General features: G+C 40.6%; 2 protein-coding genes and 1 long non-coding RNA gene across 7 annotated transcripts; 2 read left to right on the top strand and 1 right to left on the bottom strand.

The window, feature by feature from the left end:
• Positions 1-38,814: 38,814 nt before the first annotated feature.
• Positions 38,815-119,640, bottom strand: LOC122883010. 5 transcript variants are annotated; one of them, XR_006379523.1, is made up of 6 exons: positions 119,572-119,640; positions 101,798-101,843; positions 76,093-76,420; positions 42,194-42,274; positions 39,082-39,264; positions 38,815-38,957 (listed from the first exon to the last, which is right to left on the bottom strand). It is a non-coding gene; the product is annotated as an uncharacterized LOC122883010 (long non-coding RNA). The 5 variants fall into 5 exon arrangements; XR_006379521.1 differs by lacking the exons at positions 101,798-101,843; positions 119,572-119,640 and adding an exon at positions 100,029-101,379; XR_006379525.1 differs by lacking the exons at positions 42,194-42,274; positions 101,798-101,843; positions 119,572-119,640 and adding an exon at positions 100,029-101,245 and having other exon boundaries at positions 76,270-76,420.
• LOC122883009 (protein SSUH2 homolog) lies at positions 110,570-117,936 on the top strand. The gene is made up of 12 exons (XM_044211034.1): positions 110,570-110,734; positions 112,260-112,324; positions 112,493-112,577; positions 113,063-113,192; positions 113,701-113,761; positions 113,938-114,059; positions 115,883-115,945; positions 116,020-116,111; positions 116,208-116,300; positions 116,710-116,815; positions 116,912-117,019; positions 117,120-117,936. The coding sequence occupies exons 1-12, from the start codon at positions 110,712-110,714 to the stop codon at positions 117,261-117,263; spliced, it is 1,092 nt and encodes a 363-aa protein (XP_044066969.1). The 5' UTR covers positions 110,570-110,711; the 3' UTR covers positions 117,264-117,936.
• A 1-nt stretch (position 119,641) lies between the features above and the next one.
• Positions 119,642-128,670, top strand: gata5 (GATA binding protein 5). The gene is made up of 7 exons (XM_044211033.1): positions 119,642-119,917; positions 120,459-121,148; positions 123,442-123,611; positions 125,782-125,910; positions 126,221-126,305; positions 126,509-126,633; positions 127,322-128,670. Exons 2-7 carry the CDS (start codon positions 120,629-120,631, stop codon positions 127,439-127,441), a joined length of 1,149 nt encoding a protein of 382 aa, XP_044066968.1. The 5' UTR covers positions 119,642-119,917; positions 120,459-120,628; the 3' UTR covers positions 127,442-128,670.
• The last annotated feature ends 15,509 nt before the right edge of the window (positions 128,671-144,179 follow it).

Here is a 144,179-nt window from a genome sequence, read left to right as displayed (position 1 = left end):
TTGTTTTTAATTTGAGGATCATGAAACATGCATTTGTCACAACTACTGACACTAATTTCTCTCCATAAAGAGAGACGCAAAGAGCGATACAATCGTGCAAAAATGTATAAAACGCATAACAAGATCCTTTATTTTGTTGGGGCCTTTCCTGTAATCTGTGAGGTGAAGTGCTTCTCTATTGTGAATTATTTGTCTTTGTGATTGGGTCAGTGTGAAAGGCAGATTATATCTTTCACTCTTTAATTTCTGAATACACAAACGCTCGGTGAGTGAAGTGTTTGCCTACTGTGTGAGTTTTTAATTTATGCTTGAATGTGTGTGTATGTAAGCATTCCTGCTCCATGCCTGCCTCTTTGCAGTCATGCCTGCACTGCTGCGTGTGTGTGTGTGTGTGTGTGTGCTTATCTGTGCATTTTGTGAGTCCCACAGTGTTGTCACCAGGCACTTTAGAGTCTGTACACTCATCTGATCCGGCTTGCCGAGCACACAGAATAATAAGGTTGTGTTGTAGGACAAAAAAACAATAAGCTCCTTCAAACTCTGTCTCTCTGTGACGGGGCAGTCCCATCGGAGACAAACTGCAACCACCAAGTTTCCTCCTGTTTTTCCCCTCCTCACCCCCCCTCCCACCCTATGATGCAGTTAAAGGACCATTACTTTAGCTGGCGTGTGAAATGGCCTAGGAGATGAATGCTTTTTCTGCATTACGTGGTGGCAGGGGAGAAGCAATGGATACAGTGTACAGATCCCGCGGACACTTTTTAATCTGGGAGAGAGAGCTCTCTGATCCAAGCCAGCGGCGGGATTGAAAAAAGTAAATGTGAAAAGAGAGGTGGGGCCAGAAGGCAAAAACAAGGAAGCAACAAAAAGACAGAAAGAAGGAGGGGTGACAGAAAGATTAAGATGTGTGATTGTATTTTTAATTAGTACCACTGGAGAGTAAAGTTAAATATATGACTTGGGTAATGTTTTACCACAGGAGAGGTTTTCAATCTAATGAAAAGACTTTGACTTTTGATTTGGCTCCAGCACTCACTGCCTGGACCAGCCGCCAGTCCCTGAGCACCTCATGAACAAGGGGACCAAACTGTGGATGAAGGGCCACTGCCCATACACAGCAATAAGCTCACAGTCCAGGTCCACGCTGAGGAGCCGGAGCCAGAGGAAGCAGATGCTCTCAGAGGTCAATGACCAACTCAATTGGTTAAGTAGCAAAATGCAAATATAATACCAAACAGACTCATAGATCCAGCTCATGTTGTCCCTTGTAGCCATTGTGGAGCAGCCAGCGACCTTGTGTATAAGGCTCTAGCTAAATTAAAATCTTTTGTTTATTTAAGGAAAAAATATGCCCCTTCAAAAGAGATGTGCCTTTAGCTTTTAAGCCTCTGAGGATGCAGACCAGAGTGTCTAATTAATATTCAGTGTTAGGAGATGCAGCATCAGCAAACGTGCTTTGTTGTAACTGTAGGTGACAGGCAAAGTTAGAGACACAGCTCCAGCTTTTTTGTTGAAATGGAGCTATCCATTCTCGCTTTACCACACCATTCAATACATAGGGGCCACTAGATTCAAACACACTGCACACTAACAATAACAACCACAGTTTTGAAGAAAAGTTTAAAAAATAATATCAGTCAGCACTCTGGTGGGACTGGAACCCAAGTGCAGACAGCCGGCAACAGTCAGAATATTCCAGCCAGTAGTCGCATTCATACCGGCGTTGAATTCAGCTTTTATTGGTTGTGTAATTTTTGTGGCGGATACTTTTTCAAGGCTGGGGTCCTTCCTCTGACTGCTGGCAGGCTAACATCACTAACAGCACTGGCAGGAGTGGGTATCACTGTGGCCTGTCACAGGTGGTCTCCCCCCACCGTTCTAACGCTCGCTCTCAAAGCCTGCCTCTGCTTTCACTAGATTCTGGTACAAGGTCTTGATAACGTTGTTTTATGATGAAATGATGCATTTTTATCATGCTGCTAGCGTTCCAAAGTGAACTGAATAACATTTACTTAAGTAAATACGTGACATCAGCCACACGAACTTGCCCAGGTGAATCCAGTGTATAGAAGCTTCCTATGGCAGTTTGGGGCACTGTTGGACCAGATCAATGGGAGAACGGGAGAAACAGCAGTCAAATAAAGGAAACATACAGAGATAAGAGGAAAAAGGAGCGAAAGAAAGAGCTGGAGTTTCTGGTGAGTTCTGAGATCAGTCGGAGGCAGAGCTGGACACAAACACACAGGCGCATCCCCACAGACACAGATTCTGTTGCTGGCCAGCTTACATCTAACGTACCGTTGGTACATTGGCTGTTTGGGGCAGATAAACACAAACATTTCAGCGGTCAAATTTGCTCAAATGACACAAGTCGAAAATTTGCTTCGTTTTCTGTCAGAACGTGCCTTGAAAGGACCAATCTCAATTACCAATTTTTTTGGTAAGCTTTCCAAACTTTCAAACTGCTACAGCTAACTGACTAACTGACTATTGCGTAAAGATTATGTTGGTGCGTGCACGGTGGAAGTTGCAGCTGCATCCTGTGACAGAACATCTACCTTACATTAGCTGTGGTACTTGTTGCGTCAAAACCTTTTTTTGTTATTTTATGCAAATGCAGTTACAAAATAAATCCTGTGAATGACTCTAGACAGACTATATTGTTCTACCAGATGCTCTTCTCCTCTAAACCTAAAAATATGAAAATTCCTTATTTTTGGGTACGGAGGACATCAGCCTTTACTGCTGTAGCATTTTGATCTATCACCTATTATATCAACTAAACAAATTGGTCACAAAGAGACAAATATGAAAGCGTTGTTGCTCTGAGAAACTACACTACAACACTGTTTAACACCCATGAGAGACTCATGTTCAACAAATGCGTTATTATAGAAATATCTAATTTAATATCATTGTTAAAATTTTAAACTCATAAGGAACCTTTACACTTCAGCTGTGAATTTCCACACATTTCTGACAGTCCTTTTCTTTTTAGAACAAACAACTGCGCTGTCAAGCTACAGATCTGCAGCAAGTCATATGAATGACATTGTTACAACTGTGAATCTCTAGTGTGTTTTGAATTTTTTCTTTAAATTGATTCAAATAGTTTAATTTTACGTGAAACCCTCAAAAGATCAGACAGTTTTCAACTCAATAAACCAATACAGCGACTGCATGTGAGAAAACTTTAGTTTTATTATTTGTAGCAATTGGAAAATGTTTTAGTTGTAGTCTATCAAATATTGGACTAAATATCCAAAGTAAGTGTGCAAGACGCAAGTCTACAGATTGCTATTATATCTTCTCCTCTGTAATCAAATAGAAAAAACTCCGTACCCTCTATTGCCTAGTCATCTATAGATTTGCACTGTGTAGTACCACTGCTTATGTGATCCAGAGGTTTATGTCTGATATATTGTATGGAATGCCACCCATCTGTTCCCATATCAGTTTTATGTTTATGGGTCTCTTTGATGAACCTGCTATAAAAGTTCAGTGAATCTGCCATTAGGGTGAGGGCTTGGTGAGCTGTGAATGGACAGTACAGACTGTCGCTGCTGTGAAGTTAAATGCTAATCAGTCTAAAGTGCTATTCACAGGGGACCGGTACTGCAACAGGACCTTATAGTGGCCTGGAGTTTGTGTTTTAGAGGTCTACACAGGACAGAAAATGTACCTGAATCAGACCTGCATAAATTATTTTTTAAAAAGAGAGCCTATTTGAAAGGGATGGAAAGACAGTCGGACCCGATCCAAACTGAACCAAGGATAATTACACCAGATCCAAAAAAGACCAAACAGAAAGAACACCAGTATTGGTGGGGGGTGGTGATGTGCACATGGTCAGACCTGATAGAGAGTCTGCTCAGATTCATGACATATTGGCACACAGACCCCAGCCCTGTGGCAACACAACAGAACCCAATCTGACTGGATTAGAATAGAATTTGGTTCCAGTCTGACTTGGGTCCTTTATCGAGTCTTAGTTACTAGGAACTGAGTGGACATGTGAAGACCTCCTAACACCCCACATAAAGTGTTATAAAGTAAAATGACTTGTCCTATATAGATGTTTTTCTGGTGAGGACAGTCTGGTTATGCCAGTAACATAATTTCCATCAGTGGTTGTAATGCATTGACACATGAACCCTCACCGGCTGCCCACCCGCGAACCCTTTGTTCACTGGAACGCACGACAAGCCAGAGTAAGCGCTACTGATATTCAAACCCCCGCGGTAGTGGGCAATAACTTTACCACCACCTGTTCCCCACCACTGTAATGTAATAACTGAAAATGATATTGTAGTGTGTTACACTTCTGCATTCAATACATGTATGTTTGTTACTGTATTGTATTGTTTTTCTTTGCGGAATCTCAAACCTTCTATGTAGTTACTTTAGCATCTGATCAGAAATAAACATATAATTATGTAAAGAAACTGTAGTGAGAGCAACAATACGCTTGTATAATACTTGTAATGGTACATGGTGTCTGTGCGCATGCGCCAACGTGCATGCTGCCTGTTGCCGTAGCTCTAATTTTGTTTCCCCTCTGTGATCAATAAAGTATTTCTGATTCTGATATGCATATTTTACCTGAACTGGCTGTTTATTTTACTGTTTATTTTATTGCTTTTCTGTATTTCATGTGTTTTATTTCCTTATATTTCGTCATTCATTGTGTTATTTTATTTTTCTTGTTGTGAAGCACTTTGTACTTTGTTTTGATAAGTGCTCTATAAATAAAGTTTTATTATTATTATTATTATTATTATTATTATTATATTGAGGTATTGCCACTTTTACTTAAGTAAAGGATCTGTGTACTGTGACAAATTCAGATGAAGGCACACAGTGTAACTAAATTGTTGGAATTAAAATACTGTATATGTACAGAATATGACTCACTCTCACTCCACCTCCCTTCCTTCCATTTACAAATAACACTTCAATCTCCTCCAGGTGACATCACTTCTGAGCATGCTAAGAGTATCAAATACACCGCAAATAGCTGAAATAAACAATTCAGAACCATTCATAAGCCTGTTCCTGTCCTCTTGTGCTGTTCCCCTGCTGTATGATTTAGTGGCGGCAGGATTTGGCCAATCTCTGTGGCACAGGCTGAGTTATGGGCTGCAGACAGCCCTAGTGTAGTGTGTCAGCTGCAAATCGATGAACACATCTAAATATAAACTTGTCTCATGTAACGCTGATAAAATCATCCCCATTTTATTTTTCAATAAAAATCCAGCCATCGGATGGTAGTGTCTGTGTATGCATGTGTGTGTGTGTGTGTGTGTGTGTGTGTGTGTGGGAGAGACTGTTGAGGAGACAATGAGTGTTCATGATGTTACTGCACTGCTAGGTTTTGACTGAGCCATCACTCAAAGGTAGAGATAAAGGGAATCTCCTTCCCTACACACACACGTACACACACACACGTACACACACACAAACACACACACACACTAGAAATGTGGTTTGACCAGTTGAGGGCGGAGTAAGGTGAGAGTAAATTCTGGTAGAAGACAGAGGAAGAAAGGACGGAGGACTCCTTTTTTGTGTCTACATGGACTTCTTCCTTAGGCTGAGAATAGCATTGACTTGCCCTTTGTTTCACACAGATAAATAACTGCCTCAATGGCAAGGTCATGTGACTGTTTCACACACTCTTTGTTTTAGCCTGACCCATCCTCACTTGATCTCAGTTATGGCGTTGCATTACAGCAAGACAACAACCACTAAGAACAATGTTCAAATCAAGGTAAGTTTCAATTATCCTTATTGTCAGCAAAAGCGTGCCTTGTCTCGCCACTGTTCTCCGCCATGCTAATGCACCAGCGTTTGGTGGGCCGGAGGAGGGCCGGGGGGCAGAGGGGACTTGGGGAACAAGCCAGTGACAGATTGATGGATCTCAGTCCTGCTTCGCATAATCATTCTCCTGGCCACTCGAGGACAGAGAGAGAGGGAGGAAGAGAGACAGAGTAGAGGAGGGTGAGACAAAGAGACAGACAGAGTGGGAAAATAGAGAAGGGGGAAAACGGGGAATCAGAGAATGAAAACTGTAAGAAGGGAGAACCAGAATGCCAAGCAGTGCATTATTCTGAGGAAGGGAAAAGAGCAGAGAGAGCTGAGTGATGCAAAGCACTCGGATGGAGAAAGTGGGAGAGGGGTGAGTGGGAGGGAGGGGGAGGTGGTGAAGAAGGCGAGAGAGGATGGAGTCAGAGGGTGAGAGAGGGGGGAAAGAGGCGTAAAGGAGGGCAGGGGGAGCTGAGCATGTCGAGGGCTGGGAGAGATCAGAGCTGCAGCTGTGGCTCGCGATAGCGGCGCGTGTGTTAACACGCTACCTCGCTCCCCTCATACATCTGTTCATTCATTCCCCTTCGCTCGGAGCCGGGCGCCGCCAGGTGATCATTTTCTCTGTGAATTAGGACTCCCGGCAGAGTACAGTCCATTAGGGCGGATCGCTGTGTATCAGTGTCTCTCGCAACCAATTGAGCATGAGAAAGCAAGCACACACAAGTAGCGGCTGTCGCCAAGAGCCAGCGCAGCATTGTTCAAATGTGACACTTGTTTTATCATGTCTTGCTGCTTTAGGACAATTGCAATAGTTGCAGTTTTACACTGATTTAAAACGGCATATACCACCATTTTTGTACATTTTGTTTATCATATACTTTTTTGCCTCAGTTTGTGTTATTGCTCTTATCTGCATGCTCTCTAAAATATTGTAATTTAACATCAACCATTTTGAAACAAATGGACACTAGTGGATGAACTAATAACACAAAACTCTAATTTCCCTCATATCCGCCTTTGTCAGCTGTATACTATTTATATACTATTTTGCACCACCAAGGCGTTTTTATCTCGTCTTCAACTGGTACAAAATACTGAAGCAAGGCTTTTTGAATGGGTCCTTTCACGTCAGGAGTTTGGTTCATTTGGTCTGGACCAATGGTAAAAAAGATACATTGTTACCTTTTAGTTCACGACTTACCACTAACAAATCAAGAGCTGCAAACATAGTTATATGGACTGACAGATAACTCATTGATTGGACAGTTTTGGTTATGCCATCCTGTATCAACACATAGACCAGTGAGGACAGTCTAATTCTGGAGACGGACAGCAGGTCATGCTGCACTTTACATGTATTATCTTCTCTAGTGTCACAAACTCAAAATGAAATAACGGATAATGAGCATTATTAGTCGAGACAATAATAGCAACTGGACCTCGTATATCATAAATAGTGACTAACATACAGAGACGATTCAGTTTTGTAATGCAACATAATGGGGGAATAGCTCCTGTGTGGTCACTACGTTTTACTCCTTTTACTCACTTTTTATCAGGGAACTGCAGAAATAGAGGGAGTGGGACACAAACACACCTCTGATTGAACTCCTTTTCAATTTTTGATTGATCAGGGAAAATCTCTGGCACTCATATAACAGCTTTACCAAAATATCTTGCATAAATATAGGCTATACTTCACCTATTCACATTGAGAAATCCCCTTCTTAACTGTGACCCTGTTTTTCAGGTGGTCTCAGTCCAGTTGTTTAGCCCATACCAGAGTTTGATTGACAGCTTTCACACTAGCCTAAACGAACCGAACCAAATGACCAAATACACCAGAGTTCGTTTGAACCAAACCAAACAATTAGGTGTGAAAGCAACAGAACAATGCATGGTCGTGGGTGCATTTTGGATTCTCAGTACAATGATTTTAAAACACCATTTTAACACACCTACTCATTGGCTTTTAACTGCGTCTGTTTTCTGGGTTCATCTGTGTGCATGCTGTTGGTGTATATTAGGCAAGTGTGTATTTTTTCATATTTTCACAGTTTACCACAGCACATTGGATCAAGGTTGTTTTAAGTTGTTGTTGTAAATGCTGAGTTAACAAGTTGACAAAATTAAGTGAGGATCCTTTTGAAAGGACAGATACTGTAATTTAAAGGATAATTTAATTATTTTCAACCTGGGCTTTAATTTCCTAGTTTTTGCCGTCATGATGATTGATTGTGTTCACTTACTTCTCGGTAGAGCTTGACGTACCTGCAGTTTGTCTGCAGTGCTGCTCTCCAGTACACAGCCAGAGGGCAAACACATTCTCCAACAGCTGAACGCAAAAAGCAATTAAAAGACTTTCAACACAATGACAGCCACACAGCAACAGGTCCTGTTTTAGCATCCAGTGTCTGATTAGCTTACACACGTTGTTACAGGCAGCACTATGTAAGATTGTTGTCTCTCAAGTGGGATCATGATCTGTGGCTGTTGAGTTCCCTGGAGTCCACTATTGTAGGCGGTCAAAAATACAATTATAATTCTCGGTTACTAATAGAGTCTACAAACTCAAGATATCTGTTGTCATATTTAACTTTCATACAGCTGTTTCAGTAAATAAGTATTTTGAAGTAATTGAAGTAATTTTGGCTCGTTAAAATTACGTTCTTCACTCTGACAGCAGCCTGAGTTGTATGACACCCTCAGGTTGAGAGTTTCTTCGCCAGGGTTAAGATTAGGATTCTGGCCACTTGGGGGCAGAACTCCACAACAAACTGAACATCACACATGTGTTTGACATATTATGGCTTTATAAAGTTGAAATGGTTAATATGTCTGCAAACAATTGCCTATTAACACATCCAGCAGACACAGAACGAAGCATTCATTTGGAGTCGTGTTTCTGGCCACCTGGTGAATCTAAGTCCACTATTCACTCCCCTTTTAGCTCAGTTTTGTTCTCCACCAACTTAAAAATCTAGTGTTGACAGATGTTGAGATTCTCCATTTGATGCTCTGCTCTGTTTTCCTCTTATGTGCTCCTCCATATTTCCCAATAGGCATTAATAAAAAGTTACAATTGATCTTATATAGATATATAGCACATAGTAGTTAGATAGTTAATAATGCCATTTAATACATTAATTCTTGATAAGTGTTGAGCAGTGCAGAGTAGTTCACATTCTGGCCTGAATTTCAGGTCTCTCAGAGGTAAGACAATGTAAGGCAAATTGCAGTTGAGCAAAAGCACGTCCTTTAATTCAAATGTGGTTAATAAAACAGACAGTGGGAGAGGCAGTGTAAGACAAATTTCATACATGTGCCTGTGTGTTTGTGTGGGAAAGAGAAAGAGAGAGAAAGACAGAGAGAGACAAAGACAGAGAAAGAGAGATGAATAAAAGTAGAGCGCTAATCCAGTGATGAATCTGTGTGTATTTTGGTGCTGGCAGCTCTGATTTATCACCAACACTTTATTCAGGGTCCTGAAATTAGTAAGTCGCTCCACAAGATGGAAACCCCCGACTTCAGAGATGGTGACAAACTGGTTGTCTGCAGCTGTGTGTGTGTGTGTGTGTGTGTGTGTGCGTGTGTCTCTGTGTGTGTGTGTGTGCGTGTTAGGGTAAACGTGCCTCTCTTCACGTGCATGCATTTAATGTGTTCACCTGCGTAGGTTGCTCAAGACTGCATGTAAGTCTGCATCTGTGTGTTTTTAATGTGTGTGTGATGTGCTGCTGTTGGGCAAATGGTTGAAGAGTGGCCAAAGAGTGCAGTCAGACTACTAGTGCCAGTCATGAACAGACCTAATAGAAACACTTTTACCTCTGGGACAAAAGTTTCTTCAAGGTGCACATCCACTTCCCGGAAGATGAACAAAATATTAGCTGAGACTATTATAAAGGAGAAAGGTGGGGGAGCCAGCGGGTGAGGGTGCGCCTGAGGACATTATGAGAGCAGTACGCTGGCTGATGATGAAAAGGCTGCAGGATCTGGCTGAGAGGATTCGTTGAGATATAGGTGCGATACAGCAGGCCTTGTGCTCAGGGCGGATGCTGCCGGGGCTGAGGCAGTGAGATAATATAAAGTGCCTTTCTACAACCTTAACTCCCCTCTCTCTCCTGCGTCCTCGCTCTCTCTCAATGTCTCTCACTCTCACCTGTTGGAGAATAAAGCTTACATTCCAGTGCTCCTGCTCCCTGATCTCATTCCTATTCCCTCTTCTCAAATAGTCTTTAGTCCAGTTCTAATGGAGCCCTCGCAAAGAGCACAGTCATAGTTTTGCATGTTTAAGTCTACTTAACAACAAAGAAGGTATCCTTTACATCACAGCTAACCACTTTGCAAACAATACTGCTGTGTTCTTCTACAATTGCATTTCTTTCCATTCCATTCAGCAAAATATGAAAGCCTTACCTCTTACTGGAGTGGTTTAATGTGTCACAGTGAACATCAGCTCTGCATTAAAGTCAAATTGAAAATTGCATTCTCCTCACTTTATGTGATACTGCAGCTATTGTGTATATTTTTACACTTTTCTTGTGGAAACGCTACTAATCAGCCCAAATACCATCTAAAACTTGAAAGGAAATGGCGTTCCAGTAACCTGGAAGAATCTCGTTTAGTCTGGCAAGATAGTCTTAAAACATACAGGAAAGCCCTCCGTAATGCCAGAGCAGCTTACTACTCATCATTAATAGAGGAAAATAAAAACAACCCCAGGTTTCTTTAGAGCGTCACAGCTCTATTGAGCCATGTATTCCTATAGCTCTCAGTAGTAACAACTTCATGAGCTTCTTTAATGATAAAATTGTAACTATTAGAGAAAAAATTCACCACATCCTGCCCTCAACCAGTACCGGTTTTTCTTCAAACACAGGAACCTTAGAAACAGCAGTAAAACCTGATATATAAATATATTTAGACTGCTTTTCTCCTATCGACCTTCTCTAAATAACTTCAACGATTAATTCACGATTAATTCAACGATTAAGCCATCAACCTGTCTGTTAGACCCCATTCCAACTAGGCTGCTTAAAGACATTTTACCCTTAGTTAGCACTTCTTTACTGGATATGAGCAATCTGTCTTTATTAACAGGCTATGTACCACAGTCCTTTAAAGTAGCTGTAATTAAACCTCTTCTTAAAAAGCCCACTCTTGATCCAGGGGTTTTATACCCAACTATAGACCTATATCTAACCTTCCCTTTCTCTCTAAGATCTTTGAGAAAGCAGTCGCCAATCAGCTGCGTGACTTTCTAAATAACAATAGTTTATTTGAGGATTTTCAGTCAGGATTTAGAGTGCATCATAGCACAGATACAGCACTGGTGAAAATTACAAATGACCTTTTAATTGCATCAGACAATGGGCTTGTCTCTGTACTTGTCTTGTTAGATCTTAGTGCTGCACTTGACACCATTGACCATCACATCCTATTACAGAGACTGGAACATTTAATTGGCATTAAAGGAACTGCGCTAAGCTGGTTTAAATCCTATCTATCAGACCGATCTCAGTTTGTACATGTTAACGGTGAATCCTCCGTGCACGCCAAAGTTAGTCACGGAGTTCCACGAGGTTCTGTGTTTGGACCGATTCTATTCACCTTATATATGCGTCCTTTAGGCAATATTATTAGGAAACACTCCATAAACTTTCATTGTTATGTGGATGATACCCAATTATATCTATTGATCAAGCCAGATGAAACTAACCAGTTAGCTAAACTTCAAGCATGCGTTAAGGACATAACAACCTGGATGACCTGCAATTTTCTGATGTTAAACTCTGACAAAACTGAAGTTATTGTACTTGGATCCAAACACCTCTGAGACACATTATCTAAAGATATAGTTGCTCTAGATGGCATTGCCCCGGCCTCCAGCACCACCGTAAGGAACCTCTGAGATATCTTTGATCAGGATTTATGCTTCAACTCCCACATGAAACAAACTTCAAGGACTGCCTTCTTTCACCTACGCAACGTTGCAAAAATCAGGCACGTCCTGTCTCAAAATGATGCCGAAAAACTAGTTCATCATTTGTTGCTTCTAGGCTGGACTATTGCAATTCCTTATTATCAGGCTGCTTAAGTCCCTTAAGACTCTGCAGTTGATCCAGAATGCTGCGGCATGTGTACTGACAAGAGCTAGGAAAAGATATCATATTTCTCCAATATTAGCCTTTCTGCACTGGCTCCCTGTAAAATCCAGAATAGAATTTAAAATCCTTCTCCTCACCTTCAAAGCTCTTAATGGTCAGGCACCAGCACCAGAGCTCATAATACCTTATTACCCTACTACATCACACCACTCCCAGAATGGGTTACTTGTGGGTCCTAGAGTCTCCAAAAGTAGACTGGGAGCCAGAGCCTTCAGCTATCAAGCTCCTCTCCTGTGGAACCAGGTCCCAGTTTGGGTTCAGGAGGCAGACACCATCTCCACATTTAAGAGTAGGCTTAAGACTTTCCTCTTTGTTAAAGCTTATAGTTAGGGCTGGCTTGGGTGAGCCCTGAACCATCCCTTAGTTATGCTGCTATAGGCCTAGACTGCCAGGGGACTCCCCATGATGCACTGAGCTCCTCTCTCCTCCTCCCTCTCCATCTGTATGCATTTTTATCCCATTACTGCATGTTACTAACTCGACATCTTCTCTCTCCCATAGTTCTGTGCCTTCTCGTTTCTCTCCTCTCAACTTCTGTCACTTTCAGCAGGTATTTCTGCCTCCGGAGCTGCAGAGACTGGATCTTTGGATGTGGGCCACCTGCTGCCCCCGTGTTCCTGCTCAACAACCGCTACTACAGTTTTTATTATTGGCCTTGTTACCATTATTGACATTATTATTCCTATGACTATCATTCCTATTATTATTACTTTATTAATATTAATATTACCACTACCATTACATTATTACTATTTTTTCAAAATTCTAGGTGGAATTGGCAGTGTGCCATCCCCCCTCTGTCTCTCAACCCAACATGGCAGCGGCAGATGAGCTTGTGTCCTACTCCATGTGTTTTATCAGTTCCCCATTAAAGACCTCACAGTAACTATCCTGTTATGTTAGACGTCTCTTTTTTCTCCCGTTTCCTCTGGTTTGTCAGCTTTGTGAGCTCTTTGTGACATCAGAGTACATAAATAAACATATTCAGGTTCACTAAAGTGCAGTATGAATTTGATTTCTCCTCATGGGTCCATGTAGAGCTGATGATGCAGGATGACATCACCAAAACTGTCCAATCAGTGAGTTACCTGTCAATCTGTATGACTTCATTTTTACAGCTCTTGATTTGTTTGTAGTAAGTCAGTGTGACACGAATCGGAACGAAACTAAAAGGCATCAATTTATCATTTTATTTCATAGTCCGTACCAAATAAACTGAACTACAGGTGTGAAAGCATCTTAAAATTCACTTCACGTTCAGAACATACTTTTAGAGAATTTCTTAATCTGAAATTAAAGGTTATCTTGGTTTAATTAGGTGTAATTTACATGCATACATGTGTGATTAGTGAATGGGAAGGTGACGTGATTTGGTCATTTAGCTGATTTTGTACCTTCTTTTCTTGGCGCACATATTTAGTTGAATCTGGGCCTTAGTGTTTTCTGCTTCCAGAGCTGATTGGCGCTTCAGTTGAAGATGGATGTGTGCTGGACAGACAAGGAATGTCTACTATCTCTGCTTGACTGTGAGGGAATGGCAAGAAAAGAGGATGCTGGGGAAGAGAGTAATGGATAATGGAAGAGGGAAGTGGTGAGTAGCAGAAGAAGGATGGGGGCAGAGCTGAGCGAGGATGGTATAGTATGGGAGGGTAGGACGACCGGTGCAGGTAAGTGAAGGAGCGGATGGGGGAGGGGGTAAAATCCGGATATCAGAGATTGCAGGTCTGTGTTGAGATGGATTGGTGCTGGCTGGGCCTGAGTGTACCTGCTATCAGTTGTGCAAGGGACAGGGAGAAAAAAAGGCGAAAGGAGGTGGACGATTGCAGAGACAATGAGGGAAGAAGAGAAGAGGAGGGTTAGAGGACAAGGAGAGCAATGGGAGGGTATAAGCAGGGTGATGAAAGCGATGGTGAAAATGAAAGGGAAAGGAAAAGAAGAGGGAAAATGGTGAAAGAGGGGAGGGTGAAAGAAAAAAAGGAGGTTGGATTGGAGAATGAGTAAAGTAGAAGACGGGGGAGGCTTGAAATAGTAAAAAACAGCTAGCCAAGTGAGTTTCAGCATATCCTCCATTGGTCTCTCTCTCTCTCTCGTTCAGTATGATTTATGAGCACAAAGCTCCAAAACACTCTCAGACACTGTCTTCCACAGCACTGTTGATGATGTGGGTATTTATACACACACTGCCATTTTCTGCTTTCCTGCATGCAGCACAAAAGTGTTTCTGTGTGTTTGTTTGTTTGTTTGTTTGTGTACTTGCATCACAGAGTTCTCCTGACTTAACGCAATTTATTTGTCCTCAAAATGCTGCCCAATGACTTTGACAACATCAGCCATTGCAGAAGGAACTGCAGGAGCCGTAACACACACTCGCACACATAGGATTACTGTGAATGTTCAGTATTTATCCCGAGGCCGTAATGGTTTTGGCTTGCCACTTGACAGCTTTAAACATAAGGGCTTAGCAGTAGGACAGTATCAGCGGAGGAGGAAAACAACATTCATTAACAACCTTTGACCTATTCGTAGACTCTCTGTATCTACGGAGGGGCACACAGAGTCCTCTTTTCCATACACTCTGTCTCGTGAGCAACGAGACACAGAGAATGGAGGAAGAAGTGGATGGGAGAAGAAAAGATGCTCCAGTTTTCTGGGACTTCTGAACAGGTTTCCCATAATCTTCTTTTACAGTGTTATCATATCATGTAATTCCTTTATAAGAATACCAAATAGGTAAACAGCAATCACATACTTAATTGGTTTTAATTTTGCTTTAATTTATTCATGATTCCAAATTCAGGTCATTTCATGCATTGTAGGAAACCATCATTGGTCGTAGTCTCTTTGGCTGCAGTCTCTTTTCTTTACCCTCCACATATAGAAGGTAAAGCTTTATTAATATGTGCAGTGTCTCTCCCACACATCTCATTCATTATAGATAACCTTACACAGGACTGCAGACGATGACTTGGGTGTTAACTGAGCAGGGTGCAGCTCTTTAAAAGGAAGCGATCAATTTCGAGTGGTACTGTTGATGAGGCTCTTTTTATTTTTCATCATATGCTTGGACTTCATGTTTATAAGGTAGGTGAATGTGTTACTCCACTGCTCCTACTCCTGAAATCTATTGTATGTTTCCACCGTACTTACTATACTGTACTAACTATAACTAAATCTTTGAAAAGGGTGTTCAACACAGGGAAATTCATAGCCAGATTAATCTGTAAAGGGGCCCCTGGGCAAAAAATTGTCTGTTGGGCCCCTATACACCCCTCCATGCACTCTGTGCAGTGGTGGAAATAATGAATTACATTTACTCTCATTACTGTAACAAAGTTTTTGTGTACTTGTACTGCGTTGTGTATTTTTAAAAATTTGTATTTTTTGTTTTACCCAAGTATTTTTTTTTTTGTGTTTTTAAGTGTCAGGGGTTGCGAGAGGCGTGCGGTTGCACTTGGGTCGAGCCTAGCAGTTTGTGAACAGTACAAAAAACACTACCATGTAATAAAATTAAGGATGACATCATTATGAATTATGGTTAAGGTTAGCATTATTGTAACTCAGCATAGGTTTAAAAAAAACAAGGTTGCGTCCAGCCAGTTTGATCCCCGCATGTCGAATTGTCGTTGGGTAAGATACTGAATCATCTTTCTGATGAGAAGTTGGCACATTGCGTGGTAGCCTCTGAATGTGTGTGAGTGGGGTGAATGACATGTAGTGTAAAGCGCTTTGAGTGGTACATAAGTACAGTCCATTTACCATTTACAATGTTGTGCGACCAACAGGTGGGTCTTGCTGATGGTGGATCCTCCAGCAGTAACTTCTACGGACAATTAGTAACTTTTACCTTCCTTGAGCTCTGCTCTACCCTTCTGCTCTTTTTACAGTCCCTGTTACAGTTAGAGTTGTGGCTGCAGAGCGCTCATTCTGCTCAAAACTTTTGAAAACCGTTTGAGGAGCGCAGTGGGACCAGAGAGGCTGAGTGCACTGGTTATATTATGGACTGAGAATGAATGAACAGAGACGTTCAACCTAGAGCAGATTGTTGGTGCACAAGGCTCCCAGAATAATGTTCAGACAGGTGAGTACAACAACAAACTCATTGATGGTTGCAGCTCTCGCTCTCTTTTTGCTTTGATGTGTGTTTGTGGCTGCATCTTTGTGTTGTCTGCTTCGGTGATACTTTATTCTGCTGTTAATTCTGTAAGAAGTGTCAGGCTATTTAACTTATGTAGCTCAATAATGCTTATTGCACCCGCCGCTGTGTTTATAGCTTTTTCTATTTATTGTCGTAATTTTTGTTTAATTGTCTGAGTTTTGTCCTCTTCTAGTTAATTCTAATAAGAATACACTGAGGAAGGTGGTTGTGTATTTGTAATTGATAATCAATTGCAGTGTTGTGCAAGTTCACACTTGAGCTAGCTCAAAGGTCAGTTCACACAGATTAAAATGATCTAGTTCACGTTCATAGTTCACAATTTGAATTTTGAACTAAATTCATAGTACCAAAGAAAATGAACTAGTTTGCGTTCATTTCTTCCGCTTTTTTCCTGTACAAAATGCTGCGAGTTTGACTTGGGTGGCTTGTCTTACCCTGTTAATGATTTCTTGTGAACATCATTCACTTGCAGATATTTCCCAAGACTGGTTGGATGCTCTTTGAGCGCGTTCATGCACAACACTGATCACTTGGATTTATGCTCTGTTTCTGGTGTACCTTTGTTTATGGACTTTTGGTTTTTGCCGGCTCCCTGTGTGGACTGGTTTTCTTTTTGACTGCTTACCTGGTTGTGAGCACTGCCTGCCTGTAACCCAAGTAAGCCTTGTTCTTTTCATTAAAACTATTGACCTGAACATGCTCTGCCTGCTGTCTGCATTTGGGTCCTCTCCCTGATTCCCGGCTTGACACTTAAACGTGACAGTCAATAGAAAATGTCCAAACCAAATGTTGGTTTGGACATCAGGGCTCGGTGGTACTGTACGACCCGGTGTTGTGTTTATGTAACTTGACATTTTTATGTTTGACAACGGTTTTCTTTAATTGAATAGTTCTATCAAACAACATTAAAATGTTACGTTCGAAAATGTAACACAATAACATTTACTTAAAAGTAAAAGGTAGCTCAGTAAAAATGTACTCTAAGTATTTTTACTTTGGTAAAATATTCTAGACCTCTTTCCATCCCGGCCTCTGTGCAAGTTCCCATCAAGTACAGTGCACTAAAACACTAAACACTAAACAGCTTTATTATATACCAAATGTGTGATGAAACATCAATTTAGGAATAATGCACCATGTAAGCACAACATGAACTTAAATAATTAAGGTTGTAAAGGCAAAGTAGAGGACTGCAAGCTAGCAAGCATGGATGTAAACAATGCACAAAATCAGCAAAGCAAATGTGTTATGAGGAAGGAAATGCACTCAACATGTTTGTTAGGCTTCAAAGATACACACAATGTGTTCTGGTGAGAAATACTGAATGTAAACATAGTCTTTGTTTGTTTACAAGAGAACTCCTCAGGCCACTTAATAATGCACATTCTATGAGAAATTTGCAATTAATTAAATAATTAAAAAATCTAAACAATTGACATGCAGCAATCCTGGGCTTTGCCCGGTTGGTAATCCAGCCTTGGAAAGTACAGGAATTTCATACATTTCCTGGGGAAGTCACACGATGTCAGGTCAGTCAAGTCTGAAGTGATTTGTTTTTGAGACTCCAGTACAAGTCGCTGACTCGAGTGCGGAACATCAGTGGATTTTACAAAAAGAAAGGAACTTCACAGAACTACAAATTATATCCCACATTCGCAGCATCAGCTTTATTTTCTACAGCAAACATGCAGTAACAGTGGTGGTAGACGGATCACCCCCTCAGAAGTTCTGAGCTGAAAACCAACATCAGCAAAGAAGGAAGAAAGTATAATTTTAGGTCATAAATGCAATATAGGTGAAGCTATGGAAAGTCATATATGAGTTTCCATAACTTCAAAGCCACAGCAAGCATGAGGGTATCTGGCTTTGTTCAGCTGTCACACCTCAGTGCAAAAAACAATGCAAAATATATCTCATCACTTCAACCAAGATCAGATATCATGAATAAAATTTTGAAATTTTAAACTAACAAAGGTTACAGCAAGCAAAGTGAAGTCAACCTAGCACAATAAAAGAAAGTGAATGCTGTGGTGGACTTCCATGGGAGCATAACTCAGTGTCAGGTACACAGGTCTGCAGAGGAGACACTGCTGAGCTTTTTAAAGGAAAGCTATGGAACATTTGAGACGGTAAAGTTAGAATCAGCAGCATTTGGCGGCTTGAAGGATCTGGATATATGGGAGTAATAAAGGCTGTACAAGTTAGAGTGCACCTGCACTGTACAAAATTCCCTAGAGATGCAGTGTAGCTTTTAGGGCTCCAGTTTGGGAGAGGGCTCTGAGGAGGCTTTGAAGTTCAGGGGCCAGAAAGGGTGAGCAGAAAGGGTGAGCAACCTGCTTTTTATCTTGTCTTTCCTGCATTTAAGCCACTTTAGTGCTGTTTGATCTTTCTCTATATTTTATTCTTTTTTATTTTAAGGAGACCTGTTGTTGGCAATATTGTTCATAATACATTTGGAGTAGGCTATGTACTGTTGCTTTTACTCTACCTAAATAATGGATTATTGTGTTGGAACTGTGGAAATGTTGCTGTATTTTTGTAACTATTTCTGAACAGGAGCCCACTACACGAGCATGCATCGACAGTGTTTGTGTTTCTGCCAGAAGGGGGAGACAAAAGTTCCGCACTCCAGCTTTAATAGCTTATTTAGTAACCATTATTAAAGCCATTAGTTACAACCCATTATAAAGGGTGCCTTACTTTTTTTTTTCTACAATACTGCTATGCCTTAGATGCCGTTTGTATGAATTTGTATTTTTCCTGGCATTCAGCTCACAGCAGGTCCAGTCCAGTGCATTATGATTGAAGCAACCAATATACTTAGCCTATTGTATTTCTCCTGTAAATAGGTCTATTGTGTTTGTGTATACAGCAGTAATTCTCTGAAAGGAGTGACATAAATGTGTATTTTACACCACTGTGTTAAAAGTTTTAAGAACCACCAGAAATCTTATGCAATAATCTTTGTGGGAGGCATTTTAAGTTTAATCATTGGCAATTTTTTTCTGTGGACAAGAAGAGCTTGTGATTGCAGCTCTGAAATATGTGTACTGGTTTCTTTAGCCAGTAGACCTATTTTATGTTCAGGAGAAGAAAACCTACACTTGTTCTCTGGACATGCACAAGGCCTCCTCGGTCGGAGTATAAACTGCTCCAGAGCAGAGACATGGTTTGTTAACAGTTATGGGACAGGAGTCGGTGTTACAAATACACCTCTTGAATGGACCTTGTGAAGTCACAGTTCTGTTAGCAAGCTACTAAGACTGACTAGCGCTAGCATGTTCTTGGCTGGCTAGCATGTTAGTGGTTAGCTCACCAGGTAATCATGCAGATGAATTTTGCTGTGCCACCTTCTGGTGTGACCGGGACATTAATAAATATCTTGCTAAGGTGAAATTTGCAGTCTACTTAGTGAGTCAGTGTCCTGGTGTCAGGAAGCTGAAATGACCTAAAAGAGTGCCACCTGCCAAAAGTCAAACTTGAAAAATGTCACAGTACTGCATACAATACACTGCTTGATTGACAAGTGCTGTGCAAAAGCATCTTAGTAATGGGTACTACTTCAAACGTCTAAACCGACATTTGTTACCTTTGACATTATTTACCTTCTTGACTTGTGATTATATATTACAGAATACAACAGCAAAAAAACAGGCATACCAGGCCTGCTCCAGTCATTTGTAAAAATCAATTAATTGCAATGGTCTGCAGACAGTCATGCCAGGTGTCTTGGGTGATCATGTTGGAAATTACAATACGCAGTCAAGTCACCCTTCACCGCTGTCTGCCTCACTTTTTCTCCTTTGTTTCCTTTTCCCTTTCTTTCCTCCACCTCCCTCGCTCTCTTCCACTCTCTCATCTTTCCCCTCTGTGTCTTTGGCCAGTGCTGAAATGTGATGCTGTCAGCCGCTGTAAGCAGAGCTCTGTCACCAGGGCTTGTAATAGCCGTATGGTGGCTATTTTAGCGTGGACTGACGGTTGTGGCTGTCACATCTGATGGCGAGGGCGGCGCTGATCTGCGGTTGCAGGCGGATGAGGAGGAGGAGGATCGCTAATCTAGCGTCCCGTCCGACTGCACAGTCATTACTGCTAGTTTATAGCTTCAAACACACTTTTGATTTGTATGACCACACGTACACACATCCATGTATGCATTACTCACATGCATGCATACACACCCATATATAGTACACACATAACAACTTCATCCACAAACAGACAAAAATGAACTGGTGTGCACATACACACTAACAAGTGTACACATAAGCAGACCCAGATGCACATGTTCACACACACACACACACAGTGCAGAGCAGCACCGCAGTGAGGCCGCTATGCTGCCATTACTTACAACACTGAGCACTCACTCCTCTGCCTCTCCCTTCTGTTTCTCCCCCCTTGGTTCTCCTCCTCCCTCCTTTCCTGAGTCTCTTATTTCCTTTTTTCTTTTTATCGGATTGACTTTCTCTTCTCTACACATTCTGTTCTCTCTCACCTTCCCATTTTTCATTCATTCCCTTGTTCATTTAGCTCAGTGATTTATTCTTTATGACTTCTGGTTCTCTCTCTCTTCTTGTTCTCATTCTGTGCTCTCTCTCCCTCTCCCGTGCTCTCATTCCCCCCATGCTCACTGACTCGCCTTTCCTTTCTCAGTCGCTCACATTCACACCAGAGTGGCTCTTTTGTGCTGAGAGGATCGCATAACCCTTACACAGTATTTGAAGTGTTACAGCCCTCCCTGCTCGGCTACCGTTGGGTCGAGTCCAGCTTTCTTGCCCACAGAGAGTGGTCTCAAAGCTACAGTGGTGAGCCCTCTACTCATGTCTCTAACCCTGAGGCTTCAGTGGATCAGAGGAGAGACAGACCTGCAGCCCTCCTCATTTTCAGCCAATTGCTTCAGCTGTTCGCCTGAATGCTGAAATGTTAACAGGACCGACTCACACACATACAGCAGGGAACACACACTCACCTGATTGCCAGCGTTTAATATAATTGGTTTAGGTGTTATACTGTGGAAATACTTTGCATTTAAAGTGTGATATCTCTGTATGATCCTTGTCCAATTATTGTGCATATTCCTTCATTAGATGTTAGTGAATATCACCACAAATATCTGTGTAAAAGTCTTCCTAGAAAACCCAGTTAACCCCAGGGTTGATAACAGATTTGTCTGGAGAATGAAAACTTACCAAGACCACAAAGCCAGAAATACACTTAAAGCATCAGATATATGCCTTTCAAATGTCCAGTGGCCAGAAGTGCACTCATGGTTGCAAAATTATTACTTTTTTCTTCAGGCATTTGGACACCGGGGACAAAACAAAAAACGAAATGAAAATGCGGAACGATTTTTCGCTTTCAAACCTTTTACACCAAGTCCGACACGAATGTTCGTGTTCCGTGCATTCCACCAAAAATTAAAGCTTCGCACCAGCACACAGTCATCGATTCATCCTTGTCATGGAGTCTTCAAACAGCAGCAGTAGCAATGGCAAGTTTCTAATGTATCTTTATAAGATACTGTAATAAACCCACACTCAATGTAACTGAGTGTAAATGCTGAACATCATTCATTCATTCATGACTGGATTGAACAGAGTCTAAAATGTGTTTATCATATGTATGTGTTTATTATATGTGATTCATGGCATTTAATACAAGGCTATAATGACCCTTTATAACAGCTTACAGTACCACCAGGAAAGCCAGTGAGCTCATATGTTTCCACTGCTTTTTTGGCTTATTTCCTCCTGCCTGTCCACTCTTTGTGGATTTATCCCCCTTCCTCCTCTTACGTATTCCGGAGGTTTCTCCACCTTCTCCACCTTCTCTTCCACTAAACAACAAGCAGACTACGGCACGCGCATTACATCAAAACTACAGCCAAAGATGTAACATATGCTGCTACTTCTATAGGCATAGGCATCTATCGGCCCTACAACAGAAATAATTGCTGTAACGCTATAATTTGTCCTGTATGTTCAGTTTATATATAAGGTATACTTTTCACAACGATATATTTTCTGACCCGTATAGCTAATGTCCATAGCATAACGTTATCTAATGTACTTGAAAATGAATGGTTTTCTATGTGTTACCTTGACAACGAAGTTGAGTAGGCTACTCACTGTCACAAGCCAGTTCAACTGCTTTACTTTCCCAGCTGTTTGTCTTTGAGTCTGTTGTCTTTGTAATCTTTTTGTTGCTTGTCAAACAGAGCACTATGCTGTGAGACCAAATGGATCAGCCGTTCACTATCCATCTTGATGAGTGTGAATGGAATTATGACATTAACGTCTGTATCTACTGATCGCGTGAGCAAAAGTCATGAAGTTACCGGTTGGCCTGTTTTTGTCGGCATCCGAAATTCGCTGAAATCGAAACAGCTGCGAAAAAAACAAAACTGCGGTGTGGATAGGCTCATAGAGATAGAATTTTTAAGTTGATGCACGATTTATTCACATTTGGTCTGAAAAGGCCAACCATGAAGTTTCTAATTAGTTGTCACATCAGTCCTCTACTGTAAAGACACAGTGCCTGACTGTATTGCATGTCCAGTGTAGTGCTCCATGTAAGTGTTTCTGGTGAAGGTTATCCAGCATAAACACGGAACTCCATCATTATAGCAAACACACTCACATGCTTGCATACTATACTGTACATATTAGCATGCGGTGTGCATGTGAAGAAGCACAGAGAGGAATGGAAGTACACACACAGAAGAACAAACGCATGCCCTCTGCAAAAGTCATGCACAGAAAAATCACTCATACTGTATGTATCCACACAATCACACATACGGTTGGCATGTTACTCAGTGGGCAGAAAAGCCAAACAAAGGGCTTCAGTTGACTCCATCTGCAGCGGTAACCTTTTGAAACTCTTCAAACTCAACAGGGCGATTAAAGGGAAGAGCTATTGTGTGTGTATTCACCTTCTCTGCACCTTTGTTTGACAAAGAATGCGAATTATGCCTATGGGTGTGTTTGGGGGCTGTTCGTGATCACCCCCCACACACACACACACACACACACACACACACATCAATAGTGCCACTCAGCCATCTGTGTTACACCCCTGTCCATGACCTAGTCCCTGCACATGATTAATTCCGCTTTATTCCACTTTATGCATTAAAGTCCATTTCAGAAAGGTCAGCAAAGGGGTGGTACAGGCAGGAATTGAGCAGCCCCTGCCCCTCCTCTTAAGATCGTTTTGTGGACTCAAGGCCAGTTTCCTCTTAGTAAGCTCACATTAAATTCACACATCTTTCTTTTCACCCCCTCCCTTTCTTGGCATAAGAAAAATTATGCAGAGTAGTACTACCCATTCAATTACTGTTAAGCCCTACTTACCCAGCAAAGAGAAAAAGGGATTCTATTTCATTAGGTGGGATTAAATGATGGTTTAAAAGGCATTTTGGTGTCTGGGAGAGAGGTGACTGTGCTAAGGAGTGGTAGGTAGCGAAGCGATGAGGGGTGTAATTTGAGTCCTCTGCATTTTCTGTCCTCGAATGTCTTCCTTTCACATTTCACGCCTATTGGGCTGCCTCAGATAGACTTTTTATATGTCTGTTAAAAATGAAGGTGTCTACCTAAAAGGCATCATCATGGCCCGACTCCTTAACGGCCGGATGTCAGCTAAGGAACAAGATTGTAAATAGATATCACTGACAACCGAGGAAAACCCTGTATCATCGCAAGGCTACTGTTCAGGACTTTGGATTCAGACTGACAAAACATTTTTAGTTGTGAATGCATTTGTAACCACTTCTTCCACACGTTAAAGCTGCTTTAATCAATATGATATTAACATTGGATCAGTGTGTAATGTGAAGGCAGTTGCTCATAGTTGCTTGAGAATTATTACCAACTCTACAGTTCCCCTCAGCTCAGTGGAGCATTTGAGTCTTTCAGCTCATTGTTTTGGTCCTATGGTCCTCTACTTTACTGTTTTGATTCACTCTCACCACCAAACAGCAAACAGCAGGAAGTTAGCGACTAGCTAGTGAAATAGTGGAGAAAGTAGCAAAAGAGCTGGATATTTCCCTCAGGTTTCGGTGAAGAGCAAAACAGACCCAAAATGAGAGTGAAAGAGAATTAAAGTTGGAAAACCACGTTTCCAAATAAATGTTAATGTTTTCCGCAGAAGGCTCTGGTAAATAAATGCAGGGTCATCTGGCAAAAAAGTTTAACCTGGCTCAGCTTTTGCCGCAATGCAACATGACGTCATCCAGCAAGGCGCTGCAGTGGCCAATCAAATACGTGTACTCGCAGGTTCCTGGTGGATTACTTTGTAACGTGACTGCTGTAGTTCTACTGTTTACCTCGCGATTGTTGTGAAGAAAAATCAAATGGTTGTTACCATGATCATTTTCCAGATAAGACTTCAAACTCATAGATCTCTGATTCAATCTGGACTTCCTGCATCATATTGCATTGTCTTACCAGTACCTGCAACATGCCCACCAATGCAGCCCCTTGCATGTTTTTAACGGCGGGTTGTTTTTGGCTTGGACAGCCACTAACACCTTCGAGCTATCAACTTCATAAGGTGATAATAAGTCAATGTTGCACAGCTTGTTGTGTTGCCCCCAAGTGGCCAAAACAGCACTTAATGCAGGTTTAAATACAAAGAAGCGTGTAAATCTTTGAATCAAGCCAAAACAACAAAATTTGATTGATATTGATATGGCGTTATGACAGAAGATGCTTTGAGGATGTGGTTTCATTCAGGTGGTTTATTTTGTCCTCAGATTCTATTTTCAGTCATGGCAAAGTGCATAAATCATAGATAAAGAATACGGTGCAGCACTCCAATTTAAGTTTTTATTGCCGTGTAGATGATTCGGGCAAGATGCCATCTTTCAGCATGCATTTCAGGCAATAATAGTGTCAAACCTCAATTAATATTCATAAATCGACAATACAATCATGCACACAGCTGTGTCAAGAATACCATCCCTCATGCACTGATTCACTCCCACTCCCTGAGACAGTGGCTGGAAGAAGAGCTAGAGGCTCTGCACAAACTGCTTTCTGGGTAATAATTTCTTTTTAGGGCTGAGAAGAAAAAAAAAACACATAGATTCATAATAATTTTATGACCCACTCAAACGGGGAAAAAGTTGGTCCTCCAGCTACAAAATATTTGGGAAACTCACTAAGAAATTCACTTGATGCTGTCTACAGTATATTCAAGCTGGGTGTAGAGAAAAGGGCAAGGGCAGATGGGAGTGAGGGAGACAGATGAGTGATGTTAGAGCGTGGAAGAGAAAAGAGGACACCGACCAGGTTAGAGAAGTGGCACTCCTGGCAATGCCACAATTGCAGTATTTTTTTTTAAATTTCAGCATGACAAAAAGTGATTTTTAGTGCTGTGTTTGTCACAGTTAACCTCAAGGTCTTCCTTTTGTGTGTGTGTGTGTGTGTCTATATGTGAGGAGGATGATTCCAATAGTCTGTCTTCCTTGTGTATGTAAATGGGGTGTCGGCCTGTTCAACAAAAGTTAGAAACACCTTTCAGTATGAAGCTGTCTAATACAACATCTCCACTAACCAGAGCCCCAATGAGACCAAAAGTCCAAAAGTCAAATAGTCAAAAAACAGATACGGACAGCAAATGCACTTACGGTTCTGTTTCTACTACATTGGGTGTCTGCATTGGCAGATGTGCTCACACACACATTGGCGTGTATGGTATGCATGGACATGGGCAGATGACGAAACGTACGCCACGTAGACCCTCGCGGTCACACAGATGCAGAAAGTATAAATTGCACTAACGAGGAGGCTACACTGGGCACAGCAGTAAATGCTAACACCAGCATGCTCACAATGACAGTGCTAACATACTGATGGTTCGCAGGTATAATATTTACCATGCTCACCATCTTAGTTTAGTGTGTCAGCATGCTTACATTTGCTAATTAGCACCAAACACAAAGTACAGTTGAGAGTGATCATAATGTCACTTTTGCAGGTATTTGGTCATAAACCAAAGTATTGAACATACGTACATTTTGACCTGATTATGCCGCTAGATGAAAAGTCAGTATCACCAAAGTGATTACAATTCATCCTGAGGGGAACATGAATATCTGTACAACATTTCATGGCAATCCATCCAATTGTCAATCAGAACCACATACCTCACAGCGGCATTGGCAGAAAAGTCAGGCAATTACCAAAGTCATTAGGCTTTATTGCCTGGGAGTCATGAATGTCTGTCAGTCTGTACCAAAGTAGTAGCCTGACCAACCGACACTGCTATCCCTGGACCCACACTGCTAGCGTTGTCATAGAGACAGGGTCAACAAAAACTAAACATCACAACCTTCACAAACATTCAGTTTATTGCAGGGCTTCTGTATTTTATTGCATTACATTGTACAAGGGTATTTTAAGAAGCAGTAACTGAGTTTACATGAAATGGTGTAAAAGATAAAAAATCAGCTTTCAGCTATCAATCTTTAACTTAAAGTCCCAACAAGTTTTGTAGCTTGGCCAGGAAGCAAGCAAAAATAAGACAAAAAATGACATGAGAGCATATGAACATCGGCTGCTGTAGAATTTAATCTACCTACTGTCACCAATGCGTATTACTTAGTGTTAAATGCAAGCTTTTTTCTGTCATATAGATTCTGAAAATGTTAGTTTAGACTACCTAGCCCTAACATATAAAACTGGCCATGGCTTTATGCTATCCAGTTCCCAGCTCTGAGTATTTTATTGCAGGTGCTTAGGAAAGCTTTTACATTAAATGGCTGATAACTTCTGATATAACTTTCACGAGAATGATTTAAAGAAATTGACTTTATATTCCTGCAGTATACTTTTAGGTTGCCACTGCATCATGAAGTTTGTTTTGATTCTTTATCATTTGTGCATTTTCTCTGAAAAAGGCTTTGGATCAGTCGCCCTCCCCTTGACTGGGCTCATACATGAGGCCTCCAGGTCACAGACTGACTGGATCAATCACAAAGGCAGTGTGGGATGAAAAAAACAAACAGAAATTCACTTTTTCTTTAACTGTACACACACATATACATGTCCCATTTGAGACAATCTGAAACAGAGCTTGTCTTATTGCTTCAACGTTTTTTGACAACTCTGTGGACTTCCTGATAAAAGCCTGCAGTATTAAGGGATAGATGTAATGAGGAGAGGACTCAGGTCCCAGAGTATTTTGTGAGTCTGTTCTTCTTACCAGCCCTGTCATATGCTACACTGCTTTCTGACATTTTAATGTGGTTTGTCAACTTTAATCACAGAAATCCAGCTGGAAACGTCTGTCTCTTCTCTTAGTGGAGTACAAAATGTGTACCGTATGTGGGAGTGTACCTTTGTGTATATGTTGGAGTGTGTATGTATGTGCTCGTGACTGTTTGTGGGTATATTGTAAGCCAATCAGCTACTCACCTACCTCCACTAAACGCCCTACAGTTGGTGATGGGGAGTTCCACAGGTATTCTTGCTTCTTACGTTGTTCTCATACTAATAAATTCAACGAATGGATGTGAAATATAACACACAAAACTAAAGTCACTGTTGAGAGTTTAAGCAACAGAAAATAAATAAAGACACAACTTTTACTGGACCACTTACAGACTAACCATGCCGGAAAGCCTCTACTACTGATCTAAGTAATGATACCATAGCCTGTTCAAGAATAAGCAAACTAAGAACCTGCTTGGGGCCCTGAGGCCTCTAGCTGGCCCCTAATCAAACAAATTACAAGTTTTATGTTTGACCCACCACTGCAGGGACGAGGACTAGTAATGCTATTGCTAATGTAGCCTGATAATCAGACTGAATTGCCATTTCATTTTGCTTATTTGAAATGAAATGAATCCAGTCTGACATTGTGTTCGTATTAGCCGATTTCTTGTAGAGAGGTGGGAATATTTTGTTTTATTTTGCACTAACCAATCAGTAGCGTGTCAAGCAGACATCAGTTTCTGTTGACACAAAAGCTGTTGCAGTTGTTGATAGAAGTGCTTAACATTTTTAACACCGTTCAAATAAACATTATTAAATATAAATATTAATTTAATAGTTGTTACTTCTATTCGTGGACAACTTTTACAGCTGTCACCATTTGTCTGTCACTATTTATTATTAATGTAGCTAGGTAGTTAGCTATATAAGAAGATGACATCCCCTTTCTAAATGGCTGGCCAGCTGTTTCATCAATTGGTGGAAACAGCTGTCAGTGGGCACAACACCAGACCTAACTGAATCACTGAACAAATCAGAGATGTGGGCAGCAAAGAGGTCTACGACCCGACTGCTGATAATGTAAGTTCCAATGTACACAATTGGCAGTGCTTGCAGGTGGACAGCCAGTGAGGGGTCGTGTCCTTGTCACTCTACTAGTGACTCCTGCTTGTTGGTTTCCATGTAGGTGAGTAGGATCTGAGTACCATGAACTATCTTCTACTGGCAGAGGAATAGATGCTGAAGAGTGAAAAGCTAATGGAATATGGTAAATCTTTGCAAAGATACAAAGATAAATTCAACAACGGTTACTTACTGTGTCTAACGACTTTCAAGTGTAAGAGATCCATTAACAAGAGGGCTAATTTCTGAATGTGAAAAGCCCATAAGAGATGTTTAGCATTAGGTAAACTAGCTAGGTTAACTAACTGGCGAGTAGCAGCTTAAAAGCTTGCTACACTATTAGCTAATAAAAAAGGTAAAATTGTATTGGGGCTTTTTAATAATCTTCCATGAAGCGCCAAATGTTTGCAGGTTGTCAATCAAAGTCATCCCATAGGTGATTTCAGTTAATAGTTTGTGTCTGGTTTAAAGAGGCTTCTGATTAATTCAAGGTTAAAATATAATTTATCTAATAAAATGACTAAGACTGAAAATTTATTCCAAAATTCCAAAATTAAAATTGGCACACACACACACACACAGTATCAGTTTGGTAGACAGCTGGAGTCACTAATAAACTCCTGTAGCCAGCTTCACCCACTTCTTTCTCAGCTATTACTTCTTTCTATCAATTAACCTTTAAGCTCTCTCTTCACAGACACATTAAGCGAAGATTGGGGAAGGGGTGTGTAAAACCAAAGAAGTGTGGAGGGGCAGTCTCCATTTCCTGAGCTGAAATAATCAATAGTCTATGAATATTCTGATCAGAGTCCTCAGGCCTGAGAAAAATGTCAACGTTTAGTCTACAAGAGCTACTAAGTGAAGAGACAAGAAAAAAGAAGAAAAACAGAAATCAGAAAAGAGAGAGGAAGGGGGAGAGAGAGAAAAATCTTAAGGAGGCAAGGTGGTGTCAAATATGAGATATAGTTCTAGTTTTCAATATAAACTCTGGTGTAGTTTCTGCTGAATTCCCAGTCTAGATTTCATTCAAAAATGACTACTCTCTATTTTCCCTAAAAATATTAAAACTACAAGAAAATTAAGAAGTTAAATCACAGAAGGATGGTAATGAATGCACCTGAAGGAAAATTTTACTGAAGAATAACACTGACTGAGTTGGAGTGTTTGGCAGTTTGGAAAAGTGTGTTCTCAAATGAGCATCTTGATCACACAGTGTGTGTGTACAGTTGTGGTTTGTGTGTTGCAGACAAGTCCAGAACTGCTTGAATTGGACCCAACTGCAAATTTATACTGTTGACTTGGTAAAGCAATAGTTTAACATTTTGGGAAATTTGATTATTCAAGAAGTCACTGCCTGGCCAAGAAATTGTTCCTGTTATGTAAAGATTAAACAAACAAGATACAATGTGTTTAGTGAGCTTTAGATGTATTGGCAGGCACATTTTCTTAACCTTTGGACAGACAACGTACTAACCTTTTGAGAGAAGAAAATTGCAAGAGAAGCTCAAAGAGCAGAGTCAAAGAGCTTGGACCTGATCAGACTGACATCACAATTCAACAACAATCTGACTCTCAATCCAAAGACAGGAAGACAATATACTCTGTCGTTTTCAAGGAGCTGGTTTAGTAAGAAGGCTTGGCTAACTTCATGTAGTGACACAAATGCTTTATATGCTTTGCGATACCTCAGTAAATGTTTGCTTGATTTGTGGTATAGCCACCCCGGAGAAAAATGCACCAGCCAACATCCAACTTGTGCATCACAAGTTAGAAAATATTTACTCTTTCATTTTTTCAATTTTACCCTTCAACCAAAAATAACCCCTTGTTATTTCTAGTACATGACTGTGTATGGCAGCCTACACCTGCGGAAAATAAAGGTATATTTGCTTTCAACATACAGTATGTTGGTTTCTTGTCTAGAGTTCAAGCTAGAAACAACCCATAGTACAAAACTCTCCAAAAGTAACAAGTTTACTCTGTAGCACAAGGGCCATCATGTTGTGAATGCTTCCTCAAATTTAAGATAACCCTAACATAATTTCCAGGAAAAAATGTCTTTGCCACAAACATTAACATTAATTTATGCTGACAGAAATCAGAGGTGTAAAGAAAGACACCATTTCCTTTTCTAAACAAGGTTTACAGCCAGATATTAATGTTCTCATGCCCTTTTGCAAAATTCAATTGCTGGCGTCATGTTCACAGTGATAGATTACCTTTTCCCCGAACGAATCATAACTCTCCACAGTTGTTGCCGTTTGGAATCGACGGGCTGAATAAGCCCAAGAGGTTTAGCATGTGTTTATTCATGCCACTGTTGACATTAAGGGGAGGGACTGCCTCTAAAAAATTATTAATCTGCTGTTGAATTCAGTATCAAATAAATGTATAAAGTAAATAAATAAATTGATAAAATGACTAAAATTCACATCAATTCAAGGGTTTTCATAATTTTATAATTTGTTACAAATGCATTGACCCAAATCAAGATTCCATATTACTCGGTCAAGTCATGTAAAAGTCAGAGAAGATCATTTGCAAAGATAAATTATTATTTTGACCACTGTAATGTAGTTTGGCTTGCTAATAACTTGCTCTGATTGGAACACTATGTAGCGCACAGCATGAAATGTCCCAACTCTAATCACTTGTGGCACTGGCTGAAGGAAATCCAGGACTGATTACTATCTTGCTGGCTGATATAACTGATATTGTTCCAAATTACTATTTTGTGACACTGGTTCCAGAAAGATGACAACTAGCATTAGGGATCGCAGTCCCACAATGTGTTTCAATCAGTGCACTCTGCGGTTGTTTTTACACTGGCTCCAACATCGCTTCCTTCACGGATCACTATCTTTTTTACATTCTCTGGAGTTCTCAGAGAAATAGATCACAGCGCTTCAGCATGGACAGCTACAATGAGTTTATTTCATTCATAGCTGGTAACATGCTGTAATGAGCAGAATAAGCTGCTTCTCACAAGTACATTTCTATTTTTCAAATTCCAAAAGCATAATCACAGCCAAACAGTCGGCTTACTGCTAGTAATATATACTGTATATTTTAAATGCTATCAAACCTGTATCCTGTGTCTGCAAAGCTTTTTTTGCTGCAGATCATTATTATTATGCATCAAATCCACACGCTACTGTAGACTTGAACTTGTGAGTTAAGCATTTAAAGCTCATTTGACAATCTCTCATCTACTGCACCACTTTTGTGGTTTACGTTTTTACTAAACAGATTATGGACTTTGCGGACAACCTTTACAAGTATTACATACCTGATGGTCCCGAGGTCCTTGGGTAATACAGAGGTCTCTATACGGGTCCACTCAACTCGAGTCGGGCCAGGGCTAATAATTATATTCAGTCTAATAGAGGGTCTTGTATTGCTGCAAGTCCGGGGTCTATTTTTCTGTATGTACTGACATGACATGTATTGCTGCTCTTCTGCTGATTGTTAATTGGTGAAGCATCATTGCAGCTGCCAGTGTTGCTGTTCTCTCTCTATTTGGATTTGTTAAACAAATTATCGTTGGGTTACACGCAACCATGTCACCACATGGCCCGATGCCAAGGTTCTTTCTAAAACTCTTTCTTTAATGTTATTTTTTGCCTTTATTTGATAGGAACAGCTGAAGAAAGACAGAGGGATGGATTTGAACCCTGTGGTGGGGACACTTGGTGGACACACACTCGCTCTACCAGGTGAGCTACCAGGGAGCCCCTTAAACCTCTCTTTCTACAACTGCGCATGGCAACTACGGTCAGTGTGTGACTGACTTCCACACTGTTAGGACACACTCAGAACCACTTTATCTCTGCGTTGAGAGGGCAAGGTCGTCCGGTTGACTGTCCTCAGATCCCTTTCAGATTGGGTTTTCTTTTTTGAAAATTAATTTAGGTTTTGAATTTTGAAAATAACACATTGGGTTTGGGTAGGTTGTTCATGGGCCAACAATTGCATCAGGTCCACTGAAATTTTTATTTCAAGGCAATTATCATCAGGCCTTGCTGCAAATTCATCTAAAGTACATCTGTGTCCCTGCCTATCAGCTGGGGTGAATGAAATGGATTTTGGCTTCAGCAATCAGGATAATGTAAATATACATTGGGGCTAAGAAATATCCTTGCCAGGATTCAGTATGTCTAATGGGGATTTGGTACAATTCATTTGTAGGAATAAGGGTAATGCATGATCCCATCTGTATTAAAATGCTCATTTACACATTTCTATGGCCCCCAGTGGTCTGGCTCACATCGCCATTGGTTTTCAGCCAGAGTAAGCTATGTGAGGAAGTAGCTCCCATGGGGTAGAAACATCATGACTCTCTCTGAGCTGAAGGACTCCAGCAACATCCACTCTCATCTGTCATCACTCCACCTCGTCATCGAAGAAGAGTCCAATGAAAACTGTATACAGGCTGTCCCAGTGTCATGTCTAATGCAGCTTTAGCAAAAGAACAATAAGGAAGATATTTTCTCTCACATTTTGCCTTCTGCTTTCCCACGCTAGTAATGGTAGAATAGCATCTAACTGTTGCATATTTTGGATCTGATATGGTATCGTATTTGATTTAATTAGACTGATCTTGTAAAATGGTGTTTAATTGTGTATTATGATCTCCTATTTGGTTTTTTATTAGAGTATAATTTGGTATATTAGTGTCTAGTATTATAGTATAGTATGTTTTGGGTCTAATACGGCATTATATGCGGTTTGTAATTACTGCATAATTTAGGTGTATGGTGTCTAATTAGGGTACAACTGTGTTCGTTTAATGTCTAATAAAGAACATATTACTTATAGTTTCGGTCTAATTTGATACAAAGTACGTCTTATTAGTTTACCGTAAAATAAAGTGCGACCGAGATTGTTTAGGTTAAATTTTACAGTGGTGTTCTCTGAAACAAGTGTTATTTTGTTCCGCCACATTTTAAATTCTGCTTTCATTTTAATTATAGCACTAAGGTGGTATCTGTAGTGGAACTGCAGATGGTTATTGTATGAATGATTGTGATGAGAAATAAAATTGTGCACTGTTGCACACTTTACTGCCATCTGCGACGTAAATAGAGCCCGTAGTCTTGTTTGAAAAAGTGACAGCCTTTACCTCGTGGCTTTGCATAGTGCACATGCAAAATGAGCTGTGATGATAGTATGGAGAAAAAATGTAAATGACAATGTATTTAAAAATGTGGTGTAAATAAAAAGTTGTGATCAGATAGTTCGGTATCCAGGTAAAATATGTAGAGACTGAGTGATAATACTAGTCCAACTGTGTGTGTGTGTGTGTGTGTGACAATATGTTCCCTAGCCTGAAGGGCACACTATTCTTTGGCTGGTTTCATCTCCTAAGTGATGTCACCATCCCCTTTCCATTTAATCTGAGTCCCTCTCTCTCTCTACATCTCTATCTCTTTTTCTCTCTCTTTCTTTCTCAATCTCTCTTTCAAGCCAACACCTTTAACACCCCGGCTATCACCTCTTATCACTGAAAAACTGTCATAAAGAGAGTGTGGGATAATATCAGAGTATTTCTTGCTCATACACATCACTCTCTATCCCCTCTACTCTCTGTGTTATCTTGTTCACACACTCATCTATCTTCCTGGCTATTTTTGTCTTCTTTTTGCTCCCTAAGACTCCCTTTTCCCCTCTCTCCATCTTATTTTTTTTCAACTCACTCATTCCTTTGGCCTTTCTTTCTCTCGTAAAAAGTGTTATAGTTGAGTTAAATCATTACACCTCTCTCTTTGCGTTTCTCGTCTCCTTGACCCCCAAGTGGTTTCCTCCTGGTTTATTTTTTTTAGATCAGCATTTTATTCCCCTATGCAGTTCGGTTCCCTTTTGTGAGGGGGCAGGGGTGGGGTTGAAGTGCCAATCCCACAATCCCTCACTCAAGGGGTTGGGGGTCGTAAAGGGGGACTTCATCATCGACAGACTGTCCTTCAAGAATCATTTCCTCCTTCTCAGAACCTGAGTCAGCACCGGATCACCTTTAGAGAGAAAGGTGTTAATGGACTCTGTTCATTTCAGACCACTTCATACCAACAAGCCAGAATTGGAGAGTGCAGGGTGACATAAAGACATGCACAAACATACATGTAATCATGTACACACTCAGACACACGCAAACTAATGTACACTACATTGACTGATCGATCACAGCCCTTCACAATGAGCTCACTTACACTTTTCAGTAGAACAAACAAGGACCAGCAGCACATGAATCAAACATGCCAACGCTCAACACAATGGACACAGAAGACTGAAACCACCATTAACATTGAAAATTTTTGTGCAGACATTCATGGTTCCCAAACGATGAATCCTAATGTCTTTGGAGATCTCCATGACTTTACCTCTGGCTCCACCATGAGGTTCACATTTGTGGTCTGAGTGAAATTGATTGCTATGAAATTTGGTACACACATTCATTCTCCCCACAGGATGAATCGATTCGGATAAGGAAAAACTCCCCCAAAAAACCCTTTTAACAGGGAAGAAAATGGAAGAAACCTCAGAAAGAGCAACAGAAGAGGGATCCTTCTCACAGGACGGACAGACAGGAAATAGATGTCATGTGTACAGAATAGACCAACATAGTAAAATTAGAGTATGGACAACTGTGATAACAAAATTATAGATGGATTGTAAAACATGTAAACATATATGAAGAATATGGCTCCACGAGGACATCAAGCAACTTCCTGGTGCCGCGAAACAGATAGGACCTGAGCCACACAACCACCTCTCTAACATGGAGACCTGGATGAGGACAGACTACACAAACGCACAAGAGGCAAAGCTCAAGCTCACCATTCACACGATAGGAGAAAGGAAAGAAACACACAGAGGGAGGGAGAGACAAGGACAACATGCGAGACAAGAGGAGAGGCTGAATCTCCTGGAGGACAAAGATCCAGATCCAAAACATCTGGAATGAGGCACCAACAGCCAGGAGAGAGAGAGAGGTCCCAGGACGGCCGATGGTCCAGCACAGAGAATTCTGAGTGAAAAGACAGGACAGGGAGGAGAAACTAGGGAGAGAGAGAAAGGGAGAAAGAGAGATAAGCACATAGCTTGGACGCTTATGTGCTTGTGGGATAACAAACAAACAGGGTTAGAGCGATGCAGTGCTTTTCAGAAAGTTTACAGTACACTCGTCGACAGGACAAACGTGGACTATAAGTACTAGGCTTATAGTTAATGGTAACAGGTACATGGCCTGAAGTAATCAAAGAATAAGCTAGGGCAAAAAGATTTAAGCAAGGGCCTCACTTTGTATTGAAAAGTGGTGGGGACATAAGGTCTCAGATGATTTTTCGACGGTCTTCATATGCAATTTTAGGAAATGAAATGGGGGATTCGGTATGAGGTCAGAGTAGATAATTACCGCGGGTCGGCAAAAAAATTGCATAATGGAACATCAAAAGGGCATAGCCTAGGCTACTACAGAGTCGACAATATGAAAATACTAAATAACAACAATGTCAACCGCAATGTCGAAGTAACAGTCATCCATCACATCCACGGCCGCAACACCATGTCAATCGACTAATGCCAAAATCACATCTACTGTAGAAAGCAATATCTAATATCACTGCACTAAAATATGACAAAATAGAAACAACTGAAGGAAAAGCATTAACAACATCAGCTAAAGATAATAAATCAACATTACCTTTAGATGTTAAGTTAAACTGTCTTGTTGTTTCGATGCTGCATACTTTATTAACGTTCACAAGAGTTCATGAGTCAAGTTCAACCAATCATGATAATATGATAATGATCATAAGGTTTAAATATCGATATGTGATATTTAAACCTTATTATCCATGTTCATTTTAAAACAAACTCAAATCATTGATTTGATTTTTTATTTATTCTTTTAACAAATTATGCTTTTCAGAAAGTGGTGGGGACATGTCTCCAGCGTCCCCAGTGTAAATGACACCTATGGTTTTATGTTTGGGTTTAAAAGCCTCAGTGGAGTCAGACTGTCCGATGTCAGCAGGGAGGTTACTCCAGAGGAAGGAGACATGATAGGAAAAGGCCCTGCAACCTGCTCATGAAAAATAAAGAGTATTTTCATGTAGCATGTGTATCTGCTACTGTGCTTGTACATCCACCTGTATCTATTTTAAGTGGACGTAAATCGTGAGGGGCGGAATCATCCAATATGGACGTTATTCCTCGGGATAGTGGGCTGAGCTCTGGGATACGAATAGACCTTCAGCAAATGGTGAAACAGTTAGATTTGAAAGAAAAGGCTCTTCTTTGAGGAAGCTTTCAAAAAATCTGAGCAGCGACGAGGATTCTGCTCAGCTTATAATTCTGTCATGTGAGCTGCTAACGGCGGACGAGAACTACAGCTTTAATCAATTCAATTTAAAATTTTGGGGCAGTTTTGATACAATTTAGCAGGGATGGCGCTTTGTTATCAACTGCAACGACACTGCGTTTTGAATTCCCTACCGCTCCGATTCGCATCCCTGACTGGCTTCTTCTCCATGGGCTCATGGGTATTGTAGTATTTCCACCTGTCTGCCATGCCAAAATGATGGAAAAAACATGATTTCTCAGAAAAGTTGAAATAATTAAAACTGGTGGCCATGACATAAACCTACAGGATCTTTACACTATCTGGGAGAGCCCCATGTTTCTGTGTTAAATAACATTGAGGATATTGTTTTTTGAATTTTTCTTTAAACATTTCCAGAACAAGCAGCCCCTCCCACTTGGCAACTCTATACTTCTTAATTTATATTTAGCCACTGCAGACTTATGAAATCCATTTACCTTTAAAGTGTGAAAGGATAGTAGATGACTTAAGTTTCTGACAAACTGATGCTGCTTTCAAGGACAAGATCTTCTTAATATATGTTATAGATTTTGAACAATGTTACCGAGTATTTAGTTTCTCCAAAGTGGATTCACGCAGTCTTGAAAAGAATTCTTTTCACATCTGTTCAGTCCTCCAACAAAGAAACATTGCTCCTTATTGACAGAGCAATGGAGTTACCTTCACCTCTGACCTCTGTGGCGGGAATGGAAAAGACGTGTGGACACTGTACATCTAAAAGTGTCTCAGCGAGCTGCTGGGCTCCATTGATTTTTAATCTCCTAAAGCACTGTGTCATTATTGCGATAAAAACAACCGTCCCCTGCTTTTCCTTGATGATCTCTCTAATGTTTATTGACAATAAGTGCAGATTGAGTTTGTGTGGATTTCAGTGTCCCTTCAGTCCATCACACTGTGCCCGTAAGTGTTACTCTATTAGATGGATGGATGGAGTATCACTTAAATGTGCACGCGCATACATAAACACGTTCACATCCACCCACTGCTGCACACATACTCACATATATGCACCGGTACACTGCTCTCCCTCCCTGTGGCTGACCTCTGCTTTGCTTCCCAGCCCCTCAGCGCTGAGAGCCCAGCTCCTGCCAGCAGCAGCACTTTAGGGTTAATAAATGAAGCCCAAATGGGTTTGACCTCCAGAAGAGACACAAAGCGATGAAAAATGGCATTTTGACACAGCACGGATACAGGGCCTATCACCGTATGGCGACCTTGATATTTTAACCAAGTGCTTTGTGAGCCGTAATTGACTTTCCCCTCTAAAAATCCATCCTCTCCTAACAATCAGATCCTTCACATGCTTCTTCTCTCCCTACCCTCTGTGTCGCTTCATCCATATGTTAGAGTGGATCACTGCTCATGTGTTGTAGAGGCCAGATTGATGTTACTGTTCATACTAATGTTGTCATGCACTATACGGGCTACTTCATATATCAAACCCCGAGGGGAGGCACACAGGAAGCCCATGTGTCTCAAGAGTGTGAGGTGGCTTTTAGTTAACACCTTAGCTTTTCATACTCTGGAGACAATGATGAAGAGAGAATCAAATAAAACGGTGTAGTCCCTCATTTGTCCAGGAGTGTTCTATCGTAGAAAAGGTTTCAGTCGTAGTCATCTGGACACTGTTTTCAGAATCCGAAACGTCCGAAAACATTCTGTTTTCAGAATCCGAAACGTCTTGATTCTGAAAACAGTGTCCAGATGACTACGAGAGAATCAAATAATTTAGGTCAATAAAATAGAATACAATAATATAGATATTTTCTATCACAGATGGAAATTTTGAATCACTTTGCTGATTCAGATTGTATCATCCAGTTCAGTTTAAAGCCTCATAGTTAGTGTACTGTATATGTACAGTAGTTTGTTCATTAGCTCACATTGTCATTCAAACATGCTGTAGCAGAATCGTGCTACCGTGAGTTCCCTTTGCTCTGAGACACACGCTGAGACCACGTTTTCATGTAATATTCTTTATTCTTTTCTTTTTCTCCACACAAAATCTTTCCTTCTAGCATCAGCGGTTCCTCCGACTGCACCTCTGCCTCTGTCCAGAAAAGCCAGCCACCCTGGCTGGCTGTTGTGGCTCTCTTCAGGTGCTCTTCATGCTACTGTATTTAGGGAGAGCATAATTAATTAACCAGTTTCAGCTGTGCCAATTACCTCTCCCTGATGCTGCTCACCTGAGCCCCTCCACCACCTCTCCCTCTGCAGCTGACAGCTACCCATACCCACCTCCACATACCCCCACCGCCCGACTTAGGCCGAGGAGCCATCCGGTCTAACCCCCCCTCCCAACGGGAACGGGAGAGGAAGTCGGCCACGGCCATCTGCATCCCTGATGTTTACAACTGGGCGGTCGACACCCTGCACCTGCTGGGACGAAACAGCCCCCACTCTTCTGTTCGAAGTGTCAGTCTGCAGAACAAAAGGGAGAGAAAAGTTAGGTGTGTGGAGGAGAGGCTCCCCACAGAGGGCTTGTTTTACCCTCTCGAATGCCAGTAGGCACCGCTCTGTCCACTGAACCGGATCTGAGGCACATTTCCGGGTGAGATCGGTCAAGGGACTGGTCAGCTCTGCGAAGTTGGGAATGAACTGCCGGATGAACTTGTCTATCTGGGGGCGCACCTGCCCTCCACCCAAGTGGTACCCCAGATACCGTATCTCCCTCTGTCCAACCACACACTTCTTCGGGTTGGCGGTGAGACCGACCTGCCTCAATGATGATGATAACGTCATCCAGGTAGACGGCTGCATATGCAGCGTGCGGACGCAGCACTCGGTCCATGAGGCGTTGGAAGGTGGCCGGTGCCCCAAACAACCCGCACGGAAGTGTGGTAAATTGGTACAACCTGTACCGAGTGGAGAAGGGCGTCTTTCCCTTAGACTCTGGAGACAAGGGAATCTGCCAGTAGCCCTTGGTCAAATCCAGCGTTGTGAAAAAACGAGCGGTGCCTAACCAATCCAGGAGCTCGTCGACCCGAGGCATCGGATAGGCATCAAATCACGACACATCACTTTGCGGTAGTCCACACAGAACCGTATGGTACCATCCTTCTTGCCTACAAGAACGATGGGGATACACCAGGCACTGTTGGACTCTTCTATTACCCCCATCTTCAGCATGGCCTTTAATTCTTCCTGAACCATTTTCCGTTTGTGCTCAGACAACCGGTAGGGCCGTGAACACACCGTCACTCCCGGGTGAGTCTCAATGTGATGGTCTATGAGGTTGGTGCGACCCGCAACGGCAAAACTGTTCTGGGACAGTGTGAGATGGTTGTCAAAAGAGAGCAAGGCGCACTGGCTGATTTTGAAACCTCAGGCCCCAACTCATCTCTCTCGCTCACCGTTGTCACCAGAGCTACCAGCTCCGCCTCTTTCCATGCTTTTAGGAGGTTGAGGTGGTAGATCTGCGTTGCCCCTCCCCTATCAGACCGCACAACCTCATAGTCCATGTCGCCCATGCGCCATGTGACCACAAAGGGTCCTTGCCACCTGGCGAGTAATTTGGAGCTGCATGAAGGGAGTAATACAAGCACTTTATCTCCGAATTTTCTTAATCTAGCCTTTCTGTTGTACAGGCGTTGTTGGCGCTCCTGAGCCTGGAGCAAATTCACCCATGACAACTGCCCTAACGTGTGGAGTTTTGCTCTCAGGTCCAGGACGTGCTGAACTTCGTTTTTACTGGCCAATTACCTCTCCCTGATGCTGCTCACCTGAGCCACTCCACCACCTCTCCCTCTGCAGCTGACAGCTACCAATACCCACCTCCACACACGCATCAGTAAGTTGCTGACTAGTGCACTTTCATTCAGTTCAGTACATAACTAAGCCAAAAAGGCACTAGAAGAAGAGACAGACTGAAACAGTCTACAGCCATGCTAGTTGCTCTGTGAGGCTGTACTTAGGCACAGCGGTTCTTAAAGCTAAATGCTAACTTTTCTCACAATTACAATGACAGGATGCTGATATTCAGCAGGTAATGTTTATCATGTTCACCATCTTAGTTTAGCATGTTAGCATGCTAACATTTGCTAATTAGCACAAAACACAAAGTAGGCCTACAGCTGAGGCTGATAGTAATATCATTAGTTTTGCAGGTATTTTGTCATAAATCAAAGTATTAGACAAATTGAAATTTTGGCCTGCCAAAAGTCATTAGGACACATCCACTGGGGACCATGAATAGCTGTACCAAAATGTGTGTCAATCCATGTTGTAGATGTTGAAATATTTCACTGGATAAGTGAAAGACTTGACCTGCTGGTGGCACGAGAAAAGTCAGGGCAAGTCAAGTCAGGATTCATACACTTATGTGGGGTTTTTTTTTTTCGAGAATTGTTGAGGATATCATTGAAAGAAACCTTTACATGGGAATTAACAGTGAGGAACATACTTCCGGGCGACGTTTCTTCACTGGGACTAATGCTCACAGCATCTTGTAGCTCTGCGGTCAGGTTAATATTGGAGTGAATGGACGGCCGGAGCAGTTCCTCCGAGTGTCTAATATTGACGAGGATGGTTTTACATTGGAGTTAATTGAAAGCCCTTTGCGTCTCATACAGAGGATAAAGGGAGACAAAATGTCGGTATTTGACGACCTAGGAATGAGAACGGGTTGGATGGTTCACTGGTGTTCCCACTAGTCCAGATGACTTCTTCTCACATTACTTTATTGGTTTATTTAGGCATAATGAAACACAGAAACACCTTATAAAAGTTGGATACTTCTAAACTCAACATGAGCTATTTAGATAAAGCTTAATTCCTCTCATGCAAACATCCACTGGGCCATAACGGTGGCTGTGAGGCTCCTAATGGGCTTTGTTATCGAGGCAGGATGGATGGTGATGGTTACTGTTTCACACTGGAACACAGCTAGGGCATGGAGGGGGCTATAATTCTCATGATAATTGGGTTAATACCTGTCATGATATCCCCTATTACCACAGCAGTAAATAGAGTCGAGGTAGGAATTATCGTTGTTAATTAGAAAACATGTAGATCAGCAGCATGAAGAGGAACTGTATATCTCAGCTTAATGCAGAGCAGAGATCACCTTTATTGTTATGTGCACATGAATGTGTCTGGCCTTTGTGTGTGTGTGTGTGTGTGTGTGTGTGTGTGTGTCATACCAGAAATGTACAGTATACTTTAATGTGTTTCTATTTCTGTGTTTAGTTGCATTAAAATGTTTCTATACATGTGTGCACTTTTGAATTTCTGTGTGCATATGAGCTGTAGTTCCATGTTTGTGTGTACCAGTGCACTGCTGATTGTGTGTAACATGTGCACAACCGTGTAAGTTTGTGTCGGAGTGTGTACATATATGTGTGTGTCTTACCGAGCAGGTGTGTGTGAGAATGTGACACGGTGTCTGTCCCCTGTCCTCTTCCCTTTTCTGGGCTGGTTACTCAGGGGGCAGCTATAAAAGGAAAGGGCTCTGTCAGCCTGTGATGTAGCTGGCCGTGTGCTACACACACACAAACACACACACAAAAGCTAAGGATAAGGCAGCAAGAGGATGTGGGCCAAAGGGCCAGCTGAGTTTACTAAACTTTCACAGGAGACTAAAATAGGCCTTGCCAATTTGTAGGGTTTATAGCATCTCTGTGTATGTGTGTGTGTAAAAGAGAAAGAGACTGGTGAGTGTGTTTAATTTTCTCTCTTTACTCATGAAAGATGAGCAACACACTTGCTTGCATGGCTGTGATTCTGGGATTTTGACACCAAAGAGAAAAGTGGAGACAGAAAGAAAAGAAAAGAAAGTAGAAAAAAAGAGAGACGTTTGAAAAGAGCAGAATAAACAAGAAGCAAAGGAGTGAATGAATGGACGTGTTAAAGTCGGGAAACAAGAAAGAAAACATGATAGCACTCCTTGGGGATGGCCAGCAAAAGAGGGGGGAGAGGGAGAGAGGGAGGGATGAGATGGAGTCATTGAGGGAGTAGTAGGTTACAGGGTGGCTGTTATCAGCCAAGTGATTGCTGTTAAATTGACTTTTGTCCCCCTGGCTGTGATGAGACAGAGAAGATGTCCCCACCTTTTATTCTTTCTTCTTCTCTTCTCTCTTGCTCCTTTTTCTTCTCTCCTCCTCTCACGTCAACATCCTCCTCCTCCTCCTCCTCCACTCATTCGTCCCCTCCTGTCGGTATTCCACGTTAGGCCTTAGGCGAGGCCAATCACCCATGCGTGAAGAAGACAGTTTGACTGATACCAGACCTTCAGTAGCCAATCCCCCCCCCCTCACACACACACATTGCACATTCTCCTCAGAATGTTAATGCTTTGATCTCGCTGTTAACGTTTGCATGTTCCAAGGAGGAAGAGGGTCGAGAGGGCCAAGCACAAAGCAAACTGATGCTTAATAATGCCCATGTAACCTTGTCCCCAGGTGATTTTGTGCTACAAACTACAATTCCGTGCAACAGGGGGAAAAAAGAAAAATCCGCTGGTGGGAATTGTTTGCATTATCATCTCTATCAACCAAATAGAAACATTTCATTACCACTTCTCACTTGGTTCCATTTTCGGTTACACCACATCCACTCTAGTCTGTTATTGCAGTGAAAAACACATTACACCATTGTCAGTAGATGCGGGGGAAGCTACTGCACAGGAGACACACAGCTACAGCCTCAAATACTTTTCCAGCTTCTGTCTGAAATAGCTCTACAACAGCTTCACATTACACATAATGACTTGTCTATATTGTGGTATCCATGATGTATTTATCCTGCGTGTGAATATCAGTAAAATATTCTTTTCTGAAAGGTGCACAGTCAGTGCAATAGACATTACAAAAATCAGAATGACTCTAAATCAGCCGCCAGATCATTCTGGTAACAGCGTATTGCTGCTCACTATAGTGACAACAATTTGTCCTTTCAATAAGATCTGTATTATGTTATAACAAGATATTTTTCATGTTGTAATGGCATTTTATTCTATTTTAACAAGAAACTCAACAAGAAACTGCACTTCTTGTGTAACGACATTGTTAAACTTTATCATTATTACACAAAATCTACCACTGCATGGAAAGAGAAATTGTACAGATCTGGATGCATACACATATATGGGAATAGGCACCATTTTTGCATGTAGAAAATGAAAAGCCAAAAATGTATGAGATCTTAACACCTTTAAAAGGCTAAAAGTAATGAGGACTTTAATATAGTATTTAAAGTATTTTCTAACCTAAGATTTAAATGTGTGTGAATTTACCTCTGTAAACTGTATGCACTACATGGGGCAATTTCTGACAATTGGTGGGCTTTTTACTGACAGTTTATACAATCATTAACATACAAAATGTTGCAGCTCTGGGCCAGCCAGCAACCAGAAGTGTGGTGTGTGAATTTGAACTGGAAACTTTCAGAAAAACAAATCCCCATTTGTCCAAAAAAAACAATGTCTTTGTAAGAGTTCTGATCCACGTCTTTCCACATGCAGTCTGAAAAAAATAGATTCAGCCTACTTTCGCAAGTCCTGCATTTTCCCAGATTGCTATGGAGTGTACGTATCACATCAAAACAATCACATCTCTCTCATTATAATGACAAATCAACTGATGTTATTAAAAGAAGAAAGTTTTCTCATTATGATAAGTTGGTATGTTGTTATAACAAGATAAAGATCCAGTCAAAGCCTAAAGAGACACTGTGGCCTAGAGCGATCATATAACATGATTTATATAACATGATTGTTATGTACATATATATATATATACATGTGGCAGGATGTTTTTATGTATTATGACTGTGAGCTATGTTCATATTGTTTTGTGCGCATTTGCGTAATTAATGTGTGTGAATTTGGTGTCAGGTTACACCAGTGATTTTCAACAACTGGGCTACGACTCAGTAAGGTAAGGTCAGATAACTTGACATTCGGAATGACGGTGCGCTTACATGAGCATTCAGTTCAGTGGTTTCTTTCGCAGTATTCGCCTATCTGTCTATCAGCAGTAAAGATCTGACTACATACTGTACCTCTCTGAGGCTGTACCCTGTGGTTTATTTGTGTTTTAATAGCAAACTTAATAAAATACCCAATGCTGGTTATCCACCCCGCCAGAGACGAAAAATTACATTTCCCATAAGTAAAGCTTTACACATAGTTTTTAATCTGGACAAAACATAATTAGATATTAATAATTAATTAAGATTTTTTTCTGTTGTTTTTGTCATGGTCACAGCAACAATATAGACTCAGAATCAGCTGTTCTCCAGGGTGAGAGCAGTTAGCGCAGAAGTTATTTATTATATCATGGAGTACAGACTAGAGACTAAACTGTGGGCAGTTATGTTACAAGTGTGCTCATAATGTTGACTAAGTTATACAGTAGCATGAGCAAATTACCATATAAGTGTGCGTTTATGTGATTCACCTGAACACAAAATTACATTACAATGGATCTGTTACGGTGATAATTCAGGGTTATATTTACAGATTACAGCGTTGTCATAATTACCTCAGAGACCATATGTACACAAACAAAGATAGCTACAAGAAAACCTCTCTACAGCCGTGTGAACACGTGCAGTAGCTGTTCGTACAATCAGCACGAAACATACAAACAGAGACAAACAGCAACAAAGACAAAAGAAATGCTGAGTGAGAAGGAAAAGTTTGCCAGTTGGTGCTGTCACTTCCGTCATCACTCTGTGAAACTGCGACTCATTTATAATCTCAGCTTCTCTGTTAATAATCACTGAGGGAGATGCAGGCTGTAATGTTTCTTAAGGCAGAAAGCAGATTTTGACGTCTGCGTCCTCCACGAGATGAGGCGCTCACACCGGGAGGCTGTACCCTCGCCAGTTGGGACAGATCTCCTGCAATGCAGTAAACAGCCAATGCAGATATATACTGCCCCAGTGGCACATGCACACAGCAGCATACACTTTATCATGCACATAACTGCATGCATGCATCACACAAATAAGACACATCACTCTACATGCACACGCTCACTCACAAAAAAGAAAACATATGCACATATTTAAGACACATTTTTCAGCAAAATAAAAGTTGCAAATGCAAGCTGCATTGAGAATATGGAGGCCACAGGAGCCAATGCCCGCCCCCACCAGACTCCACTGTATTACTTCAGCTCACTGAGCTGAGTTAATCTAAAAATATAATCACAATATGACGTAGAAATTCTATGCATTCTGCTCTTCAATTATTGTGAGCAGAAATGAAGCGCCTGATATAAATTGTTGAAATGTATCTTATGCAGTATTCCTCTTATGCACTTTTTGATAAAATAGCATAATTATTTATTACATGTAATTTTTGGTGTGCATGGGTGTTTCTGTTGGGAATAAATTAAAATCCTGTTGCATTTTAGTGCTTTTTATGTTTCCAATATAACCTTTTGTTCACAAATTGTTCCTGATTTCTGTGCAGATTCAGAGTGACTGTGAAGACAGAGTGTTTGGCTCAGCGAGAGTGTATGTGTGTGTGTGAGAGAGCGAGAGGGAGGTGGAGGAGGAAAGACCTTGGTGGGAAGCAGAGGGCGTCCAGGAAAACATCAATGAAACTCAACTGATGAGGGCTAAAACTGAGTGAGAGCGAAAAACCTTGACTTTGACGAAGAGTTGGGCAAAGATATAGAGGACTTCAAAAACAGACAGTGAGAGAGTGAGCGGGGTGAGAGAGTGAGCGAGTGAGGGAGTGAGTCGGAGGGGGAGAGAGAGTCATGAGGAGACAGACAGAGAGAGAGTGATAAACACAGAGATAGATAGGTTACAGGCAGAGAGCATAAATAGACAGCTGGCAGAGAGATTGACAGAGATGGATAGCTGACACGGAGAGAGAGATGTTCATTTGGATGGAGCGTATGTCGGTGTCGGGGTCACTGGCTGTCAGCTAAGTCAGGAACAATACCTGAACCCCTAAGCATGGCCCCTCCATCCCTCTCTGTGTGTGTGTGTGTGTGTGTGTGTGTGTGTGTGTGTGTGTGTTTGTTACATGTGAAAATGCCCATCAGTGTAAGCCATCTCCACAGGCAGCTCTACATGTACACCGGTGCATGGCGGACACTTACTGTACAGTAAAAGTACTGCACAATCACATGGACACACACAGCACTGTTTCCACACATAATGGAGGCCAGAAGACGCTGAGCTGAAGGTGTGTCTGTAAACCTGTATAGACTATGCAAGCATCTGTCACAGAGAAGAATACCCCAGATGAAATATCTGTTAGCCAGTCTCATGATGAATTAATTAAATATCGTGAGGGACTGCTTGTTTCAATGTGACTATCTTGCTAAAGCAATTTCTACTATTTCTACTGTCCACATTAGCATAACAACCGTTGCTGTACATGACTAACATAATCAAGTTAACTTGTCATACTATTAGAGCTGCTATAATGGATCCTTTCCTAATAACAATGTATGAAATGACAATGTGACAATGTGAAAGGGGTTCGCTTGTAGTGATGAACCTATAGAGAATTCTCACCTGACTCTGCAGCTCCCCTCGGCTTTACGGAGCTTTATAGTGAGTTTCAGCTCATTGTTTAGCTGTCCGGCCCACAACTTTTGGTTCACTCTCATCGCTCTCATAGCATTGTTTTGGGGCCACAGCAGGCAGCTGCTTTAAGGGAAAAAGCTTTAAAAACCCACTGTACACTACCTGCTCAGCACCAAACAGCAGACAGTCCCAGTCAGAGAGCAGCTGGTGAACACAGTGGAGCATTTAGCAGCTAAAGTGCCAGATATTTCCCTCAGGATTGGTAGAGAAGCAAAACAGAGCTAAAAGAGAGTGAATATTGGAGTTACATTCGCCATGTGGCCAGACGTACGACTCCAAATGACTGCTAATGTTGCTCTGTAAATGCTGGATGTGTAAATAAGCAACTCTTTGCTAACAGGTTCACCATATCAATTTAGAAGGTGATTATATGTCAATGTTCACAACTTGTTTCTGCTGCCCACAAGAGGGCAAAAAGAAATCAGTTTCAGGTTTAAGAAAAGTAGCTCACTGCATTAAAACAACATGCCCAGCCCATCGACCTAACAATTTTCCTGCCGGCAAAAACACACCTTGCCAGAAACTATTTGACAATGTATGTAGACAAAGTTTCACTGGACTAGCTTATGAACACCAGTGACTCACTTATCAGAGAATGCAATTGGCTGCTGTGTGTGTTCCATGGATCAAACTTAATTGTAACTAACAGCTGCCAAGCACCTCACTGAAACTTGTTATAATGTTTTGCAGGACTTGATATTTATGGACAAGAATTGATCATAAAGCCTGCATGTTACACTTACTGTACACATGCCATGAACATTAACGTGCATGCTAAGCTGTTTTACGGTAAACCATGTAATTGTTTTCTTGTCTTCTTCTGTGTAGAAGCATCGACCAACGCATAAATGCAAGGATTATTCATTTTCCGTATTTTTCATTCATCTCAATTTGGAAAACAAGCACTCTCCCTCCCAATATCTGAGCTGGTCACAGAGAAAAGTTGCCACAAACTCACAAACCCAATCTAGTTGCCACAGTGGCAAGCTGAGAGAAGGCACAAATGCCCCCTTCTAGTTAGGTCCCTGAAAGAGGATATCAATATAGATACCTGACACTGATAGACGCTGATGGCCTTTAGTAAAGTCCTATCACATTTAGGCAGGAAGGGCAATCCGGTGGGGGGTGGGGCAGTAGAGTCAGGTCTGCTCTTATTAATATAGAATAAATTCTAAATAAAAAATTTAGGATAAAGCTTTTCTATTTGTCTTTCCAAAAATGAGGTCTTCTGTAGAACGGGCGATCGGTAAGTGAGTTTTAGTGAGTGAGTTCACTCATAATGCCAAAGAAGCCATTTCCTGTCAGTAAATGGGGAACAGCAGTTTCTCACTGTCGCTGATGCTGATGCTGATGCTGATGCAGTTGTTTTGCATGCATCGCTTATACTTTACATCACAGCAAACCATTTTGTAGACCATAGAAGTTTGGATGAATTGAGTCCACCAATCCAGACATCCATTGGATTCCATTCATTTTTGTACAATAAGAAAGTCCATTAGCACACCCTTGAAACTTGCTTGCGTTATTGTTGAGGTAACACACTGCACACACTTTTTAAATATGTGCTACATTGCTATACTAAGCCACATTAATGTAACACTGACAAAAATGTATGCAGAAGTTCACTGTAATGGAATACACAGCTCAAGAAAGGTTAAGTCTGCTAATGGATCTGTGTAATGTACAGAAATGAATGGAAGCCAATGGCTGCCTACAACAGTAGGAAAAATACTGTTTAGCCTCCATCTGAAAATGGTTATGATTTATAGTTAGGTAGCTCAAACTTCAGTCAATCACTCTGGTATAGTTCTTTAGAAAATACCAAAATGGCGGCCAAAATTATTTAAATACAAAATATGGAATTGCTTAATCATCAGATGTGTCAGATTTGTGGCCCTTTTTGGCACGAAGAGCATGTGAAAATACAAATATCCTTTGAGGAGTTATATATTACTCACAGCACTCTGCTGCACAGAGTACAGACAGGCTGTTTGTGTAAAAAGCTGACCGATTACACGTCATCGCTGTGCAAAAACATATCAGAGCAACATACATTAGAGTGCCATTTTTCAAAGTCTGGGCCAGGGTCCAGGCCTGAGTCGCAAAAAGATTTAAAACCGTCCTCAAATTATTGTAAAATTAGTATCCAAAGCTATTAGCTGTGTGACGTTGCCAAATCCTTCCCAAGACTCTCCAACAAATAACAGGATGAAAAAAACACTGTGACACAGTAGGTCACTTCTCTGAAAAAACAGCAGTGTAATATTTTGTTACATTAGCTTATAATGTAGAATCTGCACTGCAGTCAGCAAAAGCAGCAGAGGGGAAACTTGGAGAGAAAATACAGTCCCCCTGAGAAAAAAAGTTTGAAAACCCCTGTAATAAAACACAGGAGATGAGTTGATGGGGAGATGGAGAGCTGAGAGGGAGTGGCGGGGAGGGTGAATGAATAGCAGAGAATGATTACAGTGTATGTCTTATCACTCACATTCCTCAGTAGCTTTATTCCCCACCCCCAGCCCTGTCCTAACACACAGGTCTATCCTTCATCAGCAAGCAGCCAGAGTGTGTTTGTGTGTGTGTGGATGCTCGTGTGCTTAAATTTGCCAGTCCGGAGCATGAATGTGCTTCTGCATATGTGTACAACTCTGCATGTGTGTGTATAGTTGTGTGCATGTGATTTGAGGGGTCTGTCAGTAATATGGACTGTCCTGAAAATCACTTCATTAATCTAGAGTGCTGTACATTCATCTCCTGGTTCCTGGCTCCTGTTTAATACTCGGGGGGTGTACAGGCTGTCGGGGCGTAGAGACACACCATCCTGCTTCAATAGGGAGGCCACAATCAGCAAGGGAGAGAGAGAGAGAGAAAGTGAGAGAATGAGGGAAAAAGAAAAGAGCAAAGGTTAAAGAGAGTCAGAGTAAGTGTTTGAGAGGAAAGACAGAAGAAAACAAGAATGGGAGAGAGGAGAGAGTCACGCAGACAGATGGATAAACAGACAGATTAATGTAGACAACCTGAAGAGACAGAACTTAGCAAGAAATGACAGACAGAAAGATAACAGACAGAGCGAGCAGGCGAGAGAAAAAGATGGAGAACGCCGGTCGAGAGGGGAGAGACAGATGAGATGAGCTGAGAAAAGAGATGACATATCACTGTATATAAAGGTGGCAACAGCTGGCATAGTCTGCTGTTGTCAGGGCCTTCGCGGTGCTGGAACAGTATAGTTCCCTGCCAATGCATCCTTGAATAGCCAGGGCTAAAGACAGACGGCCAATATAGCCTCCTGAACAGCCAGGGCTAAAGAAAGACCCAAACAGTGGAGCCATGCAGGGACACAGCCAGGGATTTTAAAGGGGAAAGCAGTGATGGCAATGGTGGAGAGTGGGGTGTTGAGTTGGTGGGTAGAGGCCTCTGGGACACCCTGCCAGGGACAATGTCACCTTAATGTTAGCTAACAGCAGGACGGCAGCCTGTCACTGTTCATACTTCCCCCACACCTGTCTCACCCTACTCTCCCTCTCTGTTATTCTGTGGAGGGACTGTACTGTATGTTTAACATGTGTTTGAACTCTCAGCTCATATGTTTTAATATGTTGTCACTTTTTAAAATGCATGTTTAACATGCTTTGATGAAATTGTTTTTTTTTTTTTAATTCTCCTTTCTTAATCCTTTAAACTACAATGAAACAGCTATTATGTGTATTTTTCCATTTTTGAAAAGATGATAAAGCATTTTGAACATAATTTGCGGAATCTTAAGCTTCAGCCTTTGAGTGGGCGTTCCCAACAGCAGTTGTTTGAGAGCAGCTAAATAGCTTTTTGTTCATGTTATTTCAATACTTGCTGAGCACCATTGTCAACCTCCTGTACAGTCACTGTAGTGTTTGTCCCACATTGTACAAAGGAGGGGGGTCTAGCTAGCATTAGCAGTCTTGCTTTTATGGGTTCAGCAGTGGTGATAGCAAATGATCCCACTGTTCACAGCAACAAGTAGTCCGGTAACCTCGGCACTAAATATGTTACCTCGCAATTTGAATCACGACACGGTGTAACATACAGAGTAACGTAGGGAGTGCTCAAGTTACAAATGGGACTAAGTAGCAATCAACTTCAGCCCCCAAACTGGTTAAGTCCTGGTCACACCAGCATTTGAAACAGCAACGTTTCATGGTGCAATCAGTTAATTCCAATGGGACCATCATGTGTATAAAGCTCCCTGCTGGAGGATGATCGACGTCCGTACTGTTGCTGCAAAGCATGCATTGCACTGGTGTACGGTGTGGCGTCATTAACATATCCCAACCTTCAACTTCGCCAGAAATGGCAGACCTTGACTTGCTGTAGGTCAAGTAGTCATGGTAGTTGACCCACAGCTTCCCAGGGCTCTCTGGCCCATTCATCCCAGTGACAATGGAAGGATTCGGTCAGCGGACATTGACATCAAAGCGGCAGTCTACACCTGTCCAGTCACCAAGCTGGTAATGCCATATGATGTCGACGACAACAACACCCCCTAATAACAGCAGGGACTATGTATTTCTACACATTCATAAATATGAATGTGGGGGGCAGCTGTATGAAACTCCCTGCTGGAGGATGATCAACATCACAGCACACCACTCTTATTCTGCCTCATTCAGTTATGGATTTTACCGTGTGAATAGTTAATTCCCCTCACTCGGCTGGTCCATTCTGCAATCTTTGTTATCAGTATCCTTTGTTATCAGTATCCTTTGTTAAATTAATTAACTTTGTTAAAGTTATCATAAATAATATCTGACGTTATGCTTCATGGCGTTATTATACTAATTGTCAATACGGCATTGTTTAAAAGCTCATGTGGGAATTAGCAGGCTATTAGTTTAACCTACGAGGTGCTCATCTTAGCTAAGGAGCACATGTGTAATGTTCCTTCATCACCATGAACACACACACTGTAGTTTATTTTGACACAATCCCACATACACCGTCCTGCTGCCCCAAATACTCACTAGAGCACCAAATATGTATTAATCTGCAGATGAAAATAGTCCCCAAGAATTCCTCCTGTTCGAGTAATGTTTGCTGAAAATCACAGTGCCTGACTGTTTAAGGAAATTACTAAGCCTTTTTTTAAAAAGTGAAACAAACTATATATTTATGACCCATTTTTATAATCTACCTCCTCAAGATGAACCAATGTGCTTGAGCACCACAGACAGGGTAGGGAAATCAGAAAGTATTAAGAGACGGACTAATAAATTGTTGGTTTACATTATTGGTTTTGCTCTTTTACTGGGATGTGTTGACAATAGGAAAATTATAGAATATCACCATCCTTTAAAATGCACCCTATCATTTTATTCTTGTTTTTGTGTCTTCCTGTTTCAGGTCATATCAAACTGCACAGCGATCCTAATCCCCACCTTATTCTCTAGTGCCAGTGACTGAGGCCAACTGTGCAATGATGGTAATTTATGTGGCTAATTTGGGGAGATAATCAGGCCAGGTACTAGATGAGCCTGACCTGGACAGTCTCCTTTTAAGAAAAAAGCAACAAAAAAACTGTCCACTCTCATCTTCAAAATGCTCAAATGATACTGCTGAACTAGACAAAAGAAAAGTCTAATAAAGCCTATACACCCTTGTGCAAGCATTTTATACTGTCTGCTCACACTTGTACTAACATTACTTAGAACATGAAAATGCTGATGCAGGCAATTGTATTTTTGTACATATATTTAAGCAAGAAAGTGAAAGGATACCAGTTAAGACAGCTGAGGATGACTAATTCCCCTTGAAAACAAGTCGAACGAGAGAATGATGGACAGCTACATGTACTGTATATAGATAATGCATATCACAGGCACTACAGAGGAACAAAGAGCCATAAGGCAGGAAGAAAGGCCAATTTTTCCTACAACTTCCTGAGAGCTTCTACGCCAAAAGAAGGTCCGATTGTATGATCTGGTCTGTGCCGCAAACTGAGAGTAAGAAAAAAAAAAGAGAAACACAGACAGAAGGAGTGAGGATCAGGTCTGTAGTCAAGATGATTTACATTAAGCTGAGTCTGAGGCATGTCCAAGTCTGACCAGCTAATTAAGTTAATTAAATAAATGCATTTAGTATTTCTTCACCATTATATACCACGCACATGTGCTTATATTTCTGGCTTTGAAACTGCATCATGTTGGAAGATAAAATTTGCAGAAAATACAGTATCAGTATTTTATATAGTATACAGTACTATCAGTATCTTGTATCAGTATTTCTAAATTCCAGGCATTGGCCTTATGTGTATCTCCTCAAGTGATTTGATTTGTATCTAAATGCACAAACTGATATGGAACAACACAATAAACTGCAATTCAAAGGCGACTTAGCTGTGATTTTATATTAATTCAGCTGTCATAATCATCAATAATGACTCAGTTGTTATTTGAATGTACTAAATGAAGAAAGCACTGGGAAGGTTTGTCTGCTGCCACATCAGTATCAGTGTGGCAGTAACAGTGTGATACTCTGGGTAACTCTTGGGCCAATCCCCATAGAGTTGAGTGCTAGGAGCTATTTTAGCAGCTTCTGGTTCAGTCCCATTCATGTTTCCCATAGACAATGTTTTGTGACTCACAGTTGGAGCACTTCTATGGATTGGATCTGCATGAAACTCTCCCAGCTGAATCATCAGTACAGAAGATGAACAACAGTGTCACAAAATATCTGTTTCTTTGATAAAAAAAGGTCCAGGCCTTTGGAGGAGAAGTTATCTATAACTCCCAAGGAGCATTTCGTCATCAAACCTCCAATCACAGAGCTAAAAATTATGTTGGGCAGAAGCTAACAATTACGGTGTTGAGAAAACAGACAATACAATCTACAGCTTAAATCAGTTTACTTTTGGATTGTGGGTCAATTTTGGATGAATTCAGCAACTATGCCATGTTTTGTTCATAAATTCGCCAGACAAACCATGATTTCTCTGTGACAAAGTTGAAATAAGAGTAAGGTTACTCCAAAAAATGACAGATGCATTGTTCCAGTCTCTTAGAAGCTTTTAGATCATTTTCAGAATAATTTTAAGGAACAGAAGTTGTTTACATGATGTTGAGAGCTTTGAATGTTGTTGATATGTGTTCTGTCTAACAGTGACATCTGTGACAGCTAGCACATCTGGTATGTATTAGCTGTTGTATCTTAGCTGTTATATCTTGACACCAAACTGCTTGTGATTGTACATGTATTGAATATCCGTTGATCTCCAAGTTGAAATAATTCAAACTGGTGGCCACAACATAAACCTCTTGGATTGTTACATCATCTGCCAGAGTCCCGTGTTTCTTTGTTAAGAAACGTTGAGGATGTCATTGAAAGAAAAATGTGAAATGGTAATAAAGAATGGGCAAAACACTTCCAGGACCAGCCGCCTTTCCCACTTCTCAACTTTATGGAGGATGAAGTTTTTACTGAAATGCTGTTCCCAGGTCAGAGTCATCCATCAAGATCTGAATGTGTTATTTTCAACAACACCATATGGGCGCATGTGTTACACACTTGGATGTGTGAAAGGATTTTTCAGGCGTGCATGGTTTTAAAGAAATGTATTTCTTCTCTTTCCTTCCCTGTAATCACAGAACACATCAGCCTAATGCGTGGCTGCGCCAGCTCAGAATCACATGGTCTACTGAATTACTTTTCCATGACAAAATAAAATCTCTTATTTCAACAAAAGTGCATAAAACACAAATCGTAACAGTAATTACATTACATTACTTCAACACCCGTGCTCATACACAGTCTGTAGTAACAATACGTACATTCACAATGTTCATACACACAAGGCTACCAGCGACTACAAAGAATTCCCCTTAGCTGATTAGCTAGCTCGAGCAAAGTCACATTAACTCCTATTCCACTACTGATACCCACGATCGCATGTATGTTCGTTTTACATCTGCATTAGTACACTTTAACAACTTAGCAACCACGATGGTCACCTGTAATCACAGAACACACACATCAGGCTGCATGGCTGTGCCAACTCAGAATCACATGGTCTACTGAATTGCACAAGACCCCTATATCTGCCCAAAGTGCCTGTGTGCTTTTTACTCATCCATACAAAATAACAAAATGCCCTTTACATAGCCAATATTACTATAAGTCCCACGCATGTCTTTGTAAAGTATCATTTGGAAGTAGCGTTAGCTGCTAATGCAAACATTGCTCGGCTCATGTAGACTGCTCCTGCCAGTAATTTTAATGTCAGCACCAACATATTCTTGATAAATGAGTAGCAAGGTTTCCCACAGGCATATTTTATGTTACTGCTGCATGTTTTGATGACTGCAAATACGCAGCAGATACCAAGCAGATACCCAGCATTCCTAGTGTACAAATATGTTGAGTAAAAGAGGAAATGCAGGTGAGGGTTTCCCAGCAGTCTGCAATTCACTTGCAAAAGGTTCCAAAGAACAGAGGGAAGTACAGCAGTTTTAATGCTTTGTGTACACACTCACACAAACGTGTACGCGGGAATATTGTTGACCTTTGAGGCCCTGGCAGTTGCACTCTGCTGGTTTTCTGCAATCCAGGAATTTCAGTTTAGCATCTGTGAGCATTACGCAGCTTGCTGTAATACTTCCAACCTGAAGGTAAATGCTGCCCATCCTGTCTATGTTGAGTCTGTAATGTTATCCCAGCTTGTGCTGTCAGTGAGTTTACTACCTCAAACTCTCAGAATGTTCCCACAAATAAAAATGACCGTGCCACTGTTGTTGCTGTTATTATTTGTCCCGTCATGTTTTCTTCTTCTCCTCCTCTCTGTCCTTTTTTTCTCCTTCACAGACTTTTTAATTATTTTCCTGCCACATTTCCCTGCAGCCAGCTATCAGATTAAATGGGACGTGTTGAGGAGAATGGGTGCGATGTGTTGAGCAGGACGACAGTGTGTGTGTGTCTGTGTGTCCAGGTGGCTGCATCTGCCCATGTGTCTGCCTGTATGTTTCTGTGCATACTGAAGATGTATGTGCTTCTGTGAATTTGTCTGTGTGCCTGCATGTTCTTACTGTGTGTGTGTGTGTGTGTGTGTGTGTGTGTGTGTGAGGGATGTCCTAGTGCTCCTAGAGAAGTGATGAAAATGTCATTTTATCAACATTTTCTGACAGAAGAGCTGAGTGAATACTGATGCATGCTGGCTGCGCTGCACTGAGGGGCTCTCGTGGTGTGTATACAGAGAGCTGGTAAACGGTTGTGAAGGCTGATCTCTGCAGGTGTTGGAAGCTCGTGTGTACTTTTGATGGAAACAGCATGGATGAGCTGTCATGTGTTTGGTCAAACCTGTCCTTCTGCATTTACAAAGATGGTTTAGTGAGATGCCTTTTACAGTGAAGGCTGCAAAAAGGTAGGGAAGAAAGTTACTTAAAGGACCACAACAAGTGACCGATAATCCTACTAGCAATTGGACTGGATACAAAACAGTCTATAAGAAATGGCCTACTCTAATTTTCCAATGGTTCACATCTTTTTCTGGGTTTAAAATGTCGCATCGAGCGCTAAGAATTTACTTTTCACTAAGCCACAAACTTTCCATTCTCACACGGCACAGAATGCCATTTACATTTACTTACTATAGAAAAGCATACTTAGGCAAACAATACAGAGGTTTTAGATTTATGCTTTTTTTTTGTTCATATTGTCAAACAGTATGTTTCATCTTTACAAGAGAAAATGCTTTGAGGATGAGGACAAAGCAATGAGTTTCGGAAACGTAAAGCTATCAGTAACAAGTTGGCTGGGGTTGCTGAGTGTAAACTTCCACAAACTCTGATGTAGTAGCATCCTGGACCGACTCCTACAGAGTGAATGTGTCAGTTCTTAGTAGTTTGGTTAATTTGGTACAGACCATTGATACATTGTTGGCTTTTAGTTTTGGTCCAGTTCCTGTTCACACTGACTTTTTACAAACGAACCAAGATGAGTAAACATGTTATACAGGTTTTGTCGATTGTCATCCTGCATCATCAGGACCCACATGGGGAAATCAGTTTCTGGTGACTGACAGCAGTTTATGCAGCACTTCAATGCTATTAATGTGTACATTTATATCATTTATATAGACTGCAAATCTACCATGTTATGAATAATGACAAACAGGTAGAGGCAGAATGAAACGGAGGGGGGGTTCTGTTGTATCTTTATGCCTCATTCATTCAAATCCCTCTCTCTCTCTCTTCCTGTTTCTCTTAATATTTTATAGATTATGGGCGTTTACTCTTTCAGTTAAACCAACCAAATTTTGCTGCTGTCAAACTCTAAATCTGTTCTCCTTTCTGCTTGCTGTCATTTCAGTGCAGGATCGTTGCGACACCTCCTCCACCCCTTTTACCTCCAGTTCATCACATCCAGTGTCCGCGATGAGCTCATCAGAAGTCTGCTCCTCATCACATCCAGATCTTCAGCCATCCTTCCACCACCACCAGTGTCTAGACTCCATTAGGGGGGGTATCCTATAATACTCACGGCTTCACTACCCCCTTAAAATATGATGACGTCATGATGGGGTCTAATTGCCAAAGGCTCTTAACATTTCTCATCTTTATTATGCACATAAATAAAATGTTAATAATGGCAATAAAATATTTGTTCACTCATAATGAAGTCTCCCCTGACTGAAATATGCATGGCTTATACAGAGCAATTATAAGATCACTTTCTGAACTGTTCACGACCAGCAGATGGATTTAATATTAGTTTAGCTTTTGAAATCATGCTAAAGTCACATAACTACTTTGTCTGGCACTGTGAACAAAAATCCTGTGTTTGGTCCGCTTTCACACCACAAACGAACCACACTAACCGGTCAAACGCAGCAGGGATTCTTTTAACCGAACCGAACAGGTTAGGGGTGAAGGCACCCTAAGATAGTTATCTCTAATGAACCGTACTATCAGCCAATATTTTGTCATGGGATAGATAGTTTTTATTTGTTTTATATCTCATTTTGCTTTGAAATTCTTCAATTACTGTATGTAAATGATAGCATGTGTCAGCTAAGATTTTACAAGAAATTGAAATTGTAGATATATAAATTATCTCAGGATAATAAAACTCAGAGCACAGTAAACACAAGTTTATAGAGTGAGGGACAAATAGTTAATCACTCAGTGGATCAAATACATCAGTGAAATTAGTCAAATCACTCTTTTTTGGGGTGTTTTTGCTCCAGAATGAGGAAGATTACTATCAAAAAGTCTGATTTCCATATGTATTTGAGAATCTTCAAAGCAGACATTTTCCTTCTCAAACTGCAGTTGCTGTCCACTTTCCCTTGGCATCCTATCCAGATAACCGATATTGCTGAATCAAGCAGTAAGAGCCGCTTTACATTCCCTAATGAGCATCAGCAGCACTGCTGTGCTGTCCACACCACCACACACACATAAGAAATGCAAACACAAACACATGACTGTTAAGGAGGTGAGCGTATTGATTGATTCATTCCTGTCTGTGTGACCCTGGGGTCCGAGTCGATATGCAGCTGATCATCAGGAATGGTCGAGGCCTCGGCTCAGCCTCTCCAGCTCATAAACCCCCAGAGGAAACATCCAACCACAGAGACATGAGCGAGTCATTTCAATGCCACCCTTCCCTCCTGATTTGATTTTAATAAGGTCATTATCTTTCAGATTTTTCACTTTCAAGTAGAGGAGCAACATCATTTCTTTGAAATGGTTCACTCTTGAGTAAAACCGTCCAGCAGTAGTTGAAAAGTATTGCGTTTCCTCTCTGTAGTCACCCTGTAAATTGATAAACTGGAACTTCACTAATGTCACATCTACATCAGAATATATTTGAGCCTGAAGTCACATAAGGAGCCTGTTTCTTAATACGTACTCTCTCAGCACTGTGCAGCTTAACATAGACACTACACAGAAATTAACTGAACTGAAATTAAGTATTCCACAATTATAGATGATAATATCCTCTAAAATATAAATATTACATTACATTTTAAGTAGTATACATATTGTTTTGGAGTAAACGATGTCTTGACTTTTGACATAAACCAGCATGTAATTATGTGTGCGTGTGGTGTGTGTGTGTGTATGAGTCCCCAGCAACAGTAACATAGTCATGTAATGATACAATACCCTGTGTCGGTGGGTGCAGGGGCCAGGAAGAGAGCAGGACAGGAGAGTAGGGTGAGAAAAGACTGTGTGTGTGTGTGTGTGTGTGTGTGTGTGTATAGCCCAGGGAGTGGTGCATGCAGGGTGAGAGGGCCGGTTATGAGAGCAGAGGAGGAAGGTGGTGGTGGTGAGGCTCTGATATCCGAACAGCTGTCAGCAATTTGGCTCCGCCACTCGTACAGCTTTGAACAAATCTGCTTCAGCTGCTGAATTGCAAAGTGTATGTGTCAGTGGAGTGTGTGTGTTTGTGTGCATGTGTATGAGCATACAAATAGAATTTTTAAACAGTGCTCCAAAGGTGAATTCAAGGTCACCATATATTTAAATATGTTTTATCTCTTAATACAACTTTAACTGTTAACACCTTGGTCAGTATAAATAAAAACCAACATGCTTTTAATGCTACTATCCTATCTTAGTTCCTGAATAAAAATATATGAATGGACATCAGGGGAAGTGATTATAATTTTCTGATAATAGTCCTATTGGGACTCTCTCTTTTCTTTTGTGAATTTAAAATTACCTTATCAAACATAATCTCACTTCCAATCACAAAAGTCCATAGTTGTGTCACTCTGTGATTTTGCTCCATAAATTCTAACCTAGTTTTAGAAGAGCTATACAGTCAACATAATAAAATCATCACCCACCAAATATGATGTAAATAAATGGCAATTTAATTACACTACCTTTGTGGGCCCAGTATCATTCATATTAGATGAATCCACACCTCACAATTTACATTCAGTGCCAATGTTCAGTGCCAATGCAGGAAACAGTGTGCCCTTTACAGTATGTAGCAAAGCAGAAAGTGAGTATGGAGGTTGTGGTGGTGGATGGGCATGTGGCGCATCAGGAGACCAGAATTTGTGTCCTGTCACAGACCTGCAATTAAAATTCGCCTTTAAATTAACCGTAACCACAATGTTTCCCCAATCTTAACCAGCGGTGGAAGAAATATTCAGATATTTCACGTAAGTAAAAGTAGCAATACCACACAAATACGCATCAAAATATATTTAATAAGTATCAAAAGTAAAAGTACTCATTATGCAGAATGGCCCTTTGTAGAACAATGTATATTATATTATTGAATTATAATTGTTGATGCATTAATGTGTTCATCACTTTAATGTGGCAGCTGGTAAAGGTGGAGCTAATTTTAATTACTATATATACTACTGGGTAGCTTGTCAATTTCCCCCACCGGGATCAATAAAGTCTTATCTTATCCTACAATAATACATCATAATTTAGTTGTTGATTATGTATGATTAGTTTTATTATTTTGAATCTGTAACTAAAGTTATCAGTGAGGTAAAAAGTACAATATTTGCCTCTGACTTGTAGTGGAGTAGAAGTATGAAGAAGCAGAAAATGGAAATACTCAAGTAAATTGCAAGTTCCTCAAAACTGCCCTTAAGTACAGTAACTGAGTAAACATACTTAGTTACTTTCCACCACTGATCTTCACCATACCTTAAGCCAGTACTGTAACATAAACCTGTGGGGCCCCCCGTAGCCAATCTTAAGTGAGCCCCTATTCGCTAGCACTCATGTTGAGGCAGGCAACACTATGACTACTATACTGGCCCGAATATTAGACAGTCCAGATTTTAAGACCCCCTGTTTTCAAAAGCTGTTTGTGGAAAAATATTTTTTGAAGATAATAAGCACTTTATCAATCCTGTTGGAAAAAGGTTTTTTTTTCAAGATACTATCAGAAGAAGAACGCAAGTCCAACATCTGTGTAGCTCGTCCAAGTATGTTTTCAGGTGCAGCTTATTCTTCATTCTGTCTATCAGTCACATGGTTACACTCTCCTGTCAGGCTCTTGGAAGTGGTCAAAATTATTTTCTCTGGCAGTTTGTTTTGTAAAACAGGTGCCGAGACTCAGTTCGATGTTTGCTCTGTTTTGCTCTACTTAATTTCAATGTAATTTATACAGGGTTCTTTGTGTTATTGTGCATTGTTGAAAGGCGGGACCCTGTGGGGTTGTGTGGGTATACTTCACGGCCCGGCCTTAGCCGTAGTTTATTTGCCATAACCACAATCTTTCCCTAACCATACCCTGCGGAGTTTCTGACCTCTAGTAGTAGCACTATGGAGCAGCTTTGTTATGAGTGGGTCCTCGTTTTGTTTGTTTCGTGCATGCACACGAGGATGCACGCGCATGTGCACGCAGGTGAGGCAATACACATTCCTGTCAATGGTTTCACACTGTTCCGCTGATGTACAGGATATGTAGCGAGCCAGCAAAGAAAGGGTAGAAGAAGACTGCTAGCTCGTAAACATGGATGTAAACAATTTCAGTAAAATACTTTGCAAATGTTTTATGAGGAAGGTAATGTATTCAACATGTTTGTTAGACCTCAAAGATACACACACTGATTTTTGGTGAGTAACACTGAATACAAACATAACTTTTGTTTGTTTATAAGAAAACTCCAAGGGCGCCTTTAACCATACCGTAGTTGTCGTGCACAGATATTGTGGAAAGCGAGCATTTTAAAAAACGCTGGCATAGAACAGAATAAAAGTCACTGAACGTAATCCGGGGTTTTTGTCTGATTACCTAGAACTTATTTTTGTTGATACAGTGCCGGATACATGAGATAGTTTTATTGATTTTGTCCACCCTTTCAGATAATGGGAGTGGACAAAATAACAGAAATAGACTGTATACAAGACAATATAATGCAACCCAACACTATAGCAGCACAAATCGCAGCCAAAGACACCATAAAGTTGAATCAGTGCTCTTTGACAGAGTCTCAATGACATTCACAACCTTCACAAAGGAAGGTTTTGTTGTAGGGGATGGAATCGCATCACATTGTGTAGGTGTTTCACTGAATTTTTTACGGACTGACCTACATTCCCTAGAGCCATGGCCTTAGGGATGGCAATGTCTGTTGTTATTGAAATATCTATTGACAATTGTTTGATGGATAGCCATGAAATTTGGTACACACAATAATGGTCCATCCGCCTGTAGGTTGCCATCATTTTTTTTTTGTACATTCATGGTCCCCAGACTATGAATCTTAATGACTTTGGAGATCCCCTGACTTTTTCTCTAATGCCACCAGCAGGTTGAATGAATTCTAATAATTTTGACCTTTGATCTTGCATCATCAGGTAAAATTTTCAATTTGTCTAACACTTTGCTTGATGACTAAATATCTAAACTAATGACAATACCAACAGACTCAACTTTACTTTCTGTTTAGTGTTAATTAGCCTAAGTTAGCATGCTAACATGGCAAACTAAGATGGTGAACATAGTTAACATTACCTGCTAAACATCAGCATGTTAGCAGTGTCAATGTGAGCATGTTAGCGGGCATTAGAATTTAGTACAGCTGCTAGCATGGCTGTAGACTCTTTTTCTTGTTGTGCTACATATTTAAAATTTGCTGTGATATTCTTAGGAGTCAATCCAAACTTTATTATGGGCTCACCTTACATGGTAGCATGTTTTGAACCTTGCCAACATGGCGTGTCTCTGTTTAAACACACATCTTCATATAAATGTATTGCTCCTGCATTAAGCGCAGATTTCTATCTGTCCCATAACAAAGAACATCGACCACAGGTCCAGAGCCACTGCTGCGAGGATCTTTAAGTTCTAAATTGGTCTAGCAATTTCCCCTGTCGCATGTTGAGTGATAATAGTGAGGTCAGCCTCTGGTCAGCCAAATAGTTATGGGAGAATGGAGACGTTCCAATCTGTTTTACTGTTCCACCCCTATCAGCAAGATTCCACCATTTCAGTGAGACAGAGAATAAGTAAGATAGAGAGGGAGACAAAGAGAGGGACAGAGAGAGAGAGAGAGAGAGAGAGAGAGAGAGAGAGAGAGAGAGAGGAAGGGGTGGTCTTCTCTGCACAATGGACAGTCGGCTCATTAAAATTAATTGTTTGGTAAAACGGTGAAAGTTTTGGCTAAGAGGATTCTTCGTTCAATTTGTAATTTGGACAGTTTCCAGTTTGTCTTTCCGCTCCTCCAATCGATTACGATGACACTTTTAACTGCAAAGAGCCCGAGGTGTATCACTCAAACCAGGCCTGTCCTGAACCTCCTGTGTGTGTGTGTATGCATGTGTTTGAGCCACACCAGAAGAGCTGAGGGCTGCTGCCTCAGTGGTAATGAATGTCAAGAGGCGTGCGTTAATAAATTAGCCATGCGTGTATTTTACCTTATTAATGGTCTCAGAGGCAAATCACAACCTCTTTAATGCATTTCACTTAATGTAGCTTATGGGTGCATTTCATAAAACATGGCAGCTTTTTAGACACTTATTCTGGGTACAAATTTATCACCCTCTCTGCTTCCATTGATGCCAATTTATCACCCTCTCTGCTTCCATTGATGCCTTTCTCTTCTCCCGTTTCAATTCCCAATACACCCTTTTCCCTGTGTCTGCTGCTCTCCACTTTCTTTCCCTGGTTAAGATAACTTTCTGAATGAAATGTGTTCAGTCTATTATTTAATCTGGAAGACTTTGTCATTATGAACAATTTTCATGAGGGCACAGATGTTTAAACAGAAGCATCAGCCACAAACTGTTGCTATCTCCTCAGAAGGTAGTTAAGACATGACAATGAATCATTACTTACGGGAGTGCATTTTCTATTTATGTATGACAGGTTCACCTTAATGTTCCAACAAATCTATGTGCATTTTGCTACGTAATGGAAAAGGATTATTTTTTAAATAACAATCCTATAGTTGAGTGGGCTGTTAGCAGTGTTTGGCAAATTACTCCAAAAATGTAATCAATTACTCACTGAAAAGTGCATCTTCTGTATACAAGAACATGTAGAAATAGAAAAGAAGTAATTGTGGTTTAATAATCAGCCAGCCTATGGTTTGAAGATACAGTATTTAGTGACCAGCTAGCTTAGCCCTGGTGACTGCATGCACCTTTCCTCAATGGTGTAGTGCAGGGTATACGCAGGTATATGGTGTATACCTACTTATTTTTCAATATACCCACTTCTCCCTCTGATGCACATTAGTCAGTAGTGTGCTGCAAGCCACATTTTTTTTTTATTGGATGGCAAAGGCATGACTTGCCCTACTCTGATTGGTTAGTACTCTAGCCTTTGTTGGTTGGGTTGTTTTTTTTAATAACTTTATTTAGAAGATATTGGACACAAATACAGTGACAAACTGTGTTGTAACCACCACATATTTAGTGATTTATCAACACTGTTTTGAAAAATATTTTTCTCACTAGTGTCAGAACTTTTGGTTATTCAAATCCCTATATATCAAGTCTCTTTTTTGACAATTTTATTATAATGTGAAGAGTAGGAACAGTTGTGGATATTTGACATTTATCAAGGATCAAGCGCAGACCGGAGGCTTGAGAAACTAACTCTATTGTTTGTAAGGCCAAAGGAATTTGTTCTTTGTTCTTTAGAAACAGTGTTGTGTCATCAGCAAGCTGACTTATAATCATTTGTTAACCATTTATATTCAATCCTTTAAAACTGCCATCATTTTTTATAATAATTGCCAGTAATTCAGTAACTGCTATAAATAATAGGGGTGAAATACTGCATCCTTGTCTTATGCCTCTTCCTACTTTGAATCTGGGGCATGTTCCTTCTGGGAAGGAAACACAACTGTTGATGTGAGCATGTAACATAATAATCATATCTACAAACCTGTTGTCAAATCCAAAGTGTTTAAGTGTGCCAAAAATAAATGTATGTTCTACTGAGTCGAATGCTTTATAGAAATCCAAGAATAGCATAAATACATCATCCTCAATTAGATGATCATAATCAATGAGGTCCAGGACCAAGCAGATATTATTGTGGATAGATCTTCCCTTGAGGAATCCTATGTACGGCTCAGAAGAAATGAAAGAAGAAAAGTATTGCGAAGTAATGAAAAAGTATTGCAAGGTAACGCAAAACATATTGTGAGGTAATGTGAAACATATTGCAGGGGAATGCAAAAGTAGTACTCAAAAAAAATCTCGCTGTGACCTTTAGGGGGCTCTGTAGAATCCTTATTGAATTGTACTAATAATTTTTGATATGCCTCCCTTTTGTCTTCCTGCCGAGACTGTTGTGAGAATCTTATAGTCTGTGTTTAGAAGAGTAATAGTTCTTAGGTTGTTTAAGTATCTTTTGTCTTTCCCGGGTTTAGGTGTTAATTTTATTATGCCTTGTTTCATTGTTGTCATTAGTTGCCTGGAGTAGTAACATTTTGATTTCTTCCCAGAAATGTTTGTAAAAGTTAGCTGTAATTCCATCTGGGCCCAGTACATGGTCAGAATCTTCTTAATAATGCAATCAAATTCTCTAATTCTCAAGTCCTCCTTGCACAGATTAATGCAATATGAAAAGCAATGGATTGACATTGACTATTCATTACAGTAAATATTGAATTTAAAATGATGATTAGCTGGGCATACTGGGCAATATGGATGCACATCTCTCAGTAAATAATAACCATCAAGTATTCAGCCAAGCCATAGTATAAATAGTATTTTATATTTGCAAATGTATAAAAGGAAATTTGGGGGAGCATCAGAAGTTAAGTGACAATGTGCAAATACTACTGGCCCATTTTTGGGTGAACTAAATATGCAAGAGTAGTCTTACATGTCACTGTTCATAACACAAGGTGTTTATCGTTGGATCGGCCACTTAAAAAAAAAAATTGGAGGCATAAATTAAAAAGTATACCCACTTCTCCAGGCACCACTACACCACTGCCTCTCCTCGTTATGACTGTGAAGCTGTGGGCTAGCTAGCTTAACACAAAACAGTTAAATAAGACAACTTTGAGTTAACGGAAGGAGTCTTCCTCCTCTCTTTGACAAAGGTTTGCCGCCTTATCCACCTCTGGCGCCTGCATTAAGCTAACATGAGCAGGACTAGCATTTCCACTGAAAGACAAAATTAATATCAACCCTCCCATCCAAGTCACGGTAGGACAGCAAACAAGCCAACCACCCAAAACTGGGTGTTACTGTGATTAATAACTGTAAAGTAATTACTGAATGTGCAGCTCAATATCCCTTGCAATTAATGTCCAATGCCAGATATTGCCAGTGAAAACAACAATTAAAAAAAAGTGGGGGAAAAAAGTAAAAATGTTCCTCTTTTGTTCATACAGACCGTCTGTTTCTCTTCCCTGTAACACCTCATTTATTCCTCTTTCTTATGGAGCTGCTTCCTCTTTCCTTCTTCCCCAACGTCCCTCCCACCTCAGAAGTGCCTCCCCTATCCTTCCCTCCCCCCAGATCCTGAAGGTCAGCTCCTGGTGAGTGATCTCCCATTCTGCTGAGTCCACCAAATGCTGGAGCAGAGTGGCGCTGCGACCCGGCCGGCCACTGACGTCCATAAACCAAACTGGGAATGACAGGTGTCGCTGGGTCCCCTCTGCCCCCCCTCCTCACCCACTTTTCCTCCTTCTCTTTCCCCCCCCCCCATCTCATTCCGTGTTGATTTATGGTTTATTGTTCCTTGTCGTGTTTCAAGGTCGCTGCTAACGCGAGCCAAACTAGGCCCTGGGGGGGTGTCTTTCAGCGTACCTGCCAGGGAGCCACCAACACAGCTGTAGCTGCCGTCAGAGCTCCTTCTGCCAGTGAAAAGGCTAAAATGAGGCTGAGTCTCTCCAACACCCCCCTTCTATGGTTCATGAACTACATCAACAGCCTAAAAGGTGACGCTAATCAATAGAAATAATGTCAGAGGTTACATCAGCACTGCACCTTTGAAAAACCCACAAGGCAGAGCCTTACATAAGATTACTGTTCCCCTGTGTTGTTGCCAGACTGGAATCATTTTCAGTAAGACTTTTCTTCTTCTTTTACAAAATCCTCTTTTCAGCTATTTTCTATTTTTGTATTATGGTTAATTGCCCTGGGAGACAGAGGAAATAAAGCTTTTAAAAGAAAAACACATGCTCACTGCAGCAGACATGGTTCCTCCCTGAACTGTAGTCAATGAAAGAAAGATCCATCATGGGGCTCCCAGGGGACTAACAGACATCTAAATAGAAATTAGCAGGACACCACCCGGCAGCATACAGTAGATCTCTCTGCTCCACTGGTGGAGTCGCTGGTGGATGGTAGGTGGAGGAGAAACAGGGAGGAGGAGAAAACCTGGACCAATTAGCTTAAATTATCTCCATTGGTGTGTGTATGTGTGTGTGTGTGTGTGTGTGTGTGTGTGTGTGTGTGTGTGCTGTGGTGGCATTCTGTTTCCAAAGGATCTTAGTTGTTTCCTGGTTGACTGTCTCTACTACTAAACGGAACCTGTCAGGGCATTAACATCTGTGATGGGCGTCAAGAGAAGAGTGTGTGGCGGAGGGGATTGTCTTTGTGCCTGTATGTGTTTGTGTGTGTGTGAGTTAGAGTCTCCACCCAGACATGCATACAAATGGGCATTGCAGGCTTGTAACGGTGCAGAGAGCTGTCATTAGGACTTTGATAGAGTGTGTTTTGCGTGTGTCTACACCCATGCATGCTCATGAGAAAAAGTCTCAGTGTGGCACACAGTGCACTTCACGTTTGGACACATGATTTCTATAGGATGTGGTGATTTGTGTAAGTGCAATTTTGTGTATCTGTATGTGAGCATTTGTGTAGATTACCCAGTAATGAGGCCTTTCTCAACCTGCCTTCTTGTCTGTTCTTGAGGACTTGCAAAATGTCATCAGTCAAGGCCCAAGTAGTGTCCCGATTCAAAGTCTGCATCTAGCCAACTGACTAAGGTCCAAATGCCAAAGGGTTTGGGATGCTTTGGGAGCTGACTTGTGTGTGGTCTTGAGGTAAACAATCAGCAGTGATGGTGGGCAATATGATCCAGACCCATTTTACATCTGTTACTGTGTCATCATATTAGTTTGGAGATTTTTTTAGGCGAGAAATTAACCATAAAGATTTTGAATATGTGCTTGATTCATCAAAATAATGCAAACTTTAAAATATGCTTCTACGTTTCTGGAGATGTGAGGACCTGCTAGCCGGAAGATCAGAATCCCCTCTTTGTGTTTCCATGGACAGTGTTTCCCTGTTGAGCTGTAGTGGAAGGACAGTAACAAAAAGAGGCAATTTTGTACTGAAAAGGCTGTAACTTTATAAGATATCCACTTTTTTTAACTCAGAAGCTTTATATCAACTTCACATAAACTGGAAAGTATTTTTGCACAAAACAAGGACTTAGGAAAGTTTGTTTGGTTGCTCTGTACAGAAACACCCACTGCTCCTCTGTTGAATTTCTGAGAAAGTAGCTGCTCAACGAGTGCTTGCTGCCCCCAGCAGTGGTGGAAGACGGGTCTGTGTACGTTTTGATAGTTAGTTTTTTCATTTGAACCAAAAACGAAGAAACGGAAATACCTTTTTTTTTTCGTTTTTGGTTTTATACCAAAAATAAAAAACCTGTCTGAATCAAAAAACGACAAAACCAAATTCAATATGCCAGATCTTTCTTCTCCCTATACACTCCACTGGAGTGTGTGACTCCAGTCTGTATAGTAATAGACAACAAACACTCCCATTATTTATATTAAGTGAAGAGAATCCATACACATTTGAACAGTTTATTCAACATATATAGCACATTCATACTTTCAATGGCATTAATAACCATCATATTGTGAATTAAATTAAATCATGCCCCGGTCCAGGATTATTTATTTTTCTTCTAACTTCATCCTGGGCACTATCCTCATGGCTTTTATTCTGATGAATTTACTTTCAGTTCCGTGTCACTTGTCTTGCTTTTCTTATTTCTTTGAAACGGAAAAATGAAAAAGGTATTTGCAAAAACCAAGATCGGACTGTTATTTGAATCTGGTTTTGTCGTTTTTCGTTTTTTGATTCAGACAACAAAAACCGTTTCCGTTATTGGAAACGAAAAAATAAACTATCAAAACGTACATGGACCAAGAAGGACTCAGACCCGTGTAGAAATACTCTATTAGAAGTAAAAGTCATCTATTCAAAAATGTACTTCAATTCAAAATGTTAAAATACAAAAGTATTAGCATCAGAATATATTTTGATAGATTATAATTACTGATGCATTAATGTGTAAGCATATTTTTTATGTTGCAGCTGGTAAAGGTGGGACTAATTTAATTTCCTGCTGGTTATCTTAATCTATAAAGACACATCCTAATTTATTTGTTGATTATATTTTCAATCTGAATCTCCAAAGTAAGTAGTACCTAAAGCATTAAAATAAATGCAGTGGAATAAAAGTATAAAGTAGCATAAAAGGAATTACTCGAGAAAAGTACAGTACTTGAGTAAATATACTTAGTTACTTTCCACCACTGGCCCCTGTAGTATTAAACCGCACTCGCTGTTACCACCAGTAACTACGGGGGAAGCTAAATCAACCACGACTGAAATCAAGGCCATCAGCCATCAAGGTTTTAACGGGCAGTTATTACAGACAACAGATTTTTAGATTGAAAGTTAATTAACAGGCAGCAGTATTTTGTCACAGTCAGATGTACAGGTGTGTTGTCCCCTCTCGTTCTCAGGAGTTTGGACTCCCGAGTTGAACTTGCCAAGTTTGAACTCCCAAGAACACGAGTTCAAACTTGAAGCCCTTTGATTCAAGAAGTCTTGGCACAGCGAAACAGCAAATGTGTGGGTCGTCTTTGTGTTGTTTTTGGTACTCAGCTTGTCTCCTCTTTAGCCTTCTATCCACTTCCTGCCTGTTCCCATCTCCCTTTAGTCTTTTCCCACTTTATTCCCTTCCCCATCCCTTGCTTCCTACATTTTCCATCTCCTCATCCCTCTCCCCGTTCTTGGTGTATTCCCATCCTTCCTGTTCCTCTGATCTTGTTATCTCCTCTCCCTCCCAACCCTTACCTTTTCCTTTCCTCCAATCCCTTTAACACGCCCACATCACCCTCTTCCTCTTTAGTTTTTTTCTTCTTAAATTTCCTTTGGACCAAGGGATGCTTCCTCCCCCGTCCCTCCTCCCCTGTTTGAAATGTGCGTGTGAGAGGAGCAGCTCTGCAACAGTCTTTCCTGAGCTTTCCAGGTCACTCTCTCCCTGCAGACAAGTCAACCTCTGGCTTCCCTCTCTCTTTCCCTTCCATGTTCCCTTTGTTACCCTTCATCCAGACTGAGAGAATTTTTTATTTTACTTTAAACTTGATTGCTTTACTTGGAAGTCTAAGAAAGATATGTTGTTGAATTGATACATCATTTTTGATGAAATCATTTGAGAGAGAGGAGCCGAGGTAATTGTCATGCTGATATCACTATACTTAGAGGTCATGCTTCCTGTCTAGGAAATTTTGGAGTTTTGCAGCCCTGAATTGGAGCTGTAGAAAAGTGTTCACTGAGAAATTAGTAATGTGACATTAATAAATAGGACACTCATTACCACAATGTGTTTCATCCTACACATAAAGTAGTATAAGTGTCCCACTCTACCGTGAGAATGGCGCACCTTTGCTCCAGTTGCAGCATAGCATCAGGGATGTGATTTTTCCATATTTCCGACCTATATATAGTAAAATTATACATTCTCTAAAATGGTGGACAACCCACTTACTGGGGGGGGGGGGGCTTTTTTGTCCCTGTGTCTTGGGATGTGATGTCACGTCACACTGCACTGAGATTTTACAGTACACACTGTCAGCGCCTCTAAAGTGAAGCACAGAAAAAGCCCCGTATCGTGGTTTGACATGGTTATGTGCTTTTGCATCATCAATCTATGAGAAATTTACTGTACTGCTCACAATGGGGACTGCCTCTCCCTCCTGCAGTGACTCAGAGTTTGGTGGTTGCTGCGAAACAATCACCAGTTTACCAGGAAATAAAACACACAAGCTGTTAAAATGTCCTGACTACATGCCCAAAGTAAAGCTTGTTTAATGTTACTGACATCATGTCGCTGTGATTGTGTGTGTATTTGACTGTACTGTCTGTATTCTGTTGTTGCATTTCTCGGGTTGGTTCCCTGTTGGGAAGGTCTCTTAAGCTTTGTTTATGCTTGCACAAGACACCGTGGCGCGGGCCTCTGCAGATGGTGTGTGAGCTACGAGCGCGCACAGAGGCGTTTATGCTCAATGCGTTTATCTGTTGCAGTATTCATGGTAAATGGTAAATGGACTGTACTTATACAGCGCCTTTCTAGTCTTTCTGACTACTCAAAGTGCTTCAACTACCCCATTCACACACATTCATACACTGATGGCAGAACTGCTCATCAAAGTGACTAATCAGTCACGCACACACTCACACACCGACAGCACAGCCCTCGGGAGCAATTTGGGGTTCAGTGTCTTGCCCAAGGACACTTCGACATGCGGGCTGGTGGACGACCCGCTCTACCACTAAGCCACAGCCGCCCCAGTTCAATATTCAATAAACATTCAATCAAAACATTGTTAAAAAGTCAACAAGAGTTACCGGAAGAACGTCAGAGACCAAACATGGCTGCACGCTCTGCTATACATCTCCTCAATGCCGAAGAAGAATTGTTGGCTAATTAATTGTAAATGCATATCTTTTCATGGACATACTTTCTCACCTTTATACAATGTCTGTGAAGAAGGAAGTCAAGTTTGGGAAGTATTTGGAACAACAAATATATTCTAATGAAACGAAGGTTGAAAGGTTAAATATCCTGTAAACGATTTGATTCTGCTGGCAAAATATTATTTACTCAAATGTCTTTTTAAAATCATTGAAACATATTAATAGTAAAGATTTATTAATTACTTTATTTCTTAATTTAAGTTATTTGCTTTTGTCCTTATTTGTGACAGTCATGCACTCAGTTGTATTGTAATGAACTAATGTCATATTCTACAAATGCCAATAAAAAAGTTTTGTATTCAACAAAGTGAGAAAAAAACAAACAAACAAACGAAACCTTCAAACTCAGCCATGTTGAAATGTAAAGCCCAGCATGCGCAGTGGACTTGTGGAGCCTACGCGCTCGACGCAAAAGGCACGACGAAGTCACTTTGGGAGCACGCACCCTCGCACCGGGGACACTGTGTCGAGCATAAACAGAGCTTTACAGGTTGCTGCTGTGCTGCTTATTTTACAATCCCGACGTCTGACGAAATCAGCATGAATGCGGTTAATCTAAACCCACACAGATATTGCACAAATGACACGTCAGTCAGAACCAAAAATGCAAACAAATACATATGTACTGATTTCTTTAAAAAAAATAAAACGTTGGACTTTGTCTGGTTTGATTTCTCTCTTGCTGCATACCAAGAAGATTTCTCAGCATTTTCTACTGTCAACACCATTTGGGCTTTTCCCTTTCATGTCCCAATTTAGACTAATAAAATAAAAGTGTGTTGACATTTAAAAAAAATACTTATGCACCGGTGTTGGGAATCAGCACGACCAGTGTCATATTTGGGGAAATATGTTGTGCAAACACACTGTGCATGTCACTTTGGAGTGCTATGGCCCAATTTCAGTTCTTCCTCTGAACAGTCAGGGCAATCCTCATACTTGATGATTGGCTTACACTTTACTGCAGTGGTCTGTGATGAATTTTATTTGTTTACATCGTATTTTTCACCAAATAGATGAGTGGTATACTAATGTGGAATGATCTACAAACTGGAGATGTTTCTTACCAAATAAAACCTTTTTGACCTCCATTCACATGATTTATTGTAGATGTTTACATCCACTCTCTGTGTTTCACTTTCATTTTAATGGTCCAATAGCAGATATTTAGCTCATTCGATACCAAAGAAAAATTGTTATTTTGCCAGTCCCCCACAGAGAAATCAACAAAAACATAACCACAAACATTTTTTAACTAGTGGTCAAAATGTCATTGTACATCATTATAATGAGTAGTGGGAAATGGCACAGAATGTCTTTGCACTCCTCTGTGACTGTGAGTGAGTGGATGACTGCTGCAGCACAGCTGACCCAAAGCACAGGGTTGATCAAGGGCCATCGTAAATTTATGCTTTCTTCTCTCTCTGGCTCTCTCACCCACACACACTCTCACGCACACTAGTTGGAGGTTAAACTCAAGCAGAGCAACTGGAGGGAAACCCAAATTTCAAGAGACAAACAATTTCATGCCAAAGCCCACCTTGACATGAACGCACCCCTGCAGAAGTAATTGATTTTCATTTTGGTGAACCGCTGGGTGCATTGCTCTGGAGTCTCATGTTGAGTGTTTGTTGGCATCTACATATCAGGCCATGCACCAGTGATGACTCAACTTAGTACAAAATGTTACTGTACAGCAGCTAGCACAGGGGCACACTCTTTTGAGAGTTTGCCAGGAACTCTTTTATATTCCTTTACCTTCGATCAGCCTGTCCCATTGAATGCAGCACACAACCCTCCATGTCTTAGTGTTGGCAAAGTAAGTGGTAAAGCAGCTATGAAATATATTTAAACAGCAGGTTGTTTATCCAAAAATCTCAGAAAATGAGCTTGTTCAGGGGAAATTAAATGTCCAGAGTATTAAACTCGAGGGACTGCCATACTGTTGAAACTAAGAGAAGTGCATGCGTTGCTGCATGAAATGCTCAGTTCAGAACTAATTTGCAGTTTTGTGTTTGAACATCAGCAAAGAATCACACTAAATGACAGGGTTTTAATTGATATTACAGCCTTGTGGTGTGAACCTACGACTGTTGTTTATGATGGAGTAGATATCTCTTGATGCGTCAACAAATATCCAGGAGTCATTGTGGAGACATTGGTAATCCGCCTGATTTCCATTTGCTTTATTGGCCCAGCATGTAAAGACATTTGCGTAATTAAAGTAAAAAATGGACTAAGAAACAGATAAAAACTATGGAGATTGTGATAAAAACTGGTAGAGCTGCCCCCCAAACATTGATGAATCATTAGTGGAGAAGCCCCCGAGTCGAATCTCATTTTGTCGAATCACTGCGGGGGTTTTAGCCACGTTATTGCACACAGAGTAACATCATGGCAGGCTGTAAACTTTTTAGTCTTGTTCTCAAAATTACGTGTGTGATTGTTTGATTCAACAGTCATTTGGCTGGCTGTTTGCTGACATGCTGACATGCTGCTGCTTTAAACGCACACAAGTTCTGCTCAAGCACTTCATGCTTCACTGTACCCTGTGGAGTTTTTGACCACTAGGAGTGCTACGGAGCAATGTTCCTAATTCCTAATAGTTGCACACTATTCCAGTGATCTTGCAGGCGGGGGTAATGCGCCATGAAAGGCAGCAATGCGCCAGCAAAAGCAGGGATGAAGACTGCTCGCAAGTAAACATGAGGAATGAAATGTATTCAACACATTTGTTAGACATCAGGGGTGCACACAATGTGTTTTGGTGAGAAAAACTAAATGTAAAGTGAAACTTTGTAAGTTTACAAGACAACTCCACAGGGTACCTTTAAAGGAGTACTCAGTTTGGTTTTGCACTCCTATAACATTGGCGGACTCATCATGGACAGGTTATCGTCTTTTTTATTCCACGCATTTTTCTTCCTTGTCAAAACGCGGCGCCTACATAGCCCACAATGTACCTTGACTGCAGACAGTTCTGTCTGAGATTCAGGTGTGAATGCTAGTAGCGGATAATGTAGACTCAAGCCGCTAGCGTCAAGCAGAGATTTTTTTTTTTTAAATAGGACAGATTGGTAGCAGCTCAGTTTGCTGTGATTTGTTTTCTGAACTTGAGGTGTTTTTCAAAGGCTTTGATGAATGCCTGTGGTCTGTGGCTCTGAGGCCGACAGGTCTGTATTGGTCAGCACTGATTCCTCAGGACAGTTTGGTTCAGCCTGCTTTAGATAGAGCCAAAATTGAACTGCTCTCCTAATCTGGACGCTTTTCCTTTTTGAATCCGACTGATCTTCACAGTCACAAAAGAAGCGGTGGAGGTGGCCCCTCATCTCTCTGTCTCACTCTAAAACAGACACATAAGCACACACTAATCTGTGCGTTTGCGTGGTGACAGTGCCCCATTTTACTGACAGGCCTTGATCTGTAAGAATCAATGGCTCAAGCCAAAAGCCAGGGAAGAGAAGCTGCCTTAGCTAGAGTCAGCACTCTCTATCTCTATATCTCTCTGTCACTTGCTTCCTCTCCGTTTCCTCACACTCACAATATGCCTCACGCACACACCTCATTTTAAAACAAGAAGTGCTTTGACATGGTGTGGTAGTCAGAGGATAAACCTGCTCTGTGCTGTACTAAGTCTTACTTCAGCCAAGGTGATTAGTTACAGTCTCCCTCTACTGGCACAGAAGCCTTACTGTAGCAAGCAGGCACTACTAAATACCTACTGAAGACCATATTAACCAGTAGATAATGTGTGCTTTTCATATGCTGATTTATGTATAAATATTGAGAAAGAAAGGAACATTGGAGAAGTAAGGACAAATTTAAGTTTGAATGGAAGAGAAAGATGAATGACAATTTTAAAAAAGGTGTGTAATACTACAAAAGGATGTGTAAAAGAACCTAAACCAGATTCAAGAGAGGACTTGCTATGCACCCTGGCCGCCCTGAGCCTGAGCTAGCAGGACAGCCTATTTGTATTTTTAACCCGTACAGAGCATAGCTGGTTGAATCCTGCCATGTCAGGTTTCCATGTTCGTGTTGGATGCCTTGTTTCCCTCTGGCTCCAGGCATGTAGTCGAGGCTCAGTGGAATTCCTCTGTCTGGTATTCACAGGTCCTTTTATGACGACATATCCATTTTCCTCCCACGCCCTTCGGGCCCATCATACCTGGCTTTGCAATGCTCCATCCATCCCCATTATCCACCCTAATGTGGTAGATACCGGCCCATGTCTCTCCAAGGAGCGAGAGAGGGGGGAAGGTGTGCCAGAGTGAAGCCGCCAAGACTGGGATCTCAGAAGGCCCGAGGAGGAGATTTCTCTGTGATTGAGTGAAACAGAAATATGGGGCTTCACATTGGAGGGAGGAACATGGGCCAAGTTCAAATGTAATCATTTCTATACTATTTCTGCATACAAATATGACCATTGTGGACGCAACTATTAATCTCTATCTCATGCCATGATTCTCAAAATTATGACATTTCATGTAAATCCTGTTGCTTCTTGTTAAGTAGAGGATGTTTTTTTTATTTTTCAACCTTAACTGGAAGACGCAGCACTCTTCCAGGCATGTGCCATACAGCAATTTAGCAAATTTCCAATGTATGATCCAGAGGTACATAATAAAATACAAATATATAAATATACTATATATTTTATATAAATGAAATATAGTATAGAGGCCAGTTGAGACTACTGAAGAACATTTGAAACAAAAGCAGAACCCGTGACAATGGCTACACCTTAAGTTACAGGTCATTAAGTTCCTGTAGCGGAAAAAAGCCTCTTTATGATATACAACGTCCTGCATGACCTGCTGTCAGTCACCAGAATTACATTTCCTCACGAGGGTCCATGTGCTGCTGATGATACAGAACAAAACTGTCCAATGAATGAGTTACCTGTCCGTCTGTATAACTTCACGTTTACTCATCTTGGTTCGTTTGTAAAAAGTCAGTGTGAACACAAACCGGACCAGAACTACACGGCAATAATGTATCTTTTTGTTTTGTTTTTCTTGATCCACAACAAATGAACCAAACTACATAGAGGTCATATAGCGCTGCAGTGTGACCCTCTCCTGGTGGCGCCTAATTTCTGACAGACATTAAAGCTTCAGAGACCCAAAGAACAGTTGAAGTCCGATACCTTTATTTTAGCTATAATGATCTGAGGAAAAGAACCAATCTCAATTATTACAGCTAATGGAAATGCAAATCTCTTGCACAGGAGAAGACAAAGTTGGAGAGATAAGATCAACTTTATCAGACACAATTGGACAACTTTTTCTTGCTTCTTATGTTTAAAAAAGAAATAGCAGAGGTTTATTTCTCCACATTAATATTTGTGCATAACAACTCTTCATTGCACATATTTAAAATTACTCAGCCAACTTAACGCAACTCAACTCCGTACGGTTCACTACAGCTCGCGTTAGAGAATCAGTGTGTTTACAGAACACAGGGAGAGGAGAGACAGGTATTAATACAGTGGGTGAAGGTTTTGGTGTATTTGTTTCCTAACGAAGCACCAATCTAATCTAAGTGATTTGGTGCGTTGTACTGTTGTATCTTTAAGCCCAGACACCAGCATCAGCAATAAAGAGAGGGATTTATGACGGAGAGAAGACACAGGCATAACAGAGAAGTGAGTGTCGGTGTCTCCATTTGAGGGAGGAGCTGATGGCAGTATGAGTGGTAACATCTAGAAGGGTGAGGTGTGGCTCAGAGGGAGAGAGGGAAATAAGGAAGATGGGAAGGAAGGAGGACTGGAAAAACACTTAGAGAGATTAAACACAGTGGGATGAGTGAGGACTCTGTTTTTATGTGCATGTGTCTGCAAATGTGCTGCCGTGTGTGTGTTTGTGTGTGTGTGGCAGAGACAGGGTTTTGGATCGGTTTCAGGTCCTGCCTGGCAATCCATTATGGATTAGTGGTGGGTCGGCCCTGTTTTTATTACGTATGGAATCTATCATTAATGGACATCTAGAGGACTTCATAGGTATTCAATGAGAAAGACATCACTCCACTGTCAGCACTAACAGTGTTTGCCTCAGTGGCGCTCAGTGTTGTGGAACCAGGAAACGGTGTTAAACTACTATTATTGGGACAAAGAGTGATACTGGGCCTGGGTTATTCCATTCATCACATGGTGACATCAGTGGGAACACACACCGCTCTACCAGGGTGGGTGGAATTAACAGGAGAGTGTGTGTATGCATATGACTGGACCGATTTTAACCTATGAGAGAGAGGCTGAATGAACAGTGAAACGAAAGCAAAAGGGAAGGCTGTCACAGAAATTGACAGGTATGATGGATGGTAGGATTTACATAATTCCCCAACATACACACAAAATACTAAAACAACAGCCTCATCTTCATAGTACTGGTGTCTGCGGTCTTCATGTCATGTAATAATAGTTGATTCGCTAAGCCCCGCCCCTCCCTAAGTTACTGTCACTATGCCTGTTAAGCTCTCCATTCCCACATGTCAGATGGCAGTTTACAATGATAATGGTAGATACCATTGAAATTCTAAGTGACTTGAGAACAATGGGTTCCTGATTTCAGACAGAGGTAGACAAAAGCTGCTTCTCATTTCTAGCCCCGACCGTCAACTTTGCTGACTAAACTGACAATTGTCGCTGTCAGTTGGTTGAAAACGCTGTCTCAGGCTGACGTTTTAATGTTTCCAGCTCACTCGTTTCAAAGGAGAATCCTATAAAAGGGGTTTTAAATATTCACTTGATGGCTGTATACATGATATCGTGCTAAAACACCGAGGTTAAAGCTACATGTCCCTGGCAAAAAGTCAGCTTCCTCAAGTTGATCCATGTAGGAGACATGGAAATAAAGAAGCATCTTTGTTCTTGTGGACAATCATTGTTCGGGGGAAGGGTTTAGTGATTGGTTAATTTCACCAAAAACACATGACACTCAATTGAAAAATCAACGAAAAATATTCAAGCGTCTGAAAAAATGATTTCTCCTACATGAAGTCTTACTGTAAGTCACACTTAACCGAAAGAAAATATTGGCAAATGTATTCTGTCTGCTTCCTCTTGCCCTTGTCTCATCATCAATAGGCTGACTCTGCTGTGGCTGCAAAACATATTATTAAAATACACAAACAGAAATACAATAAAAGCTTACACTCTTAGCATTGGACAGGAGAAGCACACAAAACAAGCTTGCATCTGATTGCTAATTTTATTTTCTGTTAACTGGAACTGAACCTGGCTCAATGCAATACACCATCATCTAGCAACACAGTACGTGGGCCAATCAAATTCAATTCAATTTTATTTATATAGCGCCAATTCATAACAGAAGTTGTCTTATTGCACTTTTCCTATAGAGCAAGTCATAAAGGAATTGAAAAATGAAAGGGTGATAACTCCAAAAGAGAGAGTATGTGTGTAGAAATGCATGTGTGGGACCTCTGGTGGAGTTCCTTACTATTCAGTGGTGGGAAGAAAGAAAAAAAAAAAGAGAAGGTTTGGGAGAACTTATTGATTATGGCTCGGCGGGGCTTAAGACTATTAGAAAATACCATCAGGCTGTTTAAAAGAATGGGCTTGGCTAAAGTTTATCATGGCACATTGTTACCTTTGAGGCTATTGCACTTTGTGACAAGTCATATAGCGAGGACCTAGAGGTTTTTCAATTATTCCAGCCAATTTGGAATAATGTAACTGTGACCTGAAGCCGTTTACAATGAAGGCGTTATTACACAAGAAAGCAAAGACTGAGTGCAGACGGAGGCAAAATGCAGAGCAGGGTGTTTTTTTTACCCTTGGATTGCCCTAATTATACAGAGCATTGATTTTACAATGCATCCATGGATTGATTAGAAGAGCCCTGTACCTCCCCTAAGGAAGGAGGGCCTCGCTCTCTGGTCTCCTTGCTCACTGCTCTGCTCTCCACTCGTCCTCTGCTCCCTTCTACTTTAATTGCACCTGTTTCTTTTCTTTTCCTTTCTTCTCCTTTCCTTTCATAACTATTGTATCCTTCATCTTCCTATCCCTTTTTCCCTTTCCTTTCTGTTCCTTTCCTTTCATTGGCAAGCCTCTCTCTAATCTTTATTCTGATACTTCCTGATCACACAGTTACTCCTCTAGTGAAACCACTGAAATGTGCATCTCCTGCTTGCCTTTTAAAGCTCGATTTATAGTTGACACAAGGGACTAACAGCAGTCCTGCCATAGATAGGATTTACATTTCAGTGGATTTTTCCCATTGATAGAACCATAGCAAAACTAGACAAATGTATTGTACTTGATCAGTTGTGTTATGCTTTAATTATATTCCCCAGTCACTATGTTTATATTCATTCACTTACACTGTGATGCAAGTGACATTGAGATAGTTCCCCTTGTATCATTACTGAATTTGAGATTATTCCATCCAGTCGCCATGTTTACATTCTTTCATTCACTGTAATAGAGAGGGAGGATCACGGTGAGCAGATGTTTTGCTGTGGAAATGGCTTCGCTATATGTGTGTTACTGAAGGGAAGAGATTACTGAACATTTTTCTTACTTGCATGATATTGTATTCACTCTCAGCATTCTCCACCCCAATCAGAAATTTGTAGGAGAAAATACAAGCCCATGATGACCAATCAAAGTTCTTGCTGTCCCCATGTGGTACCATAGCCCCAACGTGTACTTATGTTTTTGAGGAGGCACATGTCCACCAGTGCCATCTATAGTGGGGCATTTGGTGTGAAAAATTAAGGATGATGCAAAGCAGGAAGAAACGCAATAGTAAAATTGCCATAGTCTAAAAATTCCATTGACATTTGAAAAACTCCAAACTTGACCAGACAACAACAACAGGCCCGGTTGTTAGGTTAGTGGGCTGCTTTACATGTTGAAATTAACCCTTCCCAGCGCCTTCAGGTAATTATAGCTACCAAAAACAGCCAAAACTCGGTTGGAGCATGCAAAGAGTCTCCTCACGACATGACGTCATCAAACATGCCTAAATGCCCCGCCAGTGTTTAACCCAAGTTGGCGCCAATGCACTCAGTTATGCCAACTGGATGGGTAAAGCTCTGTAACCCCTTAGTGTACAACTATAAATCAACCTTAAGGTGTCAGTATGCAAGTTCTTGTCGGATAGCCTACCACTGTCTGAAACTTCCTCCCCCCTCCCGTCGTCGAAATTGTGGGGGCTGCTTCTGACAGCTTTCTGAAACAAACAATCGGAGTAGCACGCCCACTTCTCGCAGCGATTGGCCAGGTCTGAAGAGCTGAGAAAGTACGCAGGATTTGAACTTCTCTCTCAAGCTCTCTTTTTAGCCATGCCAGCAGCATGGCAATGTCGTCCTCTGGACTCAGGCCTGTTGTTCAGTCGGTTCACCGCATTGGTCTAGACTGAAATATCTCAACAACTATTTGATGGATTGGCATGAAATTTTGCACAGACATTCATGGTCCTCAGAAGATGAATTCTAATGACTTTGGTTATTCCCTGACTTTTTCTCTTGTACCACCATGAGGTTGACATCTGTGGTTTTGAGTGAAATTTCTCAACAACTATTAAAACAGTTGCCCTGAAATTCATTACAGACACTCATGTTCCCCTCAGGATGAACTGAAATTACTTATTAACTTTTCATTTAGCAACATTATCAGTTCAACATTTCACTTTGTCCAATACTTTATTTGCAAACTGGATGATATTCCCACCAGCCACAGCTGTACTTTGTGTTTATTGCTAATTAGCAAATGTTAACACACTAAAGTAAGATGGTGAACATGGTAAACATTAATATTGTTAGCATTGTTATTATGAGCATGTTAGCATGCTGAAGTTAGCATTTAGCTCAAAGCACCGCTGTGCCAAAGTACAACCTCTAGACTCTTAGTCTTGTTATTCTTCACATAACTACTTTCTTCATTTTTGTCTACAACCAAGTCAAGTGTCTGAAGGTGTTCTCCATAATCCCCATTTGAACGATTATTGCAGTTCACTCTTGTCTGCGACGGCAGACTTTTCACTCTGCCTTCTCAACAGCGACCAGTGTTGTGCAAGTTACTGAAATATAGTAATTAGTTAGTTACTAGTTACTTCTCTCAAAAGTAACTGAATTACTTTACCAATTACTGCATATAAAAGTAATTAGTTACTAGGGAAAGTAACTTTTGCGTTACTTTTAAATGTCTGCTTCAATTCTCATTAATGCACACATATATACGCTATATTATTTTAGTGACAACTGTCAAATTTTATCTATCATTGTACCCATTATGACTGATAGGAGTTATTAATATCCCCGACCACCAGAGGGCAGCAACAACTAGCTTTCCTACCTGTAAGCTGCACTTAGTAGAAGAAGACTCACACAAAGCTGGACGTATGTTAACCGAGCGTTGCTACAGTAGCTGAAATTTCAGTAATTGTAATTGTGTTATTTAATTTGAAAAAATAATTAGTTACATATCTAGTTACTGCCAAAAGTAGTGGAATTACAGTAACGCGTTACTCCCAACAAACCCTTCTTGTTCGGAAGACATATCGTACAAACTAGTTTGTCCAAAGCATACTATGGACTTCAAGCCTCTTTCTGTCCTCCTCTGTCTCTCCATCGCTCCTTAGTCGTCTTCATTCATGCCCTCCCTTCTTCTCATTCACCCTTCACTCCTAAAAAAGCCCCATGTTCTCTATCTGTTCCCCTCCACACTACCGTCTTCCACCTCTTAGGATAGGAGGGAGGGGCTGAAAAGTAACCAATATGTAATGGCAGACAGAAATGCACAGATGATGATGTTTATCGTAAAATGAAGAGATGAATATAGAGGTGCACAGTCAGATTGGAAGGATCAATTGCTGTGGGCAACAGGGGAAAGCGGAAAAAATGGTATTGCAGGAATAGAGAGAGACGAGTGTGTTTAAAAATCAATTACACAGTAAATATGACACGAGTCAGCAACGACGCCCTCGGGGGAACCCAGGAAATATGTTCCTGCCTGCACGTCAGTAAATCTGCTCCCCCTACGAATGAATTACTAATTTTATGTACAGGAGTGGGAAGAAAAAAAATACCCACCCTGTGTGTGTGAGTGTGCATGCTGCTTATGTACACAAGCTAAAACTCCCATGAGAGAGTATTATTAATTGATGGAGTAGAGTGAAGGAAGTTTTTTTTTTTTCTGCTGAGGGAGAGAAGGAGGAGCAAAGCGCAGACCCAGTGTTACCTCTGATCTTTGGAAGTGTCAGCAGGTCGGCGAGCCAAAGAAAAACACTGCAGCAGCTGCCGCTTTGAACCAGCCTCAAAGATTGACCTGAGGATGCTGGGAGAAGTGGATGAGAGGACAGGGAGGAAAGAGAGGGAGATGAGGGGAAAGCCAGGAATAACTGTCCATAGAGAGAAAACAGATGGGATTATGTGGAAACTGAGCACTCGATGGGAGGTGAAATAAAAAATTGAAAAAAAGGGATGAGAAAATGGACCGAGATGCCGGTACTAAACACTTAGGAAGCCTACAAAGAGCACTGAGACAAAAAAGGAAAGAAAGAAAAGAGTAGTAAATAACAAAGATTTCTACTTCTCATTATCAGCAAAACCCTTTGCAACTTCCCTACACTGTCAGTGGCACGCAATACCATTGGTTCCTATTGGAGATATACATTTTTAAAATAAAGGGCCTTTCTTAGTCTGCAGTCTTGTCTGTCCTTGTGTCCTTGTGAAACGTCATCTTTTGCGGCCAAAGTACCGTTCTAATATAAAAGTTTGCATTTCACCAAGAACGGTTAAAATTCCTGGAAGTGTTCTCGACACGCCCATTTTACCGAGGATGCATCTGTTGGTAACTTGTACGAACCTGACAGCACAAGTATCCCAGCATTCCTTTTGGCATTGAAATGAGGAGCGGAAAGCAGCAGAGAAAGAGGGCAACAACAGAATGTTTTTTTTTTTACAATTTTCGTATGCTATATTTCATCACTAAATTCACTTCTGAGAATTTTGGAGGTGAGAAATTAACTATGTAGATTTCGAATATCGGCAGTTCTATGAAAACTGATGGCGAATTGAAAATGTGTTCCAACACTTTCGGAGTTGAGAAGCTCCACAAGCGCCTGCGGGGGGGTAGCTAGCTAGCTAGCCAGCCAGCCAGTCACGCTCACACAGACCACTGCAGCCAACACAGCAGACAGCATTTCCATACCACTGTTATTCTGTCATTACACAATGTTGTAACATTTTAACGTAAATCAAGAGACATCTGGCTCATGATGTACAGAGCATTTTTGGCTCATTAAATTTAGAAGCACTTTGGAAAATATTTAATAATAAACAACAGAAGCAGCATGAAAGTTTACTGTCATTGCTTTAATATTATAAAGAGACATTATATTGTTGGTGTACAGTTGTGGTTACAGTACTTTTCAAATAAATTATTCTCCCCAAGAACACAAGTCTGTTCTTTGCATTCTTGGGTTTGAGAAACGCTGAAAGTCACAAAAAAGTAGTTTGTTTTTTTTTTTAAAAAAAGGCTCAATAATTTCCTTAAAGTGGAAATAGACAACTTTTTTGCTTTAACTTATATTATGAAGTAAATGCTGATTGCACAGTGCAATAGAATAATGACACCATCCGCGTTTAGATTGGTTCCCTGTAAGCCTAGCTTTCGCTACGCTTTTCTGTCAGCAGGATTTCTCCCGGAAAAATTGAGGCTGAATTTATTTACACCAGTAAGTAACAAAACCTGCCTACTTATTAATATTACCAGGTGTTGTAACTCTGCCTTTATCATAGCACTGAGATTGGCGTTTCTTGTTCAGTTTGGGAATCTTACGGTTGTTTCTTGCTCTGGACAGTAGCCAGGCTGCTAGCGGTAGCCATGTTGCTAACGCTCTTACTTGGTACGAAAAGCGAGTAGAGTCGAGTAGAGTCGAGCCGTACCATGCAGTGGAAACACGCCATTATTTCCAAAGTGGCAGTATTAGTTTCTTTTAAAAAAGTTGTCTATTTCCACTTTAAAGGAATAATTCCACATGTTGGGAAACATATTTAATCACTGTCTTGCGAGAGTTACAGGCTCTGTAGTAAAATTTACGGTGGCCGAGACGTTTCGAATGAACTGTGTATCCAAAATGCTTTGCAAATTCGAAAAACACAGGCGCGTTATCGGAAAACACAATTGCAAAAGCCACAACATAACAACTGAAGTGAGCAACAATGGATGTTGACCATGAAATGGGCCGACTGTTATTGCCGTCAACTATTATTGCCTACACATATGGAAGAGGAACGTGAAACGTTGTATGCTAGCTAACTATGATTACTATCACTATGTGATTGTCACCAATGAGAAATGTTGTTCAATGTTTTTATATTTTCCTATTGATATACTTTCAGATTGTTTTAACTTTGGACCATACCTGCCAACACTCCCGTTTTTCACAGGTTTCTCCCATATTTCAAGGCCATCTCCCGACTCCCTCCCGTTATGTTGTTTCTCTGGAGAAACTCACGTGATTTGCATGGCCCGCAAACTTTATTATGAATACACAGATCCAAGTTTTGGATGTTTCTCTGATGTCACCCAAGTTGCTAGATCGTCTATAAAACACAAACTTCACACACAATCCGCACATTACATACAATTTCAACCCATCTGTTACCGCAACCTGGCAACCCACAGCCCGATCCAATGTGTGTGTGTGTGTGTGTGTGTGTGTGTGCGCGCAGCTGCTCTCTGCGCAGGCAGACGGGCCAGCTAAGTTAGCGTTAGCTGTTTCTCAAGCTCTTGCTGCTTCCAGCCTTTATGCTAAATTAAGCTAACTGTCTCCTGGCTAGCGCACAGTGATATCGATGTTGTTACTAACTCTTGGCAAGGAAGTGAATACAATATTTCCCAAAATGTTAAACTATTCCTTTAAACAGCGGGCGCTACTGATGTATTTCCAGGACTGTGACAGTAAGAAAAAATGGTCATAACAAAATCATAGCAGCTGATATCCTAAAATCGAATTCACCAATAAAATAAAGCCGACTATCTTACTACTATGGTGTGATACTAACTTGTGTGTAGCATCGCAAGATGTAAGCTAAGCAAAAATACTTCATAAAAATAGACGGCAAGAGTCTGTGAGTCTGAGACTGCATGGTCAGTGGACTGAATATATATATATGGTCAATTTAAAGCTATATATCCAGAGCATCATTAGTACCATCACTACATCTCCTCACATTAATATGTAAGGACCATTTCCTCCACAAGACACTATGAAATACAAAGTGACACACCCACAGAAACACACAAATACACTGCCAGTCACTTCTCTCTCTCTCTCTCTCTTGCTCTCTTTCTGCATTTTCACCAGCTCTGCATTTCCCCTATAGGCTTCATTTGGGTGGCTAGGTTGGCTTGGCAGGGCAGCAGTATTGGGTCTGGCCCTAATGAAAAGCATTGATCCTTGTTGGGTTATGAGCAGGCTTTAGTGGCCGTGTTGAGATGTTAATAAGCCTGGCCTTATTCCGGAGGAGCTTTAATTAGCCTGTTGGAAATGTGCTTACGGGGCGCACTGTCACTCTGTTGTGGCACACATTGCTGAACACGTACACACGCTCACGCACACACATACAGAAGAGGTCGCACACAAGCAAATGCTTGCAAGGGCAGCTGCACAGATTCACTCACACACACACACACACACACACACATATACAGTCACTCATTTCATGGACCACTGAGATGGCGATCAAAACAACATTCTCCATTTATTCAATTAATAGTTTCATTAGCGAGTCAGGCAGTGTGAATTTAGTTACTCATGCCACCCACACACACTCATTGTCATCTACTGTGCTGTATGTGCTCCCTGTTCTCTTTCTTCTTTGTCCTCATTGTCACCATCCCCCTTACCTCAAATCTAAGCATTGATCCTTGTTGCTCATAACCCAACAAGGATAAATGATTCCCACTTCCTGCATCTTGCATTGTAATACATGCAGCTCTTCATTGTCTTGGAATATTGTGATTATTTATTGTGTAATATTATGTCTGCCTATATGTTATGCAGCTGACACTGCAAACTCAGTTTTTTTTACATGCTGTACCAAAAATAACTCTGGTTGCGTGGCCGTTAAAGTGAAGTGGGACTTACAGTGGTGGGAGTAGTATTCACACGCTTCACTTAAGTAAAGAAGTAATACCACAATGTAAAATACAAGCGAAAGTGCTGCCATTCAAATTTTACTTGAGTAAAAGTACACAAGTAGTATCTTTAGGAAAATGTACTTAAGTATCAAAATTAAAAATAAGCCGAATTGAGTGTTAAATTATAATATACATTATATTATAGGATAATTACTACTGATGCATAAATGTAGCACAATTTTAATACAGCCCGTTCAGTTGGAGCTAATTTTAACCACACTTTTAACCACACTACACACTGGAGTAACCCGCCAGGGAGCCCCGGAGCAAAAACTAGCTTTGGGCCCCAACTGGTCCCTTGTTTGTGGTAATTTGGTGAAGCCTGATTTTATTTAGGAATATGTTCTAAAATAAAGTCTGACATAAGTGCCCTCTACAAGACCAACAAATCCAAAACCGCTCTTTGATCTTACACAGCCATGCTTAAGGTTTGGTTCGGTTTAGGCACAAAAACGACTTGGTTAAGGTTAGGGACACAATGTAGTTAATAGTAACCGCTTGGTTAAGAATAAAAGGTGGTTAAAAGAAACAAACGTTTACTATCGGTAGGAAACGGAAAACAAACCACTGCCTCCCGTGTCATAGTCTGATGTTTTGTTGGCACATCCAACGTCTTCCTTTTGAGGACTTTGTGGCTCTATAACGTCACACTATTTCTTCCTTTTGAGTCACAATTCCTACACCCGCTAGAGGGCTTTGTCACTTAAACGTAAACACATGTCGTTATTGGCCATTCACTGAAATGACTGATACTGTCGTTTTTCTGGAAGACAGGTATAGGATCCACCTTGAGGCCCTCATCATTTGATGGGATATTGTTCTTTAGTGGTGCAGATTCCTAAACAAATTTGCAATTATTCAATCACAAACCAATCCTGTCAACGAAAAGAATGTTGATATTGGACAATTCATCAAACACAGGCTCTCTGGGGCCCTTGATGGTCTCAGGCCCTTGGGCCATTGCCCGCTTTTTCTAGTGCATATTTTATAAGATGGTCTGAGGTCTTATATGTAAATTTTGCAAAGTAACTAGTAACACTAGCTGTAAAATAAATATAGTGGAGTAAAATATTTCACTGTGATACATAGTGGAGTTGAAGTCTGAAGTAGCTTAAGGTAAATATATTTAGGAAAAGTAAAAGTTCCTCAAAATTGTGCTACAGTATATGAGTAAATGTACATAGTTACTCTCCTACAAAGGGACTTACAGCAGGCACTGGGGTTTTCTTTGTAACCAAGTAGCTTATAAATGCATTCAATGGTTTTGAGAGGCTTTGGCTCCCTGGCTGAGAAAGGTTCAAAAGGCTTTAACAGTTGCATGAGCCTGTCTCTCAAGTGTTTTTGCCATAAACACATCGTGAAACCTTGGCACCAGATCTAAAATCCAAAATACAAGTCACCTGAGACCTCATTTATATACAGCAAACGTTATCACTGACTTTATTGCTGAATCCAGTCATTTAAAAAATATGTCCTACAGTCAAATTCTACAGCACCAGCATTCATTTAATAATTAAATGATGACTGAAACACATTGGCTTTATTTTTTGTTTCAACCTCGTGGAAAAAGTATTGCAAATGCACACTACCAAGCACCCAATGAAATTATTTTACAAAATAAGCTATAGGTGATCTACTTTATTTTTTTTGCCATGCTAGCAGCATGGCTCTAGGGATGGCAATGTTGCTCTGTAGATCGGTCGGCCCACCACTTTGGTCCAGACTGACATATCTCAACAACTATTGGATGGATGAGCGTTTTACAGACATTCGTGGTTGCCAGACAATGACTCCCAATGACTTTGGTGATGCCTTGATTTTTCATCTTGCACCACCAGCAGGTCAAAGTATTTGCGTATCCAGTTAAATAGCTCAACAACTACTGGACGGACAGGCATGAAATTTGGTACAGACATTCATGGTCCCCAGAATCCTAACGATCCACTGACTTTTTCTCTAGCATCGCCATAAGGTTGACATTTGTGTTTTTTTGTGAAATATCTCAACAACTGTTGGTTGTATTGCCATGAGTTATGGTAGGCTACAGACATTTGTGTCCCCCTCAAGATGAATTGTAATGACTTTAGCATTCCCTGACTTTTCATCTAGCTCCATCATCTGGTCAAAACTTGAACTGCTCCACTAAGATAAGATAAGATCGAACTTTATTTATCCAGAGGGAAAGTGTGTGCAGCAGTTGCAGAACAAAGTAGGAAAGAGTACAAATATAGATTATCAATAAGGTGCAAATCCCAGATATACACAATGCCAAAAATACAGAAACAGGTTAACAGTAAGGATCATTCTTGGTGTGTGGCATATGGCTATCTATGTACAATACAAAAACTGAAACACAGGTAAGTGTATGTAATTAATTCAGAATATTCATGATTACGTCCATGATATTGCACATTTTGTCCCATTATGTCCCGTAAGTCAGAGAGTTGTAATGATTTTAATCCACAGACAGACAGTAATCCAGAGAGAAAACACCGGTTTATGTCCAAATACCTTAAAAATGTATGAGAATTAATAAAACATCAGCCTCAGCTGTACTTTGGGTTTAGTGCTAATTAGTAAATAAATGTTAGCATGCTAACATGCTAAACCAAGATGTCATCGTGTCAGCCTAACAGAGCCCCTGGCGTGGCTGTAGACTTTTTTTTTTTTATTGAGGACAATAACTTTGTGTTGAATGTGAATGTCTTTCCTTGAAATTCCCTCATTCACATTATCTTCCTCATTTATCATCTCCCAGACTATCAATACACTGGGCCGTCACATTTTCAGCAGCTGTTACACTGAACAGTCGGTGTGGACGTTGCAGCCTCACTGAGAGACACAACAGAAAGCTGCTGATGCTGCTGAAAACCCTCTTTTCCATCAAATGACAGAGACAGTTTAGAATATCTAGTAAGATCCTCACAGGGAGCTTCTGGAGGGAGAGGGGAGGGGGCAGAGGTTTTTTACCTTACTCATGTCATGTCTGTCTCTCTCTTTTGCAAAGTCTGAAGGAAGTCATTAATTACTTGTGGGCTAGCGTATTAATATTATCACTAGATTTACTCATTCATCAAGGGAATGGTCCAGGGAGGTCAGCTCACCGCTCTGCTTCATATTCACACAGTTACACATATTTCCATATGGGAGCTTCCCAGCATTGCCACAGTGTTCGACTGCTGTTTAAGTGGAGCTGAAGGTTGACTCACTTCACTCTAACTGAGGAAAAAACTATGCACATTCAAAAAATTCCAAAAAACAGGTTTTGGACCAAGCAGGAGATGGCAACGTTTGAATGAATCAGCTCTTCATCAGGCCAACAAACATCACATCATATATACACATATCTCAAAACGATGGCAATCTGCAACAGGTGACCAAACGGAAACGCCACTGGCTTAGCCTGAGGCATCATCGTGATGTATCATCATCAACATCATCAAAAAAGAAGTAGAGAGGAAGTGAAACAAAAGAAGACTAAAAAGAAAGGAAAAACAATGAAGTCAAATTTAAATAATAATAATAATTAAAGGTGATGTAAAAAATACATAAATAAATGTGTCAAGACTGTAGATGTAGATACTGTTATAATTAAATATCAATAAGATATCATTTATATCTCCCCATTTTCTAGGCTCTTCGACATGCTCTATGCCAATGTATCTGAGTTTGAAGAGATCGGATTTGGCCATTTTTAAGGCCCCTGATTTTCTGAGGATTTGTGAGAAATACTGTAGAAAAACCAAAAGCAACAACATGATATTACAACACTGAAATAAGGCAGAGACCAGTGCGATGGCTGTGCTGAGATGGACTCCTCCAGGAAAAAGAAAATAAGGACTTGGCATAGAACTAGAAGCTAGCCAAGATGAAGGTTGTTTTGGAGGCGTGTCAGCCCTCACAGGATCAAGGATGATTACTGGAAGGGCATTCGTACACGAAATGTGGAAGCACTGAAAAAATCATATTAGGATTTGGATCTGAAAAAAATCATTCACTTCCCAGTGCCACATATTCCAGCTGCTGGTCCCAGTCTACTTCTATAAACTCTGTTCTACAATTGTCTCATGTTTATGCTTCACAAAAAAAGCTGCTGAACCTACTATTTAAAGAATATGTTTTCTGTAATATTGAACAACAGCATGGTTGTAAGTGCTCAATATGTTGACGCCAATTAAGAGTCCACTGAGTCATGTTGCCACAGAGTGAAAAAGCTTCAGTATAGTTCTTATACGGTTAAAGAAGCTTTCATTGAACAGCAGCAACCACAGCAGAGCAGCCATCGTCTCATCAGATAAAAGCCAGCGTAACTCCCAGCCGAGATCAATGAGTTGAGGCCTTATTATTGAAAACACAGAACTCTGCTGGTCTCGACAGACTGACTGACTGCAGGTCTCAGTCTGGTTGGAAAACAGAATAAACCTTCAGGGCAGTTTGGACAAAGAAATGTCTGGTCTTTTGCTTGTGGGATTGTATGTGTGTGTGTGTGTGTGTGTACAATATATCTATGCACGGCAGAGGGTGTGAGTATGTAAGAGTGTATGGTCAGGCCTCTGTGCCACCCCCTCAGGTCAGGAGACAGGGGGATGTTCTCCACTGCCTGCTCACTGGGTACACTTTGTAAAACACAGGGCAGCGGTCTGTTCATCAATGTCACAGACTGAGGCTATCACTAGCCCAAGCCCTGCTCATCCACGGTCATGGGCTGTTGACCCACCACTGGGGCAAGACAAGCCTGGGTTAGGGCACAGGGGATTGGGGGGGTCAGGCAGTGTTGGTGTTCTGTGTCATGTCAAGCTGTATCTAATTACCAGAAGCTCAGTGATGGGCTGTAACTCATCTTATGTGCAACACAGAAGAGCATTTGTGTCCACACTGTGAAAAAGAATCAAGTCTTAAAATACGTTTTGTGGGTTCAGATAATTCATTTTCTTTACAAAACAAATAAACTTTTCTCTTTATTGAATGCTTTATTGAATCAAAAACATTCTGCCTTCTTTGAAGAAATTGTTGTTTCAAGAAAAATGACGTACTGGAAACACATGTATAAATCAGCAACTGGGCAGAAGCTTTGCTTTGATTTAAAGATACAATATCTTTAATAAATATCTGCACATTAACACTGGAAAGTGTTAACTCAACAGAACATTTTAGCATCTTTCCCACAGCTTTACTGTTTTGGTTCACTCTCTCTGCTCTCATCAGCATTGTTTGCCGATAAAGCAGGCAGTGAAAAATCTATAAAAGCCCACTGCACACTACCTGCCCAGCGGTGAACATAGTGGAGCATTTGGCAGCTAAAGAGCCAGATATTTTTCTTGGAGTTGGTGGAGAGAGAGTGAATGAGAGAGTTACTCACGTTCATCAGGTGGCCAGAAACACGACTCCAAATGAATGATAATGTTGCTCTGTATGTGTAAACTGTTTGCTAACATGTTCGCCAATTTTACATTATAAGGTGATAAAATGTTAATGTTGTGTTTACAGCTTGTGCTGCCATCAAGTGGACAAAAATATCAATTAACACAGGGTTAAAAATAATCTTATAGTGAATATATGATGTAATGGTTTGTAAAAACAATCATTTTAATCATATTTGAAGTTTTAAACTATGTCTTCATAAATATAACACACCGTTTGTGGTTGTTTTATCTTGTTTCCAGAGTAAAAAGGAGATAAAAATAGACTAAATCTCTTCTTCTTCGTCGTCTTTCCAGTTGGCAAACAACAAAACTGCATCACAGCCAACATCTGGTGAGGAGTGGAACAGACAGCCGGCTGACCAAATCATTATTTTATGAAACATAAATACAGAATAATGACAACAGCTGTGCTGTATCATCAGTTGTTTCAACATTTAAAATGCATGATTACGGAAAAAGTTAGAGACGATAGAAATGTGTCTTCTTAACTTTGCTGCCACACAGCCCCCGCCTGCTACACCTCTGTTCAGCCTCCCGCTGCTCTTTGTGATCACCTATACTGTGTTTAATGCAGCCGGATTCAAAATAGAGTTGTTCTCATTTACATATGTTTCTGTTTCTGTTGAACTGAACGAGTATGAAATAGTTATTTAATCACATCCATAAGCTGTGTATTCTTCTCTATTGGCATTTAAAATGAAGCTTTGTTGCCCAAAGTAACAGACTGAAATAAGGACAGAGCAACGGAATCTCGGGAGAGGTTTGAAGATGGTTTGCAGATAGTTGTACCTCAACCTCAAGAACTGGGTTCTTGTTTAGGCAAATCACTGCATCTCTACCAGGGCCCCGCTCTGTAGCTGATCCTGACCTCTGACCTCTCTATGAAAAGTGGCAAGAAATTATTTTTTTCCCTCGCAGGATTAACAAAGACTCAGCAGCATTGCAGATTCATCAATATTACACATATCATCGACACTACTCAGGCTATTAAACAGACATTTTGTATTTATAGTTTATTTTTTCAGTGTCAATATGTAAATGGGAGGCCTGCAAAGAGTGTGCTTTACAACTGTTGGTCTGGTCCCAGGTCTGTAAAGGTCTTCTTGTTGTTGATATGCTGACCTCAGTGCTGTCCAAGAATAGCTACCTGGGCAGGACCCCTAGAGCCACATTCTAATAAACAGCATGGGGATCTCTAGGACTCCATACATGCAAACCTCCTCTCTCTCTCTCTCTCTCTCTCTCTCTCTCTCTTTATAACAAGCTCAAATTTCCCTCATGCAGAAACTCCCTATAGTCAAAAACAGCTTTGGACAGCAAACCTGAACGGCCCAGGGCTGCAAGGACACGCTGCTCAAAATTCGATGAAGCATTTATTAATAGACAGTGAGTTTGTCTATGTATGCACTATATACTGTGCCTGTACATAAATTGCTTACAATTCTTGGAGGATTGTTGATATAATGCAAAAGATATGATTACACGAAATAATAAATTACATTTTGCTTTATGTAGTAAATTGCCAAGCTCTGGTAAAAAAAAAAAAATGCATTTATTTCGTCTTTCTACCTCTCACACACCCAAACTCACTCAACCTGTCTCTCCATCACACACATACACAGGCACTCATACACACACCTGAGTGGGGTGCAGTAGTGCCTCCGAGGCCCACTTAGCGGCTGTGTGGATTTGATGAGAAGGGCCTTTTGCTTTATTTAGTGAAGTGCTGCCTAATATGATTATGGTCAGCATGCCTCCTGTTCTCTCTCACATTGGAGAACACACTGGGAGCTATTACCCAAGTCCCCGATGACCGATCCCTTCCTGGAGAGTCAGGAAGAGACAACGTGAAAGAGACACCTTAAAAAAGCACTCAAATATCTCCAGCGTAAAATCAGACAATGCATTTGCAGACAATGTGTAAAACATGTTTAAGAAGACACAGATACACTTGACCTCTTCAGCGATAAGAAAAAAATCAAGTCTGCATTCAGGCATAACTGATCATCTGTCATTGTCCCACAGAGGTCACATTTAATAGGATATTTGCAGTCAGCAGGCTTGATGTCCACAGCCAATGAGAAGAGAGCATTAAGCATTAAAAAGACGCTACAAAGCTCGGCGGTATGGTAGGCCTGTGTCACCGTACGCACTACTGTTCATATTACACAGTGTCAAACAAATCACACAGGATGGTTTTACAAGTGTAAGACTTATCAAAGCATTCTCAGGTCTGGTGTAATGTGGCTCACAAATATATAGCATCTGCTCAAACATGGGATAGTCATAATTTACCAGAGGTAAGTAGCATGTGTGTCACTGAGACTAAACACAGTTCATTCTGAGTGATGTCAGCCAGCAAGGATGCCTCCACAAAAACCAATTATTTTAATCAGATGAGATTAAAATAATGATGAGAGCTGATGATATCTCTACAACACTGACCAAAACATTATAGAAGCCAAGAGATTGACTTAAGAGATTATCTCAAATGAAAACAGAAATGAAAAAAGTATGTAAACCTTTTGTAAAATAATAAATAACACAAAAAATTGTGTGTCAATTTGTTATAACACAATATGAGATGTTTCCAACCGTCGGGAATATTTAAGTTTCATCTTACTGATTGTCCATGAAATGTAAAGTATCCATAGTGGCTAAAACTTTGTCACATCTTGTCCATTCATTTCCACATTACAGGCTGACAAACCCTTTAAACTGCGAGTTTAGAAGAATTCGATAATGACTACAATAAAGACGCTCATTTTTTTAGATTTTGAATGTCTTTTTAATGATTTTCTCTCCCAGATGTGTTGCTCTAACACATCAGAATACTCTGCAGGGAAACTGTCGGGAAAAAACACTTTAGCAGGCGCTTAAATGTGGCCTACTGTAGCAGTAAATACACAGTGATGTTGGATCAGAACATTGAGTCCAGAGAAGCTACTGTGACTTGACTGCAGTCTCTCAGCCTATAGACGCAGTGCAGGGACCTGTCACAGCCACTGATGAGAATGTCCATACTGCCCCCTCCTGATGACTGTCTGTACAGCAACTCCCAGTGAGTGCAATAAAAGCTCACCATTAACCCTGCAGTTGTCTTCAGGCTCAAAAATGATCCGTTTCAAAGGTAAACAGCAGTAAAAAACATTTCTTTTCAGCATTAAATTTGATGACCTCTCCTGGACTAATCCCCACCCTTAGAAAAAGTGGCTGCTCTTTTTTTATATATTGCAAAAGCTGGACACCATCAGGGTACAATGATTGTCTTTGGGTATTTTTTGACCAGCGATTTATAAAATGATTTAGGTATCAATAAATGATTTATAACAACTATAAAGTAAAGGACACACACACATGCAGCATTGCCCCTACCTCACACCAGACTCAAACAAAATAACAATAATAATTGAGTGAGAGTATTATTGGGAAGTCAGGGCAGCGTCATAGTGTCATAAAGGTCATGCATAGTGAGCCGGGGCTTCAAACCTCCAGGGGCCCCAGAAGCCCCAGGTTTCCTGTGTGTCAATTGCTTGTAATTAGATTACTTGCAAATTTGTTGGGGAATTTGCACCACTGAAGTACTGTTGCAGTATAGGAGTACTGGTTTGTTTCTGGGTCTCTGTGCAAAATATATTATAGCTGCCATCAACAGTACTGTGTGCTGTGTGCTCTGTACATGTTGGGAACTTTGAGGCAACAGGGTCCAATAGCAGATTTTTGCCCATGTGCCCCAAAACAGATGAACCCAGCCATTGTGATAAGGGAACTGGATCTACCCCTGATCCAGCTGAGGCTGCAAATGGGGCAGGCAAAGAAATGCCAATTCTGCCCCCCAAAGAAGGGCTCTAAAACAAGCACAGCATGCTGCAAATATGAGAAATATATCTATAAAGCATTACACAGCAAAAACATTGATTTCAGGTTTAAAATTCAATTAAGGGGCTTCATCATTTTTTACCCTGAGGGGAGAAGCCTACACAGAATATAAAGACATCCGAAGGGTTAGATATGTTAGGGATCACAGTTCAAAATGTGATTAATTACATAAAGAGCCCAATCCAATTTAAGAATAAAATGTCATTTAACTGGAGAAAAGCAGAATGTTGCACTAATAATGGTCACCTGATATTGGGGGGGTTTCTTACGTAAAGTGTGTCCATAAAAGCTGCACATTTTGAGACCAAATGTTGCCTGCAGATTGAATTGTCTCTGTCTGTATTTGTGTTTGTGTGTGCTGGCGATAAGAGAAGCCAACGGTCAGCACAATTACCCAGGTAAAGCTGATATAGGTGATAGCTCTTGCATAACCTCAGCTAATGATTAGAGGGTGGCTCTGCAATATGAAGCTATTATTTAAGCAAAACAACTGAGCACCTGTGACAGTTGAATCTGTAGTTGTAGAAAATAGTATCACATGTGTATCAGTAAATTTGAAGTCACAGAGAAAAAGGCTTTAGGAGTTGCAAACTTGCAGATTTTTTTTCTCTGCAACAAACACAACACAACAGTTACACCTTCTCAAGTTTTTCATTGCTGGTGCACAAATCCTATGCTACGAATCACAAATTAAGAAACTTGTACACTCACATTTTTGCTACAGTTGCTGCAGTGAATACGGTGCAAAACACATTCACACACCTGTATCAAAAATGTGAGGTCATGGACAAAATTTGCGCATCCGCAAATCAGTATGTGAATTCATGCAATGAGATTTGCACACCTGTAGAATATTTTCTCAAAAATGTTATTTTTCCAGCACAAACACAAGTCAGTTACTACAACTGCTTGAATCTGCTGCTGCGAGCCTCTTTTTCTTGTTGTTCTTTCTAATTTTCACGTTTTTATTGTTTTACTTACAATTTTTTGACAATTTTCCAAATATTGTGTTTATTATTATGTTGTAAAATCCCTCAGTGTTTTTTTAAAGCTGTTTTGTTTTCTGTTATATGTGAACGTCACGATAATGAATCAAATGAAGAATGAAATGTCAGATACAGTAGATCCCACTGTTGGATCAGTCCCGCTGAGTGCAGAGCTGCTGTGAGAACCTCATGAAACTCGATTTAGGGATCAGTTTGCAGTGTCGCATGCTTCAACTCAGGTGTTTACTTTTGTCTGAGAGTGTAGCATGTGTGACTACAGTGTTGCTCTGTTTTAATAGAGACCAAATGGTTTATGTGTTCTTATGTGCATGTGTGTGTGCTGAGTGTGCTTGTACTATCTCAAGGTCAGTCAGGCTATTGCAAGTATTTCCCAGTTCGCTATCAGCTTAGTATGTTTGTCTCTGTGTGAGTATGTGTGTGTGTGTGTGTGTGTGTGTGTGTGTCCTGTTATGTAGTCTGGTCGGTCTTTGCGTAACTGAATGCACTTGCAATCGCGTGCATGTCTTTCAACATGTGTACTGTGTGTACAAGCACACTTACGACTAAATACATTGGGTAAGCTTACTGTGCTGTTTGCTGGTAAGGAGGGAGAGATGTTGGAGAATCAGGAAAAAACAATGTGGAAGAGACAAAAAGTATTAAAGCCCCTGAAAACTTGGTTTCAAATCAATTTTTTTGGTATGACATTAAATATTAGTGATTAAATAAAGAACAATGAAAGTTAAAACTTACAAAAAACATTCTCAGCTATTACTTATTAGGAGTTTAACACTCAAAAACTCGACTGTGTGGGTGTGTTTTATCAGATTTGATTGACAGTGGTGTAGAAACATAAGCACCTGATAATCAGACTTCCTTCGTTTGGCCCAACATTGTGTACATATTGGCGGATTTCTTGTTGGACAGGACATTTATTTCGTTTTGCCCGAAACAATCAGTAGTAGTCGTTATTTTCAGTTGACATCGAAGCTGCGGTTGTGGTTGCTAGGAGCAATTAAAATAACTGTTTTCTGTAAGTCAACTTACAGCAACTCGTACAGCTGTGTCAATCTCTTCCACACTTGTTGCTACTTTTCATGGATGTAGCTAGGTAGCTAACTAGCCCCATTTGTGACCTCAGCACACAGATCAGATCAGAATCAGAAATACTTTATTGATCCCCGAGGGGAAACTCTTTTGTTACAGCAGCTCACTATCACGTCAGTGCTCACAGGAATAGAAGTACTAAGCACAGTACGTTACTTAAAGAGGATTTAGTGGCATCTAGTGGTGAAATTGCAATTTGCAACCATTTTTTTCAAATGGGTGGGTGGGAGGGTGATGCAAGCGGTATTCACCTCTTGCATCACCCTCCCCTTTCAAGCGTGTAACAGAAACTATGGTGGCCATGAATTCGCGAAAATCACAAACGGCCCTATTCAGAGCCAGTGTTTGATTTGTCCTTTCTGGGCTACTGTAGAAACATGGCGGTGCAACATGGCGGCCTCTGTGGAAGGAGACCTGCTCCCTATGTAGATAAAAACAGCTTATTATAAGGTGATGAAAATAGAACGATTCTTATTTTCAGGTGATTATACACTAATGAAAACATACTTGCAAATAGCTCCTCCTAAATGTTACACACTGGACCTTTAACGTATGTTCCAGCAAGAAAGAAAAGCAGAGCGGAGTGGCTTAATCTGTGGAGATTCAGATTTAAATATCGGTTTCACCCCAGGCAAATATTTATTATCTTTCCAGGCAGACACCTGTGAGATCACAAAAATAACTTTTGAGAAACAACCCGCTGGTTAAAAAAAATAAATAAATAAAAATGGACTGCTGAGGTCAAAGATGGGGCTAGGTACTGTGGCTAGCTAGCTAGCAAAATGACGTCCCCATTCTTAATCCCACCTACAAAGCTCTGATTGGTCAATTGTTTCTCTAACCAGGGGAAACAGCTGTTAATGGGCACAACACCAAACCTATCTGAATCTCTGAACAAATCTGAGATGTGGGTTGCGATTCAGAGGCCTGGAATCAGACTAACATGTGCAAAAAAGCAAAAAACAACACAACTGTCATCAGATTTTGATTAAAATAATTCTAAATTACATCCTATTCTTAATTACCTTTTTCTCAAGCAGAGACAAAAACACATATACAGAAATGTTTCATTTGAAACTGGAATTTTTTTTCCAACTTTGGCAGACAATTTTGTGTTCATGTAGGACAGTGCTCATAGTAATAATCTAATTGAGAAAATTAGGAGACATACAGCAGTGGAGAGACAGCCAGGAATAGATAGCAGACTTCTACAATGGTTAACAGAGGAGAAAAGGGAGAATGAATAAAAGTGGGAGACATGAGGAGGGAGTATAACATGAGGCTTAGTTGGGACTGGAAGAGAAAAGGGCAGTATGGAGTAGGAGCTATAGCGAGGTGAGCCAGGTAAAGTGCTTACCTGAGCATTCCAACAGCTCTCCAGCAGGCAGGGAGACAGACAAATGTGTGGAGTGGCATTTATTCAAGATAAGAGCTGGTCTGATACCGACAACCCGGACATGAGGCCCTGCCTCTCTGTTTGTCTGCAAGGCACTTCAGGCCACGCGGGCGTGGGCTGTTCTTCTATTGTGCTTCAGCACGGTAGCCTGTCTGAAGCGCATATCGTTTTGGCCCTGCAGGCACTGCTCGGTGCAGGTTCAGTCAGTTGTTTCTTAACTGAGGATGATGCAAAAGTAACTTTGTAAGTCTGCTAAGGAAGTGATTTAAAAATGTTTATAAATGTATATAATTTAATATAATTTGTAATTTTTATATTAAAAGTCGATCAAATGACAAAGTCATAGGAAATTATGACCAGACTCAGGCTCTCATCAGCAGTGTTTCCAGCAGCAGCATGCAGAGCTATGCTATGCTACCTGCCCAGCACCAAACAGCAGACAACGTTAGTGACTAGTGAACATTTAGCAGCTAGAGAGCCTTTAAAAATGGGTGGAGACCAGGCCAGAGCTAATAGACTGAACATTGGACTTACATTCATCAGGTGGCCAGAACACAACTCAAAATGTTGCTCTGTGTTTGCTGGATATGTAAATTTGTTTGGTAACTATTGATAATATGTAAACGCTGTGTTTACATCTTGTTATGCTGCCCCCAAGTGGCCAAAAAAAACGTTATTGCAGGTTTAACACTATGTATATGTGACAATAGAATAATTACTATAAACAAGAGAAACCATTGCATAGAAGAATGGCTTTTGGTGATTATACCTGACAATTATTTTGATGTTTAAAGTCTCATATACATAATTAGACAGCGGGTAAGTCCTCTCTTGTTGCCTGATGAAGTCAGTGTACTATAGGTGACAGGCTTCACTGTCATTCGCACCCTCAGTGTTAAATGCTGTTAACTATTTCACTTTGAGGATGATATTTTTTATTCTGTTTTACATTCATCCAACCTTTTTCTAAAAGCAAGCCTGTATCTTTCACATTGCCACAATTACAGGACAACAGTTCATTTAAAATGCATCGATAGCAGAGGAGTCATGAATTGACAACAAAATCTTAACTCAACACCCACCTACTAGGTTTTTCCTGAGCCGCTAACCACAAGTGATAATTGAGCAAAATCCATCCATATCTAAGACGCTGATGACGACGATGAGATGCCGTCGAAAAAGCTAGTAAGTGGACCTTGAGTTGAAATAATTTGTTCAAACTACCATTTCTGAGGTCAAGTATAAACTTGCACACTCAAGAGTCATAAAATCAGAAAACTGACTCAGTAATGTCAGTTACACAGCAATATCTAACTAAAGTTAGCTAACATTAGCCACAATAGGCTACTGGTCATACCAGACCAAGTAATGCTGTAGCAGCAAGAGTGTATTGAATTGAGAAATGTGTTTTACTGCTAATAAACTTCAACTTTTAGTTTGGCAATAATGGAATAACAGTAAATACTAAAACATAGTGTAACAGCAGCACAAGTAAAGATGAGTCATACAGTCAGCAAACAGATTCAGTAATGTCAGTTACACAGCAATATCTACTTGAAGTTTGTTAACATAACATTAGCCACGCAAGCTAGTCGTAGTGGACCAAGTAAAACCTCTGAGTGTATTGAACTGAGCAAGAGTGGGTTTTATTGCTTAGGAATTCAACTTTTCATTTGTAAGTAAAATAATGTGTTAATTCATCTTTCAAAAGTTACATAGTCTGGCCTTACCTCACAAAAATCTGCTCTTCTCAGCATCCAGAGTATCTCCCGTTTTCTAGAAAACAGGTTTGATTTGCTGTATCATTTTAAGTCAACAAATGTCATGACAGCATTATCAGGTGAATGATCACATGCCATTCTGTACATAAACATAAGTCAATAATTCTGCCCTCCACGACACGCACACACACACACGCGCACACACACACACGCACACACACATTATCACCATTAGGCCTGTGGCCTGTGTTTGTGCTGTTTGACCATTGAGAGCGAGCAAAGACAGCCTGCATGGATCAATCCCACCGCGAATGGGTCATTCTGGAGACAACTAACACTAACACTGAGCATAAAAATCATCACAGATACATGCAGACAGCAACATTAGCAGCAAAACACAAATATGCACACAAGCCCTGAAAAGCACCCTTGGGTCTCTCTCTCCCACACATACACACATGCACATACAGACCATCTCCTGCCACTGCCAGTGTTGCATGTTTGCCAGCAGCCTGTGTGACAGCTGGTCGCGAGGCTCCGTGTTGTGCGATTGAACCATGGGTAAATGATCTGTGTAAATTGGCCTTTTATGGGACTGTGGGGGAAGATGTTTCACACCCTATTTAACTCTTCATCATTGTTTGGTCAAAAAAAGGCTCAATCTGCAGGAGATTAAGTAGAGTAATGATAAGTAACAGTGATTCAGTATTACAAGGTACCATAAGACTCAGCACAGAGAGAGAACACTGAGCAGGCAGGCCGTTGTGGAGTTCCACAATGTGGATCAAGTGTTTTGAAAGCACAAGGGGAATTTCAGAAACGTTTAACTGCGAGGACGTAAAAGGCATGTTTGCAGTAAACTCAGTCCAGTTTAACCTGTGTTTACCCTGAACAGTCAAGTTTATTTATAAAGCCCAAAGTCAAATCAAATTTTGTATGACAGGGTTTAGGTTTACCTATGCTGTTACCTTACGCTAACATTTGCTAATTAGCACCAAACACAAAGTACAGCTGAGGCTGATGTTTTTCAGGTATTTAGATTTATTAATTATGGAATTTTGACCTGATTGTGGCGCTAGATGAAAAGTCACTGGATCACAAAACTATTTACAATTCACCCTCTGCGGACCATGAATGTTTGTGCCCAATTTTACGGCATCCATCTAATTGTCTAGACTTTTCACTCAAAAACACAATGTCAACCTGCTGGTGGCGCAAGAGGAAAAGTCAGGGAATCACCAGGACACATGGTCTGGGAACCTTTCATTTTTGTAGAAGATTTGGTGCCAGTCTTAGATGTTAGAATATTTTAGTCTGCACTAAAGTGCTGGACTGACAGACTGACCGACTGACATTGCCATCTGAGAGCCAGGCTTGTTATCTGCGAGCATCTTAGCAAACAATGTATACAATCAAATCATCAACAATGCTACACCTGGCATAACTGTACTCCTAACACACTCAGCAGGGGCTAGTAAAATCGTACACTTTCACAAAAGGATTAAATCCACTTATCAACTAAGAAGTCCGGCAAACAATATGCAAAACCTAAACCAAACAGACTATTGTTGTAAATAATCAAGGAACTTCTGTATCTTCCTGAAAGTGTACTTAACTAAATGCTTTCACCAACTAATTTGAATTGTGGAGAAATGTAAAATATAAATACCAATCTCAAATGCCGCAGGAGCAGAAGTTATAGGACATGACAACTATTTACTGACAGGCATTTCAGACAGTAGTTTCCCGTCTGCTGTGTAACCGTACTCGGCTGTGGAGGGCAGATCTTTGAAAAAATGGATCTTGCTTTGCATCTTTCTGTGCCCTACTGGGGTTACACATAACTACATTAACACTTGTAGAATATAGGAATTACCTGTACTGATCTGATGCAGCATCCCAACCCTGTCTCCTACACATTACGTTTACAAAGTACTTAATTGTTTTCCCACTTACGTTGTGGGGACAATTGCAGTCGGGTAGATATGGAAAAGATGTTGATAATCACGTTGTGTCTCAAGTCATGGAGGACTTTTTCTACATTAAACCAAAGACCACGATCGTTCCGTAACAATAACCAAGTCCTGCCGGTGCCTAAACATAAGCATCAAAACGTTTAACAACACTGTAGTCACTACAAGCGGATATTATGTTGCAAGATCAGATATTTTGGCAGAACAGAAATGAAATATGTTGTCAGTGAACATTCACTGATATGTTCACTAATATCAATATGTTTGTGACTTGTCAGATGTTAATTAACAGCATATCCTCATTATAAAAAAAATGTAATCCAGCCTACATTACAAGTCCTTCAAAACGTATTTGCTGTTACAAATTAGTTGTACATAAATGCATTTTCTAGCAGACGGGATGAAGCATCCATGCAACAAATACCACCACCTACTTATTACAATGGATTGTATCCTGTATCTCCTGACACATGGTGATTGTGATTTTGTGCAGCGTTACTGTAATTAATTAATGTTAAATGTACTTGTGTACTGATACACACAGACCATCATGTTACCTGCATGCACCTAAATTCATGTGAAAGGAACTCTACCTTCCCCCACAAATGCCTTCGTCCCAGGCCTCCTGTTTCTGTTTCTTCTCTATTTTATTATTTTACTAAAAAAAATATATCTTTGTTAAATTTGAATTGTTAGAAAAACATAAATTTAAAAATATATTAAATGTCCGAACGTGAGACCATTAAAAGGTCTCTGAGCTAAATTAAAAAAGTTTCAGCTAAATGCTAATTCTTTCTGGGTGAGAGAAATCAGAAAGAATTACTGCACAGAACTTATTTTATACGTCTCCATAGAGTAATATTCAGTAATATTGCACAGATTGCATTTTTCCATCGATACGTTTACTTTACTACAGTGTGTACAGCTGCAGCATCTTAGTATGAACTCATGGATTAGCTTGTTCTAACACAGTGTAAAGTGAACTTTATTCCCCCATGAAAAAGAGGTGCATGCTTTGTTCAGCACAGAGTAAAAACAGGGCTCACACCAGTGTAATGTCTTCTCAGAATCACTTTTATTGCTTTTACCAGGAATTTGCTCCATTATATACATTGTACTTCTGATAAACAGGAGAGAGCACTGATGTAAGATCATGAAGTGTGTGTGTGTGCATGTGTGTGTGTGTGGTTATGGTTGTTACATAAGGTACACTGGTCTGTTTAAATATAATATTTTTATTAGCAATGCTAGTGGTGTGGCTCTGAGGATGGAAATGTCGGTTGGTCAACCACTTTGGTCCAAACTGAAATATTAAAACGATTGGATGGATTAGAATTTTGTACAGACATTTATTTATTTATCATTTATGGTCTTTGTGAACTTTGGTGATCTTCTGACTTTTCACTTTGTTCAATTAATTTGTCCAAGTCTTAATAGTGTCAAAATGAATGACATTCCCATCAGCCTCAGCTGTACTTTGTGTTTAGTGCTACTTTTCATGTTAGCCAATGTTAAAATGCTAACAAACTAAAATGAAACACTGAATTGAATGATAAATAATACATGCACTATAAAAAAACTATTCATTTCTCATGTATTAACTGGAAGCATTTAAGGATTAACTATTAAAACCAAGGACTGTGTTTTGAGGTGAAAATGGTATATCTTTGAAGACTCATTCAAGATTCAAGATAAATCGTTTCTAATGGCAGCAAAGCATTTGCCGTTATCTGCAAATAATTTGTGTGACTTCCTTCTTTCTTTGTTTTTGTGAATTGTAGTATTAATAATAATGTGTGCTAATGTGTGTATTATTCATTAGTTTACCATTTCAGGGAAAATTGAACATGACTTAATAGGTCACATCTACACTGATGCACAGTGAATGATCACTTGTAGACAATACAAATGTGCTCTTAGCTGAAATAAAAAACATGAGGCAGCAATTACATTGCAAAGCATAGGCCCGCTACTTCCTGATAAGTACATTTACACCTTCATAAGAAAATTGGAATATCCTTGATGATAGCAGAATCAATCAATTTCCTGGTCAAGGACTGGGGAGTGACACATGAGGGGAATGAGCCTGGGAATTTACATTCATCGTAGCCATTAGGTCACAATTTTTCATTTGTCCAATAGTTTGCTATACAATACATTGTGAAAAATAACAGTTTGATGTCAATGAACTTGGCTGTGAAATATAATCATTATGGGATAGATAGTAATTATTATGGTGAATTCAATGCGGGAGAAGAGGTAGATTTCATTTTAATTCAAGTAATTGAAATTTTTGTGGAAAAACATATCAGACAAAAATAATTATTCCAAACAGTCTTTTTATGTCTTAAAACATGTCTTTAAATTTGTTCAGTAAAACCAATGTACTCCGACGCGTGTTTTTGATCTAGGTGCCTCACAGCGCTGTAGAGTCTTAGTCTTGTTCAGATATAAATATACATCAGGATATAGCAAATGTATGCATAGAAAACAATCAAACTTGATGTTTAAAGCAGTGAACTGTGTTCCCCTTTTATGCATTACACCAAACAAAACCTTTCACACGTGAAACAAGAACTCGTTTTCTTGGTTTATAATTTACATTGGCTCAGAATCGGTGACAGAATATTATCAAATGATAACACAATAGTATTCCTCTGAAAGACAATAAACCTAATGTATAAGTATTCCCAGTGCTATGGGGGAGTATGTGTTCTGCTGGCCCTGCTGTCCCTGGGCCTGAACCCAGCAGTAGCAGCAGCACTAGCAGCCCGAGATAGGGCATGACAGGACGAAATGAAACACACAGATAGGGAAGTGGCAGCCAGGCAGACAGGAGCCAGTCTCTCATGGGCGCTGGAGATTAGCCTGACTCCTACTTCACATTCCCCAGTGAGCAGAGCACCAGGGGTGTGTTCCAAACCTCTAAATCCTTTCTTCCCCTCTATCTGCTCCCTGTGTACACTGGCATGTTTATGGGAGAAGTCTACTGAGGGTGAGTTGTAAGAGAAGAGGAGAAAGTTCACATTTTTTGGGATGATCTGACCACAGCACTGACCAGAGACACGGCGTAAAGGGAAGAGGTGGGGCTCCTGCCCACCCTGCAGCAGTCTGCCGGAGGTCTGGGAAAGACTTGTGGCAGAAAACGATGATTCATTTGAAAAGAAGACATCCATCATGGGAAAACAGAATTACAGAACAATTTAGCTCCACTATGAGTTATCAGCTATTTGACATGAACATGTTAAAAAGGGGCATTCATCTCATGACAGAAAGCACATGCTATACTGCACATACACGTGAAAACTGCTGGTAAAATATTGTTTTTGAGCATAGGAGCAGTACCAATTTTAATATATTGACTGAATTTTTAGCAAAAATATTTTTCTCAAATTCATACTAATGCTGACTATTTTGTTTTTCTTCATAAGGATGCTGTCAACAACCCTCTTTTGCATAGTGTTGTCTTGAGGCAACACACACTCACACACCCCCATTTATAAATGTTTTTATTATCGTGAAAAGAAACGTATTTTAATGTGTATTAAAGATACTCAGCAGGTTTCCATCATAGGTGTTTTCCGCAAACTACCAAAAAAGAGGGTCTATGTAGAGTTTTTGCTCTCAAACAATGCATGCTGGTTAGTCAGTTCAAGAGAACTCATGTTTATAAGTTCTAACATTTTAATTTGAATTAACTTGAAATGAATAAAACTTACTTAACTTAATTAATAAAACACACTCACATACAGGCAGAGTGATTGTAACCATACAATCAAATTGAATTCCACTGAATTCCTGTATGATGTTTTGCTGTAATTTATGGTTGTGTGTATATATATGTATATATATATATATATATATATATATATATATATATATATATATATATATATATATATATATATATATATATATATATATATATATATATATATATATATATATATATATATATATATATATATATATATATATATATATATATATATATATATATATATATATATATTTTATTCCTAAAGTGTAAATCTCCATTTGCAAGGCAATGTGCAGTTAGGCTACTTGTTAGGACAACACTATGCAAAATGAAATTTGTAAAATGATTATGATTGTGATGTAAAATGATGCTCCATGTCAATGTTTTTGCTAGGCAGTGATGGACAAAGAGACTTTTTATGGTCTACACATTCTTGGAATTTAATAATTTAATTCCAAAATATTTATTTAATTCAACCATTTATGATAGTACAAAATAGCATTGTGTGAGGTTTGGTGGGTGGAACACGAGCGAATAACATGTAGCCATATAAATATATTGTTTTTCTTAAGCAATGGGAGAGTGCAGCAAATGCGATGTCCATCTCTGTTTCACAACCAAAAGCAACAACTTCCTGAGGTTCCACACAATGACAAAACTGTTAATGAAGATTCATAAAATATATTTGAGAAAACACTGAAAAATTGCATAAAGAAACAAGTGACCACACAGTATGTATGTTCAAATACAAGCTTTCTAATGCATGTTGCTTGTTTTCACCTAATAATTGCTCTACAGAAATACCTTTTTCTCGGTCTGAGGGTTTGTGTGGGGTTGATACATTTTTTTGATTGATACGTTATCAGTTGACCCCAATCTTCTAAAAAATACAGTGAAATATTTATTTCGTAACTATTATTCGTGCAGTAAAGGATTAAAATGGCATATTATGACAATATTGACAGACACATACATACATGGTCATAGGGTGTCATTATTTCCCAAACAGAAAAAGCGCTCGGGTCCCTGTGGCCAGACTGCACACCTCGTCTCCAGATGCACACACACAGCAGGCTGATTGTAACCATACATCACATTCTGCTGTCGCTCCAGACCAGAGAGACAACCTCAAGCCATCACTCACATCCAGCCACAGTAGACAGACAAGATCTGAGCGTACTCCCGACATATGGGAACAAGCTAAGAGGAGAAATGCAGCTCAGATCTGCCTCCCACGGAGCTGAAATCAGCTGTAACGATAGCTGGTATCTGAGCTTCACTCCTGTCTAAGTGTCGGGTCCTCTGTTAACCTTCTTCTACACCATTACCAGTCCTATCAGAGCTATTTCAACATGTCTGTGTTAACTGCTCGTTATGGTTTTGGGGTTGGTTTAAGTTGATAACACTTTCTCAGTGATGAATGAAGACTGGGAAGATCTTATCTGGAGTGATCATAGCATCAATTTGCACCACTGACAAGAAATTAGAGGAAAAGCCTCTAAAACAAGACCGAGAGCACACACACAGAAACACACACAACTTTAGCTTGTTCTCTCGTTGTCAATAAATACCTTTAGAAAATTCCTAACTTATCTTGCAGGCATGTGTATGTAAAATGAAGATAGAGGCTGAAATTCCATTCCAGTCCAAAGAATGCAGCCATAAAGGACAGTGGCGTCGCATTAGAGGGTGATCAAAGTTAAAAGGCATTTCTATCCAGAGACAATGCCTCCCTAGCGGATAGGCCTATCAGTCAGTCCACAGAAACATTACCAAAAACTGACATAAACAGCAGATATGCACCCTGCAGTGGGAACGCGCCGCATTTGCGGATCCCAGTTTTTATTGACATAACCACAGACTGACCGGGGGGGAGCTGTAATAGTGCCACGGGCCCCCCGAAACACAGCCGTGTGGAGTGCCGTGATGGACTGCGTAAATGAGGCTGCGGCGGAGCGGGCCCTCACCAATCACCTCATTCATAAGGTCGCTATCTGACTCCGTACTGAGAGACGAGAATTACTCCATGTGCTAAACCATCTCGTTGGCTTTTTCTCAAGGGTGAAAGATTGGGGTTATGGCATGTGGTGCACACAGAGTTTATGGTTGGGGAAAATATGCAAAATGTACAAAATCATTTCAAATCCCTTGTATCCTTATTGTGGCTGAAGTCAATGAGGGAAAGACAATACTCGTTTGATTATTAATGGTTTGAATCCTTTATTTTTGGTCAAATACTTGTGCATCTTTTAGTTAAAAAGCCATTTTGTAATGACATGTCATTATATCTGGAACATGTTGAGCTTGAGGTTCACTCTTGACCTCGGAAATAGCAGTGTGACAAAGAAAACACTGAACTTCAGCGAGGATGGGTAGTTTGGGAGAAACTTGCGGTTACTGCAGGTAACATACATGACAAGCACTGGCCCTGGATGATGATGATGTGCAGCTTCTTCTGGTATTGTTCCATTTCTGGTTTGTCTCTATTTTTTTACTTTGTGTATGTTTGTGCTGCTCCTGTGTACTTTTTTGCACCTCTGACCAAATAAATTTCCTACTTTAGATAATTAATTCTTTTTTATTTTGATTTGATTAATTTAAGGTCCACTGACTAGCTTTCTTCCGGAGCTTTCAGGCACATCTCGTGGCCTTCATCGGCGGATGGAATTTGCTTAGTTGTCATGGAGAGTGTTACATATTGCTTATAAGTGCTAAGGGGGGTTCAAATAAAATGTTACATGTGTTATATGAAATGTACATGTGATAGATGATAAATAAGCTGATTATTGGATAACATTTCATGTATTAGCAGTGGCAGATTTAGGTGCTCCTCGTGTGCTCTTCTTATTGATAAATTGCATGTAACTTGGGCAATCTAGGAATTTCAGCATTTCCTTTACTACACCGCCCTACTCTGCTCAGTTACTTAATATTATTCACACACTTCACGCTTCTCAATACTAGGCAGAAACCAATGTACTGTATTTCAAGTGATATTTCTTCAAAACAGTGTCAATAACAGGCCACTGTGTGCACTGAGAGGAGGAAGGGGAAGTTGTAAAAGAGAACTGTGGTTTCCTGTAATTTCTGGGGGTTTTTTCAAATTGCTATAAAGAAACTGACATGATTGTACCTGGCACACAGTGTGAAAATCCTGAAGTGTGCTTTCATTTGATTTTTCTGGGTGATAATGGACCCTCCACCACAAGATGGGTGAGTGTGTTACCTATAGCTGTGTTTGTAGCAAACTTATTAGCACTGCATATGTTGTAAGAGTATTGTAAATAGTCAGTTATCACATTTGTGGTCACTTGATATTCTTTGGTTTCTTTCGGGACAAGTGCTGTTGTCCTTTAGATTACTGGGGGGGAGGGGGGGGTTAATGTCACTGATGCTTCAAAAGTAGCACATTCTTTGTTCTGGGAGAGAAAATCATCTCACACTAACTCCTGCACCTTTACTTTTTTTATTAGCCATAAACATACTTCATAATTAATTTATCATTAAATTAAAATATGATTTAATTTCAAAGCTATATGAATGTAACTGATAGGTTTGAGAACTGTTTTGATTTGTCACCTTACCATAGGCCTATACGTTTTTAGGTAGGTTTGTATAGAGCTCTAAAGTTTTCAATATTAAATAAATAAATCAGACATTATAAAATAAATACATTAATAAATTGTGTAAAATATAAACAAGTAAACAAATAAATTGTTAAATAATTTAAGACATCATTCTTACAGTATTTTTATAATATTATCGTTCTTTTTTATTTCATAATACCCATTTCAAATGCATCTCTTCCTATGACACTTTTATTTCATAATGTCACTTTTCATGACAGTGGAGTTTTTACCAGCCACCGCCCTGTCACCTTTCAGCCAATCACATGCCCCCAGCTTCACAGCTGCTACCAAATTTAGCCAGTTAGCTCCAGTTAGCTAGAGCAACAATAATGTCTAAGTAATTCTGAATCAACCAACTAGCTAGCTGCACAGTACAGACACAGTAATAAACATCTGCTTTTATTTAGCTTAACAAGGCTACACATGCTACCTACCTAGCTGGTAACTAGCTAGATTGACTTGTGAGCTTGGATTCTTCTGCAGCGTCAAACTGAAGAGCCAGTGTTAATGGCAGCGGTTAGCTGGTTAATTCAGGGTTGCCACGGCAAGGATTTCATTCTTTTACATCTTTTTCAAAGACAAACACTCAACTCTGTGAAGACAGAAAAAGACAAAGAGCATTTTTCTGTGGTCACTCTAGCCAACAGGAGCTAATTAGCTGGCTGGCAATTGGTAAAGTTGCTACTAGAGGCTAAGGGCATGTGATTGGCTGAAAGGTGAGGGAGCGGTGAATGGTGAAGTTATGAAATGAAAAGTGACATGTGGCCAAATAAAAGAGTCATTGGGGGAAATGTCATTCTGAAATAAAAACAGACTTTTTGGAATTTGGGCATTTTGGAATGAAAATGACTATTATTATGAGAATAAAAATGATGAAATTACATTTCATAACAATTACTTGAATTTTAATTATTTCTTAAATTCTTTCACAATTTAATGATTAATTTACACTTTAAGGTTCCACAGGTTTGAGATCAACTAATCTAAATTTAAATAAACCTGCTAATATGATTTTCTACGTTTTTAAAGCATCTTATAAACTGAGTACACACACACACACACACACACAACACACACTAATTGCTGTTTCATTTTCATGACGTTCCCAGCGTTCGTCCACCATCAGTATTCCACAGTGTACCTGGCTATGAGAAGATGCTAACAGAGGGTGAAGGTACAGTAAACAGCTTGACTCTTAAGGACAGGCTGCCCATACAGCTGCTGAGACTCATATTTGTATTGATAAAACATGGATATTATGATTCCACTGCACAGCCGTGAATGATTCCTTGTTGTGTGACATTTAGTGACTTTGTGTAAATCATCACTAAACCTGTTGCAGGTGGATTCCTTGGATTCCTTCACCCTCCTATGTTGTCTGACCAACATCCCCAACCTGAAATTCAACCATCATGTCCAAACTGGGAGTAAGGCTCCAAATATATTTTGCACACCATTCCAGTCACATCAAATCTAAAATAATTTCCCATGACATTTGTGGTTATGAATATGTATAGAGCCTCTCAAGGTTGTATGCTTACTGTATGTGTTTATGCTTGTTCTTGTTCTCTTCATTGAACCCCAAATCATGTTTTAAGTTTATTGAAGTTTGGTAACAACATAAAACCTTGGTCACATGATAATAATAACAACAACAATATGAATAAAATGAATACATAAATAAAAATAAAGCCAAGAACAAAGTATCTGTTATGCAGATGAGTCACTCACATGTTCCAACCATCCTCACCAGCAACATAAACAACTTTTGGGTTTTACATGGCTGTTTTTTTTTAATCAAATAAAAATATTCTGAATGTCTTGTGCACTATTTCATACACTTGGTTGTGTTATAATGGGTCAAAATGGCATTCTTTGTAAGTGTGCACTTACTTGAGCTGTTGTTTCACAGCATCCCATCTCTCAGCAAGGATGACGCTCAACAAGCCTTCATCAAGTATGCATCAAATAAACGCTGCTACAGCACAAAGCCAGCAGAGGAGGGCGTGATCACCAACATGGAGGCCTTTGATACATACAGGGTAAGACAGAGACTGACACGTCATGGCATTAATGAAGATGAAGAGTCCATCAATCATTTAGTATATTTAAAACACAGCAACTACAGATCTGGAACTGCATGTTTTATTTATGATTTAGTCACTCAAAGGCTCTCTCAGTCTTACACACTCATGTTGTGCAGCCAAGGATTATTTAAAGCCACTGACTTTTCATTGTAGTGGAGATTCCAGTCAAGCATCATATTGCTAAATATACTAATGCTTCATGAAGAGGAACAGGCTGAATATAAGTGTGATATTGTTTTACAGAATGGGAAAAGTTTTTCTAACGCTTAAGAAAGTTAAGGTGGAAAATATAGGGCAAATGATTTAAAAGCTGCCATCATTTTTTTTTTTTTTTTTTTTTTTAGTATTGTACATTTTTTTGAAACAACACTTTACAGATAAGCTAATCAAATGCATCGGCCCTTCTTGCCTCTTACAATTTGTGTTCTCACTCTTTGCTCCATTCATGTTCTGCCCTCTTTAGTATCGCCTGGAGACTTTTACTGAGACACGAACTACAGAGTGGAGCCAAAGACCGTATTATGGTAAAGCTCTGTTTGCAAACATGCACATGAGGAGATGCAGAGAAGAAAAAGCCACATGACCTCAGATGCTCAGATTTTAAACTCATTTGTACTTTTAATAAGACTAAAACATTAAAGACAATGCATCTACTGTATCTTCACATATTAGGTATAACAATACAGTGTATTTATGTCAGGTGAGAAAATGGACACCAGTGGACAAACCCCACCCAGTCCATGGGAGATTCCAGTTCATGCCCCCTTCTTTTTTCAGGATGGAAAACAAATCATTGAGATTCCACACACATCATCTGTGAAGGTACTGGATCTAACCATGCTTCAGGGGTCTTTTTGAACTTTCAATGGGGAAAACATTACATAATATATATGATACATAAGTGCGCAATAATATTTATTGCGTTAAGTAGCGAGCTCAAGAACAAATATGACTGACTGCTTGAATTATAAGCAGGGAAGTGAACTAAAATATGTTATACTTTAAAGCAATAGTTCAACATCTTGGGAAATACGCTTATTTGCTTTCTTGCCGAGTTACATGAGAATATAAATGCCACTCTCGTGTCTTTGTGTTCAACATATGGCTTTAGTCAGCAGCCGGTTAGCTTAGCTTAGCATAAAGACTGGAAAAAGAAGGAAACAGCTAGAAAGGTTAAAAGAAATTGGCCTACCAATACCTCTAAACGTCACTAATTAACAATTTATATCTTGTTTTTTTAATCCATACAAAAACCAAAGTGTAAAAATGACAAGTTGCTGTTTTACAGGGAGCCCTTCAAGTGTCCCTTAAGTGACTGTGAGGTTGCCAGGCAACTAGCAGAGATTTCTGGAAGTTACTGCTCCAGGCAAAGAAGTAGTGCATCACATACCATCCATAAAGCCACATCTTGTAGTTTTTACTCTCCTACACTTGGTTTTTATACACATTAAACAAATGGGATACAATATGTTAATTGTGAGCTTTACAGGTGTTGGTAGGCTGGTTTTGTTACCTTTGTTGACAGATCCAGGTTAGCTGTTTCCCCCTGTTTCCATTGTTATGCTAAGCTAAACTAAGCTAAGTGTATCATCTAAAAAACATTTTTTATTTTATTTTATTTTAGCTAAATACAAACTGATGTAATCTGTAGTCATTTCCATTAATTTCTAATACATTTTAGAGTTTGAAATAACTAGACTTTAGGCTGCTTCACCGTCACTCAGGCCCTGTTTACACCTGGCATTAACATGCGTCTTGGGTGATCCGATCACAAGTGGACAGCTCTAAGTACAGGTCTGAATGTACAAAAGACGCATTGAGATCGGATCACTCAGACCACATTTGGATGCGTTCTGGGCCACATATGGCCACATGCTTTTAGCAGTGTGTACGTTAATGTGTCCTGAGCCTACTCAACTGATGTCCTTTGCGTAAGAGGAAGTACGTACTCATTTGCACACCAACGGTGTCATATTAAAGTGTGAAACAAGAAGAAGAAGCCGCAACAACAGACATGTCCTCCGGCCGCTCTGCCTCAACTTTAGGTGATCTAACTAATTTAGCTAATGGCTGCTAACTGTAGCTGCCGTTAGCTAGATGCAGCTAGCGGTCCTTACACGCTAGCTCAGGAGCTTTTAGTTAGCTGCAGTTAGCAGTTACTTTAGCAACAAGTAAAGCTATTTGTCCATCAGGAAACTCTATGAATCACAGAGAGTTAAGGCAGAGCAGACAGAGGACATCAGAGGGAAAACCAGAAAATATTTTCTCTATAAAATATGATCCAAAATCAGTGAATAAAGTTAGAAAGTTGTGTTTTTGTACAAGTTATAAAGTTGGCCCGGACCCCAGAAACACTCCGCTCCGGCATCTATCGTTTTTCCAACCTAATGCTTATCTCATTTGTGGTCTTATTAACAGTAAATTAATCAAATTCAGGTTAAAAACAACAATGCATTTGGTCTATGCAAACGGAAATGATGTATGTGTTTATTTGCATATAGAGCGGGGAAGTGAGATCACAAGTTGTCACCCAAGACGCATATTAATGCCACGTGTAAACAGGGCCTCAGTGGATTCAGTTATTCTGTTTGAGTGTCAACATTTCACTGCCTTTAACAGAGGTTTTTTTTTTTTTTGATCAACAGAAATGCATTTCCTGTTCTGCCAGAGGGAGAATAACCTGCACTACATGTTTTGGAGATGGTACGGTAAGTAACCATCACAGGCTTTGACAATTCACACACAGGTTGCCAGGCATTCCTTATTGTCATATGTCTTTCAGAAAACATGCAATGGATGTGGTGGGATTGGTTACAACTATTACTATCAAAACAGGCAGTTGTGCTTCTGCTGTAGCGGACGCGGGAGAATCAAGCAAGTTTTTGTTTTTTTAATCAAATTTTTGAATAGATTATGCAATGCTAAAAATCTTTCAATACAATGACCTATACACAATTTTTTTCCTAACAGTTGTTGGCAATGCTGCGGCCTAGGTAAGGTTGAATGTGATGTCTGCTCAGGCAAGCAAAACGTCATAGTCTCCATCAACCTCGTTGTGATCTGGTCAGTGTAGCATTGTTGGCTTTGTGTTTTTAAAATGTCCCTATGTTTCCTTCCTTTGGTCAGTACTGGCAGCTAAAGGCATTTATTTTTTTGACTGTGAATCAACTATTTGTCTAGTCAAATGAATGTGTGTTTGTATCACATGATGTATGACTTTAAATACAGTACATACATTTATCTATATACATTTATTGTATGCTATATATGTATTGTCTTAATGCCTATATTTTGTCTTAAAAGAATCTTGTCTTGACAAGAAAGCGAATAAGCTAATTTCCCAAATTGTCCAACTATTCCTTTGATGCATTTTTATGTCTTGTGTAAAGTACTTTGAACGGCCTTGTTGTGGAAAGGTTCTCTACAAATAAACTCGCCTTGTTATACTAAATATATTTATATGCCTCTGCAGGCTTAACGACGTAGAAGAACACCTTGTTGAACAATCCAGTGGTTTGCAGATGTTCAAACTGTACAATGTGCCTGGAAAGGAGTTGTTTACAGACTCTAACTACATGGTAAAAGCCATCAGTAGAATCGTGCAGAATAAAGAATAATGTATAACGACAAAACATAATCAGATAATGAGATGCTGACTTTCTTGTGTGATGCAGGTTCATCCGGTCACAAACTTCCCGGACCCTTCAGTGGCAGAAGCCTCAGAAAGGCTCCTGAGGGAGCACCAAGCCAAGTATTTGCAAACTTCACGCATTTTACAGCAGGTATTCAGAGGTTTTGCAGAGTCTGTATTCCTATGTGGAATGTGTTTGTCTTGTTGACCAACTTTCCTCTTTCCTCTTTCCTCTCTTTCTCTCTCTCTAGCGTCAAACCGTGGACCTGGTTCCTATTACCAAGGTAACCTACGAATGGAAGGGAGAGTCACATGTGTTCTTTGTGTACGGGAGTGACCTCAGAGTCAGTGCTGAGGGCTATCCTGCTGCCTGCTGCTGCTGCACAGTGATGTGACTCAGCATCATCCGGGCCCGGATTTATGCATTTTAATGATTTCATTGAAAGATGACTTCATGTTTTATGAAAAGTTTCTGGTTATACGCTCGGTTATGTACCTTGAATTGTGCAAATGTTTTCTATCTAATCAATCTATTATGATTTGGACAATTAGAATCTATCTAAATTAAATTGCTTCACTTCCCATGATATAAATAAATTGTTAAACTTCAAGTAATTCAGCTACATGGCATTATTGCACTTTAATCACTTAAACATGCTCTAGCTGGGGATCAAATCCAAACCTGTTTTTGGGTCAGAGGTTATGAATGTGAGGGTGATGAAGTTCCAATTATGATTAGAGTGGAGGTCCAAGATAAGGAGCCTAATTTTATCTCAACACAGGAGTTACCTGTGCAGTGATAAGCATTCTTGTTATTTGAGAAAATGTTTGCTGGGCTGCTGCAGCGTGTGTAACTCCGTGGCCCGTAAATATCTCAACAAGCCTACGCTTTTCTTTTTCTTTTCATCTGTTGACATTAGATTATAGATTTGAATATGCCATGTTGGATCAGAAAGTTCACGCGCTCAGACGGCGTACTTATGCAAGAAATAAAATAAATTTAAATGGTAGAAAAATTGAACGGAAACAGATCTCTAAATCGTTTCTAAATAAAGGTTTAAAAAATGATTCCACACGTTTCTGTTTTTGCAGTTTGGCTGTGTCAGATTTGAAAATAAACTAACAAGGCCTGCATTATCGGCCGCGAAAGGATTGTCAGCTGTGAAATGACTGCATAATATTTGAAATGCTACAGATGATAAGTGAATGTCTGCAGGCAGCACTAGATGCGTGGGGAGAAGCCACTGGAAGAGGACGGGAAGCAGACAGACAGACTCCGCTCGCCCTCCGGAGATGGACGGATGTGGACAACTGACGGAAGGATTACCGAACAGACTCGAGACGAGAGACATTTACAGTGTCAGTCAGTAATGTTGTTAGTCTGTTAAAAGGCTCGAGAGTCATCTACAAGCGTTTCTGAATACAAGATAAATCAAAGCAAAGTCAGGCTGTCCGGACAATCACTGACTGATATTTCCAGGGACATGTCTCGCGCTGTCGCCGGCCCTAAATACAATTTAACATGACCGACAGCTTTTTTAAGGAGCATCACGTGTTGTTTTTCACGATGTCACGTTCGCATATTTTTAACCAGATTTGCTTTTATTTTTTGAAATCGAAAATGAGCCTGATGAGGCTCCAGCTGCGGCGCAAACACTGGAAACTCGTTTTAAAGACAGGCTTGGAAATGTCTGATTGTTTTCTTTATTTCTCGTCGGACCCTTTCTGACAAACGTTGAGAATAATTAACAACAATAGATTTTCAGATTTCATAATATTTAAACTGGTCTTTAAAATGTCTTAATTATTCGGATTTTTCATATATTTTCCGTAAATGTTATTTCTCCACATGAAGGTCTAAATTGTGTTTTTGAGCCTGACCGTGGGGGAGAAACAGGGCCTGCCAAATCCTCTAGTGAGGGGCTTTTTGATGGCCGAACACTAGTTATATTTGGCAGCAACGATTATCACAAAATGATCTTTTGCTGTGAACGATTATTTCCTTGGCTGTGGCAAAATAAAACACATCTTAGTCCTATTTTAATGTAATTTCTTTTAGCGTCAGTGCCCATTACCAAAGCTAGAATCGCTTCCTGTGGTGCTAAATGATTTCCTCGGGCTCCTTTGAGCAGCCCGTCACAACCTGAAGTCACCTGGGCCGACGTTTCACTGCAGTGTGTGTGTTTACATCTCAAATGAAGGCGTTAGGTGTGCTTAAAACTGTCTAGGCCCACTTTGAGCTTCCGGTTAGAATTGAAACTAATATAATAATATCCTAACGTGTTTAATAATGTTGTGAATTTAAACATAGATCATCATACAACCACCAGAAAAGTATTTCGCGCACCATTAAAATCCCCCCTATAAATACCATAAATTAACATTGCACACAATGATGTCTGTAGCCTAAAGGCAATCCCCTACATGAAAGTAATTTCATGCATAAAACAATTATAGAAGTATAGAAACGACCCTCCTGAGGTTTGTTGGGTTTATCCTTCATCGAGCCTGGCTGTGTCCAGTGTGTCCCTTCTCTCTGTGAAACCCAGCAGAAGGTGAATACAGGTGCAGTTAAAGCGGGTACTTTAGCACCCCTCAACCCTCAGCTTTGGAGCCTCTCTCCGACACCCAGGGGTCCTCCTTCCCTCCCTCCCTACCGCCCTCCCTCCCTCCCTCCTTTGCGCTCTCCCCACCTAGGCCTACCTCGGAGCAGCGGACTGCGTCACGTGTTTTTCTCCCGTACAAATTTTCCAGTTGAGGAGCGAATAGGAGCACACCCATATCAGCAATTATCAGCGACAGTAACTATCTCCAGATACACCGGCGGGGAGAGGAATCCTGCAGCCGTCCCGGAGCACAAAAACAACTTTGGGTTCATTTATCTCCGATCGGTGCGCGCAACTTTGAGCAGTAAAACAAGAGATACTTGGAGACGCTCCCTCGTCGCCTCTGTGTGTGCGGAGTGACAAAGTTTGCCCGCTGCGCTCCTCCACTGAGGTTTGGACGGCTGAAGGACCGGACTGCTTTATCACCCGACCGTCCTTATCTGGTGAGATAATGCACTGAGAGCCCTTGGGAAGAAATGCTATTCCTCCTATGCAGCGAGTGCTATTATCAACGTTTTATGTGATTTGAGCCACTATTGATAGAAAATACATGGAATGGGGCTCGCTATCTGTTGTGTTGTTTGATTTGGTTTCCGTTATGGTTATGATTTAATGAGGCAGAGCGCAGAAGCAGGATATCTGGGCTCGCTGATAGTCGCCTCTATCTGCGTGGTCAGATATCAGCCATCGTTAATGTCATTTTAATCCATTTCATATCAATCAGAACGATACAGGTGAAATATGACTGATGACACTGAATGATTGCAGCTCTTGTTTCATGCATGCCTGTAAGACATCATTAGTTTGAACTCATAACGATGACGTGAACGATTATTTGGGGGGATTTTAACACAATAAAACTTGCTTATATGACGATGAAGATTACAAGTCAGATGCCTTGAAACTTTGCCAGACCTGGAGGGCTAAAGTCTTTTCTGTTGCTGCCACGTTTATGAAATATCTCTCCAATTATTTCTTTCACAGGACGGGAATCTCCACAAGAATTTCATTAAGTTCAAAAGGCACAGGGAAATCCTCCGGGAGAGGGTGGGAGAGCCTTTCCGCGGACAGTCTCACCTGCACAGGACTGAGAGCAGCCTAACACACCGGCCCTGTAGTCTCCATCCTCCGGACGGGACGTAAAAGTTGTGAAAATGTATCAAAGCCTGGCCTTGTCCTCCAACCAATCCCCTTACTCGCATGACACCGGGAATTACATCCACCCCTCGGCCAGCTCTCCGGTCTACGTCCCCACCACCAGAGTCCCAGCCATGCTGCCCACCCTGCCCTATCTGCAGACCTGCGACTCGTCCCACCAGTCTCACGGCCTCGGCGGGCACCACGGCTGGCCCCAGACCGGCACGGACGGCTCCTCCTTCACGCCCAGCAGCCCTCACCCTCCGCACGGCTTCTCCTACTCGCACAGCCCGCCCGTCAGCAGCAACACCGGCCGGGACGCGACCTACCAGAGCCCGCTGGTTCTCGGAAACGGCGCCCGGGCGGATCAGTACGGAGGCGCTCTGGTGCGCTCGGTCGGAGGCTCCTATTCCAGCCCCTATGCGTACATGAGCCCGGAGATGGCAACGTCCTCCTGGACGCCGGGACCCTTCGAGAGCGGAGTGATCAGTCTGCAGGGACGGCATGGAGGACTGTCTGGGAGAAGGTCCAGTCTGGGTAAGCACAGGCCCCAAACCTGACCTCTACTCATAAAGTGAATTTCGATTCTTGAAGTCAACCCTGAAATGATTCATCATCCTCATAATTTTGAAAAGAAAGAAGCACATATCAGAAGGAAAAGTGGAGCTTTTTTATCACTGCAAATATTATTTTGGCCGTGACCAGAGTGCTAAATACATCCCCATCAGCTGATTTGGTCATGAAAGCTCGCTGGTTTCATATTAAACTCTCCTAAAAACGAACTGTGGGGATGTTTGTTTGATCAGTGCTCTGGTTCGAATGATTTCCAGCGACTTAACAAGTGAAAACTCACATTTGGACTCGGGTTAGTAGCACCCATGCCCTCACCTGCAGGCCTTCATCTCAGAACACTGTAAATCCAACACTCATAACGATTTTCTTCGTTCATATTTTACCATCAATTAGAGCCGTTTCATTTTTCAATCTCAAAATTGCAGTCACTCTGCATTAATATTGAAGCTGAATTCAAATGTCTGGACATTATTTGCCTTGATGTGACTTTGTTATTCTTATAGCAAACTAAAAGCAAGCCTATTTAAGAAGATCCTGATATTCTTTTGTATTGTGTCGTCATTTCGGCACTCTCCCTTCAACATTTCAGTGGCTGGATCTATAAGATGTCTTTTATCAAGGACTGTAAAGGCCAGGTTATATGAGGCTGTGGCTGTTATTTATTATGGGAGGTGACAAAGAGGCCTATAACAGTAATAGCTGTGTCATGGGGTCGGGAGGACGAGATTCAATCAAAGCCTCCTAAACAATCCTACATTACATTTAGACAATACACATTCTTCAGAAGAGAGGGTCGCTAAGAACAATCAATTAAAAAGTTAATTTAATCCCCGAGTAACAGTCCAGAGTTCAATACACACGGAGACAAAAGCTCACTGCAAAGAGCCATCGACACAACAGCCAGAGCCGTTATCGCCTCCACCCGACAGCCCGGAGCTCTCTACCTGCAGCCTGCGGCGCTGATTTAGAAAGCGAGGGACACGAGCGTTTGAAGTTGGTGACAGAAGGGTTTCAGGCAGACATAGATCTGGTGCTTCAGGTATTTGCTAAGAGGCCTGTAGACTGTTTCGCACCTCTCAGAATCTTGATTCCAATCTCATTTTGTCTCTTGTTGGTTTAGGAGGACTGTCACACCAAACAATGTGTACGGGCCTAACAGCGACACTTACGGTGCTCAGTGATACGAGTCCATCACTTTATTATTTTTTTTATGTTTGCATGGTATCACTTCAGTATTTATGTTCATTATAATATAATTCTGATATGCCTTCCTATATAGAACATAGCTGTGGTGATTTATAGTGAGTTTGCAGTCTGAAACTGTGACTCTTCAGTTCAACGTGAGCTTAATGGTTAGGCAGTTTTTTTCGTTCTGGCTGTCCCAAACCACCAGCTCAGCCTTTATTGTGTTCTGCAGCGATGAGAGCACACTCACAAGTTCACAGAAAGCACGGCGGCCCCGGGGGCCCCGGGGGCCCCGGGGCTCTGTCGCGCTCCCGCGCGCGCCCTAAAGTGAGGGATTAGGAATTTAGGCAATTAATGCCAGGAGTCCGTCGTGTGTCAGAGCTGTGATGGATGGAGGGGACCCCTGGATCCGTCAGGCTGATAACCCCCCCAAACAGATTCTTCCATCAGTCTGTCTCCCCGTTGATTCATTCGGGGGGTTTGATCTCTCTTCTGCACAGGGAATGGAGGGGGTTTAAATTCCTCCTCCGGCTATTCATCATGCATTGGCCCGTAACCAGAGCCCCCATCCCTGCCCCCGTGGCTTTAAAAGTTCTGTCGTAAACAGGAATGCTGTTTATTCCAGATTATGAGTTTACATCCAACTGTTCTCTCTTAAAAAGCAGCAGCTTGTCACAGGAGAAACAACTAAGTTATAAAGGGAGGGAGATGGTTAAAAAGGTTTGATCAGGTCAGGAGTACACTTTTAGAAATATTAAAGGAATATTATAGGCTACCCGGTCATTAATAAAAGGTTGATAATTATATATTATTATAAATAATTCACAGATTGCGCTAGCTGGATAGAGGGTTGCAGTGATATACCATAAAATGCAGTTGAACATTACTGAGTACCACAAACACTTAAAATCTCTCAGATTATTTTCGAAGGTAAGTGAGATATAAATAATAGACAAATAAATTATAGCCTATTTTTAACTGTAGCCTATGGCCGATTTATCTGAACGGTGTCGCTGGTGATGTCGTATACAACGTGGATTCACGCTAATATATGTCTCTCCCCGGTGTTCAGAGCTGATGGACGAGATGTGCACGGAGGGCAGGGAGTGCGTCAACTGCGGCTCCGTGTCCACGCCGCTGTGGCGCAGGGACGGCACCGGGCACTACCTGTGCAACGCCTGCGGCCTTTACCACAAGATGAACGGCATCAACAGGCCGCTCATCAAACCGCAGAAGCGGCTGGTAAGCCACAGACAGACCGCGCTGACTACGCACACACACATAACACACAGTCGGCTATAAGCGCATTTACTCAAGTGCGGTTGTATGTTGCTTCAGTTTGCATTCGGTGACTCTGTAGGCCTGCTTCTGCTGCGTCGCATTTCAGAGGGAAACTGTGTGTTTTTACATTTATCACTCAGCAACAGATACACGTTACTCTGCAGGTTACGATTTTTGAACACCTGATCAGTTAATGAAATATGACACATTCATATAAACTACCCAACAATATTACAATTAGCGCCGTCCCAATCACCTACAACATTCAAATGCTGCTTCTTAATGCGTCAATTAAAAAAAAATCAAATAATGTAATAATATAACACTTTAAAGGAGCCATTCTATATAAAGGCTACTTTTACTTATGATTCGTTAAGTACATTTTGGCACTTCTGTCATTTTAAAAAAGTAACATTTTGAATGCAGCTTTTACTCAGAGTATTTACATTGTGGTATTGCTACTTTGACTTGAGTAAAGGATGCCAATACTTCCATCACTGCAGAGGTGAAGGAAACAAATCATTGTAGAGTTCTAGTTATTTGAAATGCATGCATTTTTAGGGGTGACATAAATATCAAAGTGCGCATCATAGCAAATAGTTTCCGGTCAAAGAAAATAAGTTATTATTGGTCCAATAAAACTTACTTTACTCCACTTGACAGCTATAGTTTCTAGTTACATTGCAGATTAAGATTGTATATAATAATGCATATGATCCATTGTACAGACTGAGCCTGCAGCTATCTTTTGATTATTTTCTGACTAATCGATTAATAGTTTCTATAAAATGACAAAAGAAGAAGTGAAATAGGTCCAGGTTCCTAGAGTCCAAAGTTAACTTCAGATTGGAACTAGAGAATGTTTGATATTTTTACTTGATAAATTCAACAATTCATTGATTATCCAAACGAGTCTTTTTCAGTGCAGACATTTTGACTTGTCACAATAGGAAAAGCACATATTACTGACATTAACTATGGCTCTGTTCTATTCAAGTGTCCCAGTTAGTCAGACAGTCTGACAGTGAGCCAGCATGAACGATACCCGCACCCTGAAACTCAAGCAGCTAAACATCATTTTATTATTCAGATCAAATTTCTTTTACTGTCCATTGATTTTCTGTCGATCAAATAATCAATCCACTGACTAATTGTTTGAGCACTATCATAGACTAAACTACCCGACTTGAAGTAGATCAAATTAGCTCCACTTTGATCAGCTACAGCATTAAAATGCTGCTTACATGATAATGCATCAGTAATGGTAATGAAATACATGTAATAATATAACACTCTGAAGGGTGCCAATCTGCATTAAGAATATGTTTATTTCTAATACTCAAGTACATTGTGGTATATTTGGACTTAAATAAAAGATCAAAATTCTTTCACCACTGCATATTGATTAAAAAAAATTTACAAAAGTGAATCAATAATGCAAAATCCTCTCCATGTATTATTTCTTCTGTAGATGTGGTATACGCTACCACTGAGGACATAGCAGGTAAAAGCCTGTTTGTGATCATTTAGAAAATGGAACAAGCTCTGTGGTGGTGTGGTGAGCGCGCGTGTCAAGGCTTCACAGCTGTGTATTTCCCAGGAACTCGCCTCTCCAGAGCAGCTGTGGCTGAGAGTTGCCCAACAATCTCCTTCCACCACTGGGCTGTTTTCTCTGTTTTTATTTGTCCTGCAGCGACCTTGCCCTTGGATGGGCCGTTTTTAGACGAGGCTCTCCAGAGCAACGTGACTCTCTGCTGTTGTGTGGTGCTTTTGCTCCACACGTGCAAAACCAAGCTGATAGTCACACCACGGTGTGAGAAAGAAAGAAAGAATTATTTGTTATGTTGTCTTTAAAGGTTGTCCAACTAATGAGTTATTAGAAGTTTTACATGGGTATGCAGAGCGATGATTCATCATTGTTGTACCAAACCGCATACTGACATCCTGCAATTCATTCTAAAAGTTAAGGGAACAGTTCAACTCAAGTTTCTCAAACTATAGTTCAGGGATACAAAGATGTGAGTTGTGAGCCTGTTTCTGACAGCACTGAGATTTCTCATTTGGGTTCCAGCCAACAAAAGTCAAGCTGTTGATTCAAATGTCATTTTTTCCCCCTCCTCTATACCTGCAGCAGACCACATCTCGTCGGGCCGGCCTTTGCTGCACTAACTGCCACACCAGCACCACCACACTGTGGAGGCGCAACGCTGAGGGAGAACCTGTGTGTAACGCCTGTGGCCTCTACATGAAGCTGCACGGGGTAGGTCACACCAAAGGCTCTAGTTCTTCAAAGCTGCTCTTTCGCTTTATTTGCTATTTGCTTGCTATCCAAGCCCAGTCTTCTCACGCATTTCCCCACTAACCTGTGTGTAAAACAGCTCCTTCTGCTACAGTAGGGAGCAGTTCATTATTTGCACAGTGTAAAACCTCTCCAAGGGCATTGTGGTCATTGTTATCAGAGAGGCAGTGTGGGAGGGGAGCTTGTGTGGGTTGTCATGACACTGTGGCCTCTGGTGTATCAGAGACTGGGAGGTACGCTCAACTAATGTGTGTTGCTCTGCTCCCTACAGGTGCCCAGACCTCTGGCCATGAAGAAAGAGAGCATTCAGACCAGGAAGCGCAAACCCAAGATGCCCAAGAATAAAACATCCACAGGTGGGGCAAACAGATAAAGAGAAAGGGATGAATCAAGTGTATTAAGTGAAGGGGATGGATGACTAAATCAGCATCCGCTATTTTACTTTGATTTATTACAAATCTCATGACATGCTAGAATAAAAAAGTATCTCAATATATTATCATGATAGCAGGTATTTTTCAATCTAATAACTCATTTGACTGTCCTGTTGATTCTTTAGGATCCACCACCTCTGACACCAGCTCCCCAACCTCCCTCTCAGTCTCAGAACACGCCTCCACCATTAAGAGCGAACCCAGCATGGCCCCTTCACCCTACCCTGGACAGACTGTCACATCTGCTCAGGTAAACCTCCTTTCCATACAAATGCCATACAAATATACTGTGTGCAGTATGTGGCAATTATGCATTTATACAATATGTCTTCTTTTTTTTTTGCCTAACTGATGTCGACTGCTGTCTCATAACTATCTGTAAACCATGCCTCTTCTGTGGAGCAGTTTGTACTCCAACAGAGGAGGTTAAATAAAGGCAGATGGTGCAACGCAGCTAATAAGCTACGATAGCTTCCTCCATTTTGGACTCTCTGGCTCTGTACCCTCAATGGTCAGCAATGTCCAGATGGCTTGCTATTGGTCAACGGCACACATTCGCCTGTCAGAGTTCACCAAAGTGTAACACTTTGCCTGGATTCACCCCTGCGAGTGAATCTGCTGATCATTGGAATTAAGTGATTTTGCTGCAAAAGTTTGACATTTTAATTGCTGCCGTGACCGGGCCTTAACTCACGATAACCTTGATGACATCATCTGGGTTATTTTCTCAAACTTTAGAAAACTCCCTCCAGAGCCACAGAAGACATTATACAGCTGTTTTCACAGACTGAGTAGTACTCCTCATGAGTAATTTGACTTTGACTAATCTTTGATGAAAATCAGTAAAGTGCCCTTTTAAAGTGCCCTTTTTTTAAACATGGTGTCAATGATCCTGTATTTATTTTTGCTCAATTTAAATCTCTCTTTCCTCCCTGCAGACGGCTTCTCAGTTAGACAGCATAGGATCGGGACACGTGGACATTAAATATGAGGATTATCCCTTTACCCCGACCTCCATGGCCTCACAGAACTCCTGGTGCGCTCTGTCTCAAGCGTGAGCAACCTCGACCAACAAGACTGCCATAGTGACGCCACACAACTCCCTCTTGCTTCGTCATGGAGGCCATCTTTCCATCCTGCAACTATTCCTCATGACTCTGGAGCTGTGGAGAAGCAATGTTGTATAAACATTACATTGGGTTGGGTTGCAGTATCTGATGGCTACATGTGATGCCATATTACATACTGTAGCCCACTGGCTCTGTAACTGACAGGCTCGACACTCAGCTCACCTGGACCATACTTTAGCCTACCAAGGGCACAGGGACTGCAGTTTTACAAAAGGATGACTGTACATTATCCACAGCACACCGACTCGACAGCTCAGCCAGAGCAGAGAACACAGCTGAACCAGGACTAAACACTGACCCTGGCTCTCCTGAACTCACATCCAACAAGCCACATTTCCCCAGCGGGACGACGAGAACTACCTATTACTAAAAGAAATCTATTTTTAACACTACACCAAATACACCAATGCAAAGACAATCAAGTGGAATGTAAAAAGACATGGATACACTAGCCCCCTTTTTTAAAGCTGATATCTGATAGTTTCATTACATTTCTGTTGCTGTCGCTGGTGTTTGTCTGTATCACCCTCATTGCCTTCTGTGTTCAAGAACAGTTTCAACGCATTATTCTCATCGCAGGAAGAAAAACGGAAAATGGACAGAAAATACCCTTTTTATGGCTGTTCAACATGTCTCATTACCAATGTGTAGATGATTAACTTTTATAGGCACATTATTTATGTTGAGATAAGGACAGTTAAAAGTCATAGTGGACACTAAAACCAGCCAGTTATAGCCCGCTGCTCACTGTTGTAGAATGGCTGGTGTGCTGTACGGCCTGCTTAGATTATATGAGTGATTTGTTTTTACAAGATACAGCACATATAAACTGCATCTTGTACAATTCATTTGAAAATCAGGACCAGCTATTTTGATTCTGACATTATGACAACATATCAGAAGTCATGTCATTTTTAATATTTGACTTTAATGAAAGTGCAATGACTCAATTTTTCATTTCAAAAACAAAGTGTGAAATTATTCTAAACATAATTATCAAATTTTATTGTCTGTATTTTGTCAATATGTAAGGGAATTTTATTGTTATAATGTTTTAAAGAACTCTCTCTCTCTCTCTCTCTCTGTTTCCTTTCTTTTTTTCGATGCTCTTTGGAATCTGTTCAGGTTAATAAACTTATTCACATTTTATTATTTGATTTATGAAAATGGGTTTGGTTTTTGAGTGACTCTCACACATATCGTCAGTGTATTTGAGATGATCATCCCTCCTTGTGTTCAGAGATGGATTTTCGTGTCATAAATCAGTGGTTCCCAACCTTTTTTTGTCTAAGGTACCCCCACATCCCTTTGAGATGAAGTGCCCCTTCATCAGCACCACCCAAACGTGTTATTGAATACTATTAATTAGATAAAAGTGGATATTGTTATTTTTATAGTCAACTAAATACTCACTGTTTAGATTCGTTTGGTCAGGTTTGCAATTTGACCACTATTTCAACTGTTTGTCCATTACGTTTAGCTATTTCAACTGTTTGTTTATACATTATTTTTTACTAACTATTTGGACTTCTAAATAGTTTTCACACACACTCAATTGCAACATGTGGCGAAGTGACTCGGGTTGATGGGCAGTTAGTTGAGCTTTCCATGTACATCCTGGTAACTGCTGAAGTCATAAATGATGGGGAAAAAATTCTGTAATTTAAACTAGTACAAATTTCTCTCTTTCCACATCCTGTACTCTATTTACAGTAAAATCCCTTCCGTTGATGGCCGTACCATCTAACATTTACCATTATATTTTGTGTTCTCTGATCCCTGCACTGCATTGTCTGTTGGGCATTTCTGCAGGTGTGTTCGTGCATTTGCATGTATATATCGCAAAGATATATTTGCATACGCTGATTTAAGCTCGAATTCACACACTCGTGTATACGTGTGTGTGAATTCATGTGTGTGTGTGTGTGTGTGTACAAGGAGGGTGTGTTCTGCTGCCGGTTGCTTAAGCCGACAGTGTCGACCAAAGGTTGTGTTCCAACTCTGCTTTATGGCGGCCGGGTCCGAGTTGGCCGCACCGTCGAGGAAAATTCAGACCTGTCAGCAACAAGACTGCTGCTTTACTGCCGCCATGGCGACATCCAGGCACCTGTGCACCGACAATACTGCCCAGCTTTATGACTGTTGGCCAAGATGTTGCCGTCTTATCTGTTGCTGGGAGAAGCCTATTGCAGTGCGATGTGAAGATGCAGACACTATAATGTAGTCGTAAGAAGATATAAGGACATTTTTAAGCGTTTATTAATGTATTTGTCAACAATTAACTTCTCCTACGAAACACCTGTAACTGGTGTATAAACAGATAATGAAAAACAATGATAACAGCTTTATACGTAGCTACTGATATAGGTGTAACATAATAATGATACATGATAACGCACGAGCAGGGTGTTATAAAACATTTATTAACTGTTTATACACATGTTCAAATCATTCACAGGGTTTAACTGTTGATGAATGTTGAGCTTCGAGGTTCATTCTTGACCTCAGAAACAGTACTTTGTCAAAAACAAATTCTTAGCTCAAGGTTCACTTACTATATTTCTTATGTAGCTGTCATGAACTTCATCAACAGATGGAGTTTGCTCAGTTGACATAATAAGAACTTCATTAAGACATATAATTTATAAATACTTCATATATCCTGTGTAGATATATGTTGTATGATTACAGCCGAGATATACTGTCAATCATTCTCTCAGTTATAGTTGTTGACAAATACATTAATAAATACTTAAAAATGTCCTCATATCAGCTTACAACTATAGTATAGTGTGTTATGAACAATGTATTAACATTTATACACTGCTTATAATAGTGCCACATATTAAAGTAGTAAACTCAACTTTATGTGTAAAATTGGTGGAGTTTGCCTTTAAGGTGGATATTTGAGCATTAATACTGAAGCACCTAAAAAGGACAATTCAACTTTTTACCAAGCTACAGTATCAATGGAATGAAGATTAAAAAGAAGAATAAAGAACGGTTGAAACCCATTCCATCCCTAAACAAACACACACACACACACACACACACACACACACACACACACGCAGCGCGATCAGCACTAGCCGTTTTTTTTTCAGTGAGGGCTAAGTGCTAAAGAGACAGCTCCTCCACTCACAAACAATTCTTATGGCCACATTTAGACTCAATTGCATGTGAATTGAGTGGCTTCATTACAGCCATGTCGCAGTAAATCCTCTGGAGTGTGGCCGGAGGATGAGGGGAGGGAATGCTTGACGACCTCCTGTATTATCTCAATATCAGCCTGCCCTCGCCTTTGCTGGGTTTTCAGACTTTCAGTTTGTTTCTTTTATTTAAATTATGAATACCTCTAGCAGTATAAGAGGTATCACAAAATTGTAACCATATTTTTCTCGTTTTGTTCAGGCTTAAATATCGCAACAACTTTTGGATGGATTGCCATCAAATTTTGGACACACATTCATGATCCCCAGAGGATGAATCCTACTGTTTCTGGCGACCTTTCTATCATCAGGTCACTTGTTTTGATTCCCTCAGGAACAGAAGCACAGCTGTTAGCTCCAACGTTAATTATGTAAAAGCACCAAAAAATGTGGGATGATCAAGAGCTTCCCCATTCAATATGATATAACCTTAATTTTAAGGTACGGACTTGAAAAGTCACTCCAGTCATTTTCGTACAGTCCCTAAATACTCTAAGAGAACCATGAAATTAGGAGTAAATGTGCAGCCACAAATTTACATCCGTTCCCTCTGCAGTATAGTTTATCTGCCCACCTTTGCTTTTCCTGCTATGCACATGTAATTTACTATTGTTAGGTTAAGTAGGCTAATACATTAATTTCAACTGACGGTCAGCGCTGACAAAAAACCTTGGATCTGATTTAGACCTGAAAGCATCAAGGCTGGGGTCAGACTGGTGTCAAGGCCATGATGACTGCTGCGTCGCTGTAACAATTTTTGAGTTTGGTGTGTCAGAGCTCCCCATACCGAGACCATCCTTCAAGAGAGAGGTTTCTCTGTCACTGTGTGTGTGTGTGTGTGTGTGTGTTTTGTAAGAGAAAGAGAGAGATTCAGCTCCTGAGGGCCCTGCATCCCCTTCCTTCATGTTCTCGGCAGTATTCTGTCTTCCTGGACGGCTCCGTGACAGCTAAATGTGTGTGCAGTGTGTGTGTGTGTGTGTGTGTGTGTGTGTGTGTGTGTGTGTGTGTGTGTGCGCAGTGTTACAGATCAATTCCTGGACAGACGTGGGGGAAAGGGCCACAGTCCAGCAATAATATGAGCAACCGATAGTGAGAAATGGCTTTTTTCTTCTTTGTCTACAGCTGCAGATAGTCTTTCCCAGAGCTCTGTTCCTTGACTGTTCCGTTCAATTACTGCCTCCAACCAAACAGGATATTCTCTTCTGTACTGTGGTCCTTGTAGGGTTACTGCCTTTTGTGTGTGTGTGTGTGTGTGTGTGTGTGTGAGAGAGAGAGAGACTGAGAGTGAGTGTATGGGATGTTGGAGAGTAGCACACACATTTATTCAACTAATTTTCAGCCTTTAAATCAAAACTTCCGCCAGCTGTCTGCTCAGTGATTCACCCTGAGGTCCTATTCTTCAGTCTGTGTGACAGGAACAAAACTGTGTGTGTGTGTGTGTGTGTGTGTGTGTGTGTGTGTGTGTGTGTGTGTGTGTGTGTGTGTGTGTGTGTGTGTGTTTGCACTTAGATATACTCTATATTTTAGTATTTTTTTCCTTGCCAAAGCCTGACGTTGTCCTTGTGGGATGTGTTGTTTCATACAGCTCTAATCACTGGCTGTGTGTTGTGGCGTCTCTGGGCTTCAGTCCTCTGTTTCCTCAGGACAACACAGATAAAACACCAACGTCTCATGGGGCCTGTCACTCAAGCCCAGAGCTCTAAAAAATTATGAAACCTTGGTAATCCTGTAGTAGAGTTAAAGGACACTGAATAAATTACATGATATTAATTACTGAATAAATTACATGATATTACATGATATTACTGAATAAATGGATCAAATTTGTTGCTAAGCAACACAAAGCCAAAATCACACGTTTATGGCCGAATTACATACTTTGCATTGTGTAACATGATGTCTCTAGCACAGTGATTCTCAACCGGGCTGCAATCCAGTACCGGTCAGTGTCGTCTACCGGGCCGCAAAGATGTTATCTGACAAGAGCCGATCACCCATCCACCCTGCCCCCACCCTCCAGCCAGCACGGGGGGTGACTCCTGACCACATACTATCATGAAGTGTTTCTCTGCTGTCTGCCCAAAAAAAAGAGACTGGATGAAACAGAAAAAAAAGACACCGACCCCCCCCCCCCCCGACCGGTTGTTGATGTGGATCATTCATGCTATGATAGATTACCATTGCCAAATTCCACTCCAGTCGAAAATGTGTTCTTATTGTAATTGTATTGTATTGTATGCACATTTGACACTTTTTTCACTTTGATTTCTTTATCTGTGTTTATCATATCACATAATTCTAATTAGAATACGCCTACTGTAAATAGCATTTCCTGATTCCCCGAAACCCTGCTCAGGAGTATAGAAAAGTTTAGAAATGGATGGATGGACATTTCGTATATGTAGGAATTACGTCCATATCAGACGATTCTGCACCTCATGATTTACTCCAACGGCAACGTTCAGTAGGCAGGCAGTGCAGGAAGTAGCGTGTCCTACACGTAGACAGGTGGAAAGTGAGGATGTGGAGGTGGTGGGTGGTTGTGAAGCATGTCTTTCTTTCATGCAAGAGACAAGAGTTCATCAGACTTGCATTTTATGTTTGTATTCTTATTTCACCGTGATCTTGTAGTGAACTACTTGTTGAGTAAATGCTGATGATCTTTTTTTATTAATTAATGAACTGAAATGAAGTCAAATGAAAATGAACTGAAATATTTACAGCAACTGGTAGAAATGGGCTTCCATAGCACAGTGAACACACTGTAAGTCTTTACTGGATTTTACATCTACAATTGATTTACTGAGAATCATTGTTACAGATAAATTGCTCAAACTGTCATCTGCCTCAACTGTTAATTATAAAATCATCACACACACACACACACACACACACACACACACATAAATTGTAGTGATGGCAGTTATTTGGTCAGGCAGGGGTGGCAGTAGGCTCTGGGGAGGTTGTGTGTCTGTGATTAGTTTCACCCCAGGAACCCCATTCTATTGTGATTTACTGTTCTGTTCACTGATGTGCTCCTTTGCAAAGGCACATCTGTTAGTAGTAAGAACCACCAATGTTGAATGACCAAATTGTAACTAATTATTTTAAAACGGGAGGTTATTAGAGCTTGCAACTCCAAAGTGTGTTTTTCATTTTAACATATTCATATTACTTAATAACTACAATGATGTATACGGTTGATTAAAGACTATTGTGCACAGCAGAACACGTCCTCAACAGTCTAAAGTTGGCAGAACAAGCAGGTCAAAGGTTGTAATGCAACAAGGGATCCATAAACCAAAGCACATCTTACCTGGGGGGAGGTGGATAGGAAGAATACACACACACACACACACACACACACACACACACGCACACGTTGGCTACCTCATTCAGCAGGTCCCAAACACTAATCTATACTTCTACACAGATTTCTGAAGACTGAAGTTACATTGTAACTGAGATACTGTTCATTAGAATTTAAAAATGACAACTACTACTTGAACAGTGAAAATTAAAAGCAACTTATAGCACCTCTTTACAGTAAATAACAGGTACTCTTATTTGCTGGTTGATTAAGTTTATAAAACCCAGAGTTTAGAAAGAATTATGTATGGTTGAATGGAAATATTTAGGAAATACTTTGATTTCAAGCAACATTACTACCTTTTGGGGATTTGTTGGTGTTTAGCACAGGCTGCCATGTACTGTAGCTCTGTCTTGCTGACGCTCTGTCTTACCTTTGCTTTGTGGTGATGGAGGTGTTTGATTTGCCACCATTGTTCTGCTCCACTCTGAGGTAAGATGAGCATTGTTCTTCAGCATGCTCCTCATTCCTCACCTGTCGGTCTCTCCCTCCCACTCATTAACCTTTCACTAACCTAACCTGACTTACTCCAGCAATATAAACTGGGGTCGGGGATTTCCCCATTTAAATTTATCCTGGAGAAAGTCAAATTGCTGGCTTTTTATGCACATAATCAGCGTTTTACATCACACATGTGCATGACAAACACTTCAGACAGGGAAAGTTGTTTTGATTTGATTTGGTGTGACAGTCTGACAGTGGCCTACCACCTTCAAGCAGCACCTGCTGTTAGTAAACGGTATGTGCCGGTGGAAGAGCGGCATACCACTCTAGGGACCGGCATATGCCGCTGAACCACTAGTGACATACCATCACTTTTCAATCTCGGCGTCACTCGAAAAAGATGCACTTACAAATTTAACCGGCTTAATGTGGACATAGGTGATTTACTGAAACCCAGTAACTCCAGTGCATGTAAACGTGTTCTCCCTGTGTAAGGCAGAGCTCGGACAGAATTCAGCCCTGTGTGAAAAAACGCACCCCATCTTTCTGTCTGTTGACGCGGTGGGTTACGGCAAAAAAAAAGCGGGGTTGTCCAGCAGAAAAGTTTAACCTGGCTCAACTTTTGCTGCAACGAGACGTCGTCCGGCAAGGTGCCTCAGCAATCAAATACATGGAAGCGCACATTCCTGGGAGATTACTTTGTAACGTGAACGCCATATTTCTACTGTTTACCACAAGATCACTGCGACAAAGATGTAATAGTGATAAAATTTTTATAGTATTAGAAACTTCTGTGCAGTGTTTTGGTGTCTGACTAGCCTTCAAATTCATGGATATGTTACTCAAACTGGACTTCCGGGGTCATATCATTCCTGGGCCACTATGATCATCATTATGTATTTAGTGTCATAAAATATCTCTCTGTTTAGCTGCGTTTCCACTGCAGGAACTTTCCCCAGGGACGAGGAACCTTTGGAGGGACCAGGGTCTAAATAAAGTTCTTGGGACATTATTTTACCCCCCCAAAAGGTCCCTGCTCGGGGGGTAGTACTTTCCAAAAGTACATGAATTTTAAATAAATAAATACCAAATGTGTCTATAGTGGCTGTTCTTGTATCTGAAAACAAGTATATACTACTATATATGTAAAAAGACAAGCAATGCTTATGCTTGTGTTACCATATTCTAATATTTACAGCGCTCTCAGGAAGTAGTGGCTCTGAATTTCACTATTATACACTGGTAAGCTCAGTATTTAAAACTGGTGAGAGTACAAAGATTAAAAGCAAAGGTCCTTATGCTGAATTGATGCGATGTGTTTAATAAGTTAAAATAATAGAGTTATGCAGCTGTGTGATGAGTGTAACCTTATGGGTGTAATTTACCTAATCTTCACAGGTCTTTAGACCGCGGTTGAAACGCGGGCTGACAACAACAACGGGCTGAAGGAACCTTTTAGTTCCTTCAAAAGTAGTTCCTGGAAATAAAAGTTCCGGGTACTTTGGGTTGAAACTCAGCTTTTGTTGGGGACAACTTAAGGACAATTTCCTGGAAAGAACAAGTAAACATAGACCAGAACAAGAAACTGTTCTGTTGAATTGGATCAACATATACAAAAGGCCCACATGACCAATTGAAGGGAAAGACCAACACTAACTATACAGTCTGGCCCAGCCTATATAACTCAATAACCCAACCCAGACAAGCTCACACAAGAGCAACAGGTTATGTGAGGGGCACAGAGAACCCACTTTAGCTCTACATACTTCATTCATGCTTTTATCTAGAGTCAACAATACTCACCCTGCACAACAGTACTACTGCGTAGACCCAGCAACCGAGAGCTAACATACTGGTAAATGTTTCATTATGTGTCTGATGACCTTCCTTGAATCTTTCTGTGGCAAAGGAAAAGAAAGACTCTTACTGTGCAGGCAGACGTGCACATGTATTTATTTTCCCTGAGCAAAGACCATGAATCACACAATCTGCTGATATTATTAGCTCTTACCCCAGGCTGGGTCTATTCACAGACTTATTCTTCCATTTTTAGGAAGAAAAACACATAACACAACAACAGGAGAGGCAGAGCGAGGCCTAAAAAAAGACAGAAAACAACGGGGTGATGGATCACTCGGAGACACCCGAGAACGATGACTTCCGTGACCGTGAGTTTGATTGTTTCCTTGAGAAAAAAGGTTACAGGAAGGGAGCGGGGGGGAATCAATAGAGAAACCTTCCTCCATTTGTACACTTGTTACTTACAGCACATACGTGCTCTTTTACTGTATATTGTTATCCACATGAATGATCATGTAATTACTCTAGTCTACACCCAATCCCACACAGCTGATTTATCACCCCTCAGAAACATCTGCCTCACACCTAACCCCATAGCTCTGTAGCACCCCATAGCACTTCATAGCACTCCATAGCACAAACCAGCCCCTAACAGTAATAACAAAAGCATTTGGCAAAGGTATCCATCGCCAGCTTACGACTGTGTCTGTACTATATACACTGCTATAATATTTATTGTCAGCTGGCACAAGCAGCTCTGTGGGATACAGAGTGAAAGTGCCTGTGAGCTAGATTCATGTTCTACGCTGTGATTCCTCGTCCAGATTTCTGAGGTGAATGGGATTTTTTCTGTATAAAAATGACGTGACTGGTATTCTCTTATGTTGACCTCTCCGTCTCTTTATTAACACGGGGGTTTAAGGTTGTTGAAAGCAGCCGAGCGGAGCTGTAGCTCATCTCATTGCTCTAAACCCAGGGTGATAGTTGGGATGTATCAGGCATTAGTCAGAGACCTGAACAAAAAGCACTTCATGTGGATGCATACACAGATACACACACTGTAAAGATGAAGAAAATAAAGAAAACTTCAAATTTCTGAAGTGACACAAGTCACATGTTTCTTTTACGTCATCAATTATTTGCTAAGTCTGTTTCCAATTCGTTTTTATCGATGCACCAACTTTTCCACTTCAGCCAAACCTAAAAAAAATGTTGCGATATTTCGACTTTTTTTAGCAGCAGCTAGCTGTTTTTTTTAGAGAAAAAGCTGTTAAAAACCCCACTGTGCAATATGTGCTCAGAACCAAACAGCAGACAGACACAGTCAGAGAGCAGCTGGTGAACATAGCGGAGCATTTAGCAGCTAAAGAGCCAGATGTTTCCCTCAGGAGCTGGTGGAGACCAAAAACAGAGCGAAAAGAGAGAGAATATTGGACTTAGATTCATGAGGTGACACTAACACCACTCCAAACAACAACTTTGCCATATCAACGTGTTCACGACATTGTTTCTGCTGCCCACAAGTGGCCCAAAAAATCAGTTATTGCATGTTTAACTAAATTTGTGTCAAGGATCAGTTTTTACTTTAATCATCTGATCATTTAAAGTTACAAGACTAAAGTCATTAAGTTTCGAACATGATAACTTAATTAGATTTGAGTTGAAACAGATAAAACTATCAAATTACACAAAGTTAATGATAAAAGATGAGCTGAAAGTTAGTGTTGTCACATTTCATATATAAAGAACACAAGTTAACACAAATCTCATTTTGTTTGTATAAATCACATCTCAGGATTCTAAACTGGAAGGTCCCAACAACTTGTAACCCTTATTTAAGGCATAGAATGTAAGTCAGTGTTTTTGCAGTGTATGCTGTATGTGCACATCTATACAAACCAGTGTAGAGTAAATGCTGTACTGTAGTAAGCATTAGTCGGATTCACATGCACACACTGTACGCACATTACACACATACATGTGGATGCAAGTGATGTAAAGACAGATGGATTTGTTAGCAGGCGCCCAAATGGACATCCATCACATGATTGCATGTCTCCCATTTCCAAGACTGAAATTCTATGTGCATGTGAGTGTGTGTGTGTGTGTGTGTGTGTGTGTGTGTGTGTGTGTGTGTGTGTGTGTGTGTTTCAGACTTAATACAAGGATGGGTGCTATCTGTATTTTACACGTGGGAGTGTAGCATAGTAAAAAGAGGTCACTTTCCCTGCACGTGTGTGTGTGTGTGTGTGTGTGTGTGTGTGTGTGTGTGTGTGTGTGAATGTATAATGGAGGATGTCTGTACATGCATGCATTTGTGTGTTCACATTTGTGTGTGTGTGTGTGTGTGTGTGTGTGTGTGCCTAGCTGTCTCTCTATCCGTCATTGGCCCAGGGTGGAGAGGAGCCTACTCGGAGCCCAGAAAACAGGGGTCAAGTCCAGGCTTACTCAACCCCCACAGGCCCTCCCCTACCTACACCCCCTCCTTCTCTCTTGTCTCTCCATCACCCTCAGATGAGGGACGAAGGGGCGAGGAAGGGAGTGGTGGGGGGGCTAGTTGAGTTTACAGAGGAGGGGGAGGTGGCGTGGAATGGAATGGGTGAAAAGAAGAGTTGATGAGAGGAGGAGGAGATCTATGAACAAAGAGGGAGCAATAAAAAAAGGAGTGAGAGAGGAGAATTGAGAAATGGAAGGTTTGAGGATTATTCTTGGTGATAGGAGCAGATATATGGAGAGAGAGGCAGCGAGAGAGAAAGGCAGAGATGTGGAGAATTGATGAGGAATCTGGAGAAAGAGAGAACAAAGTGTCAGAGACTTCTTTTATTGAATCAGGTAACCACGGTGATACTGAAAACATTGACAACTGTTATAGGAATCAAAAATAATATTCATGAAGACAAATGGAGAACATTTAGTCGTATAATTTAATGTGATTATGAGATTTAATAGGAAAGGGGTTCTTTAAAATCTGTCCTGTCAGAAGATGTATTCGACAGTGTATGATTCAATAATGTAGTCAAACCAGTAAAGCTAAGATTACTATATATATTTTCCCTATCTGGTGCTTTTCTGATAACGAATCCCATAAAAAGACCAAAACCAACAAGTGATGTGTAGTCAGTTTTATTTATATAGCCCAAAATCACAAATTTGCCTCAAAGACTGCATTTGTCTGTCTCTCAATGCATTCTTACTTCCCTACCCTGTCTGTGGCACTCAACCCCAAGCCCACTGGTTACTACTGAAGATGTAAAGCCTTAAAAATAGGTCTTAAATATAGTTTCCTTTTTAAAAAAGATCAATAGATCAATAATTTCCTAAAACAGCTGGCCACTGTTGCTGCTGTTTTGTAGCAAACTTGGCTCAAACAGGAGGAAATAGTGCATTTGTTGGGGACTTCTTACATCAGCGGATTAATACATTTTACTAGCAAGGACCACACATCAACAAGATGCGTTTAAACGATTTATTAACAAAAAGAAAAATTATTAACGTGGAAGGCTTGAAATTCGCTTTTACTTCTTAGGTTTGCTGCTGCGTTGTGGGGAAGCTTCGGTGGGGAATCCGCCATAGCACCAGGCATGATGGACCCCCCTGAGGACCCTATGGAGAGGAGGAAGGAGAGGAGGAAACATGAACAGAGAAACGGGGTGGGAGGGAGGTGTGCTATATATGAGAGCGAAAGAGCAGGAGAGGGTTCGGTGTGTATTTCTAGGAATGCCGAAAGTGGTTGAGGTGTGGTCCTGCTCCTGAAAGAAAAATCATATGTTTCTAGTACGACTCTAGTGGTCGGTTGCAGAGCTTTCTGTGTAGGTTTTAGTCTTCTCTTTAAATTCTAGATTAGAATTTAAAAGAATGATTCTACGAAACTATGTGTTTTGCATTTTGGTCGCCGACTGATTCTTTCAGTGGTGCCAACTTAGCATATTTAAGTACCAGTAATATTGGGAAAAGGTTTGAATTTACTTTTTATTGCCCAAATAAATAAACATGGTTGGTTGAGTATGAGGGAAATTGGGAAATCCAAGATAAATCTTTTGGAGAATGTTGCACTACTAATATTGGATATAGGGAGTAAAATGTGGGGGATGGAGCAAAAGGGGAAAAGGGGGGTGAAGGACAGAAAAATCGGTATATAAAATGGGTAGATGGGTAGATGCAGATGAGAGAATGGTAAAGGGCAGAAAATGTGTGTGCGTGCATGTGTGTGTGTGTGTGTGTGAGAGAGAGAGGTGCAGAGTGATGTGTGCCAGGTACAGCCCTCCAGAGTGGGCGTCACAGCCGTTCTCAGAGCACCACCTCGGAGTCGATGTCAGGGTGGCGTCAGCGATGGCCGGCTCAGAGGCTCCAAGGGTCTGCTGGTATTTTTAACAAATACACACACACACACTCACATTCATGGATGCAGACACACACACTATCATCTCCTGTTTGGCCTGCAGGTCACTGACTCATCAGAGATAGACTGCTGCCTGATCTCCCTCAGTCTTTTCTTCAACAGAGAGACAGAACTGTGTTTTTTTTTTTACCGAGAGCAGGGTCCAGTATCGGCTACAAGCTCGTTTCTGATGGATTACCCCACAATACAACATTTTCATTCCAAGAAGCTATCAACATCACAAAAATACTTTAAAATTTTCATTCCAAAATGTTTTAAATTGAAAAAGACTGTTGCCTGATTTTTATTTCTCAATATTTTGAAACAACCTATTAAATGTCATTCTCATAAAAGAAGGTTTAAACATAACTGACATATGTCATTTTCATCAAAGTAGCCGTTGAAAGCAGTGCACAGTATCTAATTTGGGTATCATGTATGTCTCCTGGGCTGAAAGGGTGATAAACCCAGGTTAACCTAGGGCACCCAAATGAAAAATAAGTTTTGTGATTGTGTGAGCAAATGGAAGTGTGAGACTGATAATCACAGGAGAAAGTTTTACTGGCATGAAGATATCTTGGCAACTCAAAGCTTCTCCATTTTGACAATATGCCAGAATTGAACTTTTAGTCCTCCCCATCTTGGCTTGTCACATCGCCAGCCATTTGACCCACCTTAAAATATACTCCTGTGTCTGCCATTACTTCCCAGCTGGGAATTGTGCTTGCATGTAAAGGTTCATCTAAAAAATGCTTCTGTCATGTGAAAACTTTTAATTTAAAAGTGATGTAATCCAGGCTGTGTGCCTGACAACGCACTCATAATTTAATTGTTTAGTTCCAAAACGGTATTGTTTGAACCTAAAACAAGACTGTGGATCCTAAAGGATCAGTCAACTCTCAAAAAACAAACACAGGAATGACTGGACAGGCAATTCACAAACTCTCCAAAAGTCCAATATTTACCAGTTACACTTTCTGCACTCTATCTGTGCCAGCAGATGCTGCCTCAGTGGTATCAGCAGATAAACTAGTACAGTTGTAATTTTTCTTATTTATGACTTCAAACTGCTGGATCTGATACCCAAGATGTCAAGAAATTAAATTTTCAAAGCAACTTTAGCCAAAAATAACAATTGCAAAACTGAAGCAAACGCTGTTGGGAGACTTTTTGACCCATAGTGCAATTACACCACTGGCAGTACGGCTCTGTGGCAAATGCTGGTCATTTGGTTCACCACCTCGGTCCAGACTGAAATATCTTAACAGTTATTGGATGGATTGCCATGACAGTTTTGTACATTCATGGTGCCCAGAGGATTTACTGACTTTGGTGATCCCCTGACTTTCCTCTAGCGCCACCATGGGGTTGATATGTGTGGTTGTGAGTGAAATATCTTGAAAGCTGTTGGATGGATTTGCACAACATTTGGTACAGGTCTTCACTTTCCCCTCAGGATGAATTGAAATAAATTTGGTGATCCATTAACTTTTCATCTGGCGCCATCATCCACCATCTGTAGATTTTATTTGTCCGATACCTGCAAAACTAATGTGTACTTTGTGTTTACAGCTAATTAGCAAATGTTAGCATGCTAACATGCTAAACTAAGATGGTGGACATGGTAAACATCATGCCTGCTAAACATCAGCACGTTAGCATGCTCAAAGCACTAATGTGCCTAAGTACAGCCTCACAGAGCTGCTAGCATGGCTGTAGACTCTTGTTCCCTCATGTTTTCCTTCTTAATAACTTTTGCAACATATTGCTGAGCTGAAATTTCTGTGGGTATGTTTAGCACTCCATTTTCCATAGACCACAACCAACACTTTACTGTCAGCACTGCTCTATTCTTTGTCTGCTCCAGAATACACATGGCCATGGTATTACCTTGTGTATATTCTCTGCTCCTCTTGCACTTTGAAGATACATCAGTGGAGTTAAGCTGTGTGGAGTGTGTTGCCAGCGGCCTCTGTGTTTGATCTTCTGATGAAGCTCCAGTTGGTGAAGTCATCCCCGCTGCCGCCGCCCCTGCACGTAAGCGCTGCACTAAATAATGATCATTATGGCCATCGTAAAGCGCAGCACGTGGAGTTCTCTCTCATTTTTCTACATTACCTCTACCTTCAGCCCCCCGTTTCTTTTCTTTCTTTCCATCTGTCCCCTCCTCTCCTCTCTCTATCCCTGTACTGTCTGCTGTCGAATAGAATTGGATTCAGCTCAGAGTATGTGAATCTCTGTAGTAAACATATGTCATTTTAATGGTTTAATCTTCTGATTTGTTTACTATGCATCTCATTCTACACACATCTCTGTCTGCTCGTGTCTTGCTCCAGTATTTTCTGATTTCCTTTTGTTTTGATCTTCATTTTTCCCAATTCTCCATTGCACACTTTGGATTAAGTAAGCCTCCCTCTTGTCGTTTTTAAGTTCACCCCTGGTCTCTCTTTCTCCATTCCTTTTACCTTCATCTGTTTCTCTCTCCCCCGCCTTTTGTCAGCTGCCTTGTTTCCTCCATCTCTCCCTCTGTCCAACTTCTTAGTCCCTACCTTCATCTGTCTTTCTGGCTCATCTGTTTCTGTCTGAGCTTCTGAATGTGCACTCTGGATAACCCGCAGAGCAGCCTCCCCTCTGTTTCCTGCGCTGAGATGCACCCTATTTATTTCATTGATTTTCACGAGGGAAAGAATGCGCAGACCAAAGACTGACTGGCTGCAGTGGGTTTAGCCAAGTCGAGCCGCTGGGTTACTCAGGGAGGGAGAGAGAGACAGTTTGAATTTGAACTAAAGCCATACACTCACTGTTCAGAGCTGTTAGACATTTGCATGTTGTAAATGTTTTTGGCAATATTTGAAGTCATTATGTGTTTGAAATGAAATAAAGAAAGAAAAGAAGAAAGACAGAAACAATGAAAAAAGAAGAGGACGGTTGGATTAATAGATCCGCCCCAGAACCTTCTCTTTTGTGACATATTTTTAATCAGGATTTGTTTGATTAGATGGCGGTGTGAGCACAGAGTGGGAAGTATTTTCTGTAGCTTTTTTCCTCTGGTCTTTTTGCATCTACTCCTTTTCTCAGCGCACTCATCTTCCATTTGGGATCAAGAGTTCCCATAAATGCCTTAGTGGGTGTTCAGTCGCATTAAAAAATCCAAGGGCCAGCGTTGGTGGAGCTGTTGTTTCAGGTACTGGTTAAGTGATGAAATACGATCCAGGAAGTCTGTGAGTTGAAAGGCTTATCAGATGCCAAAACACTGCACAGCGGTTTATAATACTCGGAGACAGGATTTTACAACTCTACAACGAAAGTTATCACGGTGACATTCATTTTATCTTTCGTCACGACGATTGCAAGGTGAACAGTAGAAATACAGCGTTCATGTTACAAAGTAATCTACCAATATGTATGTGATTGGCCGATGCAGCGCCTTGCCGGATGGCGTCACATTGCAGTCCGGCAATAGTT

Source organism: Siniperca chuatsi, linkage group LG10, assembly GCF_020085105.1.
Source record: "Siniperca chuatsi isolate FFG_IHB_CAS linkage group LG10, ASM2008510v1, whole genome shotgun sequence".
In the NCBI taxonomy this organism is placed as follows: Eukaryota; Metazoa; Chordata; class Actinopteri; order Centrarchiformes; family Sinipercidae; genus Siniperca; species Siniperca chuatsi.
Note: the sequence above shows the minus strand (reverse complement) of the source record. Positions and strands in the feature narration are given on the sequence as shown.

Excerpts from the sequence above, each read along its gene's own strand:
- LOC122883009 (XM_044211034.1), top strand. The coding sequence starts at position 110,712 with ATGGACCCTCCACCACAAGATGG. Across the intron at positions 113,193-113,700 it reads AGGCCTTTGATACATACAGG|TATCGCCTGGAGACTTTTAC; the intron begins GTAAGACAGAGA and ends TGCCCTCTTTAG. Across the intron at positions 116,112-116,207 it reads AGCGGACGCGGGAGAATCAA|TTGTTGGCAATGCTGCGGCC; the intron begins GCAAGTTTTTGT and ends TTTTCCTAACAG.
- gata5 (XM_044211033.1), top strand. The coding sequence starts at position 120,629 with ATGTATCAAAGCCTGGCCTTGTCCTCCAACCAATCCCCTTACTCGCAT. Across the intron at positions 123,612-125,781 it reads TCAAACCGCAGAAGCGGCTG|CAGACCACATCTCGTCGGGC; the intron begins GTAAGCCACAGA and ends CTATACCTGCAG. Across the intron at positions 126,306-126,508 it reads CAAGAATAAAACATCCACAG|GATCCACCACCTCTGACACC; the intron begins GTGGGGCAAACA and ends TTGATTCTTTAG.